Here is a 117,491-nt window from a genome sequence, read left to right on the forward strand (position 1 = left end):
TAGACAACTTCTGTGCTTAGGTTGATTTCTCCAAAACCAAGCATGCAGTTAATAGAACAGTCCATTCTACTAGCCCACTTTGACCATACTATTGCTATCTAATACAACTACTAGTGAATTTTCTGATGTTTCAGTTTAATTATCAAACTTTTTAGCATTCATGCACGTTTAATTTCATATATAATGCTACTTTATTATATATTTGAAGCCATGGTTGAGACAATCTAACAGTCCTTGATATATACAAAGACTTGTAAGTTGTTAGCATGCCTATTATCATATCCCTATTTTTAAAACCTTATCCGACCAAGAAACAACCATCATCAACTTGCACAAACGTCACCTTGTTGGTCAGCAATGTGAATGGTTGTGATTGATGTCAAATGGCATATTATGTTCTGGATGCTACCTCAAGGCTCTTATAGTCTATATATAAGATATCTAGAAATTGATAATAAATCATAATATGGTCCAACAATGATAAATATGAGTTTTTTTTTTTTTTTCAATTGGTGAGTATTAATATGTAACCATTTAATGCATTATGCATCATAATAAAAATATGGAGACAAAAAAAAAAGTAGCTTTGAAATACGGTGAACGACATTTCTAATGAGAATGAAAGATCTATAGAAAATCAAAATTTCCTTCAACGTAGTACGAAGAAATTGAAACATTCACAAAGGGACAAGGCGTGAAGGACATAGAAGTGGTGATAGAGACCAATTGTTATACTATGTATAAAGGTTTACCTTGCCTTGTGGCGAAGGAGTACGTCAACTCTCATCTGCGGCTTAGCGAGTAGTAATAGTCGATCAGTTTGTGATTGGCTTGGTACTTGGGGGCAATTTATATCGTGGACTAGGGTATATAGTGCATTGTGGACCCTAGTCCAATACACATAATTTGACTTCATAATATACAGAATTCATATTCATAATGCACATAATTCATGTTCATTATATCATGTTTATGTATATGTATAGTATGAACATAAATTGTGTGCATTATGAACATGAATTTTGTACATTATAAAATCAAATTATGTGTATTGGTCCACGATATAACGATTGGTACTTGGGCACCTTAGGCCAAATCTATCTTCTTTGTTTAATTTTTTTTTTTTAATGCTACTGACTCTATTACATTATAGTATTTGTTCAAACATACTTTCTCAACCTATTGAAGCACAAAAAGCCAACAATGCCTCCAGTGAGGGGCTTGATCTCATGACCTCTGTCATTACATGCCATCTGAGCACAAGGTATTTGGCTCTCCTTTGTTTATTTAGTACACTTGTAGCCGACTTACATTGTTTTAGGGGTCTTAGCCCTAAATACAATATCCTTTTGTACCTGTTACCTTATATTAAGAGTAAATACCTAAAATGATTCCTCAAGTATAGCTAAACTCACAAATTGATCATCGACTATCGATTTCAACCAATTAAGTCCTTAACTTTTCAATTTTGACTCAATTTCGTCCTCCGTTGAAATGGCCGTCTACTTACCGTTATATCCGAAGACAGGGAGGTAAATTCACAGATGTAATTGAGGCCAACCAGAAGCTCGGTAATGGCGACTTTGGTCTTCTCCTGGTTAGAAAAAAATAAGGTTTGAAGCAAGATAACGTTGGTCTTGGGCAACAGGTTTTGGTACTCGAAGCTCCTCGGAATTCGACCGGAAGAATTTATTCCGTGGTGGGTAGTCGAGTTCTTGGACAAGTGGCCCTGAGACGAAGGGTGGCGATGGGGGATTTTCCGACAGGTGGACCGTCGCGGAAGCGGAGAGGCTCCAAGGGAGCGTGGATTGGTAGGGGAGGGTGGAATTGTTGATTCTGAACATGATCTTGATCCTCAATAAGGTTGTGAAAATGGACCGGGCTAGTAATAATGTGATAGTGTCGAATGTTCTAAACCAAAGGGATTTCTCTTTGAGATATCTAATTTGTTATTTCCACCATTGAAGCTTTTGGTGGAGATCGATGGGCCTTTTTTCTCTGCCGGAGCTCTCGAGGTCCTTGGCTTGCAACGCCGCCGCCGCCTTCTTGAGGATATTCTCGGCGCCGGAAAGCTCATCCATTTGTTTGTGAAGCAGAGCAGTGGAGCTCACACACCGGTCCATTTTCTTGATTTTGGCCTCTATTTCATTCCACCCGAGAACCATGTTGTGGGGGTCCTTGCCAGAGTTAGCGAACTCGTTTAACAACCGGTCCAAGGACCGGAGCTTTGGGTCGTTGCATTTCCGGCGACGGGCAGTCAGGTTCTTGGACTAGCAGCCTTGAGACGAAGGGTGGTGGGGGGGATTTCCTGACGGGTGGACCGTCGCGGAAGCGGAGAGGCTCCGGGGGAGCGTGGATGGGTAGGGGAGGGAGGAATTGTTGATTCCGAACACGATCGTGTCGAGCTTTCCGACGTTGAGATATTTGATTTGTTGTTTCTGCGATTGAAGCTTTTGGTGGAGATCGATGAGTCTTTTTTCTCTGATGGATCTCTCGAGGTCCTCGGCCTGCGCCACCACTGCCGCCTTCTTGATGCTATTCTCGACGCCGGAAAGCTCGTTACAGTAAATATCTGTGAATTTACCTCTCTGTCCTCGGATATCTCGATAAGTAGACAACCATTTCAACGGAGAATGAAATTGGGTCAAAATTGGAAAGTTAAGAACTTAATTGGTTAAAATTAATAGTCGAGGACCAATTTGTAAATTTAGCTATAGTCAAAGGATTATTTTGGGTATTTACTCTTATATTAATCTAGTAGTTTTATGGTGGTTCGTTACATTAAAAACCATTAAAAAATATATATGATTTAGGGTAAATAATTAATGCTCGACACTATTAAAACCAATCAATCAAATACTGAAATCTATTTCCTTATGTGCATGGCCCTAATTAGGTATTGTGAACTTAAGATGTAGGGCACCATTTTTTTTTTTTTCCATCCAAATTAATTTGAGTTCACATCAAATTTTCTATTTTAAATTACCTTTTAAAGTGGTGGTATATTCAAGTCCGATTTTAGAATAACCTTTCAATTCAACATTTATGTACTTTTTTTTCTTCTTTTTTTTTTTTTTCACATGGTTTCCAATTGGTATGCTATTACATACATATAATTGTTGATAAACAATATTCACATAATCTCGATATGTAATAAACATTATTTGCTAATGTAGTCAATAATTAGCTTGGATTAATACATAGTAAAGGCAAAAATTTGTGTGAGACCATCTCACAAATTCTTATCCGTGAACCGGGTCGGGTCAAGATGAAATGTAATATAAAATCAAGAATAAAATGTTTATTACTTATATGAGAAAACATAATACTTTTACATTAAGTATTATATTTTTCTTTATACATGCGACATTACTTATAAGGGAAAATATAATACTTTTGATGAAAAAAATGATATTTTTACATTAAAAAAAAATAGTAATAACTCTAATTATATACAAAAAATCATTGTTTCTTTTTATTTATAGCAATACACAAATTGCCTTTTTGGGTGCATATAAATTTTCCAAATATTATAAAAGTTTGGATATATGGAACCTAATTAATAGAGTTAATTCTCTTTTTTGTCCTAATTTATAAGTTTCAGTTCACTTTTAGTTCTTTTTTATCAGAATATCATCATTTGGTCCTAGTATTATTGTGGCATGATCATTTTTGATCCTCCATCAACAAAAATCGTTGAATTGTCATTAAATATAAGGACATTTCAATCTTTTTTTTTTTTATACAAATAAGTTGACCCGCTATATATTTTTTATGTTTTTGAAATTGCATTGTATTTAACGAAATTTAAACTATTTTATTAATAGAAAACAAAAAATGATCATGTCACAATAATAATAGTAATTGACTGCTATCTATAAATCTAGGACTAAAAACGAAATTAACTGTAATTAATATTATATTTATAACACATTGGTATGGTTTAATGCATGTGGGGCCACACACAAAAAATTGCATCTAAATTTCCCATATCGGCCCCTATATTTTGGCGTTACGATGAGTGTTCTAAATGAGGAGAACCCCCGCCAACCTCGGACTTTGTCCAAACCCCAGGAGAGATCTTGATTCTTGTCAAACATAAACCACTCAAAAATCTGGGGCCTCTACGACCTGGAATTTTCCCAAGATTTTCAAGAACCCGGACCTCCCCCTAAACCCCATGTCTCCTTTCAAATCAAGGTAGGCAACTCTCTCGTTTTCCCGGTCAAAAATGTTCAAACATTGATCCTTAATTTTGTGAGTTTCTGGCTGGGTTGTTCTTTGTTTCATGCATGTTTGTTTGTATGATCTTATAATTGATGGAATTTGTGTGATCTTTTGGGTGGGTTTAATTTGCAGATCTGCAGGGAAGAAATGGCACCCATCAATCCTTTCTAGAACCAAGCTCTGCAGAGGGGATTCTTCCGCCATTGATTCAGACGCCCTCGTCTCTCTAGAACGGAAGCCTTCCAAGTCCCAGAATTCACCCCAGGTACCTATTTTCACAACATTCTCAGCTCATATATAGTTTGATGAAATTTTAGTTTAATGGTAAGGTAATATGGGCAAATTGAAGTATACCCTTCCGGTCGTTCTGTCTCAGCTAAAAGTTTAAGTTATTAGTTGGATTGCACATTCGAACCCATAATTTTTTTTTGAGCTCATATATAGTTTGATCAAATTTTAGTTTAATGGTAATGTAAGATGGGCAAATTGAAGTATGCCCTTCCCTTCGTTCTGTCTCAGCTAAAAGTTTAAGCTAGTAGTTGAATTGCACATTCGAACCCATAACTTTTTTTTGCATTGGGTATTTGGGTTGACTCTGATATCAAATTGGAATAAGAGTTTTGATGATAATTAAATTGAAATATGTGTTCTGTCGTTCGACTAAAAGGCTAAGCTGATAGTTATGTAAACATTTTCTTCGATTCTCATCATGGCTATGTTTGATTGAATGTAGAATCGGAGTGGTAGAGTGCTGGAAATGCCAGAAACGGAAATTGGGGAGCTGGAAGAGGAAATAAGGGTGTTAAGAGAGCAATTAGGGTGTGCAGAGGGGGAAAGAAAGCGAGCTGTTGATGAGCTTTGGGAGATGAGGCAATCAGTAGAAGAGGTTAATTACTTGAACGAAATGTTGTATAGTACCCGCCAAGAATTGAACGCCAAAGACAGGAACAGCGAGTGTTTAAAATCGGAGCTCGAGAAGGCGAAGCAGGTTGTGGAGATGTTGAGAGCGGCGATGGATAATGCAGAAGAAGCAGCCCGGGATTCGGTGAGTGATCACCGGATGAGAATCCAGGAGCTGGAAGATGAATTGGAGAAGCGGAAGCTGTCGGAGTCCAAGATTCGTGTCTCGCTTGAGCAGACCAATCGAGAAATGGCTGGGCTTTACGAGAAGATTAAGTCGATGGAGGAGGAGAATTCGAGGTCCTGCAATGGGGAAACTGAAGCCTGGGAAAAGATTAAGGAGTTGACAGACGAAGTATCCCGTCTCAAGAACGAACTAAAGATGGCAACCGAAGCAGAAGAGAAGAGCAGAAAGGCGATGGATACTTTAGCCTCGGCCCTAAAAGAAGTAGCCGAAGAAGCCACCGAGGCTAAGGAGAATGTGAAACTCAAACTCGGGGCAACTCAAATCGAACTGGATCAAGTCAAGAAGGAAAACGCGGAGCTAAAAGAGAGAGTAGCCGAGATAGAGGATAAGACCAAGAAGGATTTGGAAGAGGCAAAGAAGGAAGTAGAGATACACAAAAATGCAGCAGAGCGAGTGAGATTAGAAGCCGAGGAGACCCTTTTGGCATGGAACGGGAAAGAGATGGGGTTCGTGAGCTGCATAAAACAAGCCGAGGAAGAAAGGGTTAGACTGAGAGACATATTGAAGCAGGCGATTAGCGAAGCCAACGCTGCCAAAGCAGCAGCCAATATGGCCATAAACGAGAACTCTAAACTCAAAGACGCCATCGCGGATAAGGAGGACGCCCTCCATTTCCTTGCACAGGAGAATCAACGTCTCAAGACCAACAAAGTTTCGCCAGAACGCCAGAAAACTTCATAGTATGTTGCCCAGATTATTGAAACCCAGAATCATATCATCAACCATTCAACATTTTCTTTCTGCCACCATTCAATATCATCAGCAAATCAAATTTTTGGTGAGTGATTCAGATAGCTGGAGACCATACCTTGTTAGCATATATTGAGAAACAGCTTCAATAGGAAAACATTTGGTCATATGTGTGTGTGTGTGTGTATGTGTGTGTTATACAGCTTTAAAGTTAATATCAGTCTTCAAATTCCATAACAACATTATAATACAGATATTTGTTGCCTATAAAATATGCCCTTTTGTAGTCACTTTAAATAGTTGACTTGGGAGCAATCGACTTCACCAGAAATTATATAAGTTTAAGGTAGATTATTTTTGGGGTTAATTGCACTTTTAGTCTCTAAGTTATAGCGTACTCGTAATTTTTAATTTTTAATTATCATGAGTTGCAATTTCTGCCCTAATCAGTCACACAAAATGGCTATTTGTTTCCTGCACCTCATTATAATTAGAGACTAAATTTACACTTAGTTTATAACTTAAAACAAAAAATGTAAAATTATCTCTTTTTTTTTTTTTAAAGATCACTTAATGTTTTCTCATCAATTAAATTTCTCATAAAATATATCAATTAAATTCTAATTTATTTCAAACATTTGTTTTGCTTTAAAAAATTAAATTTCAATATACCCATTTACCCGACGTAGTTAGTTCGTCGCCTGACTTAAAGATCATGGCTTGAGACAACAGTACGAGGGTTTGTATTGAATCCCTTATGCACACATAAAGACTAAAAAACACTTAGACTTGTTATTAATTGTTATATATTTAATATGTTAATTGATTGTATATACTTTATGGATTCATAATATAAAGAAAAAGTTATCGTGGACTTTGATTATTAACAACAGTTTGTGTCCTCAAACTTGCCTCATAAGGTGAATCTCCAATTCCAATGAATCCCCACATCGCGCATTGACAAGTATTTGAGAGGATATAACTTGCCTTAAAAGGTTGAATCTCCAATTCCAATGGCTTCTCACACCATGTCTTGACAAGAGTATTTGAGAGGATATAAATCACGGTAATTCAGTGGTCACAATGAATCTATTCACTTTAGACATAATCTCCACATTACTGCAGTCAATTTTTAAACCTTAGTCTCTTGTCAGAAATATTTCCTACTAAACTAGTGAGTTAAACGCGTGATATAGTGTCAGCCAAACTTGCCTGGTAGGCTCGTAGCCTTTTAACATCTCTTTAAAATTTCGCTGGAAGGAAGTCAGTATTAAATCATTGAGAAAAGAAGCTTGTAAAATACGAAAGAATAATGAATACATGAGAAGAATGAGATTGCAACTATTGGATTACACGCTCTACAGTCTGCTCTAATTCTCACTCATTTAGTTAGCTTAATACTATCCCACTAAAGATTACACGCATATATATATATATATATATATATATATATATATATATATATATATATACACTTTTTTTTATGCCACTTAAGTTAAAAAGAAAAGAAAGATGGACGGACAAACCAAGTTTTAAATATTTAAGTAAAAATCCAAGTGCAGGCTTTACTATGAATAATATCCTTTTTTTTTCTAGCTAACAACTAGCATTGGGACACCCATTTGAATCATTTGATCTTTTTATCAAACAGTATTCCAGTTGTGTGCATTTGGTTGAATAGCCAAAAATTGGAATATTTTGACATGACACAGCCTGCGACGTACGTGAACAGATATATCTAATAAATAAACAAATTGTTGTTTATTATAAGTTGAGCAATTTGAAGATTTGAAACGCCACCGGATCGGATGGATACCAACTTGGATCGTCCCAACAATAATAAATAATTGTATAAGTATAGATACCGGATGCAAAAGTCGTCGCTATCACGCCGAATCCTTCAATGCAACTATGATCTGTTACGCACGTCCTTTGTAACTATCACCATTCACTCTATTTTATCCACGCCAACTTTGGTGTTCAAATTTTAGGACAACTAATACTAAGGTCGGTCCATTAATTTATTATCAAACGAAGCTTCCAATACAACTGCCGACAAAATAGCTAGCTAGGGTGTTTTAGAAATAAGCATGACACCTAGTGTCCTAGAAATAAAGGATAATCACTACACCACAAGATCAGACCAGCCATTTTGAAAAAGTTGTACCCCTTAACTAACCAAAAAAGTGTTTCTTATTACTATTCAACCCAACTGTAAAGTTAAAGAAAAGAGGAACAAAAAAGTGCATATTGCCTGCCTGCTTGCTTTCCAACTTTATTTGGTCAAGAAGATGAAGAATGCATTTATTGTACGAGTTAAAATAACAGGTGGTCTGGTCTACCTCCTGTTTTAACCTTTTCCAGTAAAAGATCATTTGTTGATGTCGGAAAAGGGGGAAACAACAAATACCAACTACTAATTTGAATAAAGCAATAGTCAATGATCTAAAACATTTAACCTGTTCAAAGTTCAAAATTTCAAACTAAGGCAAGATTATGCAATACAGCCAGGACAATGAAGCCCTTAAACATTGAGGTGGGGGGGTGGAGAAACTTCCAACTTTATGAGAAAAGTAAATAGTCAACTCTAATCACCTACCAAAGAAGTTTTAATACGCAATGTGGTCTTCTAACCAAACTAATGGGATACTAATTTCAATCTATGTCATGCAATTAATTCAAGAGGTAATTGGCGAAATTAAGGCAAGATATAATAACATCTTAATGCATCATTCCTTTGAGGAAAAGGAAAGCATCCAAATGACGAAACCAAAGTTTAAAAAAATACAAGGAACCAAGGCCCAGAAACATCAAATAACAAGAAACAGTGTTCCTTCAAATATTGCAAATCATTGGAAAACCTAGCACTAGAAAGCAGGATGTCAACCTGGCAGCAAAGCTATAACAAGGCACTTCGAATCCTCCCTAGGTTAGGAACTTCACTGACTTTACTCATTGTCTGGCTTTGATGCTTCCTTGATCTCATCAGCTCCATCATCCTGACCAAGAAGACAGCAGATATATAGAATTAACAAAATAGGCATAGATAAATTGTATTAGCAACAAGGAATGAATGCACTACCTGCATGTCTGATGTCCACAGAGTGAGGTTATCACGAAGAAGCTGCATAATCAGAGTGCTATCCTTGTAGGATTCCTCTCCCAGGGTGTCCAGCTCGGCAATTGCCTCATCAAAGGCCTGTACATAATATGAAAGTAACAAATGAAAAGAATTCGAAACACTGCCATAGGTGAACACAAAGAGACATATTACAATGCACCTCAAGCTTGAGACTACAGATATATTTGTTTTTCCTTTGGGATTTGCATATAAACAATCGATTAAAGGAAGAAAGTTTGATAAATTTTACCTGCTTGGCGAGATTGCAAGCACGGTCGGGGGAATTCAAGATCTCATAGTAAAATACAGAGAAGTTGAGAGCGAGGCCAAGACGAATCGGATGTGTAGGAGCAAGTTCCCCATTGGCAATTTCCTATTCAGACAGGATATTCAGTACACGATCCAGATTTCAAATCGAGACTATACAGCACACCATTTGCATAAATTTATAACGTTACAGAAATAAAATTTTACTAAAAGAAAATAGAGATAAAATTATAAACGCTTGCTCTACGAGAAACGAACCTGAGCAGACTTGTAAGCGGAGAGAGTGTTCTCGGCGGCCTCTTTTCTCTCGGCTCCGGTTTTGAACTCAGCCAAGTAGCGGTGGTAGTCACCTTTCATTTTCAAATAGAAGACCTTCGAATCTCCGGAGGTAGCGGCGCCGATGAGCTTGGAGTCGAGGAGCTTGAGGATGCCGTTGCAGATCGAGGTCAGCTCTGACTCGATCTTAGATCTGTATTCCTTGATGGAGGCCACGTGGTCCTCGTTGCCGCGGCTCTCCTCCTTCTGCTCAATGGACGAGATGATGCGCCACGAGGCACGGCGAGCGCCGATCACGTTCTTGTACGCAACCGACAGAAGGTTGCGCTCCTCCACAGTGAGCTCCTCGGCGCCCTCCGCGGCGGCCACCACCTTCTCCATAAACTCCACCATCTCCTCGTACCTTTCCGCCTGCTCCGCAAGCTTCGCCATGTAGACGTTCTCCTCACGTGCAGACGCCATTGATGCCTGTGTTTGTCTGTGAGATAGAGCTCTTACTCTTTCAGGGGGAAGAGAGAGAGAGAGACTCAACTTGCAGGATTTTGATTTTCCTGCCTTGACTCCTCGAGCTCCATTTTAGAGAGAGATGCGAGCGAAATGGAATTTGGGCTTTAGGCCCATTCCCAGAGGTGGGTGAGGCTAGGAACAGGTACTTGGGCCGGGCTTCCATTAATTTGTGACGACATTTAAATTTAAATCTATTCTTAATTGTAAATATATGCTAGTACTCATACCGCAAATTATGCCGTGGAAACGTGTTCACCATGCTTTGTGAACACGTTTTAAAACGGTGTTATTTTTAGGGAAAAAAATAAAATTTAGTTAATATGATGTTAACAGCGTTTTGCATTTTATGTTCAAATTATGAATTTACATTTATTAAATTATGAATTTTCTGTTATGAGATTATGAATTTACAAGTATGTAATTATTAATTTTCTGTAAATTCATAATCTCATAACATAAAATTCATAATCTTATAACAGAAAATTTATAATTTCATAACAGAAAATTCATAATCTCATAAAAGAAAAACATTTATTAAATTATAAATTTTCTGTTATGAGATTATGAATTTACAGTTATGTAATTATGAATTTCTGTAAATTAATAATCTCATAACAGAAAATTCATAATCTCATAAAAGAAAATTCATAATTTCATAACTGCACATTCATAAATACATGCTTGTACATTCATAATTTATGAGTGTTGAAGAAGCTTGCATGAAGAAGAAATGAAACCACAAAATGTGAAAATGAAGAAGAAAAGTCGCGCTGTTAATTAAAAAAAAAAAAAAAAAAAAAAAAAAAAAAAGTAAAGAAGAAGAAGAAGAAGGATGTGTATGGTGAACACGGTTCCATGACATAACGATTGTGGAAATGCTATGCCAAGTACTGTTGTGGTCCAAATTGTTTAGCATCTATTCTCAACTCTCCTCCCAAGCCCATTAATCCATTATCTTTACAATGGGGTCTGAGAATGAAATCCTCATTCTGCTTAATTTTTTGCACCAGTAATCAATCCATCATAGTTTGGTAAAAGCTAGGTTTAATTATAATTTGCCTTTAGATCTGATCAAAACAATATATCAGTATAACATGGAGGTTTGAACTAATGAACTAAGCTCGTGCTAACACACAAGTATGTTGCCTGAACCGAGGTTGCACTATACATATATAATCAATTGTCAAAAGAAGTTAAAAGGTCATTCAGAGAAAGATCAATAACACATATGCTCAATTACCCTTGTCCACCTAAAAAGAAAAAAGCTTTGTAAAAGCTCTTCAAACCAAATTAATGGAATAAAAACATTTGAAACTCTATACATTATCGAGTGATACAAACACTTGACTTTAGATTATGGAACCCATGTTATATATCTTGACATCATGGTTACCAAAATTGTGTCTAGACGGCGCCCGGCCGCGTCGAGAAATGCCGAAATCGGCCTCCTCTGCGGCTGGGCACCTAGGCGACCGAATCCCGATTTTTGTTTTTTTGACGAATAACCCCCTAAAAATAAAAATAAAAAAATCGGGCACCTAGGCGCCCTAGGTGTTAGGCCTGGGTGTCGAGCGTATTTTTCAACACTGCTTGACGTTAATTTGTAGTTTTGGTTTGCATATCAGGCTGGTCTGTCTTGGATGCTAACAGACCACATGAACCAATTACTTCATCCTGCCCTGGTCTCATCCAATCATGAATAAGCTTGAGGACCACATACATTGATGTTAACAAGCAATAATAATATTGTTGTTACTGTTGTTGTGTGGGAAGTGTTTAAATATGTATGTGTACAAGAGTTTGAAATTTTGCACGTGACTAAATTCAAAGTTATATTATTAAGTATAGGTAGATTTATTACAAAACACCCTCCACCTATTATGCATTGTTAGGCATGCATCCATTCAAAAATAATTCTTTTCATAAGTTTTGAAGAATGTTACACAACCTTTTGAGATTAGAACATTTTTCGAAAGGTTAAAAAATTTACATAATTTGAAGAATGAAAATTATCATTATATAAATACGAAGGTCATATGTATAACGATTGTTTTATTACTAATAACTTAGCATAGTACCAGTGGCGGAGCCACATGAAAGGTGCAGACTCTGTTCGTTTATAAATCAAGCTCTAAATTTTGTTTGTTAATATTTGTTTATCTTAATAAACGAACATAAACGAACGCTTATCGAATACGAACACGAACACGAGTAGTTTGCCGAAAGCTCTGTTCACTAATACCCCTAGATAGTATCTCAAACTATATTGTATATACTTTTTTGAACTTATCGCTCCGAACAATACAATAACTTTAGTATTTTCTTACCCTCATTTTGTTATATCAATACTCTCATTTATGGTGGCCCCAAGCATTAGTATTTAGACATTTCAGCAAAACAAGGCACTAGGCAGGCAGGCTGCCGTCCACTTATTGGTGGACAAAAATAGGAGTTTTCCAACACTGCTACGCACTCCATTATTATGCTTAAATTCTATCATTATTTTTGGTTTAGGTTACTGTAGGTATCTGTATCAACTATAAGGGCCGTTTGGTTCACGGAATGTCAGATTACCTTAGGGAATGTTAGATTGCTGGAAATGTTAGATTACTGGGAATGTTAGATTCCTGTGTTTGGTTAAAATTGAGGTATGTAATATAATCATGTTTGGTTTAGGGTTATCTTTTATACACATTATAATATCCTTAACATATTTTCATATATTTTAATAAATTTAAAAATTAAAATAAATAAATAAGATAACGGTATCATATATAATTACATGATTTTAAAATATTAACTCTAAAATTTTGAACTTGAGAAACAAAATTATTTTATATGCTAACATAACATAATAAAAATTAAAAAATATATAATTACAAAAATAATTATATATATATAATAAACTAACATAACCAAAGTTATCTTACATTACCTAAGATTTTGAAGGGAATCACATTCCCTTCAAAATCCTATGTGGAGGGAATGTGACATTCCTTGGGAATGTTACATTCCCTAAGATAATATGAACCAAACACTGTTATGTGAACTTTGAAATGTCACATTCCCTTGGTTATGTAATATAATCATGTTGTTAAAAGCATAACAACATCATTTGAGATTCTAAATATGTATGGTGTTTTTATTTTATTTTATTTTATTATTATTATTATTATAAGTTGAGACGACAAGACACACATGAATGTATTCAGGCACGTACATGCACATTCGCTAGCTAGCTAATTGGACCTACTAATCATTCATGTCCTCCGCGTTAGGCTTAGATTATCCCTATGAAGTATAGTGTTTTGTTCAATTTAATCATTTTACTTTAATTTTGTTCATATTAATTCCTATACTTTAAAAATTGAAATAATTAAAGACAATAGGTTATGTGAGTAAATATTTATGTATTTATTTTGGACATATTAATGCAATATATTGGTGGTAAAAATAATTAATTTTAAATATTTATAAAATAATATATGAGTTGGCATGTAAGTATGATGACGTGGCAGAGATAGTATCAGTGCCACATAAGCTATTGTCCTTAATTGTTTCACTTTTTAAAGTACAAGGACTAAATTGAACAAAATTAAGGTAGAAGGACTAAATTGAACAAAATACTATAGTACAGGGGCATCATAGGTACTTTAACCGCCAATTTTAAATTGGCAAGATAATGTGAATTAGCCACATCATTATTTTCTTCTTTTTTTTTTTTAATTGAAAGGGGTTTGCAAATTTACAAACCCCTGAAAAGCTGTCGCGGCATCTTTTGTACTTTTTTTTTAAATTTTGTTTTCTTTACTTTCTAATATTTTAATGTAATTAATAATGTTATTTTATTATGTTGAGCTCACTTTTAAAAGTTGATTAGATTTGTAAGGATGTAGTGTGAATGGTAGATGATTTGCAAATGAGATGATGTGGAAGTGGGACCCATTTTTTAGAGTGTGAGAGATTTGAAGGGATAATGTTAGCCTTACGTAACACAGTTATTAAGGTTTTTTTTTTTTTTTTTTTTTTTGACAACAACACAGTTAAAGGTCTTGTTTAATAACATAGTTAGCTTATCAATCAATTTTGATTTATTTGACCATTATTAGTTGTTTGACTTAGTTAAACAATTAATATGAATGTTTAATTAATTAACTTTTTGTAACAGTTTATTGCTCCAAAATGCTAAAATTTAAAAAGCAGTTCAAATTTTTTCCTCAGTTTTTTAAGAAAGTCATTTTGCATATAATCAGCTATCAGCTAACAGTTAATTTACAAAATATTTTTTATCATCATCTAATGTTATTAACTAGTCAAACCTAATAACCTAATCAGCTAATAATTATTTACCAAACACCCCAAATGTTAGTAATCCACTATTTCACATTACATTAACTCCCCATCAAGCTATAAAGAATATATAATTGGCCAATTGCTCAAGTTCATATCGTTAATTAATAAATAAAAATAAACACACTAATTAATATTATATATATGTAATTCGAAGCATGTATGCGCCTATGACTCTATGAGAGCTTTAATTAATTAGGTAAATGCCCATGTGTTTTGAGAGTGCATTTTATTATAGTGTATATGGGACTTAATTTTTTATTTTATTTTTTTTTAAATACTCATTCTTCTATACAAGGTAGTATACTTTCTCAAATATTTTTAGTCCAAAGAATCTAAACCCCACCACTGAGGTTCAAACCTATAGTCATCCATTCAGAATGATAACCAGAATGTCATCACACTACATGGTATATGGGACTTAATTAATTAACCTTGCAGTTGTTAAAACATATTGTTCAATAAAATCTTCAATACACAAGATTCTGTCGGATCGGAGGTCAAGAGGTCAGAATATTGAAGAGTGCTAATTAAGGATATCTTTGAGGTGAAGTTTGGCTTCTATAACACTAGCCAAGGAGCACATGCCAAAATTTTCACTGACGAGGAGCATGTGACACTCGCCTACATGTCTATTAGGTTGGTCACGCTATATGTTGGTGTTGAAGAGACTCATATGATTGTGATAGTTGAGAAGACGATTCACATTTTGCTTGTTCATCCTGGTAAGGTCCACTTCCTAATCTGACCAATCAAGGGCACGGTTGAGGTAAAAGAAAAAAAAAATCAATAATTATCATATACGTTCCATATATTTCCACACTTCTATTAAAATTTTTTTTACAATAATGTCAAAAAGTCATCATATTTATTATTATGAAATAAAAATTACAGGATTAAAAACTTTTTTCTAAATAAAATGATAACTATTTACAAAAATATTATTTTATTTTAATTTATTTTTAATAGTAAGAACAAATGTAAAATGTGTTTTTGGTTGTGATAAAATTTTCGCTATTAAATTATTGAACTTAATATTGCATGTCTTATAAAAAAAATAATAATTAAATTATTCATGTGAAAGTCAAATCAAAACAAGGTAGCAGTATTGTAGATTATATTCTGTCGTTACATTCCGTGATGTAACGGAAAATGATCACTTCCGATTAAGAGAAAGAAAACAAAAGAAAAAATTTCAAAAAAAAAAAAAAAAAACAAACAAAAAAACATAAGAAAAAAAAAAAAAAAGTTAGGGCTTATCGGTGTGACACCATCTTTCAAAAAAATATCTGTGTGACCCCACAATAACAAATTATTAGATTCCGCACATAGAAAATGTGATTCCCCGTATAGGTGTATCGTGAAATAGACAAAGTAAAGCTAGCAAGGTAACTTTTTTTTTTTCTTTTAAATAAAGAGAAAAAATTATAGTAAGTATTTGAAGATACACACTATATTAATTTTTATTATTTTGTGTAATACCGTATAAATTATACAAGAAAAATGAATCACACTAAGAATATCCGGTGTAATACCGATGGCAGAGCCAATAATGTTCATTATATTGGCCGTGAGGGGTGGGGGAGGTAATTTTTATAGATCAAAATTATGGCTATAGTTTAAGAAAAATATGAGCATTAAAAAGAAAAAAAGAATTGCTTTTTTTTTTTTGTGATATTTAATTTAAGTTATTAAATAAAAGGGAAAATAATTAAGTTCTTCTTCTCAAAAAAAAAAAAAAAAAAAAAAAAAGGGAAAATGGCATATTTGGTTCGGGAGTTACACTCATATCGACAACTCAGTCCCTCAGTTATAATTGTATTCATTTTTTATCTTTCAGTTATGAGTGAAGTGGCGTATTTGATCCCTGACATAAGATTTATGTCTACTCTTAACAGAAAATCCAAAAACCATCTATGGGCCTCTATTATTATAGGGGTAAAATAGAAAATTCACATCTTATTATCATTCTTATATTAAAATCACTTTCACAACATTATTTCTCACTTTAGAACCTCATATTTCAAGTTTTTTATTTTTTTTTTAAACTCCAAAAATATTTCAAGTGTTTGGTAAAGTTAATTGTTAAATAAGCTGATAAGTGTATGAAATATTATGAATTTAAATAATGAATGGTAGATTGTGTCATTTTATAAGTTAAATAAGATTTTTTTAAAGAATTAAAATATAATAACTTATTTTAAAACATTACTTAAAACAACATTTCAAACTAAATTATTATTTTAAACTCTTCATATTTTATCTAACAAAACTTATAAATTTATAATTTTATGATTTAAAATAAATTATAAACTGTAAAATACTCACTACCAAACAAACCCTACTGACTAACTAATCACTAAATATGTCTTAAAAATTCAAGTGTCTAAGTCCAACAATTTTGACAGATAAGTGTGTGATTGTGTTTTCACGGTTGAATGACTGAAATGACCACACACGCCTTCATCCGCCAAACCAATTCCACGATTCATATAATCCTATTAGAACGACGATGTATTATATTCATTCTCAAACTTTTGTTCTTATATTCATCCTTCCTAGTGTATCATAACGGTATATTGTAAAAAAAAAATGATATTTGTAATTTGTGAATTATGGAGTGTTTAGAAAATAACTTATGAATTAAATTTTAATTTATTTGTCAAATCTTAATTTGATGAAGTTAAAAACTTAAAATAAATGTTTTGTAAATATCTTTTTAGCTGAGCTTATTGATGTTATTAAATTAAATATATTAAAAAAAAACATATTGTTTCATTTGTTCAAAACACAAAGTTACCCCCTCCACATTGATATATATATATATATATATATATATATATATATATATATATATATATATATATATATATACAACGGTAAAATTTATAGCTGGTAGTGAATGTGTAACTTTACCTCTTTCTTTCGTCACATTTTTCGAAAGGCATGATGCTGGACTTGACACTTCAAACATCCACCAAACAATATTTTTAATCACCCCGTGTTAGATTTGGCCCTTGAGTGGCATTTGCCCAACAATATATATATATATATATATATATATATATATATATATATATACACACACACACACACACATACATACACACACATATGATGATGATGATGATGATAATAATAATAATACTATTATTATTATTATTATTATTATTATTATTATTATTATTATACATAACAAAAATATATATAAGGATAAAGTAGGTATTATTAAATATAAATAATAAAATGATTTGTTGAATGAAGGAATAAAATCATCTTTTAAAATTCTATTATATTCTCATTTTATTTCGTGAACCAAACATAATGTTAATATAATAATTAATGGAATAACCAAAGTTAACACAATTATGAACAAATACGGCAATCGTTATGCTGTGCATCCGTATGCACCATGCGACGTCGTTTTATTAAAAACGCGCGTCTCCCTTTTAAAAAAATTTAGGTTCGATTTCCAGCAACAACATTATATTGTTCATTTATTATGGAATTTTAGTTCATAGATTATGGAATTATAGTTCATTGATTATGAAATTATAGTTCATCGATTCTGAAATTTTAGTTTATAGATTATGGAATTTTAGTTCATTCATTCTGAAATTTTTAGTTCATAGATTAGATTATGGAATTATAGTTCATCGATTATGGAATTATAGTTCATCGATTATGGAATTTTAGTTCATATGTTGTTGCTGGGAATCGAACCTGATTTTTTTTTTTTAAGGAGAGACGCGCGTTTTATTAAAACGACGTCGTTTTTGCATCCGTATGCACCATGCATGGTGCATACGGATGCACAACATAATTTGCCCAAATACGGTATCATAACAGAGTCAGTAGTACTAAAAAAACATTAACACAATTATAAAACTTGAGACATGCCAAGCACCTTGTGCTCAGATGGTATGTAGTGACCTCTCCCATGTGGGAAGTCATGAGATCGAGCCTCAGTGGAGGCGTTGTTGACTCTTTGTGCTTCATTAGGTTGAGAAAGTATATTTGAACAGATATTACAATGTAATAGAGTCAGTAGCATTCAAAAAAAAAAATAAAACTTGAGACATATCTTCGTGTGAATTAGCATTCAAAAAAAAAAATAAAACTTGAGACATATCTTCGTGTGAATTTCTCATTTGAAAATGTAATATACATATCAGTATGTAATAACTTGATAAGGTAATTTCTCATTTGAAAATGTAATATACATATCAGTATGTAATAACTTGATAAGGTACGGAAGAGACAGAGAACATAATCCTTATCATTTTTTTTTTCAAATTTATATTAAACGGACACGACATATATGATTGAATTATTTATATCAGATGTAACATGATCTACTTGACATTATTTCACATCAATCAAAGGTTTTACACAGTAATTGACATAACTAACAGCATCCCTAATAGTTATAGTTTTTGAAAAATTTCTGTAGGGTAATTATAAAAAAGAAGATAGGAGGGAAGAGAAAAAAAGAAAAAAATAACAAAATAAATTTGAAAAAAAAAAATCATTTTAACACGTTTAGCGGGCGCGCTGCACGCAAGCAATATTTACACATGGTGAGACCCACTTTATGGACTAAAAATCAGCTCATTACTGAGAGAGCTAATTCTTCTTTCTTCTCCCCATTTCCATCTCAAAAATTTACCAAAAAACTACTATTAAAAAGAAGTTGGTCAATAATTATAACATTTTTTTTAAATATTACTGCTTTTATTATGATCTCTTGTTTAAGAGAACTACAAAAGTATCATTGAGTTAGGAGCTACTTAGTTAATAATTGAAACATAGTCTACTGCTAATAGTATTTGGGTCCCTAGTATTTGAGCATCGCGAATCCACCAAAGAGACAGTGGATAACGTGGCATGTGCGCAATGCATCAGCGTTATCACGCCTCTCCTCTGTGCAACCGTATCATCACACATAGTTCATGCGCTCCATTATAAATACCGCTGCCCCATCTTTCCCAGCGGATCAGGTAGCCATTGAAATCTGCGAGAAAAGGAAATATCTCAAAGGAGAGAAAAATGTCATCTTCAATAGTCCACTTAGCTTCGCCGGAAAGTAACGGCACTAACCATGAAGACGGGAACGATTCCGGCTTCCGTACAGTACTCGATCCGACGGCTCCTAGCTTTATTCTACCAGCTGAGACCTTTCTCCAGGCCGCCGTATCTCTCAAAGACCAGGTGAGTCACACTGCCTGAAATTCGAGTGGCGATATTTGGGATCGGAATCGTTCCGTGGCGGTTAACGACGAAATCGGATTTTGTTGGTGTTAGGTCGTAGACATGACGTGGAAAGCACGCGGTGGCAGTGCGGTTACTCATATGGACCCGACTGTTTACACGGGTCTGCTGGGGACGGCCTACACCTGCCTCCGCTCGTTTCAGGCCACCGGAAACCGCCAAGACCTGCGCTTGTGCGCCGATATTGTTGACACCTGCGCTTCCGCCGCACCGGCCACCATCAGGTCCCATAAACTACTTGCTTTAATTATTTTTTGGTTGCTTACCTTGCTTCTAGTTCACGGCTTTTTCTCAGTAATTATTTTCAGTTTTTTCGAGTTACAATGGTTTAAACATGGTATACTGATCAAATTTTAGATTTAAAAATGGTAATAAAAAAAAAGGGCCTTAGCTTCGGAATTTATGAATAGTGCTTGGAATGTGCGATGCTTTAAATCCTGATAATATATGATGAAGATGCGCGTGAAGCAATTAGTTTATGACTCTTACCTTTGACTTTGATTGATTATATATTACTTGGTAGTTATTAATTTTCTCCATAAAAGGCTAAATTTTCTCGTCACTTTGGTCCGACAGATAGTGGATGGGTAAATAACAGTGACTCTAGCTATTAATCTGTGTTTATAGGTTTTCATCATTTCTTGAAGAACAGTTTGGGGTTGCAACTAATTAACTAATGAATATATAGATGAGTGCTAATTTTTTTTTTTTTTTAGAGATGGACAGATAGTTGTGAGTGTTTAAGATGATGTTAGGTGAGCCTTTAGCTAAATAAATAATCAATTCTTGAAAGTGGAAACCCAATTGGGAAGACAAAATTTACTTCATCTGGGAAAGAAGACAAGTTGCTTTAATCAAATGGGTATCGTGACACACCAAAGATTCGTATTAAGAGCTGGAGCACATTGATTAGAAAGGATGGGAATAGTTTACCGAGTATGTTAGTAACTGAAGGAATTATTATCAGTTTAATAATTGAACTCGAGGAGATGGGAGATTAAGGAGAAGTGATTTTTAGGAATATCTTTGGTGGGGCCTGTATATCTCATATAAGCATAAGAAACGTGGTGTAAACTCATAGTTACTCCATATTTTTTTAATAATGCATTTGAAATTCTCGAGCACATAAAATATCCATGGAGTTTTATAGTACTTGTTTTCCTGCTGGGGACCAGGCACATAACTTTTCTGTGTGGTAGAGGAGGACTCTATGCACTCGGTGCAGTTGCTGCCAACTACTGTGGGGACCAGCAGAAGCGAGACTCTTATTTGGACTATTTTTTTGAGGTACTGACTATGCTAGTTCTATCCAAGTTCCCTGAACATCTCTCCATATCTTAATTGACCCAAATTTTTGATGTGTTGTGATATTGTTTTGAAGTAATTGATGTATTATACCAAGAACATGTTATGAAATGGGGACTTTTTGCAGTAGATCTAACCAACCTTTTACCTTAACTTCCAGTGGTTTCTTATTTCTCATTTTTGGATAAGTAGTTAATGCTAAGTGTTTATTTAATTTTGTATGGTGGCCCATAATACATCTTGCAATATCTACCAACTTTTTTTTTTTTGGTTATAGAGTTTGTTAAGACTTGAGATCCATGCATGTTTCATGTTCTTGCTGCACAAAGTTAGATCTTAGATCTGTGGATCACCTAAATCAATACAAGCAACTTAATACAAGTGGGATAACTTATGCAGGATGTTGTCTGTCTAGATATGAAATACTGTAATTTGGCAAATAAGTACTTGTATTTTTAGTGGACCTGGCTTTTCTTTCATCATCTAGCAGAATACCGAAGAAGGCAATTGCCAGAAAAGGAACAATTTGACACGTTGTAGGCCATAAGAAGATTTTTTTGGTGGTCAATAAGTGTAACAAACTAAAAGTGGTTTCTTCTCACTCTTCCACAGCCATTATTGGCCTGAGGGTGGAGCTAGGTAACATGCATATCATTGATGACCACAAGGAGCTAAACCAACCTAGGTTGTCATAGCTGACTAGCTCAAACTAAGAAGACCAATAGGTTGTTCCTGTTGGGAGCTGAACTTGTAACCTTGTGATTACCAAGTTAGCCTGACCAACTTGGTTGGGTTTGTCCCATGATGCAGTTGATGTCTGACAATTTTTTTGCTTGATCTAGTAGCCTGCATTATTTCAGGAAATCTATGATATCTACTTTTATTTGGAAAAAGTTATATTAAACCTCCTGAATTGGCTAGCATAGGTGAAACTACATTCAAGACTACTGTAACAATTAAGTAGCAAATGTTAATTGGAATTTGTGAGAAAGCATAAATTTGGGAAACAACTTTTATGGTTCAATGTATAGGTAAAAGTTGCTGTAATTTGCAGGTGGCACAGGAAAAGGCCCTGCCTGTTGGTCCTGAGGAGGGGGGATTTGGAATGTCATATGATCTCCTTTATGGAAGAGCAGGTTTTCTGTGGGCTGCTCTTTTCATAAAGCAGCACCTGGGATCCGAGGCAGTGCCAAACGAAACTCTGATGCCGGTTGTTGAAGCCATACTAGAAGGAGGCCGAGCTGGGTCGTCTGATAATTCAATGTGTCCACTGATGTACAGATGGCACGGCACAAGGTACTGGGGTGCAGCTCATGGGCTTGCTGGTATATTGAACGTTTTACTGCATTTCCCACTATCTGAAGATGGCGTGGAGGACGTGAAGGGGACGTTGAGGTACATGATGAACAACAGGTTCCCACACAGTGGTAATTACCCAGTGAGCGAGGGAAACCCGAGGGACAAGCTGGTGCAATGGTGTCACGGTGCAACTGGCATTGGCATCACTCTCTGCAAAGCATCCCAGGTTTGTAATAAGTTTTGATGATGAAATGTAGGTGTGTTTGGTGGCATATATGGTTTTGATTCTTCTCTGGTGCCATCCAGGTATTTCCAAACGATAGGGAATTTCGCGATGCTGCAATAGAAGCAGGGGAAGTAGTGTGGAAGAGCGGGCTGGTGAAGAAGGTGGGACTGGCAGATGGCACTGCTGGGAACGCTTACGCATCCCTTTCCCTGTATCGGCTTACTGGTGAGAGCATATACCAAGAAAGAGCAAGAGCGTTCGGGAGCTTCCTGTACCATAATGCTGGGGACATCATGGCTGGATCACAAGGCGACGGAGCAGCAGATCATGCCTACTCCCTCTTCCAAGGACTAGCCGGCGTGGCTTGCTTGTGGTTCGATTTGATCGCCCCACACAATTCCAGGTTTCCTGGCTACGAAATTTAAACTCTAAAGCCAAAACATAATCCTATAGTTATGGTTATGTCTGTCTCTCTGTCTGTCTGTAAAACTAAAATTTAAAACGCCATCACTTCTCTTGTATATATATTGTCTGCTTTTAATGATTATAACAATGATTACTCCAACTACTCCCAAAACTTGTTGTTATCCTCAACAGACTCTTAACTCTCTGTTCTATCCAAACGGGGCTTTATGCTACTGGCGTTGGATTACGACGCATCAGTTTCAGACATTGCCTGCAAAGCGTGGCACCTGTTTTGATAATTTCCTTTGCCGAATATTATGCCATAATTACAACACTCTGTTTTCAGATCACCAATTTTATTTTTCGTTTTAAAAATTTTAATTTTGCCGTAGTTTTTCAATCAAAATGGCATGCGTGTGACCCACGCCAAGATGCTTCAAAGCAACTGGGATTGATACGTGCATTCTGCAACTCAAATATTAACTCAACACTTTAATCCCTGAATAGTTAAAATTATGTAATTAATATGGTGATTATCTTAGTAAAAATTAAATTTATTTTAATAATTTTAAATAAAGTAAAAAAAAAAATCATTTCTACCAATCTTATATTACAAAATTTTAATATTTAAACAAAACATTCAAGATAGTTTAATAAACTTGTCGTAGAAGTGGTCTAAAAATCAATATTTGTCATGAGTCATAAATGACGGGACCGGTGATTTATTGCACGTATTGAAAATTTATTACATCAACTTGTTATCATTATTAATGCACAGTCCAAAGTTTAGAAAGAGAAGTTCCATACGTACATGCAACGAAGTGCGCAAGTGGAATCTCTGACGAACGTCGCATTAATGAATATAAGCTAAGCCTCTCACCAATTCCCTGTTTGGGACGACGTTTCTTTCAGATTTTGAGAATTTTGAGGTTGTGGTGGCATGGCTTTTGTCCTCACACACCATTATAGAATTTTGTTCCAATTTGCTTTTCCCCATCTTCATCTCCATCTTCCCTGTCCCACCCCATTTTAATCCTCCGATTCATTATGGGGTGTTTGGTAAATAGTTGTTAGCTGATTGTATAAGTGATTTGATTAGTTAATAATATTAGCTGATTGTAAAAAAATGTTCGTTATAACTGTATAGGTAATTACATGCAAAATGACTTTCTCAAAAAATTTATTAAAAAATTACTTTGAATAGCTTTTTAAAATTTAACATTTTGAAGCAATAAGATGTTACAAAAATTTAATTAATCAACACATATATTAACTGTTTAATCAAGTCAAACAGTTAATAATAGTCAAATAAACTAAAATTGACCAAATGGGCCTATAACTAATTTGAAATCAAATTATGGTGTTGTTTTTTAAAACTTTATTCGTGACTTTTTAAAAACGTTTTGTTTCCTTCATCAAGTAGGAATATAAAACTTTATCTTAACAGGAACTAAGGTTTTCTTTTACTTTGTTTATAGATTGGTGTTTGATGAAATACTATTTTAATTACCTGACCACGAACGAAATCTCCAAGAAAACAAGTTTGTCCCCAACAAACAATTAACAAAAGACGCAAATGGATACAACAGGGAGACCACTTTTTTTTTTTTTTTTTTTTAATAATTATAATTAGGTCTCCCAACTTATATTTCCATTAATACTAATATTAAGCTCTCAGACCCCGTCTAAGTGAAGAGGAGATAAATTACGAGTAGCCTTGACAGTCCTCATGCTTTAACCCTTTGCTTGCACACTTTACACAAAGAGTTTTCATCACTTTTGATCGGTTAAGACATATTGGCGTGGTCGACCAATGAGCTAGCCCTAGGTTTTTTTTTTTTTTTTTTCTTCTCCCAAAATGTTAAATCCCCAACCCGACAAAGTATTTGAGAGGATGTAAATCACGGTGACTCAATGGGTTCAGCGAACAAAGCTAAATGCCAGTGTGCACAAGGAATCTGCCCACTTTAAACATAATTTCCACACTGTCGCCGCCGAGGTTAGAACTTTGGTCTCTTCTCCCATAATTTTTTTATTTTCTTGTTTTGTGCAATTAAATGCACGTACTGTTGGTGCATCAACTTGCTTCGATATGCGGAAAATTCTAACCAGTATCTAAACGCCACGTGTCCACCTGCTTTCATTCTCATACTAGTTGGTCCAATTCTTTAAATTCTCCTAAAATCTCTACTCTGCATTTCTGTTGATGTGTGTGCATATCTTCCCTGCTTGCAAGAGTCAGCTCTTCCTTTCATGGCTGTTTGAGATTTCCCACAAAAAAAAAAAAAAAGATTAAGATAATATTCCACCTCGATATACGCTACAAATATGAGATGAATATATATAGGTGTTTGTGTGTGTAAATATATATATAAGTGGCATGCATGGTTGTGTGTAAGTATTGAAGAAGCTGATCGATCAGTAGAAGAAGCTAAGAATGGAAAGGTTTGAGATTCTTAAGGACATTGGTTCTGGGAATTTTGGTGTGGCTAAGCTGGTGAAGGATAAATGGAGTGGTGAGCTTTTTGCTGTCAAGTATATTGAGAGAGGCCAGAAGGTATATATATATTTTTCATTTCTTGCTTCAAATAATCCCTCTCTTTCTTGATCTTCTGTTGTGGTTATATAATATATATATGCAGATTGATGAACATGTTCAGAGGGAAATCATGAACCATAGATCCTTGAAGCATCCAAACATCATTAGATTCAAAGAGGTAATAATATCACAGATGAGCAGTAGTTTATAACAAAATTGGTGTTTTTTGCTTTTGCTGAGGTTTTCTGGCGAATTGATATGATGGAATAATTAAGGTAGCAGTTGAGGTTGGAAAGCAGACAATTAAGTTTCTTAGATTACAGTCCTGTATTGCTGGATGTGGTTATATATAGCTTGATCGATCGATCTTGGTTTTTGAAGATCATTTGTTATATATGTTTGCAGGTGTTTCTGACACCAACTCATCTGGCCATAGTTATGGAGTACGCCTCGGGCGGGGAGCTTTTCGAACGAATTTGCAATGCTGGTAGATTCAGTGAAGACGAGGTGCCCACCCGCAACTCTTTGGAAGTGAATAATCGAAAATTGAGAATTATCTTCTTTGTTTTAACTGATGTTCTCTGTAATGTTGTTGACTTGTGCAGGCAAGATTCTTCTTTCAACAACTGATATCAGGAGTCAGTTACTGCCATTCCATGGTACTAAATTAAAGCCTTTATTCATAGACTGTTGTATATATCTTGTGATAATGATTTGGGAAATTTCTTGAGTGCAGCAAATTTGCCACAGAGATCTCAAGCTGGAAAACACACTTTTGGATGGAAGCTCGACGCCCCGTCTCAAAATCTGCGATTTCGGCTATTCCAAGGCAATGAACTTACCAAGAGTTGTTAGCTAGGATCATAGGCTTACTATAGCTAGCTTGTAGCTCGTTTTTTACCACATTTTCGAAAGGCAGAGTGCTGGACTTAATTGACCCTTCACCGGCCTCTGCCGAAGTAAATTTGAGTTTTGTTTCCATTTTAGTTACTGACTTAGTGCAGTTTCCATTCTTCAGTCTGCAGTTTTGCATTCCCAGCCTAAATCCACAGTTGGAACGCCAGCATACATTGCGCCAGAAGTCTTCTCAAGAAAAGAGTATGATGGCAAGGTATGATATATGAATGATTGGTTAATTAGTTGATAATTTGATATGGTTAAACAAATACGGAGTAGTTAATTAATTATTGCCCAGAATTGAATTCATGGTCTGTATGTTTTTGTTTTTGTTTATTGAAAAGGTTGCAGATGTTTGGTCTTGTGGGGTTACACTATATGTGATGCTGGTTGGTGCTTATCCGTTTGAAGACCCTGACGATCCAAGAAATTTCAAGAAAACAATTACTGTATGTGTTAGCCGGTCCAAACTTATCTTCTTTGGTTGATTTAATTAATGTTGTTTTTTTAATGTTTTTGTTTTGTGTTATTTTGTTGCAGAGGATTCTGAGCGTGCAGTATTCTATCCCATACTACGTCCGAATCTCCAAGGACTGCAAGCATCTTTTATCCCAGATTTTCGTGGCAGATCCTGACAAGGTTAAATTTCAATCTAAAAATATAGTAAAAATCTCAACAAACTAATCTCTAACGGTAATTTCGGACAGAGAATAAGTATCGAGGAGATTAAGAAGCACCCATGGTTTCTGAAGAACTTGCCGGAGGAATTCAAGGAGGCGGAGGCGGAGGGGGACAGCGGCGGCGGCGAAGCAAACGACGGGAATGAAGCGTGGCAGAGCGTTGAAGAAGTGGTGGCCATAGTACAAGAGGCGCGCAAGGGTGGTGGTGCGGTGGCGGACGGCGGCGGCGGGGTATTGGGTGATGGCAGCATGGATGATCTTGATGATTTAGACACCGAAGGTGAAGAAGATTATGATATAGAGACAAGTGGGGACTTTGTATGTGCATTATGAACTGTTCTACTTTCTGCGTTGTCAGTGGAAGATTTGTTTGGTGACATTGTTGTATGTATGGTGTTGTTTGGTAATATAGTTAGCTTATTAGTTAATTTTGATTTGTTTGATCACTATTAATTGTTTCACTTGATTAAATAGTCTATACGAGTGTTTGATTAATTAGTTTTTTTTGTAACAATTTATTATTCCAAAACGCTAAAATTTAAAAAGATACCTAAAATAATTTTTGAAAAAGTCATTTTACATTTAATAAACTAGTCAGACCCACTAACTGTTTTCTTTATGGCGAGGACTCATATTGTGATTTTTATATAGATTATGGTTGATAGGATATATATCCCGACACTGACCACCTGTATATCCATGGACTCGTTTATAGTCAAGTTAAGATCAAGCGGTTCAGGACCCGATCTGCGGGTCAAAGTCGAAGGTGACGGGTCAAACCCGCCACCGTGCGTATAAAAGGGCTCATAGCCCTCCAAATGGGGGAGGGCTGCGCTCCTCCACTCTCTACACTTCCTACTCTCTCTCTCTCTAAGTTATGCTTTTCCCCCTTCCGTCTACAAGAACAAGAACATTCATGAATTAATAAAAGAGTCCTATTTACTCTTCTCTGTTTATTCATTCATATACACTCTACGAGTACAACAGACAACCGGGAATAAATACTATCAATGGTATATAACCAAGGTTTTCATTGTCGGACACAGTTCACTCATTGAATTGTAGGCATGACTATTCTATTTCTAAAGTAAAGGATCGAACCATTGACCTTTGATTAAGAATGGATGAGTCTGGGGGCCCTTAGAGTTGAGAATTCAGCTTTTTAGGATAAGAATGAATGTGTCCCTTCCACTAAATCACACCCTCCAAGTTAAGTTATTGGCAAAATTATCACATATGGAGAAAAAAAAAAAAAAAAAAAAACCAGAAATTGCAGCCAATTAGCAGTAGTAGAAGAACTTTGACTGTCTCTCTCCTCTCACCTTTTTCATTGGCATATGTAAAAACCTGACAAAAAATTCAAATTTTTTTTAATTGGATGCTCTAAAATAAAATGTTACCAATATATATAATATACGGAGTATGTGAAATGCATAAAGAACTATTCTTGGAAAACATCCAATTGTTGACACCTTTGTTGGCAAGATCTGATTTCTTAGGCTTCTGTGTTGATGCTGATACTCTATAATATAGCACAAGTCACATCTTTGCCATGGTAAGGATTTGTAGTTGGTGAAACAATATTATAATAGTTAGTTTATAATATTTTTTAAAATTTTATATAAATTTTGTTGGAATTAATAAAATATGAACTTACTTATCCTGCACTGTACGATTAATTAGTCAAGATCAGACAAGGGACCTGTTTGGTAAATGACGAATCCACCATTTTAAAATTTTGACCAATAAATTAATGTTAGGTAAAATGACGGTTTGGAGCAGCGATTTGCTCCAAGCCGCCAATTTTGCAAACGCTGCATTTTGCAACGTTTGCAATTGGTGTTTTGGGGAATGAAATTTTTTTCCTCAAAACGCCACCAACATTTATATTAAAAATAAATAAAATTGCAAGGAGCTTAAAAGGCTCCTTGGTTAAGCAACGGCTAACACAACTAGGATTGTGCTCATTGAATAGTCATGTTTATCTGTAGAAGCAGCACGTGTCAAGTAACATATGCCTCAATAATACACTCCAAATTGTGGTCTTGATCCTGATAAATATAATAAGCGATATACATGAGTAGTACCTCCATTGCTTGTTAGATGCTAAACTCTCGTTGATTTAGACCATGTGACAAATTAAGTATAAATAAGGGAATCAATACAATGAAAAAGAAATTTCTCATACTACTCAATATTTATTTATGATGTATTTTTCTATTTTTGTTTCAACAAAAACACATAAAAATTTTATAGTCATCAATTTGTTCATTAATATAAAGAAAGTGACTTTTTCCATCGTATTATTAAGATTTCAGAAACAAACAATATTGTTATAAATAATGTTTGTATGATTGCATTGTAGATTTTCTCCTATATATTTATTTAGCTCATTTAGTATGACGATAGTGAAGATTGATAAGGATTGCAAGAGAAATGGTCCGTTGACCTCAACCTCACCATGCCCAGTGATGTAGACTTGAACCATTATGATCCAGTAAACAAAATAAAGTAATCCATCACCATAAACTTATATATCCTCATTAATGAAGAAATAATATATATTCATTTTTTGTTTGTTTTGTTTTTTAAAATATATGTGCTGATGCATTCAGACACAGTGGTCATCGTCCTCATTGAATAGACAAAAATAATAAGATTTTTTTATTTTTACTAAGAAAAAGAAAATGAGTAAGAGACATGTCATATCTGATTAGGGATAATTTATTATGTTAAATGTTACGGTGGAAGCCCTAAATGTCTTGTTAGGATTAGTTTATTATGTTAAGTTTTAATGTGGAATTGTGAAAGTCATAAATTTCTGTACATGATTTCTCAAATTAATATTATAGTGTATGATGAACTTTGAAAGTTCTGAACTTCTGATTTATGAATTATGAAAATGAAAAAAAAAATGTTAATGGAATTATGGAACCTTAATTTGGTGATTTGGCATGTGTGGATGTCCAAAATGTTGATTTACTTAAAAACTTAATTGTGTCATATATGTATGTGCCTGTGTGTTATGAATCTAACCAAACTGACACTGACTTGATCTTAGTTTTCCTACTGAATTCTAATACCCGTGCCTAAAGATGGAAAGTATTAGCTTGTTTAATTTGGTCAACCTCCTATAGTATCTACTATCTAGTGAGGAACCTTCTGGGGTGGAAGTTGTAGCTGTGGAGAAAAATTAATCTCAGCAGCAGACTATGCCTCCTCCTAAATTTGTTCCTACAAAGAAAAGAAATGAGGTTGAATCTAAGTCCAAAGTATGAGATCATTTTGAGAAGATCAAAGACAATGATGGTATGGTTATTAAAGCAAAGTGTATTTATTGTGCAAAAATATTTGCTTGTGAGTCAAAAAAAGCATGACACATTTTCTTAAGGCATCAAATGCTTAACTGTCTAAAGAATCCTTACTCCAAAAATGTTAGACAATCACTTCTTTCGTTTCTGCCTGTGGCTACTCCTACTGCAACTGATAATGGACTTAATGAAGGGATTTTAAGTACTTGAGTGTTTAATCAAGAAGCAATTAGGAGGGCCCTAGCATAAATGATGATCATTAATGAGCTCTCTTTCAAATTTGTAGAGGGGCAGGGGTTTAGGAAATTTATTGTTATTACTTGTTTTAGATTTAAAATCCCATATAGATGGACTATAAGTATGGTTATTTATCAGATTTTTTTTATGATGCATGAGAGGTTAAATATGAAGAAACTGTTTAGAACATGTTGGCAAAGAGTTAGTATTACAACTGATACTTGGATTTCTTTCCAAAGGATAAATTATATATGCATAACTGCACATTTTATTGATGACCAGTGGAAGCTACACACAAAGATTATTTCTTTTGTCCCTATCACCTCACATAGGGGGAATATATTGTTAAAGCCTTGAAAGTTGTTTGCTTGAGTGGAGGATAAAAAATGTATTCATGGTCACCTGTTGACAATGCATCAAGTAATGACACTACTATGGGTTTCTTCAAAAAAAAAAAAAAAAGTTATGTTGGGGGGAGAGGGGGGGAGGGGGGGGATCTCTTCTATGAAATGCAATTATGTGCACATGAGATGCATTTCACATATCTTAAATTTAGTTGTGCAAGATGATATGTTGCACTAAGAATAACTCAACTATTCAAGTAGTAATTTGCCCTCATTACTTGTCTTGAGTCTTGACATGAAAGTTCTGCCTATCTAGAAATTTGAAATTTAAAAATGAAATCTAAAATTGTTGTGTATCACTGTATTGTGACTTGTGAGTTGGTTACTTGGTGTCATTGGACAATTTGGTGACTGAAGTCACTTATGTAATTAAGTAATTTATATTTTGTAGTCTGTAATTATCTAGATGTTTAGCATTGTATTTTGTAGTTTGTAACTTATAACTTTGCAAGATGATGTTACTTGGTATTTTGTGTTTAAATTCTATAAAATGTAATTTATTATATTCGATTATTTGTGTTTGAAATTTCGAAAATTGAATGAACCGACCGAATCCGAATTTGAAAAAATCGAATAAAATAATTAACTGAAAACAGAACGAATTAAGGAAATGTAAATTTGAACAGTTCAAACCCGTCGGACACGGCAAATTATGTTGCGGGCCCGGGTCTACCTTGCAAGGTGGATCTGATTTATATTCACAATTTTCGAACTCTATATTCACAATTTTAGATCTCAATATACAAAATTATAAAACTCAATATTCACAATCGCAGAATTCAATATTCGCAATCGCAGAACTCAATATTCACAATCGCAGAACTCTATATTCACAATTTTAGATCTCAATATACAAAATTGCAGAACTCAATGTTTACAATTTTTTAACTTTATACTCACAATTTTTGAACTCTATATTCACAATTTTGTAACTCTATATTCATAATTTCATAACTCTATATTCACAATTAAAGAACTCTATATTCACAATTACAAAATTGAATATTCACTCGTTGAGTTGTTTTCAATAATTTTTTTTTTAAAAAAATAATTATTGGATGCGAAAACGGTGTCAGTAACAGTATCGTTATTTTTACATGAGCAAATTGCATCGTTTTGGACCTGGGTCCATGGCATAACTATTGGTCGAACGCACACCCCTGCTCGGTTGCTCCAGCAAATTATGTTGTGGAACCGTGCCACCTTGCAAGGTGGGCATAGTTCCACAACGGCGTCGTTTTCGTTGAAAACGACGCCGTTCTAATTTTTTTTAAAAATATTGTTTTTCACTTGCCGTTAACGGCGTTTCTTTCTTCGTAATCACACAGTTTAGAAATTATGAATCTACTATATTTAAATTATGGATCTACAATATAGAAATTATGAATCTACAGTATTAGGTTTGTGAACATGTGATAGAGCTATATGTTCATAATTTCATAAATATATGTTCGTAATTATAGAGCTATATGTTCATAATTTTCGAAGTTCACATTCTCAATTGGTGAACTCTGTATTCACAAATCACAAAATTATATGCTCATAATTTGATAACTATACAGTTTAGAAATTATGAATCTACAGTACAGATATTATGAATCTACAGTATAGAAATTATGAATCTACTGTATAGAAATTATGAATCTACGGTATAGATTTTATAAATCTACAATATAGAAATTATGAATCTACATTATAAAAATTATGAATATATAGTATAGAAACTATGGAGGATAACAGTGCCACAAACAACACCGTTACTTAACCACATGAAAATAATGTCGGGCCCTTAGAATTAGGATTCAACCTTATTGGAAGAATGAAAATGACGTCGTTTGGAACCGTCCGCACCTTGCACAGCATAATGATCCGGCTGCTCCCATTAAGGTAAAATGGGCTTGGGCCTAAATGTTTAAAGCTTGGGAGCCCGCCGTCCGCCGTTAATGAATCCCCCGGATCTCACTCCCTCCTTTCTGTTTCTGAAGGGAAGGCAGTTAAGCAAGCAGCAACCTCAAGAGTGAAGAGGAAGAATGGGAGGTGGAGGTCGATCTCGCACGCAGAGAAAACACTTCCGGCAGCCTAGAGATGACGTCTGGAAACGGCGAAAATTCGATTCTCAGCAACCGCCGGCGGCGGACAACTCTACCTCTGCGGATGATGATGCTAACGACAACTCCAACAATAGCAATCCCACCCGGGAGCCTTTCGCCACCCGTAATCCTTCGTTTGAAGAATATTACAAGGTAAATTGATACTCTGTCTGTGTACTCTTCTTTCTATAAGTGTGTATTTACATGAACTCGAGTTGGAATGTGATGTGTAGGAGCAAGGAATAGTGCCGCCGGAAGAGTGGGACACTTTTATGGATTATCTCCGGACTCCGCTCCCTGCTGCTTTCAGAATCAATTCCAGGTCTCTCTCTCATAATCAATCAGTGCATTATGCATTGTAGGATAATACACTCCGCACTTACATCTGAATTTTTATAGTGCTGAAATGTCGCTATATTGGATATTTGCACATTTTTTTGAACTATTTGCTCATTTTCTCTTATTTCTGGCATAATATCCTGAGAGATTAAGTATTCTAATTATTGGCCTACTGCCCTACTGTCCGCCCATTCATGTTTTGTGTGTGTGTGCATATATTGGAACCTGCTGTGCTTTCCAAATTCTAACACACATTATAACATATTCACATGGGATAATAAACCGGTTGTCATAAGTTATCCTCCAGATGATAAAAGAAGAAATAAACAGAGATCAATTTTTTCTACCTGTGAAGCTTGCACAAGGACACAAGGTTTAGGCTTTTTGAGCTTGTGGTTTATAGATCTTCAACATTCTTGAATTTCTAAAAACTGATACAATTTTTTAATTTACAGTATGATGTTTTGAGAGTTGAGCTAATTTCTGAAAATTAAGTTGCTATTTTTAATTGTATATTTGCTTTTTCTGTTCCATGTGACTTTACAGTAGCCAGTGCTACATGGATATTCGTTCAAAGTTGGAGGGTGATTTTATGAATTCTCTTCAGGCAGAGGTTTGTTATCCTCCCCCGAAATCACACATATATGAATCACATGATGTTCTGCATCAAATTTGAGGCTAATAGATCATAGTCCATATGTATATATCTAGCTATAAACTAAACCCAATCATTTCCCAGGGTGCAGATGGGAGTGAAGTAGAGGCAATCAAACCACTGCCCTGGTACCCTGAGAACCTTGCTTGGCATTCCAATTTTTCTCGGAAACAGTTGAGAAAGAACCAGACGCTTGAGAGGTAAATGATGCTTTTATTTTTGTGTATAGTAAAGAAGAGTAAGATTTCCCCCCAAGCTACAGCCCCTGAATCCTATTTTTTTTTGCCCTGCTCTTCCAAAAAAGAACCATTTTCATGAGCTACTTCTGAGTTACCACAGAAAGCATAGTCTAGATTAAGCTATCTATCTGTGTAATCTTCTTTGGTAACTTGCTTATATTATATTATATAATTATAAATAACTTTCCAATCTAAACCTTTTCTAGTGCTAGTAATGGTATAATCCCTTGAAACAACCTTTCTGAAAAGTGGAGGTCAAGGCCATGCAAAAACCTTGTGTATTAGGTTTGACATGTGTATGTAAATATATAATTCAAGTGTAAATAGATTAACTAATCACTTATTCATGGTTTTGATTAACAAAAATTCCAGGTTCCATGAGTTCTTGAAACTACAAAATGAAATTGGCAACATTACAAGACAGGAAGCTGTTAGCATGGTTGGCCAACTTTACTTTCCTGTCTATTTTGGAGTGTGCTCTTTACATTTAGACATTTAGTTGGAATATAGTCATGCCTTTTCTTTGCCATTTGAACTGACTTCAAAATTGAGGTTTACTAACTACTTGACTATCCATTAATGTACCGGAGTTGACTTTTATTTTCTAATTTCTTTGCTTCAGGTGCCTCCACTGTTCCTTGATGTACGTCCAGATCATTTTGTTCTTGATAGTAAGCTTCTTTCTATAAGTTTACCTTTGAGAAAGAGAAGTCCTTACTATAAGTGTTAAGGATATATGCCTAACATACATGTTTACTCTTTAGTCTACCAGGTGGACAACAATTATGAAAATGTCTATTCTCCTATCGAGTTTGTTCCTGATAAAATAGAAGCATTTCACACTGAATGGATCCCTCTGATTGATTTTGACTATTTCTTTACTAATGCAGTGTGTGCAGCTCCAGGTTCTAAAACATTTCAGTTACTTGAGATGATATACCACTCAGCAGAACAGGGTTTATTACCTAGTGGACTGGTACTCTCCTGTTCTCTCACTCTCTTCCTCCAGTTTCTGGGTCACCAAAATATATTATCATTTTGGCTACTCTGCAACTTTCTTTGTATTAGTGATATCCTAATCTTCTTTTTCTTGGATTGTAAGAATATTCTATCATTTGCAAATCTCTGTTAGATATCTTAATACTCCTCTTTATAGGTGATAGCAAATGATGTTGATGTGCAAAGGTGCAACCTTCTTATCCATCATACAAAGAGAATGTGCACTGCCAACTTAATAGTCACAAATCATGAAGCACAGCACTTCCCCAGTTGTCATTTGAATAGACACGATCCAAAAAGTTCTGAGATGGGGAATTCAGAGGATCCCCAAATCACTCAGCTACTATTTGATCGTGTTTTATGTGACGTTCCATGCAGTGGGGATGGTACTTTACGCAAGGCACCTGATATTTGGAGGAAATGGTAGTTATCTATTTATTATTGTAGCCTTTCTTGATCTTGTACTATATATATCTCATTATTTGCATTTTCCTTTGTAGGAATGGGGGAATGGCCAATGGTCTGTATGGTCTACAAGTTCAGATTGCGATGCGAGGTTTTTTCTACTGCTATATTTTGGTTTTATAGTTGACATGTCTTGTACTGTTTTAACTCACATATACCAATCCTCTCAGAGCTATTTGTTGCGACTTCTAAGAATGAATCAATTAACTTCCTTAAAAGAATAAAGTATATTTGTTTGCTCAAATTTTAACAACTCTATTTTTCTTGTGCCCTTCCCATGATGTTATCCCTTAAAGCCTTTAAGGGAAAAGCTAGGTGAACAGATTGTTTCTGCTGGAATGCATTACCTATATGGAATGCAGTTTCACAGGCAAACCATAATGGCATGGTTTGACTGCTGCAAAACCTTATTGATTAATTCCTTCATTTATATAAGAAGAGAACCTAAGCTGTTTTAGATGATGGTGGTAGGGAGATCCTGAGGATCAATAGAAGGTGCAAGTGATTTGAAAATGGCGTAAAGCCTGTGGTTGATAACTGTGTAGATTAAAAATGCTTTTCTTGCTACTTTCCCTTCTTTCCTATGCCTTAATTAATTGTATGGATGTTCATCCATGTATTTCAGGTTTGTCTTTGCTTAAAGTTGGTGGGCGGATGATTTATTCAACCTGCTCAATGAATCCTGTTGAGAATGAGGCTGTGGTTGCTGAGGTAATGTGGTTTAATAGGAAATGTTTCCACTTTACATTACTAAAAACGTTATTCACAGGCAATCCTTGATACGTTAGTGGGATTTAGATGGAAGAGGAAAGGGAATGATCAGGAAGATATTTGTGTTGATTTGAACTCGTCCATCTCTTACTCTGTAATGCATAGTTGTCTTCCTGGTCTCTTTGATTTGTGAGCAATTGTTATATGCAACGGAATCTGTCAATGGTATCCGAGAAAACTTTCTATAATGATGAGATACTGACCTCTCTCTGTTTTTGGCTCCGCCTTCAATTTTCTTTTTAAACTTAGGTCATCGATTTTAATTGTAAGGATGGCATACTGACCCATCTGTTTTTAGTTCAACAAGATAACCATCACAACTCTTGATTAAATTTATGCCATCAATTTTTTTATTTTTTTATTTTTATAATCATATACGGAGTAATTTATATCATTAAATTTTGTCTAGCTTTCATCATATTTAAGTTGCTTTTATTTACCTATCCTTTAACAGGTATTTCACTATCATGACAATTATTACAATCCAACTCAGCTTCACAACCAATCACAATTGTCTTCTTTCTCCAGGTTCTGCGTAGGTGCGGGCAGTCTGTTGAACTTCTTGATGTCTCCAATGAGCTTCCTCATCTTATTCGCCGGCCAGGTCTTAAAAGATGGAAGGTGTATGGCAAGCTTTTCTAGTGCTTATTAACACATAATCTTTGACATATTTTTCTTTCTTTTGTTCTTCTTCTGGGATCATTTGACTCTGCCTTTAACAAATTTTGCTCTAAGTTCTCCTGTAACTGTAAGTATGATTAAGGCATTTGGTTTATGAGTTCTGTATCCCACATCGGATATCAGATCTGATTCTGATTATCTCATTTGTTTGTGTACTCTTGCTACTCCACCATTGGATTTAAATCCTTTACTCTTTAGTAATGATAAAAGCCATTGCCCTTCCCCTCTCCTACTTTTGGACTTTGGAATAAAAAATAGAGAAGAAAAAGTTTTAAAAAAAAAAAAAAACATCTTCCATGCCTTTGTTGTGGAATTTGAATATATTTGTGTGCATATTTATTTATTTGGAATCCTGTTCTTGTTTACTACCAAAAAAGATATTTTTACTAAAATCCATTCTAAATACTAAGTTCTTGATTCCGATATTTAAACCAAATACCCCCTTAAATGTGTTCATACATAGTTTTCCATTTGGGGTTGTGTAGGATGGCTGCTAGAACCTTTCTGTAGAAAATTTTCCCCATGACAGAAGATCATGGGCTCTGTTACTGTCAGGCCCTAGTGAATCTGAGAAACAGAAGGGTTAGGCGTCAAATGTGATTACAAAGAAGCAATGCATGAATTTTTTTTTTTTTTTTTAAAAAAAAAAAAAAAAAAAAAAAAAACTAATAGCTTGCAGATTCAAAGCCCAAGAGAAGAGAATAAGAGGCATGCCATAACTAATATACGTGTATATATTATATATAAAGAATGATGCACATGTTTTCTATGTATGGATTACACACACACACACACATGTAATATGTTGGATAAAGTTTATTGCAACCCCACCTAGAATTTCTTTTTAGTAATCCAGTAAGGTAAGAGTAAGGTACTCATCTAGCTTGACAATATGCCTAGATCTCAGAGGACTTTTTCTTCCAATTGATTTTCCTCAATGTCTTTTACAAGTACACATTGACTCTGTCTATTTAAGTGGGTTGCAAAAGAAGTAATTTGGAATACCATACTGCTAGATAACTGTTAGCACATGATTGTGCTTGTGCTAAGATTAGAGGATACAATAGGGAAACAGACATCTTGCTAAGTTGCTAATATGAACTCTTCTTTTGACTGAATCCAGGGCAGCATGACAAATTTCCATGATCTGCACAGAGAAGGGGAGGGGGATAATTTTAATGCGGGACACTTTGTTATCATGCATAATACTCTTTGATTCATGTTTAGGTCACATTGCATGTGATCTGATAATCATTTAACTGAAATTGCAGGTTAAGGATAAAGGAGTGTGGTTGACTTCTTACAAAGATGTTCCTAAACATCGCAGAGCTGCAATTGTTCCTGGAATGTTTCCTTCTGGCAAGACCGAAGTAGATTCATCTATGAATGAAGTGACCACTACTGAATCGTGTGATAATGGTTGTAACCAGAATTTAAAAAATGTGGTACTGATGGCAGAAGAACATGCAACTTCCACTAACATCATGGAGGAGGAAGTCTCAACATTACCTTTAGAACACTGTATGAGAATAGTGCCTCATGATCAGAACACTGGAGCTTTTTTTATTGCTGTCTTTCACAAGCTTTCCCAATTGCCAGGCAAGTAAAATTTGTTTTGATCAGTTTTGATTGTAGAATATTTAGAGCGGTTTTCTGGGTTTGATGTTACATGGTGCCTTGGTGTTTGTCAGCTGCTGCATATGTATGTCAAAGTGACTACAGAGACTACCCAAAAAAACCAGTGCTTGCATTTTGAGTATAAAATTTCATTTGGTATAAGTATAGTGATTCTTTACTGCTTGGAGAGTTCTTTCAAAATAAACAAATAAATAGTGTGTCAACTTACAACATGCCTTCTGGATCTAAGGTTAATTCAGTAAATAGTGTATCATTGCTTTTATTTTTCCTGATCCTCAGCAACTAAGGATTGAAGGCTTGCTTGTAGTTTAGTCATGGCTATTAAGTGCTCGAAACTGGGATGTTTTTCCTCCAATTTCAGTGCTAGTTTTTAATCTCATTTGCATCACCATTAAATTGTTTACTTTCTCTTCATCCAAGCAGATAATCATAAAGAACTTGCTAGTCAGCCGGAGAAATTGAAATCCAGTGAATATATTCAAATAGAGAAGTCAACAGCTGAGATCAAAGAGGCTTCAAAAGGGTTGGAAGCAAAGTCGGCAGATACTGAAAGTGTTCAAATTCCTGAAGGGACAAAAGACACAGATATACTTGATAATGAAATAGATGACCCTACTTTTAATAATAAGTCTGGTAAAACATCTCAAGGAAATGAAGCTGATGATGTCCAACCTTCTACTTGTACTAGTGCTAGTCCAGATGCAGAGATGGTAGGAAGAAAACGGAAATTACAAATTCAGGGCAAGTGGAGAGGGGTTGACCCTGTTATCTTTTACAAGGATGATGAAGTTATAAATAAGATCAAGAATTTCTATGGTATTAAAGAATCTTTACCCTTTGATGGGCATCTCATTACAAGAAATAGTGACATGAACCATGTGAAGCGAATCTACTATATATCTAAGTCCGTGAAGAAGGTTCTTGAACTCAATTTTATAACTGGACAGCAGCTTAAGATAGCTTCAGTTGGTCTGAAGATTTCTGTAAGTTTTCCTTATATTAAACTTGCAGCAGTGTTTCTTCCCAGCTAATACTAGATTTTTTTTATTTTTTTATTTTTTTATTTTTTATTTTTTATTTTTTTTATTTCCACTCAGTAGTCAGTACTCTGGCCATTTAATGTCTCATGTTTTCTGGGAGGAAGGGCATTATTTGAAAAATAAAAAATAAAAAAAAATTGTATACTGGGCAGGAGGCACGCCAGTTTTACACCACTTTTCCTCACCCCACAAGGGGGAGAAAAGAAAAGAAATATGAGACAAATTTGAACTTGTGTTGTGTGTGTGAGAGAGATGCAACTTGTTTTTATCCTCGTATCAATTTTACATTCAATGCATTTTGTGATAAGTTTAGTTTACTTTTGTTCAGGAACGTCACACATCTAAAGACAGTGTTTCTGCACCATGTGCATTTCGCATAACATCCGAAGGGTTGCCATTGCTACTGCCACATATAACAAAACAAATTCTGTATGCGTCTCCCATAGACTTCAAGCATCTGCTGCAGTACAAAAGCATTAAATTCGCAGATTTCGTTAATGCTGACTTTGGAGAAAAGGCTTCAAACCTATTGTTGGGTTGCTGTGTGGTGGTTTTAGATAAAGGTTACATGTCGCCATGTATTGTAATAATCATCTTAGAATAATATAGTTTTGTGTTGGTTCTAAAGGTTGTTTGTTTCCTGCAGATAAGCAGGTGGCAATTGGGTGCTGGATAGGGAGGGCTAATATCTCTGTGATGGTCTCTGCACTTGACTGCCAAGAACTATTAGAAAGGATGCCTATGTACATGGAAGAAGATACAGCGTTGTCTTTGCATGAAAACAAACCATCAATTGTCAAGGAAAAAGATCAAGTAGGAGACAATACTGAAACTAAAGCAAATTCTGAAGTTCCTTAGCAAACTGGAACATAGTTTGGGCCATGTATTGTACCATATATACATTAAAATTTTGTAAGGTCTTACTATTTGTCCACGGGTTCTATTAGTGACGTAGTTTCAAGTACAAAGAACTACCATAAATTGTTTTTTTTTTTCCCTCATTTTCTCTGTTTCCATTGGATCTTGTATAATAAATGACTTTTTTACATGCTTATAGAGAACATAATAGGACAGCAGATTAACTTGTTAAAACATCCCTCCATCATGTCAGGATATTCAAGGGTAGCCTGCACCGGCTTAGCTGGTTCAATAGACAATATTTGGAGAAAGAGACTAAGGTCAATGTGGGGATTATGCCTAAAGTGAGTACATTCCTTGTGCGTACTAGCATTCAGTCATGTTTCAGAGTCATTGAGTTATTATGATTTACATCCTTTCGGTAATGTTGAGATTATGCTTAAAGTAAGTAGATTCCTTGTGTGTACTAGAATTTAGTCATGTTTACAGAGTCCTTGAGTTATCATAATTTACGTTATTCCAAATACCTTATCAATGTATGTTTCTCAATTGATGCAGATCATTTCTTCATTAATGCTTTTTGTGTTACCCATCTTACAGATTTTTTTTTTTTTTTTTTTTAAAGAAAGGTTGCAAAGAAGTGATAAACAGGATGAAAGCCACCTCCATGACATTCTATAATAAATAAGGATCCAAAATGAAAGAGAGACTGTGAACTAGTGGTAGCAAAAGCAATCTCATCTTGAATATAAAGGCAACAGATCCACAATATGAAGACATACCACAATGTACTAACATAATACTTGCTAGAAAGACTGGTAGAAACCCAATATGGTCACCCCGTGTAACAACTAGTTTATCCACTCTTCAAGAACATGTAACCATTTCTCCCCCCTCCCAAAAAACAGTAAAATGTAAAAAATTATAAGATATACAATCAAAATAAACCAGATATTAGAAGAATGGGTATCATCAGAATCTCACAGAACCTGCCGAACAAAAGAAGACGAATCATACAATCCCCTCAGGAACTACAGCACATAGACTTCTTTTGTGGGATGACTTGCCCAGGACCAGGCACAAGAATCTTCTTCCCGGTTAAAGATGCAGCGGCATTCCCATTCCCTTGATTCTCAGCAGCCGCCAGATTCTTCCTGTTCACAATGTTGAAGATCTCTGTTAGCACCGTGGTAAACGCTTCCTCCACGTTTTTAGCTTCCATGGCAGACGTCTCCAAGAAGAACAACCCTTCCTTCTGAGCAAACTCTTTAGCATCCTCAGTTGGAACATCCCGCCGGTCTTCCAGATCAGTTTTGTTCCCAATTAGCATTATCACTATGTTCTTATCAGCATGAGCACGCAGCTCTTCCAACCAACGAGGTATGTGATCAAAGGTTTGGCGTTTCGTTATATCGTACACTAACATCGCACCCACAGCTCCCCTGTAGTAGGCACTCGTAACAGCTCTATATCTGGTTAAAAATTAGGGCACCAAAACAACACAAATCAGTATTCAGCAGACTTGCTTATTAACACCATAGTATCTGTTCTATGCTTTATCGTTTTTAGCTTAAAGAATCAATGATAACAGAAGTGTGTTGAACATATAACCATTAATGTGCAATCCAACTATCAGCATTGGGTTTCAATTTGGTATTTAGAGCCAGGTCATGGGTTCGAATCTCTACGTAACCCGATAAGCGACTATAGTCCACGTGTTAAGCGACTATAGTCCACGTGTTGTTTGGAACCCACTGAGGGGACATGTTGAGTATATATACATTAATGTGCAAACTATCAGCTTAGACTTTTAGTTGAGATGAAACACATGCTTCAATTGTGTCATCACATCACATAATAGTTAGAGATCCAAGCATTCTATGATACGGATTTGTCATATTGTATACTATTATTTAAGTATTTGTGGTGCAATTACATGATTAAGTTTATTTCTAAGCAAAACGAGGCTCCCACAACTCTAAAGACAATTCACTATTATCATCTAGTATTTCTTATGATTGTAGATTTATATATGATATAAAAAGAGAAGATGAGAGAAGAGAATATATGTATATATAATACCGTTCTTGGCCGGCGGTGTCCCAGATCTGAGCTTTGACGGATTTGTGTTGGATGAGCATAGTCCGGGTTTGGAACTCCACCCCAATGGTAGCCTTTGAATCGAGGCTGAACTCGTTCCGGGCAAACCGAGCCAGTATCTGAGACTTCCCCACCGCCGAGTCTCCGATCAGCACCACCTTGAACACATAATCTATCTTCTGCCCCGCCGCATCACCATATCCTCCGCCACTCGCCATTCTTCTTTCTCTCTCTCTCTATATCTCTCTTCTCTTCCTCTATATATCTCTCCCCTTTTGTAGAAGCGTAGATTAAGAGTAGCAGTAGCAGCGTAGGCGTAGCTGAGGAGAGAAGAGTTGAAGAAACAGAGAAAGCCGTAGACGGTAGATCTTGACGATGGAAATGTCGTTTACTAGGCTCCCTCCTTATATTTACATTTTTTTACTGTAAAAAAAGAAAAAAAAAGAAAACTAAAAGAGCAATAATAAATTATGATGTGTTGCCAAGCACCTTGTGCTCAGATGGCATGTAGTGACCTCTCCCATGTGGGAAGTCATGAGATCGAGCCTCAGTGGAGGCGTTGTGCTTCATTAGGTTGAGAAAGTATATTTGAACAGATACTACAATGTAATAGAGTCAGTAGCATTCACAAAAAAAAAAAAAATTATTAGTACAATAATATTTTATCAAATTATTATGAAATATGAATCACTTTTAATTTGTACGGGGTTACATGTTTTTTTATGCATTTTTTAATAATATAATTTTATTGTCTGTCGGCGCTGAATTATTATTACATTTAAACCCTGGTTTTGTGAGTTTTCTTTCAACCATTACGGAAAATTGGTATTGAGTTACTGCAAAATAAATGTTAAAATAAGTGATCTCTCACTTGAACAATCAATTTACTGGTTAGACTTTTAGTATTCTAATTTATAATTCAAATTCTGCACTGTCACTTTTAATCGTGACTTCATGTTAGATAATGAATCACTACACTAAGCCTGGGGCAATTACATTTTTTTTTATTCTGTATTATAATTTGTCGTGCTTATTGAATTAACATTAGAGATGGTTATATTCAATTATTTTAAAATATTAGAATTGAGAGCGGACTCTAAATTGAATTAGATTAATTTTTTGCTATACATTTGTTACATGATTTAGTTATTTGATTAGTTCTTTAACTAAATACAATGATATTATTCAAAATTTAAAATTTTAGTGCTATTTTTTTTTACTAATCAAGTGTCAAAATCCTAATTTCCGCACTAAAATCATTAAAGCTTTTTGTTATGCTTAATATTTCTAGCTAAACTTTGACTTCCTTTAGAAGGTCGTGAATATTTATCATCGCTCACCTCACGTGTGTGGGCTGATACTTTTGATGGGCTCACTTCCCTTACGCCCTCTCCCCTCACGTGTGCGGGTCGATAATTTTTATGGGCTCCAAACAACACGGTGTGCCTTTTGATGGGCTCACTTCCCTTACGCCCCCTCCCCTTCACGTGTGCGGGCCGATACTTTTGATGAGCTCCCAGCAACATGTGGACCGTAGTCTTTTTTTTTTTTTATCTGGTGACACTGAGATTCTATCCCATATCAAATTGAAACATATGTTTCATTTCAACTAAAAGTCTAAGTTGATAGTTGAATTACATATTTATATTATATTATATGCTCAACGGGACTCATTTGTAAATCGTGCAAACAAAATTTAAATTTGTGAATTGCATATATCATTGTAGGGTGATAAGGAGAGAGTATATTTTTAAATAGAGAATCATAAACAAAAGAATAAAAATAAGAATTGAAAATTATTATATTAAAAAAAAAAAAACCAATATTCGTGAATCGAGGATTGATCAAGAATGTCTACTGTGGAAAGGACAAGAGCTTTAAATAAATTAATTAATAAATTAATTAATTGTGATGGGATTGAAGATAGAGACGAGAGTGGGGTTGAAACAGTCACGTTGCAATGATGACAGCTTAATGCAGCATTTAATCATTCATCATAAATCAATAAATCAATTCAGTTAAAAACATTGGGAGTAATTAATTATTAATTATTATTATAGGAAATTTGAAAAGGAAACATTTGATTGGGTGAACCGTTGTATCGCATTGGTCGATTCCGAGTTCCGACGTGGACAGAAGCGAATTTTTCTACGCCCGTATTTCTCGGGCGGCCTGCCTGCCTGTCTCCCTTGATACTTTGACCCATAAGAGATTTCTGTCGTCCAGAGCCCACGGCCCAACAGTTTTCCTTCTTACGGCCCATGGGCTCATACCACAACAATAAGGTTATATATTACTGAAATGGGCAAATTATTATGTGCATCTCGATCCACCTTGCAACTCACTGAAATGGCTTTATATTGGATCCTCAAAACTTGATTTCTTATTGAGTAATAATGAGTATTTGATGAGTTGTTATACCATGGATCCGCAAATTATTGTGTGGACCATGATTCACATAGTGTTGTATGGATCATAAAAGAAAGTACATTATTTGTGTACTCAATATATATTTAGTATTCAAATAATGTATTTTTCTTGAAAATAAAGTACAGTTTTAATATACTAAAAGTACATTATTTGTGTACTAAATGTACATTATTTTATAGTATTCAAAATATGGTCCACACAGCTTGTGTGGACCATGATTGCCATGGACCGGGGTCCACCTTGCAAGGTGGACCTTCGTCCTAAACGATGTATAAATTGTGTATTTTTAGTATTGGAATTGTGAACTTCTAGAATATAAACTGTGTTTCTAAGTCAAAACGCATACCAGTTGTAGAAGAGAATTTGTAAATACAATATACAGAGTCATCAAATCCTAATATGTTAATATTGTTTGATTGCAATATTTGAAAGAAACTTGTGAATACAAAATAAGGTAATCAATTACATATATGTTAACATTGTGTGTTTGTAGTATACAATTTGTGAATTTGTAAAAGGTAAATTGTGAACATTTAGTATGTAAATTATGAATATTTGGACTCAGGTCCACCTTGATCTTGCAAGGTGGACCCGGGTCTAAAGAATAATTTGCGGTATTTGGCCTTTCAAAATTGTAATATAATGAGTTCAAATACATAAAATAATATTTGTTGTGGGTTTAAGTATATTGTAACATGTAGTGTGATGACACCTCTATTATTATTTTAAATGAGTATAGAATAGATGCCATCTTATAAGAAATTATGAGTTAAAAAAAAAAAAAAAAAAAAAAAAAAAAAAAAGAGAGAGATCAGTATATGATAATATGTATGCCAATTATTTTTTTCTAAATTTAAAAACATATTTAATCATTTTTTATTGATTATCAATCTCGATCCTGTCATTCAGCTCCCACACTGCCATTAGTAAGAATGGTATGCCCATAACCTACTTAACTTTGTGGTTGGTCGCCTTTTCCAGCAAAGGAGAATGCCGCAAACCAATTAGTCGCCTCCTTCAGCCCATCTCCAATCGCCAGAGAAAGCAACCGAACGGGTCCTCCGCTTTCTACTGTATCTGTCGAGATAAAATTAAAAATATAATGCTTTTAAACTAAATGAAAAAGCCAAACACCTTGTGCTCAGATGACACCCGAGTTGGATTTCCATATAGGAGGTTATGAGTTTGAGCCTCGATGAAAGTATTATTGACTCTTTATATTTTAAAAAGTTGAGAAAATAATTATGAACGTATACTACATTATAATAGAGTCAATAACATAATATAATTTAAAGGCTCTCTCTTGATGAATCTGTGTCGCCGTAATACATGTAACATGTATTTTGCAGACAATACTCATATGCATGAAGTATTTTCTATCTTATACACGTGTCAGTTGTGACGTCCATCTTGACAAGAAAATAAATGGAGAAAACTTAAATCATATTTAATATACTGATTTTGAATTTAGTAGTAGTGTCAAATATTATAGCATATAAACTGGCCCATATATGTTAATCGTGTCAGTGTAAACTCATGTAAACCTAGCTCATACCTAGCTCATATTATTATCTAAAGATAGAATCATTTAAATTAAAAATTCACACACACACTCACTCTTTTTCTCTCTCTCTCTCTCTCTATATATATATATATATATATATAAGCAATAAGCTCTGTTTGGTAATGTCCCAAAATAAGCTCCTTGCTTAAAATAATAGTTTATTTTGAAATGTTTCAAAATAAGCTCTTAGTTTTTTTTTTTTTTCATTTTTATCCTTATTATTTTAAAGAAATGACATAATTTATCGTTCCCAATTAAATCTATTTTTTTCTTTTTCTTTATCCTCAACTTTCACCGCAAATATTATTATTATTATTATTATCATTATTATTATTATTATTATTATTATTACTAGTAATTCACCCGCGCGATGCACGGGAAAAAAATTATGCTATTATAAATATAAATAAAAAATAGAAAAACTCAAATATTTTAAATTATTTAATATAATAATATTTTTGAACTTACATTGGTCAAGTATTTATTATTTTTATAGAATACAAAATTACAATTAAAATTAAAATTAAAATTAAAATTAAAGTATAATTTTGTATGGTTAATATAATCTCCAATTATGTGCATATTCAAATAAACTTATAGAGAGAATTTACATATTTACATTGATTTATTCTTAATTGTATTTCATCTATATTATAATTTTCACAATACGAATAATAACTAAGATAATTACATTTGGAAAGCAAATTTCAAATTCTGTAAGTGTAAATTTAAACTCTAATTGAACACATTTTTTATATGATTATATAATATATAGCTATTTTATTTTTCAAAAGTATATTTTTTATATGATTATATAATATATAGCTATTTTATTTTTTAAATGTTGTGTGTTTTTTTTTTTTTTTTATAATAAAGGATGTTGTGGCATTAATTGTAATATTAATTATTTCCCAAACCATATAGCTTTATTATATAAAGGATTATTATTATTATTATTATTATTAGATTTGCAACAATATTATCACTTGATTATGAGATGCTAGATCATGATTATGCTAATAGTTTTATTTCAAAATGTTAAATTTTAATATGTAAACAAACTAATTTAAATTTTATGAAGATGTCATTTTTAGTCTTTTTACATTTATCAACTTATCAAAAAGCTAATTTCACCAAACACTTTCAATCATAATAGCTAGCTTAACAGCTCTTCAGTTTTCAGCTCCGAGCTTATAGCTTTTCAGCTAGGTTTGCGAAACAGAGCCAATTTGTAAAATTTTAGTCTAAAAATTATTGAGAAATTGCAGGCTTAGTTAAAAAATTTTGGTTGTTAGCGAGGAGGATGAAACTGAAAGTGGAATTGGAATTGGAATTGGGTGACTTTTAATTTCAATCATCATCGTACCACTGGTTGTGTTTAATTAATTAATTAATTACTCAATCTGTCTCATTTTATCTGTCATACTTACTATTTATTGGTCAAACCAACTCTTTTTTATTTGTTTATTTTCTTTAGTATTTTTTACTCATTTTTAAATTTGATTTTTTTTTTTGTGTTTAATAGTACTTTTAGTGTACTTTCTAAATATATAAATTTTGTATACTAACACTAAACTTAATATAATATTATAAAAAATTAAATTAAAAATAATTTCAGTCAAGGCTCGTTAACCGAACCAGACACATAAAATTAGACAGTGGGAGTATTTATTTATGTCATTAGTACTGTATGAGATGGAAAATACAATATTACCCATATTAAAATAGGGAGTTAAATTTTCGGACAAAAATTGAACGAAAAATGCACCGAAAGGACCAAATTTGCTAAGAAAGTCATAGTCGTGGATCAATTCTAAAAGTATTAAAAGTCATGGATCAAAGTTGTTACTAATACTATAGTTGTGGGACCAAAAGTGCAAAAAACTCGTAACAATTTGCATTGAGGAGAAGACTGCGGGCAAAAAGCAGCAAGAGCAGATGAGATATGGATAACGAAATATTCGGCGAAGTACGTAGTGCAAAGCCTGAAGCCGCTGAGGTATATAGTACTCTCTCTCTCTCTCTCTCTCTCTCTCTCTCTCTATTTCAGGAGCTGAGGTTTCGTGTATATATAAATGTGTGGGTGTGAAGATATATATATAGAGAGATGTATACGTATCCCTGAATTTTCTGTGATGGAATCGGTAGGAAATAGCGGAGATGAGGAAACGGTTGCAGCAGAAAGCGGCGGACATTCGTGAAATGCAATGGAGGCTACATTATTTGGAGATGACGTCATGGGTGCTTCTCAAGGTTTAGTTTCCCTGCCTTTCCCCCTACCTCAATTTTCTTTTCATTTCCATTTTTTTTTTTGTTTTCTTCATGAATTTGATCTTCGCTTCTCGTTCTTGCTTTGAAATCTCAGAATAGAATCTATTATTTGAATTTGTTTATGTTCTTATATATGGCTTTTAGGGATAGATACTGCTTGAGATTTACTGGTTTGATAATTATACTCTCTGATCTACAATTTATGGTGAAATAAAATTTATTACCTTGTCGGGATCGGAGTATTTTAAAGATTTTCTGATCTTCCTAGATAACAGGTTTTTTTTTTATGATAATCGATCTATATATGAGATCATATTTGATGATTCAATATATTTTCTTTTTTGAATTTATGTCGTTTATATATATTTCATATGTAGCAACTAATTTAATTACTTTTGGCATCTAATATACTTGATAGATCCTGATAAAGCAGGTGATACCCAGATGGGGAATTCCAAAGGCGCGGAGGAAGTTGAACCGCTTTCTGTATTTGTTGGAAATGTAAGAATAATCCACCCCCATTCACAACCCATCCATCATCTATATATATATTTTGCATTTCTCTCTCTCTCTCTCTCTCTCTCTCTCTCTATATATATATATATATATATATATATATATATATATATATATATACACTGCATGCCAAGTACCATGGCATGTAGTGACATTTTTCATTTGCTTCATTAGGTTGAGAAAGTATGTTTGAACAGATACTACAATGTAATAGAGTCAGTAGCATTCAAAAAAAATGACAAATTTCCATTGCCACTAGTTGATAAATCACGAGGACGAGTGTTTGATGCTTGCAGGTGTAATTCCAACACTGCAATTGTTAGAGTTTGATCCTGGCCCACCACATGATACTAGATACAACCTATTACTTTAAAATATTAATAAATTAACACCACCCATATATGATGTTAGTTCATATGCATTGATCAATTTACACTATTAATGATGCAAACTGATGTTACTATATTAATTAATTTCTTTGTTTGGAACATATAATAATGGGTGTTTTGATGTATTTTCTATAATAATTCATTATTGCGTTTAATTTGTTGTAGGTGCATTAATGTTATATTATTATATTAGTGCAGGTTGACTATGCATGCACAGTTGATGAAGTGCACCAGCATTTCGAGGGATGTGGAACTGTGAACCGAGTGACCATTCTGAGTGACAAGTATGGGCAGCCCAAGGGTTTTGCGTATGTGGAGTTTGTGGATGAAGAAGCTGTTCAGGAGGCTCTGAGCCTAAATGAATCTCAACTGCATGGCCGCAAACTCAAGGTTAAAACCCTATCTTTAAAGATTCAATGGAGATTCATTAGGGAAACTTTCGATAAACTCTCATATGTCAGGAAATAACCCATTTTAAGTTACTTAAATTAAACTTGTAACCTTGTGACTACTAAATCGAACCGTCTTACGGAAATGCACATCTCTTAGAATTAGAATGCTGGTGTGTTTACTGTAGTATTAATATATTGCAGGTTATGCGGAAGAGGAAAAACGTGCCTGGAATGAAACAGCGTCGTCCAAGGAACTTTAACCCCTATGTGGCGTATGGGTATGAGCCTAGCGTCCCACCTTACTTCTACTCTCCCTATGGGGTATATGGGTGAGTTTCTCTACCTTTATCATCACTCAATACTCACCCAAATGGGTAACTCGAGTGGCAAATGAGCTTCTTTGTAAGGACGATCACTCTACACATATGACAATTCCCCTCAGGCCAGGTCACCGACTGTGTTTCTCTGAGCAAACAGGCATTAGTCGGGCGTCCCACCTAGATACTTTTAGTCTCACCTATAATATTTACTCACTTAACTTATATATATTGAGCAGGCATTTTCCAAGGTTTCGGAAGCCACAGTGATGGGCGGGGATAAAGAAGAATAGCGGCGGCGGGTGCAAGTATGTAGTGAAACCAAACCAGGCGAGCAGCGCATATGCATGCAGCTAGCAGCACCACCAATATTTGTAGTTGTTGATGTGTGCATTGAAATTAGCTTGGGAATAAATCATGTATGTGTTTTTAGCATGACATTAATTAATTGGTTTCAGAACTATATATATATATATGATTTGCTTTAACATTTCACTTTGCAGTAAACATGCATTTTCATTTCAAGAATATATATATACTGGTTGAAATCTGGACATAGCTTCAGTTTTTGTGCGGCCAGTGTGTATTGCACCATTAGAGATGCATAAATGCATCATATAGTGTTCAAAAATCTATTATAATAGAATGTACTAAATTCACCACCCACCAAAAATATACACTACACCTAAACTTGTTATTTTTGTGCACCAAAATCCATGAACCAATTATTGACTTGTAATAGCCGATCATTATGGTTGTAGCGATTTTACAACGACTAAAACTAGCTACCAACAAACAGTTGTTGGTCACCTTAATTTGTTATTGAAGAAGGCAACCAGCCGTGGTCACCTCCTTTAATTTGGAGAAATAAAGCCTCCTTTAATTTGGAGAAAAAAAAAGCGAGCGGTGATCATTCATCATTCACTGATTTTACTCGCCCAAAGCTTAATAGAATAACCCAAGCTTACTAGAATAACCCTACTGAGTAGCTTGATCTATTTAATTGCAACTTTTAAAAAAGTTTAGATGTCTAATTAACTTTTCATATAAAGTTTATGGGTCTATATGACTCTTTTCTTATTTTAAAAATTTTAGTTATAGGTTAATTCGATTCTAATTAAAGTGTTGGTTAACCTCCCCCCTTTCTCTCTCTCTCTCTCTCTCTATATATATATATATATATATATATATATATATATATATATATATAATCAGGTTTTAAAAAAAATACGGTGACATTTTTGTAATTATTATAAACTTTACTATGCAAACTTGAACACTTACATATTCAATCTTTAACAACTAAATATACAAACTTGGTAAATTTTATAAATTTAACGAAAAAGCTAAATTTTAAATATAAATCGTAAATGCTAGACACTAAGCAGTAAAAAGTGAGCCACTAAACCAAATAAAACAAAAAACTCAATCATAAACTCTAAAATCGAAACCCTAGCTAAGTGCAATGCACTTTCACATTTTTGCAAGTGCAATCTTTTAATACTAAATGTACAAGTGAGAGTTGCAGATTTTAGTATTCAAGTTTGCATAGTAAAGTTGGTAATAATTATGAAATTTATCGTATTTTTTTTAAAAAATTGATATGATCCGTCTAATTTTTCCAGATGTAAGGTAGAAATTGGTTCTTATTTCTCTCCTAAGAACTTGTCTAGTTGTTCTCATTTGATACGTTACATACACATGGAAGGGTTTAGGTGCGGGTATAGGCTTCCTGTGTGGTTGTGCGGTTGATACACCTTAAGTACACAAACCACGCACTTTAATCACACAAACAAAACACCTTAAGAACACAAACCACGCACAACACACAATAAAGTACATTAAGAACACAAACAACGCACCTAAGGTTTTAAAATGGCTCACCTATGATACACCTTAAGCATACAAATCACGCACCTTAAGTTTCAACAAATACTCACATTAAACACACAACCCACACACCTTAAGCACAAAATCTACGCACCATAAGCACAAAAACTACACACTTTAAGTTTAACCTAGATGCAAAAATTATCTAATTGTCACCACATTTTTTTTAAAAAAAATTTGTAATCTTAAACGTTGATTTAAGCAAGATCAATGACTCAAATTGGTTCTTATTTCTCTCCTAAAAATTATCTAATTGTCACCACATTGTGAAGAATATTTCCATGCACATATATTCAGTAAATATCTTTTATTTAGGTAATATTCCTTTTGTATTTAGTTGGTAATATTTTCTTGTTATATTCCTTTGAGTTTCCTTCCTTTTATGATGTAATTTGTATATAACCGTGTCTGGTTAAGCAATGAGAGGCAGACCTTCTTCCTTTCTTCCTTGTGTTCTACACTGTGTTTGATTTTTCATGGTATGAGAGCCAGACTTAAACACAGAGAATGGAGAGGGTGACATAAAGAAAATAGAACCATTGAAAAGGGTTGTCTCCCCTTACGAGTTGAACTCGAATGACAACCCAGGGAATGTTATCACGCAAGTTTGACTGCGAGGTGATGAAAATTATGATGAATGGGCACGGGCGATGAAAACTTCCCTACGAGCTCGCCGCAAATGGGGTTTCGTGGAGGGAACGATTTTAGAACCGAAACCAGGATCTGTCGAGTACGAGGATTGGTGGACTGTGTAGTCCATGCTTGTATCATAGATTCGGAACGTGCTAAGCAAACAAGGGACCAATTTCCTTTGAGTAATAATAAAGCAACCAATATGTTTGATCTTATACATTGTGATTTGTGGGGGCCTTACAAAATTAAATCTTCTTGTGGTGCTTCTTATTTTTTAACGGTGGTTGATGATTACTCTCGTGCTATGTGGGTATTCTTGCTCGTGGATAAAAAGGAAGTGTCTCGTGTGTTGCTCAATATTTTTTCTATGGTAGAAAGACAATTTAATAAACAGATTAAGATGGTACGGAGTGACAATGGAATTGAGGTTGTTTGTCTGAAGCAATATTTTTTGGAACATGGAATTATTTTTCAAAGCTCTCTTGCACAGGAACACCTCAGCAAAATGGGAGAGTCGAAAGGAAGCACCGGCACATCCTGAATGTTGCTCGTGCTTTGCGATTTCAAGGAAGTTTGCCCATTGATTTTTGGAGGGAATGTGTGTTAAGTGCTTGTTACTTGATAAATAGAACACCAACTCCACTTTTGAACGGAAAGACTCCATATGAAGCTTTGTACGGAGAACCTCCACGGTATGATCATTTGCGGGTGTTTGGTTCGCTGTGCTATGCCCATAACCAAAAGTCGAAGGGAGATAAGTTTGCTAGCCGAAGTAGAAAATGTATTTTTGTGGGGTATCCGTACGGAAAGAAAGGGTGGAAAGTGTACGATATAGAGACAAAGGAATATTTTATATCACGTGATGTAAATTTCTGTGAAGGAGAATTTCCTTTTAGTCCTATCACACTTGAAGGAACTAATGGAGAGAACACTGTCATGCATGAAGAGTTAAGTGTGGAAGAATCTGAAAATGACTGTGAGCCAGATGTTGACCAAGATTTACAGCAAGTAGAATTAGTGCATGAAGATGTTGAGAATGAGAGTTTAGAAGCAAGGGGGGTGCAAATAATGTTGCAGATGACACATAAATAATTAATAATTCGGTGGACATGTCTGAGTCTGGAGAACAATTAGGACGTGGACACCGAACTTGATATCGCTCAGTGAAATTGCATGATTTTGTTACCAACGTTGCTTATAAATTGAGCCCATCTCTCGATTCACCCATTGCAAAGCATCCCTCAGGTACGCCTTATCCAATAGCTCATAGTGTGAACTGTGATAAATTTTCTTTGCAACATCGGGAGTTTCTTACAGCTCTTGTTGCAGGCCAAGAACCAGAGTCTTTTAATGCTGCGATGAAAGACAAACGTTGGAGAGAAGCCATGCGAAAAGAAATTGATGCTTTATCTAACAATGGGACATGGGAATTATCTACTTTGCCTACGGGGAAGAAAGCTCTTGGGTGTAAGTGGGTTTACAAAATAAAATACAATTCAGATGGAACAGTGGAGCACTATAAAGCCCGGTTAGTGATCCTTGGGAATCATCAAGTAGAAGGTGTTGATTTTACAGAAACATTTGCACCCGTAGCTAAGATGGTCACAGTGAGAATGTTTTTAGCAGTAGCAGCTGCCAAGGGGTGGGAACTGCATCAAATGGATGTCCATAATGCATTCCTTCATGGAGATCTAGAGGAAGAGGTGTATATGAAAATGCCTCCAGGTTTTAGAACTGAGAAGTCAGGGGTTGTCTGTAGGCTGAGGAAGTCTCTTTATGGGCTTAAGCAAGCGCCTCGGTGTTGGTTTGCGAAACTATCAACAGCATTGCGAAGGTATGGGTTCATTCAATCATTATATGACTACTCGTTGTTTACCTTAAAACGAGGTACAACTCGACTCAATGTACTAGTATATGTTGATAATTTAATAATCTTTGGAAATAATTGCAATGCCATACGAGTGTTCAAAGCCTACTTGAGTGCATGTTTTCACATGAAGGATTTGGGATGTCTAAAATATTTCTTAGGCGTGGAAGTTGCAAGAAATTTGAAAGGGATTTATCTATGTCAACGGAAATATGCTTTGGATATTCTTAAAGAGGTGGGACTTTTAGGAGCGAAGCCTGTCAACTTCCCCATGGAACAAAATCAGAAACTCTCATTGGCTAATGGAAGGTTGTTGGAGGATCCAGAACCTTATCGTCGTTTGGTTGGTCGACTAATTTATCTATGTTTCACCCGTCCTGAGATTTCATATTCTGTTCATGTTTTGTCACAATTTATGCAACAACCACGAAATGAACATTGGGATGCAGCTTTGAGAGTTGTGCGCTACTTGAAAGGCAGTCCGGGACAAGGTGTTCTCTTGCGGGCGGATAATGACTTACAATTGTATGGCTGGTGTGATGCTGATTGGGCGAGCTGCCCTATCACACTTCGATCACTTACAGGATGGGTGATGTTATTGGGTACGTCTCCAATTTCATGGAAGACCAAAAAGCAACAAATAGTCTCTCGTTCTTCTGCTGAAGCGGAGTATAGATCCATGGCTATGACAGTTTGTGAGTTAAAATGGTTGCGAGGGATTTTGTCGAGTTTGGATGTTTCACACACTCAACCCATTAAGCTTTATTGTGACAATCAAGCAGCGTTACATATGGCAAATAATCCCGTGTTTCACGAGCGTACGAAACACATAGAGGTCGATTGTCACTTTGTAAGAGACGAGATTATGAAGAATATTATTTCTCTCTCCTATGTTTCAACAACTTTGCAACTCACCGACATATTCACCAAGGCATTGGGCAGAAGCAGTTTAAATTCTTGGTGGACAAGTTGGGCATACAAAATCTGCATGCACCAACTTGAGGGGAGGGTATTAAAGAATATTGTGAAGAATATTTCCATGCACATATATTCAGTAAATATCTTTTATTTAGGTAATATTCCTTTTGTATTTAGTTGGTAATATTTTCTTGTTATATATTACCTTTGAGTTTCCTTCCTTTTATGATGTAATTTGTATATAACCGTGTCTGGTTAAGCAATGAGAGGCCGACCTTCTTCCTTTCTTCCTTGTGTTCTACACTGTGTTTGATTTTTCACCATTTTTATCAAATTTTTTTAAACAAACGAATAGTTGAATTAATCAAAGAGGTGTGTAATGCATAAAGGTAGGGACGAATCCCAGCACAGCCAATTGAGAACGAGCTATCTGAGCAAGAGTAATTTTTATCATTTATGTATTGATGTAATTATTATTTTATATTGTGAAATTATAAATTAAAAACTTTTATTTATAATTTTCAATAATTTTTAAATTTTACTAAAATATTTTGGTTAAAAAAATTGGTTCAATTAATTAAAAAATAGAAATCAAGCACCCTACGCTTAGATGACATGTAGTGACTCTCTCATATGAAAAGTCATAAGATTGAGTTTCAGTAGTGAATGCGGTGTTGACTCTTTGTGCTTCAACATGTTGAAATAGTATAAATCAACCGATATTACAATGTAATAAAGTCAGCAGCTTAAAAAAAATATTAAGAAATAGAAAGTTCAATTTTTTTTAGTACTCTGTTATAATAGGAAAATACTATATGCACTTTCATTTTTTTACTTCCGACTCGTACTCTCTTTTACAAATTCTTGATGTAGACACATTTTTTGAGACTCACATGATGAAAATAACCAATCTTTATTTGTCATGCCATGAAATGAAAGTGAGAAAATAAAATTTGAGAATACATGTAGTAGAACTACTCATTTAATAATATAAATAAAGGTCATTGTTGGGAGAAGAATAAAGGTCATTGTTAACATTTGGGATCAATTCGACACTTGAAATAAAATTGGAGGATCATAATCAGGGCATTTTTTTCAATTCACTTTTGTAGAGAAACGGGAAGTATACCCGAATTGTAAACGGCGTTTTTGCTGTCGTAATCCGCTGGCTCAGTGCGGTACACGTAGTATTTCCTTTAGAAATCGAGTCGATAGGCGATAGCGAAGAAGAAGTGTCAGGTGAGTGTGGAGGGGGGGAGATATGGAGGAGGAGGAGCATGAGGTGTACGGAGGAGAAATCCCCATCGAAGGTGAATTGGACGGAGACATGGAGCCTCACGGCGCCGATGTTGACATGTCCACCGCCGACGACGACGCCGTTAAGGTCATCTCATATAGCTTTGATGATCTATTTCAGTTTCTTCGTTTTTTTTTTTTTTTTTTTCCTGTTTGAATTTGTGGATAGCATTCTTGATGGGATGGGAATCGCAGGAGTTGGATGAGATGAAGAAGCGACTGAAGGAAATGGAAGAAGAAGCGGCTGCGCTTAGAGAGATGCAAGCCAAAGTTGAGAAGGAGATGGGCGCTGTTCAAGGTGAAACAGGTCTTCCTTTATTTATTTATTTTTTGATTTTTTAAATATCTTTCTTAGGGTTCGGAGTTGCATTCCATATGCTATAGCTGTGAACAAAATTATTGGTCTCTTGTTGGTTAGTTAATTTTCTTGTCATGAAATTAATCGGGTTTAAATAGTACCTGGTGAAAAATGTGATTGGGGACATGAGCTGCCTGCAATTTTTTTTTTTTTTTTTTTTTTTTTTTTTTTTTTAAAGATGTTGTGAAACTTAGATTAAATTGAATAGTTTGAATTATCTAATAAATTATTGAAATGATAGTTAATGTTTGAAAGATTTGATTTTACTTACCTTGGATTTTACTAGTGATTTATGATCCTTGAGGATTCTTTTACCTCTTTGCTCTTCTCTGAACATATAAATTTTTTTGCTTTTTGGAAGAATTCTGTTTTTCCACTAGGGGATACTATGTTGTGACTTGTGAGTTGCTGCAGTTTTCTTTCTCAGTGCATAGGGAATGAAATAATATAGCACTTCTAGAACAAATTCATTGCAAAAATTCAGATAAATGATATACCTGATTATGGAAAAAGGAGAAATTGCTATCTTTTTTTACTATGCTAACTTTGGGTATAAATTTTACCTTGTTATACAAAATTACAATTCCCGTATGCATGAGTGCTTAATTGCTAGGATAATAACTGCTTTAGAACTAGATGCTTCCTACTTTCTGTTCAATACTATTCATTGAGCTTTTATTATTTATTGTGTATGATTAGAATATTAGATCACTATGGTGTACAATTTTTTTTCCCTTTATTTTGGGCAGATCCTGCCAGTGATGCTGCTTCTCAGGCAAGCAGGGAGGAAGTTGATTCACGATCAATCTTTGTCGGCAATGTGAGAACCAGGATGCTATTCTTTTGCTTTATAATTTCTTGTCTGACTAGTTGCTCTACTTAAAATATTTCACTTCATATTACTCCTTTTGGTTTATAATTTATTGTGTGGGTAGTAGCTATACACAAATTTCTACACTTGATAGTAGTTGTTACTTGTTTGTGTAATGCTCTATTGGAGTTTATTCTGAATTTCTGTTTTTTTTTTTTTTTTTTTTTTTTTTTTTTTTTTTTTTTTTATACTCACTGTCTGTTTAACATTGTATGTTTTTTCAAAACATTTAAAGTCGGTGTTAAATACGAAATAAAAAAATCTCACATCACATAGTTGAATTTCACTATAGGTTTCATATGACAATAAGGACTATGTAAAGCTGGTTAGTGGATTATATGAATACTAGAGACTGAATCTGTGTCCATGAATTATAGTTCCAGGAGAATGGATGTTATGTTATGTTTTTTGTTTTTGTTTTGTTTTGCTTTATTTAATCATGTTGCAACACAGTTTTTACCGGGATTTCTATCTTTGCAAGAGGCTAAGTGAATTGCATACACTTAAAACCCATTTACACTTACCCTTCAGGAAAGGTGAAACCAACCTTCTTGTTGCCCGTAACTTTCATAATCATATTTCTTTTTCTATTCTTTATTTTATTTGTTGGGTTATTTACAAAACTTTATTCTCCTTTCTAACACTGACTTCCTCTCGATTTTGACTTTTCTTCTTGAGAGTTACAATTTGACTTTTTCTCACTATGATCGCAGGGTTTGTTACTGAGTAGCATGGGCATTGTTACCCAATGTTTTGATGGTGGAAGATAGATTATGGTTTTAGATAGGCTTGCTTTCAGTATAATGTTTGTAACTGTATGTTTGTCCTGATAAAATATTTAATCCTGGGAAAAAAGGAATGAAAATGATGGGAAAAAATGAGATCACAAAAAATGAGAAAAATTATCATGAAGTCCCCATTGGTTAAAAAAGCCCATGAAAAAAAAAGAGTTGAAAGAAAATTTGAAATGAAAAGATGAGAAAAGAATTTTAAAAAAGGAAAAAAAAAGAACAAAGAAAAAGAAAAAGAAGAGAAGCAATAATTGGGGACATCCACTGAAAGAATCTGAAACCTCTCTCCTTAGGGAAGAGTATGTGAACTTCAATTGCCATTTGCCAATTATCACTTTGAGTTTTGAATGTAATGTTGGTCTGATTTTAGACATTCAAGTTTTCTGCTATATGCAAGAAGACAAATACTTATCATTAAATTGTAAACGCCTAGTCTATTACATGCCAATGCTAGTTGCGAGTCTGTTGCTGCTGGCAGCGGTCGACGTCAGTATTCAGATTGACTAGCTGTTAAACCTGATGGTGAGGTGTTGCTACTTGCCTTTTGGCCTTGTTGTATTTGTCCTGTGTTGCTGAAAGCCCTGATGGGAAACCATTCAAGATATGTTAAAAACGTTGCTTTATGTGGTCTAGTCCTATTGCATATGTGGTCTGCTTCACTGTAATTTATCCATTTATTTTTGACAATGGTTTTTTTAGGAGAGACAAATTGTACATGACTTTTATTTGGAACACTGGAAATTGTACATGACTATAATTGTATACAAAACTATATAATATTAGTTAATGAATTAATATAAGATGACTGAGAGCTTATAGAGTGTTTAGCTCTTCTTGCTTTGTTCTGGAAACTGCTGAACTTTTGATGTGTGAGTCTCTGGAGTCTGGAGGACTGCCTCTGGTATTACTACAGCATTAATTAACATACAGTGAAATTATATACATGTCATCTTTTTGTTTTCTACTTTAATGAAGACTTTGCCATCCTAAAATTTTATTCTCTTGGGAAATTCAGTTTTTGGTTCCATCATTGCATCACGATCATTTCTTATGTCTAGAGTGCTTCTTCATTTGCTTGTGTTTCACTCAATTTTATCTTTCAGGTTGACTATGCATGTACCCCTGAGGAAGTTCAGCAACATTTCCAAGCATGTGGTACAGTGAACCGAGTTACTATTCTGACCGACAAGTTTGGACAGCCAAAGGGCTTTGCATATGTGGAATTCCTTGAACAAGAAGCCATTCAGGAGGCACTCAAGCTGAGCGAATCTGAACTGCATGGGCGCCAGTTGAAGGTAAACACACCATCCCCTTTCCTTCTCCCTATTGAGATATAAATAAATCTTGAAAGGGGATTTAGGAGAAATTTTTACAGAGGAATACTTTAGTTCCCATTCTCTCCAAAATCCAAGTTACCGTGCCAAACATTGCTTGTGCACTGCAAATGTACCTCTAAATGCTTTAATTTTTTGATTTGCTGCCATTTGCTTGATAAACTTTTGCAGGTTATGCCCAAGAGGACAAATGTTCCTGGAATGAAGCAATTTCGTCCAAGGCGTTTCAACCCTTACTTATCATATGGTTTTAGGAGGCCTTATGTGCCCCCGTACTTCTATTCTCCCTATGGATACGGGTGAGTTCTCTCTTCATTTCTCTATTCCAATTACTCGTATGAATCCAGGATATGAAAGAAGCCTCTCTTATTTTTGTGCACAATGCAGGAAGGTCCCAAGGTTCAGGCGATCAACTCGATACATGCCTTATTATTAAAGTGCAACTCCTATTAAGTGTGATGAAGCAGAGTGTTAAAGGATAAATAACCGCGGATTTGTCGTTTCGATATTACCCCATATACCCCTTGGAAACACCTTTAGTTTTCTAGCCTTTTTTCTTAGCATTGCAGGTGGTAGTGCTGCAGAATCCTTATCCTCCTCTTATGTTGTTGATAGTGGATGTTTGAGACAGATGTCTATTCTAGTATTCGACTGACTGTTAATGTGAACATTATGCTTTCTGGTTTTATAACCTTATTTCATGGTTACTGGCACATACATTTGCACCTTAAATTACCAAATAAGAACTATATAAAATGCGATAATTTTTATTTTTTTAATACATTAGGTTTCTTAGCTCATGCCAGACTAATTTTAAGTCCTCAGAATCCCCGCCGTCAAAGGAGATAAATTGTGGGTTATCCTCGTTAGTGAGTTTCCCTGTCAATTTATCTTATTTTTATCCCTTGTTTGTACACTTTGTGCACAAGATCTTCCAAAATAATTGGGTTCAAACTTGATCATAGACCATTAAACATATCAATAGTTTTATGCAAAGGATTAGCAGGAAATTAAAAAACACAATTCCATGTGCATTTTAAGGTCTTTTGTGCAAGAAAAGCTAATTTGCGCGGATTGCTAATGTACTCCTACCTACCAAAGCGCAAATAGTTGAAGCCATCGTCTACTCCGTCTGCTTAGTTGCTCATCCACTCCAGTTCTTGATACCTCCGAAATCCCGAATCGGATCATGTTTCCGATAACCCGACCCATCAAACCTCGAATTCTATAGGCTATAGCGCCATTATCGTCCTCCCTTATTGTTCCTGCAACAACGATGTCAGTCGCGTCCCTTACAGCGCCCCACTCTCACTGTCGGATCGGAAGCTTCCGCTACTATGAGCAAGCTCGTTTGAAGAGACCCAGAGACGTCATCTCTCTTGCCCCGAAACCCTTTGCAGCAAACCCCCTGCAGCTTGGAATCCATTTTCTCAATTGGGATTTTCCGGGGACCCGCCGATGGTACGCCGTCAAGGCCTTCGAATCGGACGCGACGACTGCAAGGCCTTCGAACTACGAATTCAATTTCGACGCTTTCTTATCGGTTCTCGAGTTCATATGCTTGGCCTCTTCTGCTGCTGTGTCAATTGCGCTTGCGGTGAATTCGTGGCTTTTCGGGCGGTTCGGGAACCGGGTTCTGGTGGGACAGTGTGTGGTGTTGGTGGGCGGAATGGCGATCGGAGCTGTGATTAGAAGGCGGCAGTGGCGGAGGATTTGTAATGCTGAGTTTTCGAGGCCCGGCGGTGGTGGTCAGGGTTCCACGGCGGGGGTTAATTTGGTAGAGAGGATTGAGAAGCTGGAAGAAGATATGCGGAGCTCCACTACCATAATTCGGGTCCTATCAAGGCAGCTCGAGAAGCTGGGCACCCGTTTTCGCGTTACAAGGAGGAATTTAAAGGATCCTATAACAGAGGTAATTGTTCTTACTTCTTAGTTCTTCTATGTAGGAACCATGATGCATATTCATCAATGTAATGCTAATTTTCTCATCAATTTATTGTGTGTGGTGTGCAGACTGCAGCATTGGCCCAGAAGAACTCCGAGGCCACCCGAGCATTGGCAGTGCAAGGGGAGGTTCTGGAGAAGGAGCTTGGTGAAATACAAAAGGTCTTACTGGCAATGCAGGTAGATTCCCCCCGCCCATTTCCCGCGTTTCTTTTGCTTATTTGAGCTCTCCACAGATCACTACTACTTATATAGTTATATGTAAATGCCTTGGAATCGAATATTGTTAGGTCTCATGCCTTGTTCAACTCCCTCGTCCTTTGTCACACATCGAAAACCAAAACCAGGAAATATGTAGTGTTTTTGCATCTCATTTCCTCATTTCTCCCACTATGAGCTATTTTTTTGGAGTACTATTGACTTTGTTACAATGCAATATCTGTTCACAACTACTTTCTCAACCTACTGAAGCACAAAGAGTCGAACCCACAACCTCCAATATGGGAGAGCAACTTGGTGCCACTAGACCACAAGGTCCTTGGCTCCCACTATAAGCTTTAATAACAAAAGTGTTTGTGAATTAGATAACCTTTTCTTCACCACAGGTCTTAACGGCAGTTGTTTTTAATAGTTCAATTATGTAAATAATAGTTTTTCCATCGTCTAGTCCAGTGAAGTAGTGATAAGATTAGACATACCTCTGTTTCTTGATATTAAAAAGCATTATTGTTTTAATTTCCCTTTGTCAAGTTAACTATTGTTGGATTGGATCTTGTCAGCAAACATGAGTGTATCCATTTTGGTGTTATCGATCTTGTCTATATTATGGTTAGCTATTGTGTTTTATTTGCTGCCTTTGTGAGCTCAAAATGGATGTCTAAGCAGCTAATACTCTTCAGCATGATTAACTGACTTTCCATTGCGTCCTTGAATTTGTCCGTAGGATCAACAACAGAAACAACTTGAATTGATTCTTGCGATTGGGAAAACTAGCAAGTTATGGGATAACAAGCAAGGACCCAGTCAAGATCATAGTGAGAATCAAAATGCACCTAATACTACGAATTCAGCTGTTGATGGATCACCAAAGATGAGACTGAATCAAAAAATGCAAACTTTGACTGGACACAAAGAAGCAATGAATGAGCAGGTCTAGATTCTAGGAGGCGGAGACTACAACCAGAATGGTTTGGTTTGGTTAAAGATGAAAGCCGCATAATCCCTTGTATGTTCATTCGAACAGCTGCACTTTGATATATTGAGAGTGACCAATTTGTGAGGTTTTGCATCCCTTGTCAGATTAACATTCCCGCAAGATTTTCGGTCCATGGCGAAGAGGGAAAGATGAGAGCGTACAAAAGTTGAACATGCCCGCTTCTTGATGTCTCACGTGAAAAAGCGATGGATGTAGTTTTGGATATATGCACAAATATGGTTCTTGTTTATGTCTTGCAGAGAATTTATTTCCATTCCTTTTTTAGGCTGTATTTCTCTTGTGTTGTATTCTCTAGAGTTAAATGTTTCAGAAACCCACCATAAACTTAAATGTATAGGGAGGACAAAGGCATCTCATTGGTGAAGTGTCCTTATTTTGTTAGTCTGATGGTTTAGTTAATGGCAATTCTTGATTTATCAGCCAAGTTGTGGTTTTTGTACCTTTTTTTTTTCCTGTCTGGTTTCTAGTTTGCCTTAACTATTTCTTACCAACTTTATAATATAATTAACTTAAAGATTTGCAATAGAACCCCTTTGGGATGAATGGATGATCCGTTGGGAGCAAATTATATCAGTGGACTTTGGTTTAAAACGACGTTGGGTGAGTGCATTAATGTATAGGGTGAAAAAATATGCAAAAAGCAAAACAATTGCCAAAAACTTGAATCAAATATACCTATAACTAAACAAGATAGAATACACACACATAAATTAAGGGATAACACTAAAAAGGGGAAATATGGGGGATGCACTCATGCATGTAGGAATATTAATCTATAAGTTACTCTTATGATCAATAAACAATGACTAGAATAGGGAATTGTTTCACTGTCGTGATGCATAAATTCCAAGTTCTTCAAGCACATAAATAATCAAAATTCCTCAATTTTTCCTATTTTCATAAAGAGAAATTGAGTTTATGCAAGGAGTAACTTGAAATTAGGGATGTCAATTTCAATCCACCCTGCCAATATCTACCCGAATTCACCCCGGACGGATCGGATTTTTTTTGGGTGATAGTGGATGGTGGGTCGGGATGGACTTTAAAAAGTAAACTCGCGGTGGATCGGGTTGGATTCGCGTTTTGTACAGACTGTTATACTCCATAGCTGTAACTTCTGATGAAGTAATATATGTAGTTGTCTAGTTGAAAAATATTGTTTTATGCTATTCTATTCTTTTTATACTATGCCAGTAATATTGTTGATCATTCTGATTCTTTACAACCTGCTCTTGAAGTTAAAGAAGAAAATGACCCAAAATAAAAGATGAATGAATGCAAAACTGTGGTGGTCGGAAATACCGATGTTCCATTTCGTACATTTTCTTGTTTTTCATTTAAGCGCTACCTAATTGAAAAGTGAAAAACTTTTAAAGTGACAATTGACACCAATAGCAAATGATAAAGGATTCTTGAACCAAAAGATTACATTTTGCCTTTACTACCTCAAATGACTTGCAAAACATTGGTTACTTTTACTGCAGTGTGCTCAGTGTATAGCAGTACAGTTCACTTGTGAGTTCTTAACTGGCTTCTGCCTAGTCTTTAATTAATGTAGATGGCACCAAAAATGTATATACAATAAATTATATTAAACTGAAGTTTCCAATTCAAGTTGCATGACACAACTCATCTGATCTACTACTTATAAAGGCTACCATTGCTCTATTTGGTACTTCATTAAATTGCTTCAATTCTGAAGACTTCAGTTCAGGCCATAATTTAATACTCAAGATACCAATTCATAATCAAAGTCGGGATTATGCCCAAAGTAAACAGATCTCTTGTGTGCACCGGCATTCTGGTCCTGTCTGCTGAGCCACCCTGATTTACATCCTCTCAAATGCTGTGTCAGACCGAGGTGTGCCCTAACCTTTCTGGGGCAAGGTGAATATGTGGGTCTTTTATATTATTAGCTTTGTTGGAGTTTCTGTTCTTCCCCATCCATATGTTTTGTCTACTATAAGCCTTTTCAGCTTTGTGTTGCAGTGTTAGTTCAACTAATCCTGCAACCTTTCAATTTGAGCACAAAGTTTCAGCTTTGGAAGGTGTTCTATAGTACAGAATAAAGGCTTCTCCTGGTCTGAAAGTGATATTTCATGACTTTTTTTTTTTTTTTCTTCATATTTGGCAGTGGGAAAGATTGAATAGTGTCTTCCTAAATATTCTACACTGAAGGTGCACACACAGCGCACGTGATGAAAGACAGGTCTCATTTCATTACTAGTGAGTAAATATTCCCTTCAATATTTTGATGTGTGTGGAGTTTTACCCAAAAGGCATCTTCACTATATAAAACCAAAGTGCAAACAACCAAATCATTCAGTCAGGGGTGATGGACTTATGATAATGTCTTCTTCCACACATAGTCAATAAGATGGAATCTTTTCTCATCCACTTTTTCAAATGGCATTGCCAAATGCCCAGCATCTGCCTGCGGGGCTTAGCTCAATGATTCAATCGTCATTTTGAACTTCTTGTTTCAGCGCTTCTCGTTTGCAGAGTGTATAGACAGAGGTGGAAACTGAAGGGCTTAGCTCAATGGTTCAATGGTCATCTTGAAAGTCTTGTTTCAGCGCTTCTTGTTTGCAGAGTGTACAGACAGAGGTGGAAACTGAAGGGTTTAGCTCAATGGTTCAATGGTCATCTTGAAAGTCTTGTTTCAGCGCTTCTTGTTTGCAAAGTGTACAGACAGAAGTGGAAACTGAAGACTGATTGGGCAACTCGCGATTTACCTCATCCAGCGTCCTTGGTAGGAATTCTTGACTTTTCATAAAATCTACCCTACCCCCTAGGGTAACATTAGCTTCTGTATTATCTGAGTTGACCAAAGCATAAAAAGTTTTTACAGCAAAGCTCAATTTCAGACTCTATCCAACCATAGCTTACAGTTAGAAAGAAAGAAAGGGTTTGGGAGCTTTAAAAAGTGGCACAGGGAAATCTTGGAAAGTTTAGGACTTGGTGGGATTATTGGGTTGTTGAAGAAAAGCTTAACAAACACTTTTTTTTTTTTTTTGGTTTTTTTTGAAGAGTCAATGCACACTATAAATAAATATATAAATGATGAAATATGGGACCTTTTGGGGATTCCATCTTTCAGTTCACTCTTCTACTTTGTCTCCTATCCTTTTTCCTTGGGTTTCCTCATTCTTGAAGTAGTAGTGGGGAGAGCATTTCTGTCTTGAGATCTCACTGCATTAACCCAACATTAAAGTTCTCTGCCTTTACCTTTGTGTTGGAGTGAAGTGGGGCTTGTTTATTGTGGGCTGTGGACCATATTTTCCAATAATTATTTTTCCTTAATAGTTCCTCGCACGGACTTAGCTCAATGATTGAGTGGACAGTATTTGGAAGAACAAACCAAGATAAGAGACCAAGATTCTAAAATGGCCAGAAACCAAGATAAGAGACCAAGATTCTAAAATGGTGATTGAGTGGACAGTATTTGGGAGAACAAACCAAGATAAGAGACCAAGATTCTAAAATGGCCAGAAACCAAGATAAGAGACCAAGATTCTAAAATGGACAGATCCCTTGTGCACACCGACATTTGATCTTGTCTGTTGAGCTATTGAGTCACAGTGATTTATATCCTCTCAAATGCTTTGTCAGACCGGGATGTGGGGCTTGGGTTGGGGATTCATACTTTTGGGAGAAAATAAAAAGTTTCCCATTTCTAACCCAAGAAAGATCAAGAAAAGCAGATTAATAAAGGGGCAGCAATGACTCAATCAACAAACTGCATTATATTTATTTATTATTATATCATTTGCAAAGTACAACCATTCCAAGCACAAATGGTTGAAACACTTACTTAAACAGACACTATAATAAACACCTATATTATATATCAAATGCAGCAGACAAGTTTGATAGGGGATATACTATAATAGAAAGATAGGAGCTTTATGAATATGAAATAAGAAGCTTCTCCAGCAAGCTTTCAAGGAGATTGGGGCCAATCATATCCACTATTGATGGTATTCAGCCCATCATAAAACCACATTTGCACATCCTCAACACCTTCTTCATCCTCCCACACCCCATCCGATATATCATACTCGTCATCCAAATCCCCGGCAACGAAGTCCCACGGCAGGTACCCAGACGACCCGGAATTATCAGAGCAATTTTCCCATGCTTGCGGATCATAGCGGTCGAAAACGACCGGTCCAACGACCTTCAATCCCGAATTCTTCTTCACGCTCTCGTCGATGCTAACTCCCCAGCATCCCCGAATGTCCAGTACTTCGAGCTCGGTGCAACTCTTGACTATCTCGTTCACGCTTTCTGAAGTGACGAGCATGTACCCAATCTCGAGCTGCTTGAGCTTCGGCATCGTGGCGGCAATCGCGTACGCTTCGTCGTCCTGGTCGCCCTTGTCGATGACCTCTAGGGGGTGCATTGTTCGGCGGAGGAAAGTGAGATTCTTGCAATGCTTCCCGAACGCTTCGATCGCTCCCACCCCCATATCGATGCAGTAGCTTATATCCAAGAACGTAACGTTACTGAACTTCCCGGCTAACTGTTCCACGACGGGATCGCTGATTTCACACCTCGTCAGGTGCAATGCCTGCAGATATTTGGCACTAGCAACCAAATATAGGAATTAATCAATTATAATAGTCTTCGGTAATAATCAGTGTTGCAAAAACCGCACCTAGGCGTTCTAGGCACCTGCCTAGGCGGTCCCCAGGCGCCGGGAGGGCGCCTAGCGATTTTTTCAACATTGGTAATAATACTTTGTTAAAAAAAAACAAAAGAACATGAAGACATCATAAGTATACTACTCACTTGTCCGCGATTAATTCAAAGGTTTCTTTACTAGAGACACCAGAAACCGCGAGCTTACGGATTGAACCCTGAGACCTCGTAATCAGCAACTGAAGCAAGCGGTCCACAGTTCCAAAGCGGGAGCTCATGCTCCATTCCTCAATGTCTATCTCTTGCCAACAATAAGGCCCCAGCACGGCTCTTTGCCACGACTTGCAAACCCTCGGGATGACAGTAAGCACATCCTGAAGCGGCAGATTCTTGAAGATCAACCCAAGAGCATCCGGTATTAACTCATCCCAGCACCGATCATTGCCACCATCCTCCATTTTAGCTTCTAACTCTCTGCCTCAATAGCGAGAGAGAAACATTCAGAACAAGAACACAGGATTTCACTAAATGTGCTCGATTCAAACCATGAAATGAAGAACAAGAAAAAACTAAAGGTGAGTTAAGCAACAAAGAAATGTAGACCATACACGTTGGTATAAAGGGATTATAGGAGAGCTTCATATTTTTCCCCTTCTATCTGCCCAACAAAAGCTACTCTAAATTCAATTCAGAAACTATTCATCTTATCTTTAATCTTATCACCTCTTCACTATCTTTGATAAACATACAGAATCAATTCATGCCTAGATAGGCAAAAAAACACACAATTTTGTGGAAAAAGAACTCAGAACATCTATGGAACTTGGGCACAAAAACGATGAAATGTGAATGAATCAAGAAAATAGCCAGGAAAGACATGAAAAGTCTCCATCTTTACACAAGCAAATAAGAGAGAAAGTTAAATCAACCCACAAATTAAAATGGGAAGAACAAAAGCACAAACATTTATTTAAACAAACTGCGCCACCAAAGTATAGCGTTAACCATGGATCAGAAATACCCAGAAGAGAGCAAATCGAATCCAAGCCAAAAATCAAGCAAAGCAGAAACATTAAGCTCAACCGTGCAACAAAAATGGGGAAAAAAGGCAAAAGATATAGTATTCAGTAATCAGTAATACTGTACCAAGAAACCGCAAAATCTTTAAGGCAACTCAGTTCGATTAGTAAAAATACCCAGCAATTCCAGCCATTTTAGTTCATCCCAAGAAATGCAGAACAAGTGCTTTCAGAGTTTAACTGCACGGAATAGATTCATATAAACCACTGTCAGAGAAAACCAAAAACAAAAAACAAGAAAGAAGAAGAAACTACCCAGCCCGAATATCGCTCCCCATTTGGATCTGTGAAAACAAACCAATTGATCTGGCTAAAACGAAGGAGATAGTAACCCTTTTATAGGCGGGTGGGTTGAGTGCGTACCGTTGGGCGTTGGGGAGACGGGAGGCGTTGGGCGGTGGGAGAGGGACCCCCGGAGGCCGAAGGGTGGGGAGCGGAGAAAAGAAACCACTCAAAACCCGGAGAAACAGAAGCTATAAAAGCAAAAAAGATAGGATTTTGTTGCAGAAAAAACAAGAAAAAGAGGCGTGTATGGTTACAAAAGCTCACCAAAAATTATCTGCTTTCATAAACGAACCAAATTCATCTTCTCCATTAGAGAGATCTGTATCACTGTATATATATGCAATGCTCTGGAGACTGTTCTACCTCCATTGCTGGGCTGATGTGTTTCTTCATAGATTTCTTGAATCTTTATATATATAGAAATCTTGAAATTTCGGAAAAATCTCCTATTTGGCTATTTCACACTAGTATGGTTTATTCATTAATCCAGATTGAGATTACTTCTCTCAGATTCATATATATATATATATATATATATATATATATATATATATATATATATATATATATATATATACACGATTCGCGAAAACTTATGTCCAATATTAAAATATTTGTAAGTAACGAAATTTAAAAAATTAGTTAAAATTATGTTTTGGAATTTCAAGTGATGATACTTTTGAATTATCATATATTTAAATAATATAGTGATCAAAACAAAAAAAAAATAATTATATTTTTATATAATAATAATTTACAAATAATTCTAAGCTAACACCCACATATATGATATATTGATATGGATACACAAATAATATACATACATATTATATATATATATATATATATATATATATATATATATATATATATACACGATACACATATATAATTTAACATTCATATAAATATTTAATTAAAATATAATTTATAATTAAATTAATTGTTATATGATAATTTTAATAAAATGATAATTAAAAATAGGAAAAAGATATGATAGATGTAGGTGTATGGTAAGATTGGTAGATATATAAATTAACGGTGTTATAACGGTGTAAGGGTGATTTTGTCCAATGCAAATGAATGTACAACAATTAAAGCAAAATGTATATATTTATTAGCATATAAAAAATGGACAAAAATCAAGGACATAACTTGTATTGACACTTATTATGTTTTTAGATTTAGATATATTTTTCATTACCTCCGATTTTATATATATATATATATATATATATATATATATATATATATGTATATATATATATAATATTTAAATATCATACATATCCGTGCGTACTGCGTGCTGTGTATATATAATAATATAAGTTTTTTCAATTTTTTTTTTTTTTAATTTTTAACTTTTGTAAAACGTGTCAAAAGAACATCCTTAATTTTACAAGATCAATCTTACATCATATAATATGCTCTGATCTCAATATTGTCATATTTAGTTATTATTAATTAAAATTTAATTTTATCTTTTTAAATTTTACAATTTTATGGCGTTTAATTTTATTAACATTACTATATTTAATTATCTGTAATTATTATTTATGAGTGTTTTTCTACAAGAATGTAAATCTAAGATTATAACAATATTAGATTTTTGTTTAAAATGATACAATTATTTTTATGAAAGTTAATACTGATAATTTATCTTTAATAAATATAGGAATTTATGACATCTAAATTTACAATGTATCTGAATGCAAATTTGTACAATCCTTAAGAAAGTCAAATTTCATAAAAGTTAATACTAGTAATCTGTTAAAAAAGAAGTCAATTTTCATGAAATTTAATACTGATAATTTATCTTTAGCAAATATAGAGATTTATCACATTTAAATTTACAATGTATCTAACTGCAATTTCATATAATCCTTAATAAAGTCAAATTTCATGAAAGTTAATACTGATAATCCGTAATAATATGTAAGAAAGTCAAATTAAATTTGATGAAAATTATATTAATAGTGGTACTTTATTAGCAAGCGTGAATGTAGGAGTAATTTCAAGAATTAATGGAGTGTAAAGGACATAATAGTTAGTAGTTAGCAGGTGTACGTCCATGATTAAATGTTATAGTAATAAATTAGAAGACAATCGCATGCAGATTACGATTTTGTCTTTCATATATATGTTGAATGTAGTATGCAATAATTACAATAATAATAGTTTTAAATTTTTTTCTTTTTTTACAAAAACGTGTGGTTAATTTTGGTAATTATCTAATTATTTTTCCAACTTGGGCAAGAGATTAATATCATGATGATATAGATTTTGTTTGGAAACCACTGCTGTCAACTTTGATAGTAACATTAGTTGTACAGACAGCAACATTTTACCATAAGTTCCTACAAATATTAAATAACTAATTTTTTCACGCGTATTGCATGAATGGATAATGCCCAATCAGCTATTATGAGAAAGTTATTTTGCATGTAATCAGCTATCAGCTAACAACTAATTTACCAAATATCTTTTTACAATCAACTAATGCTATCAACTAGTCAAACTTACTAACACAATCAGCTCAGCTAACAGCTATTTACCAAACACCCTCAATGTGTATCGCAAATTAGCATGATGTTAAAAATTATGAAAATGGAATTTGATCATAATGTGTTATATATAGATAGTTGTTATGACTACAAATGTATAGCAAATTAGTATGATATTAAGTTTCAGAAATGACATTTTATCTTTAACATGTTATATATGGATAGCTGCTATAAATACACACATATAACATGTAATGTATTAGCAAGATGTTGAATTGTATGAACGATGGATATGGTCGTATGTGTCATGTATAGGTAACTACTAGCTACGAGTCAACAAACGTGTAACATGTATAAAATATTAGTAGAACTTCAAAATTCAAGAATGATGAATTTAATTTTGGTGTGTTACGCATAGGGCTACTAGTTACACACGTGTAGCGTGTTATGTGTAGCATATTAGCAGGTGTCATGGAATCCAAATGGCAAAAACAAATATAGGATATTGCAAACTAATTTTTTTTTTTTTTCTTAGAACAACAAAAACTCATATATATACAAAATCCATAGATGTTTTATTACAATGTGTTTAGTTAATACGGAGCAATTTAAACCTTTTCCATTTTGGGGAGAATTACAATAAGACCATTGTAGTAAAAATAAATATAGAAGTTGCATCCAAATTTATTTAAAATTTTAAGGTGATTAAAAATGTTCCTTTATATATATATATATATATATATATATATATATATATATATATATATAATAAAAGTGCATGGAAAGGTTTTCCCCCAAAAGTATTACGAAACTTTAAATCATAATTATTTTACTTAAAATCATTGCTAATTTATTTAGTATCCAATTTTTATTTTCAAAATTTATGACGGTTAATTGATTACGGAAATATTATTTTGGAATAAAATATGATACAATTAATTGATTACAAAAATATTATTTAGACAAAGAAAATATGATGGCAATCCTCTCCATAATTACTTACCTATTGATTACAGAAATATTATTTTAGAATAAAATATGCTGCCAATCATCTCTATATTTACTTACCTTAATAATAATAATAATAATAATAATAATAATAATAATAATTATTATTATTATTATTATTATTATTATTATTATTATTATTATTATTATTATTATTATTATTATTAATTCCTCTTCAATATGCTGGCAATCCTATTACGTTACTACTATAATAATAAGCTAACAGTCAAACGCCTTAATTGCTTACTTTAATAATAAAAATTATATATATATATATATATATATATATATATATATATATTTATTTATTTATTTATTTATTTATTTATATTTATATATAAAATAATAGAAGTGCTTGGAAAGGTTTTTCCCTCAAAACTTAGGAGCATATCTGTCAAACTTTGTGAGTCTCCAATTTTGATTTTCAAAAATTATTACGAAACTTTGACTCATAATTATTTTACTTAGAATCACTGCTAATTTATTTAGTATCCAATTTTTATTTCCAAAATTTATGATGGTTAATTGATTACGAAAATATTATTTTGGAATAAAATATGATACGGTTAATTGATTACAGAAATATTATTTTGACAAAGAAACTATGCTGGCAGTCTTCTCCATAATTACTTATTTATTGATTACGGAAATATTATTTTAGAATAAAATATGTTGCTAATCATCTCTATAATTACTTACCTTAATAATAATAATAATAATAATAATAATAATAATTATTATTATTATTAAATCATATACGTTATTACGTTACTATACTTTTTTTTTTTTTTGTGTGGGAATTATTACGTTACTATACTATAATAATAAGCTAATAGTCAATCGCCTTAATTGCTTACCTTAATAATAATAATAATAATAATAATAATAATAATAATAATAATAATAATAGTAATAATAATAATAATAATAATAATAATAATAATAATAATAATAATAATAATAATAATAATGATATTGCCTTATTTACTTTACTTTCGCTACTACTGTATAAGACAATCATTCCTAGAAATATTCATCGTGCCTCCACCACCACAATTATTCAACGTGCCTCCACCATTGTATCTGTTATTGTTTTAACCATAGTCAAATAATCTGCACGTAATGGCCCCAACTTTTGTTCAACTCAATGCCATAAACGCCTACAGTACTGCGTGGGCAATAAGGGTACGGTTGATTCGACTGTACGAGGTCAAGAACAATCGAGGAGCTTATACCACAACAACCTTAGAATGTGTTGTAAAAGATGTGGATGTATTATTTATTCTTATTTACTGTTAAATGTTTAATTTACTTTTTTTTTTTCCCGGATATTGTATTTTTAAAATTTTGAATGCTATTTTGCATCATTCATGAAATTATACAATCATTGATAATAATGATTACAATCAAATAATAAATTTGTAATGGTATTTTGCATCCCATACATGCATTCCAACATTATCATGTTCAATTTTTTAACCGGGATTAAAAAAATTTGTATTGGTATTATTTAGAATATTTAGTGTTCAATGTTTAATTTAACTTTTTTTCCATTTATTTTATTTTTAACATTTTTAATCGTATTTTATATTGAGTTCATGCATTCAAGAAATTATAAATCATTATTTGACTGTAATGATTACGGTCAAATAATAAATTTGTAATCAATCTTTTCATCCAGTATATGCATTCATTCAAACATTATCCAGGTATATGCATGTTGTACATAATTATGCTTATTTTTAAAATCTTTATAAATAGGTTTTTTGTTATAAATAATCATGTAATAAATAACTTCTGTGTTATTCCATTCCTAAATTACTATAATTAAGGGATGGAAGATTGGAGTTATATGTGTTTGATTTTTTTACTTTTTCTTATTACCGTAATCAATATTACTATAATTTATTTCATTTTAAAAATTTTTAATGGGCTCAGTGTAACAATATACTTATTTTTAAAATTTTTAATGATATTTTGCATCATTCACGAAATTATACAATCATTGATAATATAATAATGAGTACGGTTAACTAATAAATTTGTAATGGTATTTTGCATCCAGTACATACATTCTTACACTATCATGCTTAGTTTTTTACCCGTGATTTAAAAATTTTGTAATGGTATCATTTACAATATTTAGTGTTCAATGTTTAATTTAATTTTTTCCAGTTATTGTATTCTTAAAATCTTTGCATCCAGTAAATGCATTCAAACATTTACTTGATGATCCGTTTACTTACAAAATAGGGCGTTATTGGCACTAACCATTGCCGTGGTACATTCTATAAATGAATATATGAGTTCTCTAAACACGTCTAAAGGAAGTACATATTTGAGCTGCGATAGTACTTGCAAATCATATTCTAATGTTGATATGTTAGCTGACGTTCACACTCCAGAATATTTAAATAGGATCAAGTGTTCAAGTGTACCCAATCATGAATTGACATTGAAAGTTGACACTCCGATTATGCTCTTACGAAACATTGATCACTCAATTGGTTTATGCAATGGCATAAGGCTAATAATTACTAAACTTGGAAACCATATATGTTCTGGAAGCAAAGGTATTGTCTGGAAGTAGTGCTGGTGAGAAAGTACTGATACCAATAATGTCATTAACTCCATCAGACTTGAGATTGCCTTTTAAATTTCAAAGAAGATAATTCCCTTTAATTGTCTCATATGCAATGACGATTAATAAGAGCCAGGGTCAATCGTTTTTTCATGTAGGCCTATTCTTGAAAAAACCTGTCTTTAATCATGGACAATTATATGTTGCAGTTTCAAGAATCACTACTCCAAATGGATTGAAAATATTGATTTGTGATGGTGATAGCAACAAAACGACTTCAACAGCAAATATTGTATACAATGAAGTTTTTCAAAATTTGTAACAATTTCAAATTATTATAATAACATATTTTAATAGTATAATTGTTACGTTATTAAATTTATTATCTTCTCTACATATCTATTCATACTATTGCACTTATTTTATAAACCAACAAAATTGTACACTTCTAATTATTATAATTATTTAAAATTTGCACCTTTAACTTTATTATTTAACATGGTTTCCGTAGGCGCTAGGCGTTAGTCGGGCGCCCGGACAGCGCCTAGGCCGAATCTAGGCGGGCGCCAAAAAAACAGTGGTAGACTTGCAGTTTGACAATTTTAATGAGGTTGTTTTCAACATTTAATCAAATAACACATTCAAATAAATGAATTAATGATAATTCATAAGTCATAACATCAAAACAATGGTTTTCAAAAAAAAAAAAAAGAGTAAAAGACATTTTTGGTCCTAGACTTATAGTGGCACGGACAATTTTGGTCTTTAATAAAAAAATCAGACAATTTGTGGACACTCTTATTATGACGAGGACAATTTTGGTCCTCCGTCACTCGGGTAATCAGGCAGGAATCCAGTGAAGGCTTATTATGGAGAAGCTGATAAGCTTACAAGCTCACAATCACCTCTCTCGATTCTAACAGCCAAGAAGATGAAAGGTCCATAAAGGATGAAGCTTTAGCTAGAAGTTAAAACAGTCACATGCGAGTATGGAGATGAAGAAGCGGATGCCCGTGCCGCTGAGAAAGGAGATGTCACGCTGAGTCCGGTGACTTTTCAAGCCAAGGGGACGAAGATGAAGATGATGGTGCATGAAAAGACGCAAATACCCCCTCTCAAACGGCGCATTTAACGGGAAGAGTGACAGAGGACCAAAATTGTCCTCGTCATAATAAGAATGTCCACAAATTGTCTGATTTTTTTATTAAGGACCAAAATTGTCCGTGCTACAATAAGTCTAGGACCAAAAATGTCTTTTACTAAAAAAAAAACATTAAAACAATATTAAAAATTAAAAATACTCAAATATGAAATACTCAAATATTTCAATCATCCAAAGATTCAAAATATCAAATTAGTCTACGAGTGTATATATGTCATATTATATATATGTATGTGCGCGCGCGCACACACACACACATATATAATAAAAAAAATAGGCCGAGCCAATCGAGTTAACTCGACCAAAATTGACGAGTTAACTCGACTAACTTAGACGCTAGGTGACCAAATCGGCCGAGTTAGGCGCTAGGCGGACGCCTAGGCGGCCGGTAACCTAGGCGGGCGCCTAGGGGGAAATCGCCACGGTCTAGAGGCGCCTAGCGCCTAGGCGGGCGCCTAGATCAATTTTTACAACCCTGTTATTTAAATATATATTTAAAAAATAATATCCAACACGAGTAAATTACTAGTATATTAAAAACAAACATGTTTTCAGTGCAGTGATCCACCTTGCAATATAGAATATGGTCCACGGTATAACAATTGTTGATTAGTAACTGTAAGTTGAAACCAGAAGTAATTTAATTTAAGCATTTAGATTGCAATGTTAATTTTCAGTTCTAGAATTGAAGTAGGTTTTTTTTTTTTTTTTTTTTGGAATATAATATTATTGTATATGAGGACTAAGGCGAGGCCAAACCGGTGAAAAGAACAAAAACAGTCTTCCTCAAGCCCTTAAAAACCATAACGTGCTGAGCTAGCCTCAGTTCAGTTTTTATTTATTTATTTATTTATTTATTTATTTTTTAATTTTTTTAAGAATATTTTTATTCAAAATATAATATGTGAATAATTTTTTATTAAATTAATTTCTATGTACGAATTATTTTTCATATCTTAAAATTTAATTTGATGATAGTATTGCAATGCAATTTGCAAATATATATGGAGAAAATTTCAATTTTGGTCATACGACACTTGACTTTTAAAAGTGTCAGTTTAGTACCTTGACTATGCAATTTTTATCAATTTTGATCACTCCGGTCAAATTACCGGTCAAATTTCGCAAGAAAATTTTAACAGTTAAAATAATAAGGGTATTTTAGTCATTTCACATCTATTCCTTCTTCTCTGGCGGAGAACACCATCATCGCAATCAGGGTCGCCCTGACCCGCGTCAACACCCCGAGGCTCAACGCCGGCGATGTTCACGCCAAACAGCATCAGTTGCTTTGCAGCAGCCTTGCTTTGGACTACCGGTACTACTCGTACACCATTGCTCAGGTGCGTTCTCTGCGACGCCGTTTTCTCCGCTTCAAACCCTTCTAGAACCACTACAAACGCAGAGATACATACCTGTGGGGTCATGGTTGAGGGCGATACTGGTGTTATTGAGGGCATGCTGAATCGATGGTGAGATCTTGGTAGTATCCCCGTAGGCGGAGATGGAGATGTGCCAACAGTAGTTCAATTTGACCAACGCCAAGCTAATATTCTGCGCGATCGGATCGCGTGCGACTGGAGTGACCAAAATTCCCCGAAAAAAATGAATTCGCCGGAGAAGAAGGAAGAGATGTGAAATGACTAAAATATCCTTATTATTTTAACTGTTAAAATTTTCCGGCGAAATTTGGCCGACAATTTGACCGGAGTAACCAAAATTGATAAAAATTGCATAGTCAAGATACAAAATTAACACTTTTGAAAGTAAGGTGTTGAAATTAACAATGACCATATAGTCATATGACCAAAATTGAAATTCTCTCTCTCCCTCTCTCTCTCTCTCTCTCTCTCTCTCTCTCTCTCTATATATATATATATATATATATATATATATATATATATATATATATATATATATATATATATATATATATTGATTGTTTTATTGTGACTGTGTCCACCATAAATCGGATATAAAAATAGGCAAAAAACAGTGCCTACAAAGCCCAAATACAAAAAATAAGGGCCAAGGGATGGTCTATAACTAACTATGCTCTTAACAGGAATCAAACCAAGGTAGTCAAACCAAGATAGCTGGGTAAAGGGTATAAATTAGAGACCACTGGACCTAGGTGTCTGTCGTGTCTTTCTTGCTCCTAACTAAGAATCCAAACCCCCTATTTATAGCATGCTCCCCCTTATCCTCTGCCGTCCACGTGTAAGCCATCGGATCGACACCCTTCCGTCAACGCCACATGTCCCACGTTGCCCCGCTACATCCGACACTTCTCCCCTGCGCCTGTTACACAGACACACCACCTCCCGGAGTACTCGCACGGAGGCCACGCGCCAGAACCGGCCAACCTCACCCAAGCCCGCGCGTCGCACACGGCCCCCCGCACGTGGGGCGCTGTGGCGCACCCAGGCACGCACCAAACGCGTTGGGCGCGCCAGCGCCCCAGCCGACGGCCGGCCACCGGTCACCTCTGCTGGCAGCCCACCTCACTGGCTTCCCTTCGATCCATCTACGGCCCAACAACGTTAGTCCACTAAGTCCTCAGCCCATGTCCAATATCCCCATCATATATATATATATATATATATATATATATATATATATATATATATATATATATATATATATATATATATATATATATATATATATATATATATATTGGTTTCTGTGAAAACAGGTCTTCTCGTACGGTCAGTGCGGCATTCACCATTAGGTATGCATAAATGCACCATACAATGTTCGAGAATACACCATAATGAAATGCCAAAAAATGCACCATACAAAAAAAAAAATACACCACACATAATGGTGTATTTCCGAACACTGTGTGGTGCATTTATGCATACCTAATGGTGTACACCGCACTGACAGCACGGGAAGACCTGTTCTAACAGAAACCTGACCATATATATATATATATATATATATATATATATATATATATATATATATATATATATATATATATATATATATATATATATATATATATATATATATATATATATAGGGAAGGGTTCAGGTGCGGGTATAGCTTCCCGTGCGGTTGTGAGGTTAAATCTGAGCAGTTGATCAAATTTAGATCAACGGCTCAAATCAATGAAAATTAAAAAAAAAAAAAACGCGTGCCTGGAACAAAGAAGTATAAGCTAAGGTGCACCTTAAGTGTTAGATCTTAATCACAAACTCACGCACTTTAAGTACAAAACTAACACACATTAAGCACAACCTCACGCACATTAAGCACAAAACCCACGCACTTTAAATATTAACTCACAGACTTTAAGTTTCAAAAACTACTGACATTAAGTACAAAACCCACGCACATTAAGCACAAACATCACGCATATTAAGCACAAAACTCACGCACTTTAAGTATTCACTCACAGACTTTAAGTTTTAACAACTATTCACGTTAAGCACATCCCCACGCACATTAAGCACAAACCTCACGCACATTAAGCACAAAACACACGCACATTAAGCACAAAACTCACGCACATTAATCACAGATCCGCTCACCTTAATTTTGACCTAGATGCAAAAATTACAAAATTGCCACCGCGTTTTTTTAAAACTTTGATAATCCTGGACGTTGATTAAAGCGAGATGAATGGCTCAGATTAAACCGCACAACCGCACCTGAAGCCCTCACCCGCACGAGAACCTAAATCTCTATATATATATATATATATATATATATATATATATATATATATATATTATAGGTTTATTTTTACATATTATTTTTAATATATTCATTTATTTTGATTCATGTTCATTTTTAATGTAGTACCTAAAAATGAATATATAATATATCATGTCGATATAATTTATCACTAATCAACATTCTTATATATGATTGAGTTGCTATCTTTTTCTCTTTTTTCTTTTTTAAACTTAAATCTTAGATATGATAAACGGTTCCTTGTGACACACACACATATAGAGGGTTGAAATTAAGTGAGAATTTGTTTTGTTTAATGCTTTTTTTTTTGGAAAATGAGAATAAATCTTGTAAGTTTATTGTAAAACAGTTGACATATGATATCTATATTTTAAAAAATATAAAGGTAATCTTATAAATATGTAAACTTTCCGTTGCTTCATCTAAGAGAAAAACATCCTTGTTTTGGAGAAAAAGCAATATCGCTTTGGTGAAAAAAAATAAAATTTTGGTAAATTTTCAATAGTTTAAATAAAAAATAAAAAAAAGGACAGTTACATTTTTGTAAATATGTAAAAAATAAAAAATAAAAAATTCTTGCATCTGTTTGAAATAAACCCATACCATTTTGAACAAAATCGACATTGCTTCATTCCAAACCTACATAATTTTGGCCTAAATACATATAATTATTTAAAGAGACTAATTAAACACACATCTTTTTAATATAAAAAAGTCTAACAAATATTGTTTTGGATAGATATCTTAGATATAAATAATCTAACTATCCTGAATATAGTATACGAGAAACCTGACCTCGTGGAAGCGATTGTCGTGTTGATCTCCAGCCACAGTTGATGTTCTTGTTGTGTTGCCTCTTGAACGGTAGACCGTTAGCCATAGTTACCTCATACCTGACTCAGAACCCTAGATGGTGTATCGGTGTCTACTGAGCAGTATGAGTATCGTATCTTTATGTGCTATATAATAAATATCCTGAATCCCATCAATCCAGGTTTATATTAGGCACAGAGTTTGGTTGAATAACAACTTCTAGTTATTCAATCCAACCAGACCACTTAATAAGGCTAGTCAACTTGCACCACTTAATTTAAGGCTCTAATATATAATGGGAAAAGGGTCAAATAGGTCCTCGAACTTTAGCTTAAAAGTCAATTAGGCCATTAAACTTTTTAAAGGTGCAATTACACCCATCAACAATTCATTTAAGTGCAATAAAGCCCAAAAACAAATTAATGACCTGCTATCACAGGTCATTAGGGTTCAGGCGACCTTCCGGCGAATTTTCCGGCAAAAAAAAAAAAAAAGTGACCGGCGAAATTTTCGACAAAAGAAGTGACCGGCGAAATTTTCGCCAAATCTGGGTCGGTTGTTGGTCACATTTTTTTTTTTTTGTCAGAAAATTCGCCGGAAGGTGGCCTGAACCCTAATGACCTGTGATAGCAGGTCATTAACTTGGTTTTGGGCTTCATTGCACATAAATGAATTATTGATGGGTGTAATTGCACCTTTAAAAAGTTTAGGGGCCTAATTGACTTTTAAGCTAAAGTTTGATGGCCTATTTGACCCTTTTCCCATATATAATATACTAGTTTTTTACGTGCATTGCGCGATTGGGATAATGCCCAATGTTTTTCTTAAATAAGTATTTTAAAGTATATCAAGACAAAATTATATTGGAATTGTTCATGCATAGATAATTGAATGTTGAATTTGAGTATTTAAATTGGTAATTCTAAGTTTACAAATATAAGATAATATAGTCAAGATTGATTATAATTGTCAATAAAATAATTGTATGGGTATGGTTGAAACCAAATACGGGACATAAGGGAGAACAAATACAAATTAAAGCATAAAATATTAAATATTAATGTTGTAGTTATAATTCTATATTAGACTTTAATATTATAATTAGACTAACGGTGAATTAACGGTACTTAAGGGAAAAGTTAACGGATCGGATACTCATAATTAAGGATAAATTAGAAAATCTCAAGAAAAAATTAAAATCTGAACTATTCGTTTGATTTACTAATTTGACGGTCATTTTTTCTACCCAATGTTTATAATTAAATAAATATTTGAAAGTATATCAATGCAAGATTATATATGAGAAGTTCAACATAAGTAATGTAATGTCTAATTTGTTTATTTAAATATGTAATTCATAGTATATGAATAAAATGTAATATAGGAGATCCATTATAATTGCTACTAAACTTTTTTTTAAATACTAACCAAGTATTTTTGTTGAAAAGGGTTCTAATATATTTAATGAATGCACATATATACAAGATCCACTACTGGAAATTATGGAATTTCCGACCACCTGAAAGTGATCTTAAATCAAGTCGAAAGCCTTGTTCCGACCACTTTTGGTATCCGGAAAAACCTTTGTTGCTATTTCCGACCACTTTTTGGTATCAACTTAATTTAAGATCATTTTCAGTTGGTCGGAAATTCTATAATTTCCAGTAGTGATCAATGAATGAATCAACGGTACCATTCCTTTAAGTGTTTTACTTAGTGTTCATTTAGTTCAACCATTATTGTTGAATAAATTATTATGCATAAAGAAATTCCTAATTTAAGGAATTTAGATGTAGTAAAAATTTAAAAATTTTAATTATAATGTAACCCAAAAATATTCGACGATTGATATATATGATGTAACCCAAAGATCAAAATCCTAAAAAAAAGTGTTTTGGTTATTCAACAGTTTGAAGCAACAATTTGTTCCAAACCACTTAAAATACAAATATACAAATATTGCAATTTACAATATTTTCACTTAGCGTTTTTAAAAATGATTTTCCAAAAACACATCTATATTTTTTTTAAAAAAATTATTATTAAAACAATTATTATTATTATTATTATTATTATTATTATTATTATTATTATTATTATTATAGTCATTTTAATTAAATGTTAATTTAAACAGCTAATTTTTTCAAATATCTTTTTACCAACTGTTGATATAATTCGCTGGTCAAATCCGCTAATATAATCCGCTAACGCTAACCGCTAACTTCTGATTGTCAAACAAGGACATTGCGAGGTAGTTTCTCACTTTAATTTGTTGTGTGATTTGAACACTCTCTTTTGTCAGCAAATCTCTCAAGTAGTTAATATGATTGGCTTTATTAATTTATATTTTTAAAATTTGTTCATGGTATTAATAAAATACTTGGTAAATAAATATATAACATTATTTTGTATTATAACTTTGATATTTAATTAAAAAATAGTGCACAAAAAGGATAATAGACAATGTAGTGAATATAATTAATTGACGAATTTGAATGTAAAGAAATTTTACATTGGAGAAAAATAAAGACAATATAACTAATGAAATTATTTCTCTTAATTAATTTATTGATAATGAATAATTTTTTTTTTTAATAAAGACATTGTAGGAACAATGTATTGAATATAATCAATTGATGAGTTTGAATTTTGAATGTAAAGAATTTTTATATTGAAGAAAAATAAAGACAATATAACTAATGAAATTATTTCTCTAATTTAATTTATTGATACTGAATAATTTTTTTTTTAATAAAGACATTGTAGACACATAATTCTAAATTAAAGAAATGCATATGCATTTTTTTTTTTTTTGTTGTAGCTACTAAATTATTGTTTAATTTAATAAGAGTAAAATAGAGTACTAATTATGCGAACTTTGATTGGGATGAGGTTCGAACCTAAGACCTTTCTTATTGAAATTGAAATCAATGAGTAAGTTAACGACTTAACGGTGAACTAACAGAAATTAACGGAAAAGATAATATTTAACAGAAAAGTTAATGGATAATCCTATTCATTAAGGATAAATTAGGAAATCTCAAGGAAAAATTAAAATCTGATCAATCTGAGTCATTCATCTGATTAAAAAATTTGACCGCCATTTTTTCTACCTATTATAGGCCTAACTCTCTTGGGCTCTTATTAGTATAGTAGATATAGATATTATTAGGTAAAATCTTACATTCTCCCACTTGGTGCAAGTACTAGCACAACTCTCGCCAAAGAACAAAACACAAGAATCATAGTGACGTGTCCTCTATTTAATCGGAGTAGTATCCATTATGGTCACATGCATTTTAATTCTCCAACTTAGGTCCTTTGAACAAACCCAATGTTTATTCTCGATACCTTAATGGATGTTTCTCAAAATATATTATGTGCACAACTGAAAGAGAAACACATCCAAATTGTACAAAAGAGTACACTGTATGATCTCTAAAACCTCAGAAGCATGCCTTAAGTAGAGATCTCTTAATGTTAACATAATGCTAACTATATTCTATGACTTCTTTATAAGTTAACATAAACAATACCTCTTATGGCTAAAAGCTTGAAGTTGACACGTCTATCACTCCCACTCATCAAAATACCAAAAGACAGTCAAGTCACAGAAGCATTCCAATAACTTAGACAACAAATCAAAAGTCTAAGTCCATAAATTTGGAATCTTAATCATACACCATAATGAATCTTACTTATATGTCTCACAAAATCGTCTTGAGCTTTACAAACCAAAATGGCCCAGGATCAATTTCAAAGAAACTAAAGACCCTATTAATCACTAAAGAATTTATTAAATGACAGTGCACCACAAGTTAAATGCTTGCGTTCTAATAAATTCATGGCTAAAGTGTCATTCCGCACCATGAACCAACATTGATTTTTCATGCCGCACCCTAGTCTTTTATAAGTGTTAATTAGATGCACAAACCAAACAAAAAAATTCATCTAGAACTTTTTACAGGTTACTTATAGGTTGCAGGTTATAATTTGCTGACATGGATTTTTTCATCAACACATGTAATCAACACAGTCTTCTCGCCCTCCCCTCTCCTTTAATTTGATCTCAGCCGTCAACTTGTAGCTCTTCTCGGGTGCTCCCTTGCTCCCGTCAGTCGTTGTTAATCTTCACCACCCATTTGTACTTCCGGTCAAACCCATCCTCCTTCGAACTCTTGATCTCCGACGTCCAGGTGTACTTCTTGTCCCCAACTTTTGTCTTCTTCTTCTCCCGCTATAACCGGTCAAACTCTAGTTTCAGCGCCGAGACCCGATCACACAGGCTCTGTAAGCAGTGGAGGATTCACCACAGTTTATTTCGGGAAGTTCGCTGATTCGACATTGACGGCGATGATAATCGTGGACTTATTCATGTTTAGCATTTCTCTTTTAGCCATTGACGGCGATGATAATCGAGAAGTTCTCTTTTATCGACGCAGAAAGAAGAGTGTTAGCCAACACCCTACTTGATCTCTCCAACTCGATCTCGCCCTCCATCTTCTTCCTCGGCGACGGACAACGGTGATGGCAAGTTGGCAACTACACTTCGTCTCGCTTCTAGACGCCGCCAAACACCGTCGTGCACTGCTATAATAATATTAGTTCTTTGTTCTCATTGCCCACTGAGAAAAACTTCTAAATAAGGTAACTCCCAGATTGGTTCTTCAGCAAATTAAATCACACCACGTATTCTATAACCTCAGATAGCACAATCTCAGTTCCTTCATTGTCCAAGAAAACGAGATTATCCTGCAATATTCTGCTCCCATTTTGATCCTTTGCTAAAGAAACTATCTTTCCTCGAATATCCTCAAGATTCAAGGTTCCTTGATGAATTTCATTCTTCTTGGTCAAATTACAAGTCAGAGCATTCGAAAAAGAATGGGCAAGAAAGAAAGGAATCTCCGGCACCGTCAGAGGGTGGTAACGACGGAGCCCGTAATCCGATGACACGCGCAGATGGGAGAGAACTGATTCGAGGCCAAGAACATCGGGGGGTTTGGGTAAATCTCCGGCAAGCTGCTCCTCTGCGGTGGAGAATTCTGGTGCGGTTGAGGCGCCGTCGCCGGCTGAAGATACGATGGGGTTCTCACTCCCCAGTGCTGCCTCTCCATCACCGTTACGAAAAGGGAATAGGCAAGAAAAAGGAAGGAAAAAAATCTCAGATTCAGATAGATAGATATTGTTGCTGCCTGCTTGCTTCGCCGGAAGGGAACGCCGGAGCTCACTCCGTCTCTTGTTCCTTCTTCGTCCAGATAGCGAGAGAGAAAGAGAGCTCACGCTGGTGTCAAGTTTTTTTTTTTTTTTTTTTTTTTTTTTTTTTTTTTTTTTAATAATTAAAAATGCTTATGTGGACTCCATCTCTCAGGTTTAATAAGTCCACATCAATACTACCGGCGCCAAGTCATCAACTTTACCGGATAACTTGTTAAAAGTTCTAAATGAAAAAAAATAATTAATTTGTGCATCTCATCAGCACTTATGAAAGTTCGTGGTGCGGCATGAAGAATCGCTATTGGTTTATGGTGCGGAATGACACTTTAGCCTAAATTCATTAATATTGTTGCAACTTTGTCATAAATATGTTGCACAACCAAATGTTCAATAATTTGAACTCATGAATTTATAAAAACAAATACAAGATTAATACTTGTGGAATCTTTTAGACTTATTGTACGTTTGACATACAATCCAATTTAAGATGTACGAAGCCAATTAAATTCATAAACTTTAGTGGAGCATCTTAATGATCTTTTTCTAAATGATCACTCCCACTGATTAAGATATTATTCAACGAAATTAATAAAATGTACTTAATAATATACATACTCATAATTGATTTGACCAACTAAATTATGAAGATATAATTCCCCGCTATTAGTTGGGCATACTAAATAATCAATTTTTGATTCCAATTAAAGTTCAACTAAATAATGAATATATAATTCTCCACCATAGTTGGACATACTAGAAAAAACAAAATACACCTTCCAAAATCAAGTTAGAATTTGGCTCAAATGATACACTTTATTATTAATGGAATCCAAAAGAGGTATGTCAAATCACATAACTTACTACAGTTAGTCCGAAGAACCGAGCAAGATTCGTGGATCAATTAATACAAGTGGCTAAATTTTGGGAAGTGACTGAATACATGTTTTGCTAATGCAAAGCATGAAACTTAGAATTATAATTGAGCTAAATTTATAAATTCTAAGAATTGTGATAAAATTATTATCTTGTGGGTTGATGGATTTATTGACAACAAACTTGCATGTGGGCTAAAGTTTAAATACTATTAAATCCAATTAAGAAACCCTTATGATAGTATTTTATCTCAATTACTAAATAGCCAGAAGAATCTAGTGACATACAACTTGGGCAATTTATATCGTGCACCAGGGCACGCATTGCATTGTGCGCCCTGATGCAAAACGACGTCGCTTCACATAATTATATAAAAAATTACACATAATTGTATAAACAAATACACATAATTGTATAAACAAACACACATAACTGTATAAAAAAATACACATAATTGTATAAATAAATACACATAATCACGTCAACTTCCTACCGCGCCTCCCAAAACGATGTCGTTTTGGGAGGCGTGGGGCGCACAGTGCAATGTGCGCCGTGGTGCAGGGTATAACGATTGTACAACTTGCCTATGGGCTAAAGTTTTACTCAATTAGGTCCAACTTAAAAATTTATTTATGATGAAACAATTATCAAATGGGTTGAAGAATCAAGTGACATAAAACTTACCTGTAGGCTAAAGTTTTATTCGATAAGATTCATTACAATCATTATGATAAAACTTAAGAAATCATGTTCCTTTCCTTAATCCCTGTGGGTAAATTAAGAAATATGATCTAAAGTTTACATCATAAAATTAAACTTCATCATAGAATTGGAAATTATTTACAAATAATCATAAAGTAAATAAAATTGATTTATTTCTATCATCGATAAAACTACTAAACTACATTCCGATACATAATTGCGTGTGGGCTAAATTATATATGACCGTAGTCCAGTATTTCATCCTGATTAATCATACAAATATAACAAAATTGCATGTGGACTAAATTCCATCATATTACATACAATTAATCACAAATGATATGTCCAAAACTTTATGTGATCAAAATAAACCGCTTAATATATAATTTTAACTGATTAAGGATGCTGTGGCTACTCCCCAACTAAATTAAAATCATAAGATCACTAGACAGTTATCAATTCCATGCCTAACCTATATAATTTTAACTGATTAAGGATGTTGTGGCTACTCCCCAACCAAATCAAAATTATAAGATCATAACTTAATAATCTAGTTGAATATGTTGTAGCTATTCCTCAATTAACTAAGATTGAAAATTTTAGAGACTTTAGTAAATTAAAGATGCTATGACTAGTCTTTTAATGAACCGAAATCAAATCACATTGGCAAGGAATACTTAAAAAAAATAGCAAATTATACCAGATTGTGATAGGAAATTTCAAAAATTGTAGGGTATAATCCAAAAAACTGTATGGTTCACCTATGATTAAAGCTTAAATGGTGAACTAAATTAACGGATTAAACGTGCTTAAATTCTGGTACTACCGCAATTAGTTTATGTATAAATCCAACTTAATAGGAACTAATATAATTCCATCCCAAAGTATGCATTACTAAAGGCATAATAAAATTGCATAATCTAAAACAAAATATTATGCGGTGGACAAATATGCACAAAATTAAACATTAAACTCATATATTCCAAATAAATTGCATAACTTAAAGCAATTTACAACATGAGATTTCAAGGTATAAACTTAATATTCAAACACCAATGAGTCCAAACCAAAAGAGACCCAACATTTGAATAATAATGTACTGGATATATACTTTAAAAATTTTAAACTGTAAGCCCATGGCGAAATGTTTTATGAGAAATAACAGAATTTACAAATTCAAACAATATCAAACCAGAAAGATATGCTATCATTTGTAAATCAAAATCTCACAAATCCTAATTGCATAATTAAACTTAATATTATGCACTTAATGTGATCGAATGCATAAAACAATATGAAGAGTATATAATAAGCCTAGTCAACTTGCACCACATAATTAAGGCCTTAATATATAATATATAATATATATTATTAGGGAAAACTTACAATATGCATGATTTATTCATTCAAACTTGTATTTATTTATAAAAACGTTAATTTTTTTTTAAAAAAAAATCTAAATATTCATTCGTTCATTTTTTAGATGGACGAAGATATTTATTTTCATTTTGCACATGAACAACCATTCTCAAATAATCATTAGCATACATAATTATTTATGATAGAAACTTTGACGATCTATGTTGAATTGGATAATTTTAAGAGAAGCCTTAATGTACAACACAAGTTTTGGAAAATGTTGCGATGGTGTTTTATCTTATAGATTATATAAAACTTTTATAATATAGTGAGTTTATTTAATACGTTATAAACATATTTTTGTTGTCCAGCAACAACAAGGATTACCTGGAAGGAAGCCCGCGATGAATGCAGCACTAGAACGGACAACAGCAACGCAGCACTGGAACAGATTATTGTATGTCTTTGTCGTGTTCAAAGTAACACTATCTTAAAAAAATTTAACGACCAAGGTTGTCGTAATGCTTTCAACTGATACATAGAAATCACGATGCTCAGGTGGTAACTTTTTTGGCAAGAGAAGTTCTGTTTGTTGGAAGGTTGGAGGGAGCTCTATTTATACAATCTAGCTTCCTCTTACAACCTTAGCATAAAAGTAGCACTTCTGTGGTGATCCAACGCACACTCAATGCTAAGGTGAATGCTGCTTCGGACAAGGTAAGAGTAGACCCACAAAAATAGGGACAAAAACTAAGACCAAGCAACAAAACTTTTCCGAGGCGACGCGCGCGGGGTTTTCCCCTTATTCCCTCTCCATAACACTTCAAGCTTTCTACAAAGAGTTGAGGTATATAAGGGAAGGAAGGGAAAGCTAGCAAAGCAATGTGGGATACTCACTTAAGTAAATGAACATTAAATGAGTCCCACTTAAAGCCTTAGCTTTGAATGTTTCCCAACAATCCCCCACACATTCGAAGGTGTAAGGCTTGACGGAGAGCGACTGAGCGTAACATACTAGAGCTAAAGTTCATGTCAGTGTGTTAAACTTGACCTGGCAAGTAGTGGCACTAAGTAATTCGCTATCCGAGAGTGAACCGAGTCTTGAACTCTTCGGCTAGTTTAATTTTGAACTTATGTGCACCTCGTTAACTCCATATGTTGTACACTTTACATAGTTATTGGTTTAACCATGTATTAACCCTGTTTTGTCTGTTTCAACACAGACATTCCACTCCACCGAGTGTAACTCACCGTAGACTGCCACTCGAGGACTAAGGCGAGCGGACCGATTTACAGTTTGCTTGTAAATGCGAGTCTTTCCATGATTTCGTTTGACCACCGAGATGGTTTCCATCATGAATTTCTCACCTCATTGGCTTTTAAGCCCATCTCCCTTAACGTATCAAGGATGGCCTTTCGATTTAGCCCTTTCGTGAAAGGATCAACTATATTCCTTTCAGATCTCACAAATTCCATTGTGATTACCCCATTCAATATTAACTGCTGTACAGACTCATGTCTGACTCTTATGTGCCTTCTCTTCCCATTGTAGACACTGTTTTGTGCCACACAAATGGCAGTTTGTGAATCACAATGAATGGGCACGGCGGGAGCAGGACTCCCCCACAATGGCACATCAGCCAACAAATTCCTTAGCCACTCAGTTTCTTGGCTAGCCAGGTCTAAATCTATGAACTCTACTTCCATAGTTGATCTGACTATGCACGATTTTTTGGTTGATTTCCACGACACTGCAGCCCCACATAGTGTGAACACATATCCACTTGTTGAGCTTACATCCTCACTGTCGTTTACCCAGTTCGCTTCACAGAACCCTTCTAGCACAACTGGGTATCCTCTGTATTTGAGACCCTAGTCTAACGTGCATCTAAGATACCGGAGTATCCTTTTTAGTGCGCCCCAATGTGGGCTACTATGGTTATGAGTGAAACGACTAAGTTTATTTACTGCAAATGCAATGTCGGGTCGAGTATAGTTCATCAAGAACATTAGACTCCCAATTACTTTCGCATATTTCACTTGAGACTCACCCGACTCCATGTTTTTCGATAGTTTGACACTAGGATCGTAAGGGGTCTTAGCCGGGGTTACATCATAACTGTCAAACTTCTTTTGAAGTTTTTCTGTGTAGTGACCTTGGGATAGAAGGTAACTCGTCTCGGTTTTTGTAACCTTGATCCCGAGTATCACAACGGCTTCCCCTAGATCCTTCATTTCAAACTTTTGACATAGAGTTCGTTTGGTCTCATTTATAGCTTCAACACTTGAGTTAAAAATCAACATGTCACCTACATAGAGACATATTATCACGATGCTAGTTTGGACCTCTTAAGAGTATAAGCAGGCATCTGACCGATTAGTCGTGTAGCCTAGGTCCATTAAAATCTTGTGAAACTTTTCATTCCACTGCTTGGGGGCCTGTTTCAGGCCATAAAGAGATCTTTTTAGTTTACATACCTTTCCTTCTTGCCCTAGATCAACACAACCAGGTGGTTGTTCCATGTAGATCTCTTCTTATAATTCACCATTGAGAAATGCAGTTTTTACGTCCATTTAGTGAACTACCCACTTGTGAAAAGAAGCTAATGCAAATAGAACTCGAATGGTTCCAACTTTTGTCACTGGTGAGTATGTATAGAAGTAATCTTTACCGAATTTCTGTGTAAAGCCTTTGACTACTAGCCTAGCTTTGAACATTTCAATAGACCCATCTGGTCTAAGTTTTCTTTTGAAGATCCATTTGCAGCCAATTGGCTTGCACTCTTTGGGTGGTTTTACTAACTCCCAAGTGTGATTGGACTGAATAAAGTCCAACTCACTTTTGATTGCTTCTTTCCACAGAGTGGAGTCGACTGACTGCATTGCTTCTTTAAACGTTTTTGGTTCTTCTTCCAACACTAATTGGCACACAAACTGGTCACACAGTTCGTTTAAGTCTTTTAGTTTTGTGACATATGTTATGAAATCAGAACCAAAATTCTTCTCGATCCTAGGTCTTTTGCTTCTTCTGGGCTCATCCAAATCGTTAGTAATGCTAGGAAAGATGACATTATCATTTTGACACAGAGTATTAGCTGGTGAGACATAAGCAATTTTTAAAGGAAAGATATGTTCAAAGAATATGGCATTTCTTGATTGAACGGTTTTCTAAACACATAAACCTATATGCTGCACTATTCTCGGCATATCCAACAAAAATGGCATCAAAAGTTTTGGATCCCATGTTGGACCTTTTGAGGGTTGGTAGACCTACTTTTGCTAAGCATCCCCATACCTTAAAGTATTTCAGATTCGGGGCATGTCCTTTCCACATCTCATAAGGGGTTTTTTCGAACCCTTTATGTGGGACTCTATTTAAAATGTGGTTTGCCGTTAGAACAGCTTCCCCCCCACATAGAGTCTCGTGCCCCCGAACTGGTCAACATGGCTTTCATCATTTCTTTAAGGGTTCTGTTTTTCCTCTCAGCGATGCCATTTTGTTGGGGGGTGTAAGGTGCAGTTACTTCATGGATTATACCCGAAGATTCACATAATGTTTTTAGCGAAAAAGATTCATACTCTCCTCCTTTGTCAGAACGAAGCCTCTTAATTTTCATGTTTAGCTGATTTTCTACTTCATTTTTAAAAATCACAAACTTTTGTTCAGTTTCATCTTCTGTTCTTAAGAGGTAAATTTTTGTAAAGTGAGAATAGTCATTTATAAAGGTTATATAATACCTTTTTCCACTTTTACTTTCAGTGGTTTTAAAATCCGCTAGATCAGAGTGAATCAGTTCAAGCACAGAGGAAGATCGATGAGTTACAGTAGAAAAAGGCTTCCTAGCAAATTTTGCTTCAGCACAAGTTTCACATTGAGAGCATGCATCATTAGACAGGTTTGGCAACATATTTAGGCTTTTTAATCTATTTAAGCACTTTGAGCCAACGTGTCCTAGTCTACGACGCACTCCTCTTGGTCTCCGACCATATTGACTTCAGTAATCATAGCTGCTACGACCTCGTCATTTTTCGTAGTTTCTACCACGTGTGCTTGATTTTTAGACCCGTCATTGGTTGTTTTTTGCATATTTTGACTGGTAGACCCTTTACGATGATAGCATTGTGCAGCTCGGTATCCACGTTTTCCACAAACGTAGCACTCGCTTCCTTTGCCCTTTTTCTAAATTTTTCCATTCTTGACGCGATTGGTGTTATTCTTGGCGTTCCTTTTTTATTTTTGTTTTGGTCACTTGTCTTAGGCTTATCATAATTTCCTGTAGTCTCAACAACGTTAGCATTTAAATTATTAGAAAAGGATTTAGATTTTTGTACCATGCGTTTTTCCTCTTCAATATTAATGCTTCTGATCAGCTGTTGGAGGGTGTAGTTGCGCTGCTCGTGTTTCATCTTACTCTTGAAATCCACCCACGAGTCAGGCAACTTATCAACGAGTGCATCGCATAGGAACGCATTGTTGACTTCGGCTCCTTCAGTTCGCATATCTGAAACCATATTTTCGAAATCATGTACCTGTTCCACAACGATTTTGGATTAATGTAGCCATCGTCCCACGACGTACTTCCTCCTACCGGTGTCATTGGAACCATACTTTTCTTGCAATTGTTCCCAGATTGGTTTTGCAGATTTTTGTCTAGAAAACATATCAAAAATGGAATTTGTTACCCGCTGAAGAATTGAGGCCCGTGCAGTTTTGTTTTCTTTCACATATTTGGGATAGACCTGGGTGCCTCGTACAAGCGTCGAGGCAGAGGCTTTATCAGCTGCCTTGTCAGACTTGCAGTCGCCACAGCTGTAGCAGTAGTCGCGTTCGTGGCCGTGGTAGCTGCAGTGGCGTTCGTGGTCGTGGCAGCCGCAGGCAGAATGAAGGTGGCAGGGTCATCATAGATCACGTAGTCAACATCTTGTGCCTCCAAAAGCATGATGATCCTGGCAGCCCATCGCTTGTAGTTGAAGCCTCCGACAAGCGTTTCGATGGGCGTGACATCACCAGCTTTCTTCGTTGAAGTAGACATCGCGTGCTTCGTTAAATATTTTTAACTATTGTCCAGCAACAACAAGGATTACCTGGAAGGAAGCTCGCGACGAATGCAGCACTGGAACGCACAGCAGCAACGTAGCACTGGAACAGATTATTGTATGTCTGTGTCGTGTTCAAAGTAACACTATCTTAAAAATATTTAACGACCAGGGTTGTCGTAATGCTTTCGACTGATACACAGAAATCACGATGCTCAGGTGGTAACGTTTCTGGCAGGAGAAGTTCTGTGTGTTGGAAGGTTGGAGGGAGCTCTATTTATACAATCTAGCTTCCTCTTACAACCTTAACATAAAAGTAGCACTTCTGTGGTGATCCAGCGCACACTCAATGCTAAGGTGAAGGCTGCTTCGCACAAGGTAAGAGTAGACCCACAAAAATAGGGACAAAACCTAAGACCGAGCAACAAAACTTTTCCACACCACACCTCGCACGCGTACCTTACCGAACAAGCGGCAGCGCGCGAGGTTTTCCCCTTATTCCCTCTCCATAACACTTCAAGCTTTCTACAAGGAGTTGAGGTATATAAGGGAAGGAAGGGAAAGCTAGCAAAGCAATGTGGGATACTCACTTAAGTAAATGAACATTAAATGAGTCCCACTTAAAGCCTTAGCTTTGAATGTTTCCCAACAATTTTATGCTTTATAAATATGTACTTTCCTTTCTTAAAGATATCTTCTACCGTTAGAGTTTGCTCAGAATATTTTATGGTCAAACAAAAAAAAAAATATTTTCCTCTTATGAGTATATTGTATGCTTTGCATATATGTGCTTTCTGTTGGAAAAATAGCATTAAAATGACATTTTAAGTGGCTATTTTGTGGTACAATTATCAGTGAGGTCCACTTCCGATTTGGATCGGGTCAAAGTGGATTCGTGTTCTTCGTAGTGAGACGAAGAGATTGATATATTGTACGCTCAAAACGGATAATGGTTGAATGAGATATTGATTCTCAAAGTAGACCCATTGAGTTGGCAAAATGAAGGGAAAAGTGAGCTTTGTCCCACATTGGTTTGGAAAGAGGATTTGACCCCCCTTTTATACAAGAGCTCTTTTAGAGCTTGTAAAATTGTATAGTAGAGAGGCTCTCACGCGGGAGGGGGGGGGTGTGCAAATCAAATTCCAACTAGAGATGAGTTCGAAAAGGCCTAATTCAAGCCCGAGCTCGTGTGCGCCAGCACCTACGGGCAAAAATGGGCTATATTATGCCAACTTTCGGTGTCATTTTCCCAACCAACACACTAGCCACTTGGGTTCGGCCAAGACCGAAACGAGCTCGGTCCAGGCCGAACTGAACCATGGTTTTGGCCTTGGAAGGCCGAAACAGAACGCAGCAATGTTTCGGCCCCTTGCAAAGCTGAAAGTTAGGGCCGAAACTTGGTGAGGCTGAAGGCCAACAACAGTCCATTAACTCCAATTTTGAATTTTGAATTTTGAATTTAATTCTGTTAATGGGGTTGCTATTTCAGATGTTACACAACGTGTAATTAATGCCATGATGAATGCTATTAAGTACTCCTCCCCTATATAAGAAGGGGTAGAAGGCAGAAGCTTTTTACACCAAGAACACTAGTACAAGAGCTCACGCATGAAATTTTTGGTTTTCAAGCTTCAAAATACTTCTGCTTCTACTCCTTTCTTAAGCCTAACTGTGTTCAAGGCTTTGCTCTAGTTCGTTGGGTTCGTTCGTTTGGATGCTTAAACGCCGAACTGTAGCGCGTTTTATCCTGGGAAATCTAGGCCACGACGCTCCTAGCACTTTTGGGAGGTGGAAAATAAGGTTTTAAGGAAAGAGTGGTCTCTTGACTCACGCTAAAAACCCTTACCCATACACGAGCCATCTTTCCTTCTTTCGGTTTTGGATTATGCTTCTAAGCAAAAATCCTTCTCTCTATTTGATTTAGTTGTGGATTGGATTTATAATTTGAGGATTATTATTTCCAATTTCGGTTGATATATATATTGGTATATCTTTTTCGTAGATATATATATGTATATATAACCGTTAGTTCCGTTATATATATATTTGTGTGTGTATATATATTTCGGATATATATCCAATAATATTTTATATATATTTCGTGTGTATATATATAAATATTATTTTAGGGATATTAAATTGATTTTGGTTCATTATTTCTAACAATCTTAAAACCTTATTATTTTGATAATGAACAAATCGATGAATTCCAAGAGTATTGGATCCGTGAATGTTGCTCGTGGTGCACATTCAAATGGTCAAAACGGCAACGATGTTGCACACTCCGTGATGCCGGTTGACGGCAGCAACGTTGGAAATAATATTTCCATGGGAGTTGCAAAAACACACGATGGTGCTCCGGAGAACTTTGGTTTACGAACCGGTAGACCTGTGGCTAATGGCACACAATTGGTACCTATTGTGTTGCCTAACGGATCGGCTAAAAGCCACGAAGGATTCTATGATGGTGTAATGACTACATGGTCTGAGGACTATGGTAGTGTGACCAATAACTCCAACCGTAATCAAAGGAAAGGCAAGCGGAAGCTTAGCTTTCAAGAAGATTATGGAAAAAAGGAGAAATGCCACTACGAAGCGAACCGTCATCCTGGTGAAAAGGTTGAAGACAACTTCGCTATGTTTAAAACATGTGGATGGTTGGACGAGTGAGGTCACAACCGAGGTACCCCCGATGTGCGCTATGGACCACCCTTTGTGGAGTGGACGGTTGAGAATGGAACAAGGCACACGGGTTCGAAGGACTACTACATAGGAATAATGGAAATTGGTTTCCAATGTAATTTTTCCTATTTATTTATTTTGAATAAATGTTGTAGTATCCTTGTGATACATTTTTATTGTTGAATAAAAATGAATTGTTCCATTGAGTTGTTGAATCTTGGTACATACGAATTATTTGTTAGAATAATGTCAAATGTATGAAATGATTCAAAAGGGATGCCTAGTGCATCGAGTAGCATTATTTGGAAAATGCTAAAATGGCTTAACGGCTGGAACGAAATGTAACAAGTGCGTTACATGTTGAAATCCCGTAGAGAACTTCGGTTCTGGTTCATGTAGAACCATAAGGATTTCAAGGATCAATTTGTCAAAAATTGGGATAACTATATAATCGTGAGCGTCACAGCTCAAGTGTTGAATATTTTATATAATATTCTAAGAACGATTATATGAATTTGATTCAACTTGTCGGAAATTTGGTTGATTTGTTCTTGTTAATTGTGTTATAATTAACTTGATCAAAATTTCAAAGTATGAAATGTGATTTGAGACAAATTGTTGGGACGTTAAAATTAAGCTTGAGCTTAACGAAAAATGTTAATTAAACTTAGGATTGTTGAAGCGCTAATTGTGGTGCTTAATAGCACTGGACGTCCAAACATGTTGAATTAGCATTGTGCAAGGGGCTAATTAAATTTAGCGTTGAAAAGTGCTTCGTGACTAGCACGAAAGGAGGTTTGGTTAATTGTGTAATTAACTAATAATCCTAGTGCTAGGTAGCACTGAAGTTATAAATTAAGCAACCGAATGTTGCTATGAGTTTATAATTTAAAGCAATAGAATATTTCTTTGGAATCAGCGTGTTAGTTGAGCAACAATGATTCGTGCTTAGTATAACATGTTTCGTGCTTCGCTACTAAGCACTGATTCGTGCTTCAATTTCGGAAGCACTGATTTGGGTTTGTGGCCTTTCGGTAAAAAACCGAATGGATTTGTAAAGGCTAATCTGTTAGCTTCTACGAGATGTGCTAACGAGTAGCACATGTTTATTCTTTATAAGAATAAAAGAGAAAACCAATTTAATCGTGGATTAATGCGGTTACAAATGATCGATGTGGTGAACATGAAACACCTAGTGGTGATTTCTGCGAAAACATTGGTATCGTACTCGAGCGTAGGATATGGTATTCACCTCAATGGAGCGTTGTTGCCGAACATAAATATCAAGACGTTGATAAGTTCGAGTCTACCTCAAGGTATGTGGGGTGAGACAATACTTTGGACAAGTTAGTACCTTTTAAACAAGGTTACCCGCATGAAATTCTTACGAATTGTGGGTACGTAGGAAGTTTTCCTACTAATGCCTGAAATGTGGGGGTGTCTTGCCAAAGGTGTGTATTGGTTCTTAGCACACGAGTCCTATAGTTTGGATGTACATAAGAACACAATAAATTGAATCAAGAAATTCATCGCTCTTTGAAGATGTATTTTTGTGATGGTTCAATAAAAGACCTAGCACGTTGAAAGGAACTTTCGGCGTAGCTATGGTTGAAGGGTATGAAAGAGAACCCGAGCTCAAAGCTAAACGTAGCAAGAAAGCTAGGATTGAAAAATCCTTTGGTCCAGATTTTCTGACGTACATGCTAGAATGTGACGCGCATATTCTAACTTATTTACTAGAAAATAAATTGGATTTTCTGAAATGGTTGTTAGAAAATGAGCCTCGAACGTATGTAGAAGTGTTGACTTCTACAGGTGGACTAACCCGTGAGAGGCTACCGAGAGTGAAGTAGATTCTATCTTAGAGAATCATACTTGTAACTGGTTGTTCTTCCTCCAGGTTGTAAAACCTCGGGATCCTAAATGGATCACTAGTCGGAAGATAAAACCGGTTGGTTATATTGAAGTAAAATGGTCGGGCTTGTAATTGTATGCAACGCGAGTGCCACGGTTACTTCGATATACATTTTCGTGTGATGAGAATGGAATCCATTAGAATGATACTTGCCAAAACCATTTAGCGAGACTTGGAAGTTCATCAAAATGGATGTGTCGCTTTCTTAGTAGACATGGAACGACCTGAGGGTTTGTGGTTCCACGATGTGAAAAGAAAGTGTGTAATTGGTGAGATCATTGTATTGTTCGAAACAATTGTCTCTGAGATTTGGCATGTGAGGTTCTGATCATGCAGTGATGACCAACGAGTTTAGTATAAACGGAAGTGGAAGTGTGTCTACGTATTGCGTACGATAGACAGTGATATCACTATTTGTTTATACACGATAAGCTCAGCGTGGGTAGTAACGATCGAATGATCAACTCTACCAGGAACATGTTAAATTTGAGATTTGACTTGAGAGGTGTGGATTTGGCAGATTTAATATTCGAGATTAAAATCGTGAGAAGACCGTATGGTCTCGTGGTAAGCCAATCTCATTGAGTTGATTGAATCCTTGTAAAGGATGATAATCAAGTGGTTTGGACACCGTTAGATACTAACGTACAGCTAGCCAATAATCACGAAAATTGTACTTCTCACGGAGAATACATTCAGATTATTAGTGGTTTAATTGTATCTAATGAGTTGTACTAGGCCGAACATTGCCTTTGCGGTTAACGAACTCGGTAGACATACGAGTAACCCTAGTGTTACGCACTAGAAGGCAATAGTGAGAGTTATGAGATACTTAAGGTATGCTCGTGACTTTGGACTGCACTACGTAGGACATCTAGCTGTACTTGGAAAGTATAGCACGGATATCAAAGGACGTTAAGTCCATCAAAGGCAACGTCTTTACGTAGGCCAGTGCAGTTGGTTGTAAGGAAATTCTCGAAATGATTTGTGATAGCTAAGATCCATGACGCGATCAAAGTTAAGAGCCTTACACTCGTGTCGCGAGCGAGTAGGTCGAATGACTATGCCATTATTTCGAGAATGTTCCTAGTGGTAAACTCGTACCTCCAATTTGTGTGCATTGCGATAGTCAAGCCAAAATTGGTTAAGTACAACGTTAGATGTGAAATGGTAAGTCTAGACTTATAAGTCGTAGACAGAATACCATTAAACAAATTCTCACAACAGGGGTTATCTCTATTGACTACGTGATGTCAAAAGATAACGTAGCGGCCGCTAACTCGCTAACCCGAGGGTAAGCAAGTGGTTGTTGAGAAGTTGGAACGAGGAATGGGTATAAAGCCCTTGGACTAAAAGTTCTATAGTGGATACCCAACCTAGCTGGCACCTAGATTCAATGGGACAACTAAATTATGGAACGGAGCGTGTTACTGTGGGGGTCTCGGACTCCCTACCACTCCTCGTTAGAAACAGTGACTCCCGCACGAGGCTAGCACATTAATGCTTTAATGATTCGAATGTCGGTTGACATATGTGAGTATGCGAGATACTCGAGAAAGAATCACCTATGTAAGAGAGAAGTGAGGGTCGCTTCAAAGGAGAATTGTCAGACACAATTCTTTAGAAACTCTCGCAGAACCAGGAACGGTGACCCACGACCAAAATGGGCACACTCATGAGAACAGAGCATGGTTGGGAGGTTCCTATGTGAGATGTGTCATCGTCTACACAAACGGCAGTCGGTTCAAAGACACCTCGTTCTACCGTACAGCCAGTAGAGTAAACATATGTTCACAAGGGAAGGTTCAAAGGGTATAGTGACTCCCTACCTATCCTATGCAGGGATCGACCGTTTGAACACAGTTGTCTCCGATTTTAAAATACCTTGAAAATCAATTTTTCATTCATCTGGGGGATTGTTGGAAAAATAGCATTAAAATGACATTTTAAGTGGCTATTTTGTGGTACAATTATCAGTGGGGTCCACTTCCGATTTGGGTCGGGTCAAAGTGGATTCGAGTTCTTCGTAGTGAGACGAAGATATTGATATATTGTACGCTCAAAACGGATAATGGGTGAATGAGATATTGATTCTTAAAGTAGACCCATTGAGTTGGAAAAGTGAGCTTTGTCCCACATTGGTTTTGATAGAGGATTTGACCCCCTTTTATACAAGAGCTCTTTTGGGGCTTGTAGAATTGTATAGCATAGAGGCTCTCTCGCACGCAGGCGGGGAGGGGGAGGGGTGCAAATCAAATTCCAACTAGAGATGAGTTCGAAAAGGCCTGATTCAAGACCGAGCTCATGTGCGCCGGCCTCTACGGGCACGAATATCATCCGGAAATTGGCTGGCCTTGCACACTAGCCACTTGGGTTCGTCCAGTTTTGAATTTTGAATTTAATTCTGTTAATGGGGTTGCTGTTTCAGATGTTACACAACGTATAATTAATGCCATGATGAGTCCTATTAAGTACTCATCCTCTATATAAGAAGGGGTAGAAGGCAGAAGCTTTTTACACCAAGAACACTAGTACAAGAGCTCACACATGAAATTTTTGGTTTTCAAGCTTCAAAATACTTCTGCTTCTACTCCTTTCTTAAGCCTAACTGTGTTCAAGGCTTTGCTCTAGTTCGCCGGGTTCGTTCGTTTGGGTGCTTAAACGTCGAATCGTAGCGCGTTTTATCCTGGGAAACCTAGGCTACGACGCTCCTAGCACTTTTGGGATGTGGCAAATAAGGTTTTAAGGAAAGAGTGGTCTCTTGACTCACGCTAAAAACCCTTACCCATACACGAGCCATCTTTCCTTCTTTCGGTTTTGGATTATGCTTCTAAGCAAAAACCCTTCTCTCTATTTGATTTAGTTGTGGATTGGATTTATAATCTGAGGATTATTAGTTCCAATTTCGGTTGATATATATATTGGTATATCTTTTTCGTAGATATATATGTATATATAACCGTTAGTTCCGTTATATATATATTTGTGTGTATATATATATTTCGGATATATATCCAATAATATTTTATATATATTTCGTGTGTATATATATAAATATTATTTTAGGGATATTAAATGGATTTTGATTCATTATTTCCAACACTTTCCTCTTATGTACTTTATGCAAAGTCCAATGCACTAAAAAAAAAAAAGAAAAAAAAAAAGCAGCCGGGGGGGGGTGGCGTACCCCATTGGTGTGAGGAGTGAGGACTGTACTTGTGATAGTGTAGGGTAGAGGACCATAAATAATGGACGCCTCTTTTACTGTTTAGTACTATTATCCCTTTTTAAGGCAAACCGACGTTAACACTTACCCTCTCCCCTTTTTTGGTCGTTTCCTTCCTTCATTTTTTTTTTCCTACCATTTTTCTTTCTGTTTGCACAATATTTTACTTTTAGTAATTGTGATTAATTTCACTAAGCTCCCTGAAATTAGGGAGTTAGTATAGTATCTCCTTATATTGGGACAATCACAACTAATTTAGTAGGACAGTTAGTTTTACAACCACAATGTTCTAAGTAAGTTTAACTTTCTGAGAGAGTTGTCTTTTGGTGTGATCCAATCAAGTGAATCAACTATGAGCAACTTAAGTTGATTTACCTTCTTATAATTTTTTGATGGCTAGAGTCATAAGGCAGCCTTCACCTAAAACATACATTCATGTGACAACTGTAAATTTAACTTTTCAGCAAATCAAAGTATCCCATCGTACCTAACATTTTTTTTTGTTAGACCACGTGATAGGGGTGGCATGACCATATCAAACTAATTCCTGTTCGCACCGGTTCGATCCAATTAATGGACAAAATATTGATCATATTGATTTTTTCATATGAGAGTCGATTTTGAATTCTTGACCTCTTTCTTTTTTCTTTCTTTTTTTTTTTTGGAAAAAAAAAAATTCCCAAACCTCTCTTAAAACCTGACATTTACTCATTTATAAAATACATGCTCTCCATTTTTTATTCATTAAATGTAACACGCTCTAAATTAATAATAATAATAATAATAATAATAATAATAATAATAATAATAATAATAATAATAAAAGCTGATCATTGTTTTTATTTGTTTAATAAAATATGGATATAAGGTACTCTAACACACTTCATTCATCTAAAAATTTACCTCAACTAATGGCATCTTTATGCCATAAAATGAAGGGAGAACGAAGGGAAGAAAATGGGAAAAATATGAAGGGAGAAATAATCTCCAAAAGATGGTCATCTTCAAATAAAGATTGTCTCGTCGGCCGTATAAAGCGTGGGCAACACATGTCAATTACTTGACTCATGTTGTCTATACTCTGCAAAAGACGGGTAAAGGGTGGGAAACAACGCCAACACCCATTATTTTATAAGCATATAATTCAGGAGGAAAAGTGTCATTTTTCATATATATATATATATATATATATATATATATATATATATATATGTTTAAGTTCCAATGCGGGGGAAGGTTTTTCGTGCGGTTGTGCGAGTGATTAATGTGCGCGAGTTTTGTACTTAATGTGCGTGAGTATTATGCTTAAGGTGTGTGAGGTTTGTGCTTAATGTGCGTGAGTGTGTAATAATTTGGGTGAGTTTTGTACTTAAGGTGCGTGAGTCTTGTGCATAATGTGCGTGAATTTTGTGCTTAATGTGAGTTGTTGAAACTTTAAAGTGCATGAGTTTTGTGTTTAATGTGCGTGAGTCTTGTGCTTAAGGTGCGTGAGCTTTTGTACTTAATGTGCGTGAGTGTGTACTTAATGTGAGTTGTTGTTAAAACTTAAGGTGCGTGTGTTTTTGTGCTTAAGGTGCGTGAGTTTTATGTTTAAGGTGCGTAAGAGTTGTGCTTAAGATGCGTGACTTTTGTGCTTAAGGTGCGTGAGTTTGTGTTCTGAATGTATTTTGTTTGTGTGTTTAATGTGCATGCTTTGTGCATGTACTTAAAATGCGCTAGTATAATGCTTAATGTGCATCCACCCACACAACAGCACGGGAAGCACCACCCGCACCTGATCCCTTCCCTATATATATATATATATTTGAAACCTTGTAACATATATATTTAATTAATGAAGAATTGATGACTTAATAAAAAAAAAATAGATTAACAGCATAGGAATTTGATTAATTTGAAAATTGAAAGGGGTCTTGGAAATTAGAATTACATGTGTTGAATACAACACTAGACCGTCCTGCCTAGTAATAAACACCACACTGACACTTGATGAAAATCATGATCTATCGAGTGAGTACTTCAAAACCTCTGAATTTGAGTTACTTCGTAGGAACAAAACAATCAAACCTAGGTTCAAACTAGCACCCCCATCACTTTGCGTATTTGTATTTTCATTTTCAATTATGTCAATTCTTTTTTTTTTTTTTAATATCATTAATGGTTGGTGTATTCAGAAAAGTTATTTACAATAAAGAGAAAAAAAAATTATTATTAATTGTTGGTGTATTCAAAATAAATGTAGCAACAATTCTGAGATTATTAATGCTTGAATATTATGAAGAATGTTGTGTAGTAAAAGTAAATATGCATGATACTCTTCTCCCAAACATGCATGATACTCGAATTGATAAGTCGATGTTTATTTATACAAAGAAAAAAGCCCAATACATTCTTAAAATTATGGTGGGCCAAGAGATCAAATCGCAACCTACTATCAAGGTCTGAAAACAGGCTCTAGAACATGAATGGCCAGCGGTTCAAGGCAAATTTTTTTGAATGGGTCTATAGGTCATTTTCAATATCTCCATTAACATCTCCATAAACATTTAACATTAATATTGTTTTATCTGTTTTAATATCATCGCTCCCAAAAAACCTATATAATAAACAAGGTTTTTATGTGCTCATAGAAACACTGCTGGCAGAATTGCAGAATAAACGAGCGAGTGCAGATTAGATCATGTATGTATATGTGAAACAAAATAAATAAATAAATAACAATAATAATAATAAAGCTGCATATATAATATATAATTGGAGTAAATACCAGCGGAGGTCCTCTGACTTTGGTGGCACTGCCACTTTTAGTCCTCAACTTTTAAATCTACCACTTTTAGTCCTCTTACTTTTTGTTTCTAGCCATCTATGGTCCTTCCGTTAAACTTGACCATCTAATGCCGTTTTCTCAAGGATAATTCAGTCCTTTCATAATTAATTTATTAATTATTATGTTTGCCGAGTCATACCGAGATATCCCGACGTCGTTTTGGTACAACCTTCATACCAGCTTTTGTACGCCATTTTGATTCACAAGCTGGTTTTGTACACGTTCATAGCTGGGAAACCATTGTTTGACTATTCTGATGAGGAAATTAAGCATAATAATTAATAAATTAATTATGAAAGGACTGAATTATCTTTTAGAAAACGGCATTAGATGGTCAAGTTTAACGAAAGGACCATAGATGATTAAAAACAAAAGTAAGAGGACTAAAAGTGACAGTGCCACCAAAGTCGGAGGACCTCCGCCGGTATTTACTCTATATAATTGTGTATAGCTAACTACTTTCTTTTGTCTGATTTACCCTTCTCTTTTCAGTTTTCATCATCAATCAAAGTTTACAACTCAATCCCGTGATAGCCCCCCGGCCCGACCCACCCGTCCCCCACTTCCACGCATATGTAAGGCATACATACGTCTATTGTGTACAAAAAGTTAAACAATAAATAAAAAGTAATATTTTTACTTCTATGCCCGCAGTAATAAAATTTTGTCTGCATATTGAAATTAAAAGGCATGAATACGATTTCGAGTAAATAATTGAAACCGACCATGTTGACTTAGTTGTTCAATGTTCATAAATCGAGACAAAAGTGTTTCTAAGACTGTATGTGTTACAAAATTCATGAAAAATACTACTTTTACTCTTAAATTTTACTCAATTTTTCAAAATTTTGATGTTAACATTTTTCTTGGGACCACATAATGAATATAACTTACAGTGCTGAAAAAATGATAACATTTTTGGTCTACTATTTCGATAGTCCGGTAAAGTAGACGGTAAATTAATTTTTCTTTTTTCTAAATTATTAACCACAATATTGGATGGTCAGAATGTGGAAGGTATTTCTAACCATTCTCAAATGGTGGCCGAAAATACAGACCACTAGAAAGGTGGTCGGAAATGTTATGATCGTTGTTTTTTTAACTAGTCGACTTTGACGAGTCTCCGTCAGTATGTATGTATGTATGTATATATATATATATATATATATATATATATATATATATATAGGGTCAGGTTCTTGTGAGAACAGGTCTTCTCATGCGGTCAGTGCAGCATACACCATTAGGTATGTATAAATGCACCACAGTGTTCGAAAATACATCATTATGTGTGGTGTATTTTTTTTTTTTGGTGGTGCATTTTTTGCTTCATTCTGGTGTATTCACAAACACTGTATGGTGCTATCTAATGGTGTATGCCGCACTGACCGCATGGGAAGACCTGTTTGAACCAATATATATATATATATATATATATATATATATATATATATATATATATATATATATATATATATATATATATATATATATATATATATATATATATATATGTCGCGTCTTTTTCCTAACAAAAACGCACCTTTAGGTATGAATAAAAGCACCACATAGTGTTCAAAACTGCACAATTAGGAGTGACAAGTTATTGTGCATTTTTTTTGGGTGTGTTGTGCTTTTTGGTGTATTTGGATATGTGGATCAACTCTATCCAGATCTTATTCTCTCATTGCTCTGCATCTACATGTTTAAACTGTTAGATTCAATTTACATGTGTATATGTATATGTCATGTATCACCATTCTTTTGTATATGTCATGTATCACTATTCCTAATAATATAAGAGGATGGAGAATATAATGAATTCTAATATGCCTAAAATACTCTAGAGTATCACTTTGCCCCTTCTTTCCTATAGTCTTTTTTCTCGATAGTTACTCAAATCTAATAACATAATTCAATTAATTTATTTGATGACACTGATGTTAATATAAAGTACAATTCCTAATTTGATGACAGTGATGCGTATGTTAGTTGAGCAACTATATATATGTAAAACAAGGGTGCAGGATGGGAGAAGGCGAGTAGGAAGTAGAGTTTGCTAAAAAATGGCAGATGAAATGAATGCTGGGTGAGGATGACGCCGAAACTGCATTAAATTTTGGTTGCTACTTTTCTCCTACATTAGCACCCGGTTTTACTACGTACTACAAACTGTACAACAACGTGTATCGCTAATATAAGGAACGCATAGCAATAGCAATGAAGTTGCATTATTATTCTGGGACCATTAGGACCATCTGTCTATGCAAACTCCATCGCAACAATCTCTGAATCTCACGTTGTATAGTGTATATACACTATTATGATGAAAGTTGGGTTTCATGCAAAAACTAACCCAAGCTAAGAGTGCTTAATTATTCCAACGAAATCTAAGGTTAATTAATACACACAATGTATAGTAGTTGAGAGTTGTGAGGGAGATAGTGGAGATTGGGGTGACCGGGTGAGCGCAGTCCAAGAAGTTCAATAGACCAGTTTCACAGAGAGGTGAACTTGTAACTTTGTGGTTATCTGTTGGGTTGTTGTTCGAAGAATCGAGTTCAGCATTCTGCCATCAAACCGTGACACTAACGGTTGCATATACGTAAGTATAAGAAACTAAAATTACGCATTTGTTACTAGCTATAACTTTTGGCGTAGCGATAAACACTTATCCTACAATTGATATCAAAGCTAGCGTCGTCACATGTTCAATCTCTTACACTTCCAAGTCAACAACTTAATTAACTCGACTAGCTAGGGTTGCTCCCAACAAATATGACACTTTTATCCTCTTAAAATGTGGTTCTAATTTTTCATTTTGTTTAAATGTGGCTATGGTAGTTCACTTTTAGAACTCGAGAAGGATCTAATGGAGCGTTTGGTATGATGGAATGACAATTTCATTCTCACAAACCAAATTTCGTTATTTGGTTTGAAGGAATTGCAATTCTTAGAGTTCCTGGAATTGGAAGGGATAAAATGGTCCTAATGTTAAGTACAAGATCAACAACTTAAACAAATTAAAATTAAGTGATTGCATTCATTTCAAAATAGTGTTAATTAAAGAATGAATTCATATATATAGTGAAAATTGTGTACTTCACCATCAAACATACATAATAAATTTGAAAGATAGGATATATAGAGCAGACCATCAATTAAAGTAATTGATGGATATTCTTGTTGAGTAACGTAACACTGAAACGTACAAAAAAGCCTACCTGCCTCATCTATCATTTATTACACATGCATGTCCTTCACTTTCTTTCTCTCTCTTTTGAATGCCATTTCACACATACATACACTATAGTTAATTAATTATGCACTAAAACCTAATTACCTCCACTAATTTACATGCCCAAAATTTTCTAGCTAATTCGATCTCACTAACAAGTTAAGTATTGTAGAAGATCAAGGTCCAAAAAAAGTGCACCCTTTAGAAAGATAGAGACCTCACCATGAATCAATATAATTTCGGTGTCTTATGGGTTTATTTACCCTGTTTGGTAAAATAGTTAGTCTATTAGTCGATTTTGATTTATTTGATCATTATTAATTATTTAGCTAGATTAAAAAATCAATATAAGTGTTTGGTTAATTAGCTTTTTGTAACTTCAAAATGCTAAAATTCAAAAAGCTGGTCAAAACAACTTTTTCAATTAACTTTTTGATAAAAGAAATTATACCAAACAGCTATTAGTGCGCTAATAGTTAATTTACCAAACACCTTTCTACAATCAGCTAATGTTATCAACAAGTTATACCTTCTAATTAATCCAATCAACTAACAGCTAATGTTATCAATTAGTTATACCTTCTAATTAACCCAATTAGCTAATCGCTATAAACTATTAGCTAACATCCATTTATCAAACAAGGTCATAGTCAAAGAGATGCGGGATGGTTAAGATCGTTTGTTGATTGATATAGTGCACCACATGACAATATACACGCTGAGTACGACCACCACTAGTTGTGATGTCAATTGCTAAGGATATTTAATTCATAGTCCCCTCCCCCCTCATGTAGTTCAATTGGTTTTTAAGTGATAGATTATGAGCAAGAAGACATGATCATATAACTGTAGTGTAGGAGTTTAACTAAATATGGTGGCTCAGTAGTTGAGCTTTTTGTGGGCACCGCCTGGTCCCCACCTAATTAATGAACCGTTGAATTAATGTGATTTATATCTCCATTATCATGTTGGGTCGGGTGTGGAAAATTACGGGTAAGGATATTCTTAAATTAAGCAATCCAAGGGAGAATTAATGGTTGGATATATTCTTGGAATAGCTAGGCGGTGGATCTAATTAAGTTTGCTAAGATGGAATTAGTGGTTGATTTGATTAATTAATTGATTGATTCCAAAGGTGGTCACTTTCAGGCCACAGTGACACAAAGAAAACAATATAATGGCCGGTGGCCCAAAAACCCTCACTCTCTTCTGGATGCCAATAATCCCATTTTCTGTTCCCCCTCTCCCCGACTTGTTCTTTTCACTCTTCTTTTTCCGTGCAATCTTTAATTTATAAAAAAAAAAACACATAATAATAATGTTGAAAGAATATAATATATATAATTCCTTAGCTCATATATCCACCCTACCCACCCACCCCCTCTTCCCCCCTCCATGCCACTGCCCATATTTCTTCAAACTCTCTCAGCCCTTCCCAATTCCCATTCCATATTTCTTCTATTTTCCTTCTTTCTTCACTGCTACTATACCTACCTGGCCTGCTATATATATATATATATACTAGCTCCTATATACTTCACATGGAGAATTATATTATCTGTAAAATATAATGCAACCATGGCGCCTATACCTTCATCACTTTCCCCTTTACTCTTCTTTTTCATAGCCCTATTTATTCATCTTCTTCCTCCTTCCTACTGCCTAGACACCCACTATCCCCTACACTCCACTCAGGTAACATTTCATTTCACCCCACATTATATTAATAATTAATTATTATTATTATTCATCTTTATTATATATATATTGTTGTTGTTAGGATTTGGTGGTTGAAGAGAAAACAAGATTGGGTTCAACGCCACCGAGTTGCCACAACAAGTGTAACCAGTGCCACCCCTGCATGGCGGTGCAGGTCCCCACGCTGCCGAGCCACTCCGGCGGCGGCGCCGGAAGAGGCCGAGAAAAGCCCGTCGTTGACTACTTTGACCTGCCCGGCGCCAACAGGTACTCCAATTACAAGCCTCTTGGCTGGAAATGCAGATGTGGTGACCACTTCTACAATCCCTAGATATTTCTGATTATGTCTGCGTTTATAGCTCAGTTGGTTCTTGGGTGGTGATCTGGGCAAAATATTTTTAATTATTATTAATAAATTAATTAATGCATATTTTGTGGTCTATGCAATTTTGTTTGTACATTTTTATTTTTATAGAGAGAAGGACAATTTTTTATTAATGAGGTTGTTAGGTAAGTATTTATTGTAGTCTATATGTACAGAACCTTTTTTTTTTTTTTTTTTTTTGTCAGTGGTGATATAAATGTTGGCTCTTCATCATGAAAGAGAATATTTTATTATTATTATTATTATTATTATTTTTATTTAATTACTCTTTTTTTTTTTTTGTCCTGATTTTCTACTGGTACTGTATTTGTTCGATCTTTGAGTAAAAAAAATGGAAAGAAATTTACTGGGCAGCCATAGATTTGGATTATGGGTTTCTGTTTTAGTTCATTTTGATTCTCTTTGATGTCCTTCATTATCGTACTAGGATTTCCATGACATCCTCATCGCCATGTCTTATCTGATTGTCAAATCTTGATCAATCCGTACGATTCCATAGTGAAATTACATGAAAAGCCTGCGGTTCTGTAGGGGTATAGGGAGCTGAGTAGCATAAAAGCTGAAGGTTATAATTGAGATTTGATGCAGGGTGTATGAGAGTAAAGTGTGTATCTTTCTTTGTATTATTGCTTCCATGAAAACACAGGAAAGGTAACTGGTATGGTGGATTAGATGTGTGGGAGCTAGAGGACAGGCATAATGAAGGAAAAGTAGGTGTATAATGGGGGGTTCAATAAATAGGGGGGTTTGTACATTTTGATATATGTGTTCTTGTAGGCACAACAGTGGCTATATATGTCCCTATAAGGCTATAAGTTTTGGATTCATGTTTTGAGGTGGTTGGTGTTGCAAAAATGGTTCAAAAATAGGTGGTAAGATATATATACTTCATAAATAAAATAATAGGCTAGACTATACACTAGGAGTGGTATGTTGTGAATCTTGTGTTATTAATAATGATTAAGGTTTTAAGTATAAGTCCTAGCTATAATGAGTTTGGAAAGCTCAGGTAGGATTGAAGAGTGTTTAAAGTTTCAAAGGTTAGATTGTCAAAACATAGTCGGAAGACAATATTTATATATTTGGAGGTTGGACACCTACGTGAGATCATCTAATAAGACAAGTATGGCTAACATAGGGTTGGTGTGGCTTGCTTGAGGCATATTTTTTTCTTTTAAAAAGCCATGGATTGCTTGAGGCATATTAAAAAAGAAAAAGCCATGGATTGGTTCTCGCATCCCTGTGTCCAAAGGATGGGCGAGTCTGGTTTGAGTGTTCATCAATTGGGTGGATCTATATGTTTCGGGGTGGTGAAATGAGGTGTTGTGCACTTTGGTCAGGAATCTAATTTGCTTTTTTGGGAGTGGACAGTTCTTATTAGGGATGGCAATTTCAATCCGATCCGTGGATATCCACCCGAATCCACCCCGCATGGATCGGGTTTTTTTGGGTGATGGTGGGTGGTGGGTCGGGGGTGGGTCTTAAAAAAGCAAACCCGCGGTGGGTCGGGTTGGATTTGGGTTCTATGTACAAGACCCGCCTAGAACCCCACCCGACCCACCATGTGTGTGTGTATAAATTTTTAAATATTTTATTTGATCAAGTCTTTTATTATAAATTTTATTGTTCAATATTGTTATAAATTTCTAATGAAATAGTTTTTTTTTTTTTTTTTTTTGTTGATGTTTATTAATAATATATATAAGTAATTAGCATATAAGTCTCAGCATACTATGGATAAAAATAATAATGTTGAGAATGTTGATGTGGGTAAATAACTATATAATAAGAAGAATTTTATGATATATTATAAATGTTTTGCAAGAAAATTGTAAATGATAAGAATCAAAATTATTGAAAGTTTGTAATGATGTATTCAATTTAGAATTTCAATGACTTTTGTAGACTTTTTAAAATAAAAAGTAGATAAAAGTCTATGAATGTTTTTTATATAGACTTTTATAGAGTCTTATAATGTTTTAAAAAGTTTTGAACGACTCTATGAAAGTCAATCAAAGTTTATTAAAATCTATCATTTTAAAAGTCTTTAAAACTCCACAAAAGTCATGATTAAATACACCCCCTAAGTTTATTTTTAAAAATTAACAATTTTGTTATTATATTTAAATATTTCCATTATTTATGTTTTAGTATCACTAATGGATTTTATTTTTTTATTATGTGTAAATAATTTAAATATTATTTTTAAAAAAATATAATAAGATGATAAGTGGTGGGTACTCATAGTGGGCACCCGCATCCGGTGGGGGTGGGGGTGGGTTGTGAAAAAGTCCACCCGATGCAGGTTGGAGGTGGGGGTGAGTGGAGAAAATATAAGGTGGGTCGGGTGATAGATGTAGCCCTCCCCGATCCACACCCGACCCACACCCGACCCATTGCTATCCCTAGTTCTTATGTATGATTTTCTTTTGGATTAACTGAACACAAAGGTTTGCAAAAAAAAAAAAAACTGAACTCAAAAGATCACTCTATTTGGTTTGAAAGCCAAACCTCTAGAAATATAATCAAATTACATGTTCAAGGGTGTCACATGCTTATGTAAGATTTTTCTTGTTTTGAAATGTATCTTTATTTAGTAGAGATTTCACCAAAAATAAAAATTAAAATTTTAAAGTACATACTACAGAGTGTAAAAAAAATGTACATTCATTACACAAACAATATAATTTTAATATATTAATAAAAAATATACATTATATTCATAATTCACACAACTGTGTAGATCATGATCCTGAGAAAAAATTGCCAATCACTAACGGCATGTGGTCGGATTATCTAAAACCATGATGTTGACGGCAAATTATTGTATGGACAATGGTCCACACAATTTGTGTGTGTGGACCATGAATATCAGGTAAATTTTGAATATATTAAAAGTACATTATTTTCGTATTAAAGATACATTATTTTTGTATTAAAGGTACATTATATAAAATAATATACCCTTAGTATATTTAAAATGTGCTTTCAAAAAATGTACCTTACGTATATAAATAATGTACTCTTAATATATTAAAAATGTACTTTTTATTTATAGTCCACACAATTGTGTGGACCATGGTCCATGCAATAATGATTGGATGTTGCCAGGGCAGCCCATTTTCAGGCCTAGATCATCTATCCTAAAATCTGAGCCCCATAAACGATATATGGTGAATGGTGATTAATCCAAACCCTGTAGGCCTACGTAGCTCCAAATAAATAAAATTATTCTGGTAAACAAATTGTATACTATAATTATATCTAAATCTAATCTAAAATAAAAACATAATAAGTGTGAATGATAGTACATTAAAATATTTTGGACAAACATACCCTACCGTTATAACTCCGTTATCTTTTCCACTATTGTTACCATGCACATGCATCCACCATATATTTTCTTATCTTCGTCATTAATAATAATATATAAACATTATATATTTGAGTTATATGTTAATTATTACATAAAATATAAATATCAAATTTATAGAAAATGATTTACATTATTATTATTATTTAGAATAATTTAAATATTTAAAATCTAAATAAATTTAAAATTTTAATATAATGTATTAATATTGGGCACCTATTTTTTTGCGCATCGCGCATAAAAAAATACTAGTTATATTATAAGAAAGAACAACTTTTAAATTGGTTATCCAACTAAACACAAAAAAAAATTGTAATTTAATTACAGTATATTTGACAAATAAATAAATACTTGGAATATAGGGTTATTGATCTATAGGGAACTGAGATATATCAAGCACTAGCTACTAATCTATTCACGAGAAGTTAATTTTAACGAAAATGGTGATTGATTGATTGTAAAAGTAAATTAAAGTTAATTAAAAGAAAGCAAGGTAGCATGTTAATGAAAACAACAGAGAAAGAGTAGAATTTCTGGGATTCGAGTACTTAATCACATAGTGTCGATCTAAGGTGCAACATTTAATTCAAGTTCAAACAAGTGTAAGAATGCATACAAGGGAAGAAATTACTCCCGTAAATCCAACCTAAAATAATGCAGTGAATATTCACTCCCATGATATAATAACAATTCAAGAACAAGCATTCAAGATAAATCCTTAACTAAATTGCCATCTCCCAATGTGCAATAGTTAAATGCAATTGTGGGTGTTCTAAAATATACCCTAACTCCCATTAAGACATAAAAATAACATTGAAACGAGTAATTTGGGTCCTTAATTACTAGCATCAACAAAATAGAACACAATTGCAACACAAGTTATAAAATTCAAATATAAATATATTAATGAAGTTAAGAACTAGACACATAGGTTCATATACACTTTCACCCAAAAATCCATAAGATGTTTTAGCCACTCATGGCTAGAATAGCATTCATAGCAATAATATAAGAAAGTTTACAAAAAACAAACAAAGTAAAAGAAAAGGGAAAGAGATTCTCCCTAATCTTCCTAGCTTTTCCTCTTTCTTCTAAGGTAATCTTGTAGCTCTTGATGTCTCTCACTCTTTTGTCTCCAAAAACGCAGCTTAGAACCTAGGGTTTGAGGAATATGGACCTTTTATAGTGGGAGCCAAATAGGGGCAAAATAGAAATTTTCACACAGCTTAAATCTCGCCTAGGACGGACATTCGACGCGTCGAGTCTTGAGCGTCTTTCTTCGCATCGCGTACTGGGAAGTTTCGACGTGTCAAATTAGGGATTCGACCCGTCATGCCTTTGATGGCTTTGACCCCGAGGCTACTAGAATGTTTCGATGCGTCGAGCCTGACTCTCGACGCGTCGAATCTTCAGGATCAGATATCCTTAGTCAATGTTGACTCCAAACTTGTCTTAGAACTTCCCTTACTTTTGCATTTGATTTACAATGGTTTCAAAACACTAACAAACAGTGTAAAAACATTCAAATTAAGCATTAAACCATATCTACATGAAAAAGCAAGGAAATAGCTAGGCATTGAGGAGGAAATAGGGGTATGGTCAATGGTAAATAGGGGTGTGATCAATGGAAAATAGATGAGATTTTCCCGAAAATGACTTCCCCTTTTTGGGAGAGAAGTCATTTTCAGTTTACAGCAATGGAGCAGTCAATCACCCGTCGTCGTCGTCGCGACCACCACAACCACCTTCATTGTATATTTTAAATATTTAAAATTAAAAATAATTATGCTCATTTTCCAAAAAATGAACCAAATTCACCAAGACAGTTTTTTGAAATGCAACCAAACACGGGAAAAGAAAATATTTTTGAAAAACGACTCATTTCCAAAAAAATATTTTTCAGAAATCATTTTTCTACTTTTCAAACGGACCCATAATCAATTATTAAACATAGCATAGTTGAGTTTCACTAGTCTTAAACACAGTTTGGTGTTTGGATACTACGGTCCAGCAATTAAAATTACTTCCTGAATCAACTTATCCAAATTAAAAAATGATGAGCCTCCAACACCAATGGCCGCCTCAGCTCTCTCCTTCCAAAGCAATGGCTTCTTCTTCACCTCTCTACCCTTTTCTTCTTCCATTAGCTCTCTCACTACAATCTCAACGTTCTCCCTATTCATATCAAGCTCTATTATCTCTACACCAAGTCCCCATTGAGAGCAACAACACAACCGATTTAGCTATTGATCGGCAAGGCATGACCAACAAATCAATGTCACTCCCGCACTTATGCTTTCTAGTATCAAATTCCACCCACAATGGGTTAAGAAAATCCCAACTAACGAGTGTTTATGTAGAATAATTGATGTATAAAGTTGCAGAACATAGATGTGTTGAAACAGATGTTGTAACAACCCTGACAGTAGACGCCAGGTAGAAAAAAATTAACAAAAGAATAATATTGCAGATGGTATATAATAATATTATATTATAAACAGGCTTGACATGTAGGTTCGTAAGCCATGCTTTATTTATATAGGCCTAAACATATTTAATAAATAATCCTAAGCCTAACCTATTTACTAATAGGTCGATCATGTCTACCGGTCTAACCAGGTCAAGCTATAGGCAGGGGTCTGACCTAATTTTTATCCTTAACTTCTACTAACAAATCATAGTGAGCCAATTCACCATCATCACGATTTACCTTATTATAATCTTGTAAGCACATTAACATTTGCCATTGTCGTTCTGATCTCCTTGGTTTTCAATAAGTGTTGTAACGGATGTTACAACACGAGGTGGTTCTGCAACTATTTCTATTGGAGTTTCAATAGCAACATGTTCTTTATCAAAAACAAAAACAACTCATTTTTATAGATCTTGATCAACATCCGCTCTCCAACTCCATGCTTCATCTTCTGCAGAGGTGACATCACAACTGACAATCACCTCCTTTACCATGAGATTGTACATTTTATAGCCTCATTGCTGTAGCAACATGTTCTTTATCAAAAACAAAAACAACTCATTTTTGTAGATCTTGATCAACATCCGCTCTCCAACTCCATGCTTCATCTTCTGCAGAGGTGACATCACAACTGACAATCATCTCCTTTACCATGAGATTATACATTTTA

General features: G+C 34.8%; 11 protein-coding genes across 25 annotated transcripts in view; 8 read left to right on the plus strand and 3 right to left on the minus strand.

Annotated features, from left to right (window-relative positions):
- Positions 1-267, plus strand: part of LOC109167496 (pentatricopeptide repeat-containing protein At4g02750-like) — a 2,883-nt gene extending 2,616 nt beyond the window's left edge. The window contains exon 2 of the mRNA XM_019316518.1: positions 1-267. This exon is cut by the window's left edge and continues 1,502 nt beyond it. The gene's annotated coding sequence lies outside the window, so the exon portion shown is untranslated.
- A 3,725-nt stretch (positions 268-3,992) lies between these two features.
- LOC109167564 (WEB family protein At5g16730, chloroplastic-like) lies at positions 3,993-6,328 on the plus strand. Of its 2 annotated transcripts, none has more exons than XM_019316596.1 (3): positions 3,993-4,200; positions 4,360-4,492; positions 4,961-6,328. In XM_019316596.1, exons 1-3 carry the CDS (start codon positions 4,181-4,183, stop codon positions 6,053-6,055), a joined length of 1,248 nt encoding a protein of 415 aa, XP_019172141.1. In that variant the 5' UTR covers positions 3,993-4,180; the 3' UTR covers positions 6,056-6,328. The 2 variants fall into 2 exon arrangements, with proteins under 2 accessions (XP_019172141.1, XP_019172142.1); XM_019316597.1 differs by lacking the exon at positions 3,993-4,200 and adding an exon at positions 4,206-4,257.
- A 2,425-nt stretch (positions 6,329-8,753) lies between these two features.
- LOC109167731 (14-3-3-like protein 16R) lies at positions 8,754-10,285 on the minus strand. The gene is made up of 4 exons (XM_019316844.1): positions 9,711-10,285; positions 9,436-9,558; positions 9,147-9,263; positions 8,754-9,063 (listed from the first exon to the last, which is right to left on the minus strand). Exons 1-4 carry the CDS (start codon positions 10,188-10,190, stop codon positions 9,013-9,015), a joined length of 771 nt encoding a protein of 256 aa, XP_019172389.1. The 5' UTR covers positions 10,191-10,285; the 3' UTR covers positions 8,754-9,012.
- A 9,273-nt stretch (positions 10,286-19,558) lies between these two features.
- On the plus strand, positions 19,559-23,254 carry LOC109167635 (lanC-like protein GCL1). The gene is made up of 5 exons (XM_019316701.1): positions 19,559-19,796; positions 19,890-20,080; positions 21,032-21,143; positions 22,216-22,686; positions 22,767-23,254. Exons 1-5 carry the CDS (start codon positions 19,635-19,637, stop codon positions 23,109-23,111), a joined length of 1,281 nt encoding a protein of 426 aa, XP_019172246.1. The 5' UTR covers positions 19,559-19,634; the 3' UTR covers positions 23,112-23,254.
- A 1,982-nt stretch (positions 23,255-25,236) lies between these two features.
- On the plus strand, positions 25,237-27,653 carry LOC109167636 (serine/threonine-protein kinase SAPK1-like). The gene is made up of 9 exons (XM_019316702.1): positions 25,237-25,648; positions 25,734-25,808; positions 26,036-26,137; positions 26,236-26,289; positions 26,367-26,459; positions 26,649-26,741; positions 26,872-26,976; positions 27,068-27,166; positions 27,235-27,653. The coding sequence occupies exons 1-9, from the start codon at positions 25,529-25,531 to the stop codon at positions 27,538-27,540; spliced, it is 1,047 nt and encodes a 348-aa protein (XP_019172247.1). The 5' UTR covers positions 25,237-25,528; the 3' UTR covers positions 27,541-27,653.
- Positions 27,654-33,083: 5,430 nt separating this feature from the next.
- Positions 33,084-41,092, plus strand: LOC109167634 (tRNA (cytosine(34)-C(5))-methyltransferase-like). Of its 2 annotated transcripts, XM_019316699.1 has the most exons (15): positions 33,084-33,402; positions 33,483-33,571; positions 34,135-34,201; positions 34,328-34,443; positions 34,855-34,921; positions 35,105-35,153; positions 35,373-35,458; positions 35,639-35,904; positions 35,982-36,037; positions 36,572-36,657; positions 37,246-37,338; positions 38,670-38,997; positions 39,460-40,019; positions 40,405-40,639; positions 40,723-41,092. In XM_019316699.1, the coding sequence occupies exons 1-15, from the start codon at positions 33,190-33,192 to the stop codon at positions 40,932-40,934; spliced, it is 2,523 nt and encodes an 840-aa protein (XP_019172244.1). In that variant the 5' UTR covers positions 33,084-33,189; the 3' UTR covers positions 40,935-41,092. The 2 variants fall into 2 exon arrangements, with proteins under 2 accessions (XP_019172244.1, XP_019172245.1); XM_019316700.1 differs by lacking the exons at positions 33,084-33,402; positions 33,483-33,571 and adding an exon at positions 33,905-33,961.
- Positions 41,093-41,651: 559 nt separating this feature from the next.
- On the minus strand, positions 41,652-51,587 carry LOC109167646 (ras-related protein Rab11D). 3 transcript variants are annotated; one of them, XM_019316712.1, is made up of 3 exons: positions 51,574-51,587; positions 43,017-43,262; positions 41,652-42,406 (listed from the first exon to the last, which is right to left on the minus strand). In XM_019316712.1, exons 2-3 carry the CDS (start codon positions 43,250-43,252, stop codon positions 41,959-41,961), a joined length of 684 nt encoding a protein of 227 aa, XP_019172257.1. In that variant the 5' UTR covers positions 43,253-43,262; positions 51,574-51,587; the 3' UTR covers positions 41,652-41,958. The 3 variants fall into 3 exon arrangements, with proteins under 3 accessions (XP_019172257.1, XP_019172256.1, XP_019172255.1); XM_019316711.1 differs by lacking the exon at positions 51,574-51,587 and adding an exon at positions 49,039-49,052 and having other exon boundaries at positions 43,017-43,289; XM_019316710.1 differs by lacking the exon at positions 51,574-51,587 and having other exon boundaries at positions 43,017-43,425.
- Positions 49,158-51,340, plus strand: LOC109167649 (polyadenylate-binding protein 3-like). 2 transcript variants are annotated; one of them, XM_019316715.1, is made up of 5 exons: positions 49,158-49,281; positions 49,718-49,800; positions 50,403-50,594; positions 50,798-50,925; positions 51,153-51,340. In XM_019316715.1, the coding sequence occupies exons 1-5, from the start codon at positions 49,236-49,238 to the stop codon at positions 51,181-51,183; spliced, it is 480 nt and encodes a 159-aa protein (XP_019172260.1). In that variant the 5' UTR covers positions 49,158-49,235; the 3' UTR covers positions 51,184-51,340. The 2 variants fall into 2 exon arrangements, with proteins under 2 accessions (XP_019172260.1, XP_019172261.1); XM_019316716.1 differs by having other exon boundaries at positions 49,733-49,800.
- A 5,714-nt stretch (positions 51,588-57,301) lies between the features above and the next one.
- On the plus strand, positions 57,302-61,584 carry LOC109167647 (polyadenylate-binding protein 2-like). 2 transcript variants are annotated; one of them, XM_019316713.1, is made up of 6 exons: positions 57,302-57,605; positions 57,713-57,824; positions 58,625-58,695; positions 60,641-60,832; positions 61,043-61,170; positions 61,259-61,584. In XM_019316713.1, exons 1-6 carry the CDS (start codon positions 57,483-57,485, stop codon positions 61,305-61,307), a joined length of 675 nt encoding a protein of 224 aa, XP_019172258.1. In that variant the 5' UTR covers positions 57,302-57,482; the 3' UTR covers positions 61,308-61,584. The 2 variants fall into 2 exon arrangements, with proteins under 2 accessions (XP_019172258.1, XP_019172259.1); XM_019316714.1 differs by having other exon boundaries at positions 57,307-57,605; positions 57,713-57,815.
- Positions 61,585-61,947: 363 nt separating this feature from the next.
- LOC109167645 lies at positions 61,948-64,450 on the plus strand. The gene is made up of 3 exons (XM_019316709.1): positions 61,948-62,783; positions 62,885-62,995; positions 63,759-64,450. Exons 1-3 carry the CDS (start codon positions 62,148-62,150, stop codon positions 63,969-63,971), a joined length of 960 nt encoding a protein of 319 aa, XP_019172254.1. The 5' UTR covers positions 61,948-62,147; the 3' UTR covers positions 63,972-64,450.
- A 3,304-nt stretch (positions 64,451-67,754) lies between these two features.
- On the minus strand, positions 67,755-70,538 carry LOC109167736 (F-box protein FBW2-like). 9 transcript variants are annotated; one of them, XM_019316854.1, is made up of 5 exons: positions 70,304-70,538; positions 70,118-70,227; positions 69,872-69,934; positions 68,826-69,149; positions 67,755-68,620 (listed from the first exon to the last, which is right to left on the minus strand). In XM_019316854.1, exons 3-5 carry the CDS (start codon positions 69,886-69,888, stop codon positions 67,975-67,977), a joined length of 987 nt encoding a protein of 328 aa, XP_019172399.1. In that variant the 5' UTR covers positions 69,889-69,934; positions 70,118-70,227; positions 70,304-70,538; the 3' UTR covers positions 67,755-67,974. The 9 variants fall into 9 exon arrangements, with proteins under 9 accessions (XP_019172399.1, XP_019172402.1, XP_019172400.1 ...); XM_019316857.1 differs by having other exon boundaries at positions 69,822-69,934; XM_019316855.1 differs by having other exon boundaries at positions 69,872-69,928; positions 70,006-70,227.
- Between the last annotated feature and the right edge of the window lie 46,953 nt (positions 70,539-117,491).

Source organism: Ipomoea nil, unplaced genomic scaffold, assembly GCF_001879475.1.
Source record: "Ipomoea nil cultivar Tokyo-kokei standard unplaced genomic scaffold, Asagao_1.1 scaffold3169, whole genome shotgun sequence".
In the NCBI taxonomy this organism is placed as follows: Eukaryota; Viridiplantae; Streptophyta; class Magnoliopsida; order Solanales; family Convolvulaceae; genus Ipomoea; species Ipomoea nil.

What these genes read in the sequence shown, in the direction of transcription:
- LOC109167564 (XM_019316596.1), top strand. Translation starts at nt 4,181, where the DNA reads ATGTCTCCTTTCAAATCAAG. An exon ending in ATGTCTCCTTTCAAATCAAG is followed by an intron (nt 4,201 to 4,359) that starts GTAGGCAACTCT and finishes TTTAATTTGCAG; the next exon opens with ATCTGCAGGGAAGAAATGGC. An exon ending in AGTCCCAGAATTCACCCCAG is followed by an intron (nt 4,493 to 4,960) that starts GTACCTATTTTC and finishes GATTGAATGTAG; the next exon opens with AATCGGAGTGGTAGAGTGCT.
- LOC109167731 (XM_019316844.1), bottom strand. Translation starts at nt 10,190, where the DNA reads ATGGCGTCTGCACGTGAGGAGAACGTCTACATGGCGAAGCTTGCGGAG. An exon ending in CCGCTTACAAGTCTGCTCAG is followed by an intron (nt 9,559 to 9,710) that starts GTTCGTTTCTCG and finishes CTGTCTGAATAG; the next exon opens with GAAATTGCCAATGGGGAACT. An exon ending in CTTGCAATCTCGCCAAGCAG is followed by an intron (nt 9,264 to 9,435) that starts GTAAAATTTATC and finishes TATTATGTACAG; the next exon opens with GCCTTTGATGAGGCAATTGC.
- LOC109167635 (XM_019316701.1), top strand. Translation starts at nt 19,635, where the DNA reads ATGTCATCTTCAATAGTCCACTTAGCTTCGCCGGAAAGTAACGGCACT. An exon ending in GCCGCACCGGCCACCATCAG is followed by an intron (nt 20,081 to 21,031) that starts GTCCCATAAACT and finishes GCTGGGGACCAG; the next exon opens with GCACATAACTTTTCTGTGTG. An exon ending in ATTTGGACTATTTTTTTGAG is followed by an intron (nt 21,144 to 22,215) that starts GTACTGACTATG and finishes TGTAATTTGCAG; the next exon opens with GTGGCACAGGAAAAGGCCCT.
- LOC109167636 (XM_019316702.1), top strand. Translation starts at nt 25,529, where the DNA reads ATGGAAAGGTTTGAGATTCTTAAGGACATTGGTTCTGGGAATTTTGGT. An exon ending in GCGATTTCGGCTATTCCAAG is followed by an intron (nt 26,460 to 26,648) that starts GCAATGAACTTA and finishes TCCATTCTTCAG; the next exon opens with TCTGCAGTTTTGCATTCCCA. An exon ending in TCGTGGCAGATCCTGACAAG is followed by an intron (nt 27,167 to 27,234) that starts GTTAAATTTCAA and finishes AATTTCGGACAG; the next exon opens with AGAATAAGTATCGAGGAGAT.
- LOC109167634 (XM_019316699.1), top strand. Translation starts at nt 33,190, where the DNA reads ATGGGAGGTGGAGGTCGATCTCGCACGCAGAGAAAACACTTCCGGCAG. An exon ending in GACAGGAAGCTGTTAGCATG is followed by an intron (nt 34,922 to 35,104) that starts GTTGGCCAACTT and finishes TCTTTGCTTCAG; the next exon opens with GTGCCTCCACTGTTCCTTGA. An exon ending in CCTGATATTTGGAGGAAATG is followed by an intron (nt 35,905 to 35,981) that starts GTAGTTATCTAT and finishes TTTCCTTTGTAG; the next exon opens with GAATGGGGGAATGGCCAATG.
- LOC109167646 (XM_019316712.1), bottom strand. Translation starts at nt 43,252, where the DNA reads ATGGCGAGTGGCGGAGGATATGGTGATGCGGCGGGGCAGAAGATAGAT. An exon ending in GACACCGCCGGCCAAGAACG is followed by an intron (nt 42,407 to 43,016) that starts GTATTATATATA and finishes ATTTTTAACCAG; the next exon opens with ATATAGAGCTGTTACGAGTG.
- LOC109167649 (XM_019316715.1), top strand. Translation starts at nt 49,236, where the DNA reads ATGGAGGCTACATTATTTGGAGATGACGTCATGGGTGCTTCTCAAG. An exon ending in CGTCATGGGTGCTTCTCAAG is followed by an intron (nt 49,282 to 49,717) that starts GTTTAGTTTCCC and finishes TATACTTGATAG; the next exon opens with ATCCTGATAAAGCAGGTGAT. An exon ending in TGCATGGCCGCAAACTCAAG is followed by an intron (nt 50,595 to 50,797) that starts GTTAAAACCCTA and finishes AATATATTGCAG; the next exon opens with GTTATGCGGAAGAGGAAAAA.
- LOC109167647 (XM_019316713.1), top strand. Translation starts at nt 57,483, where the DNA reads ATGGAGGAGGAGGAGCATGAGGTGTACGGAGGAGAAATCCCCATCGAA. An exon ending in TGCATGGGCGCCAGTTGAAG is followed by an intron (nt 60,833 to 61,042) that starts GTAAACACACCA and finishes AAACTTTTGCAG; the next exon opens with GTTATGCCCAAGAGGACAAA. An exon ending in TATTCTCCCTATGGATACGG is followed by an intron (nt 61,171 to 61,258) that starts GTGAGTTCTCTC and finishes TGCACAATGCAG; the next exon opens with GAAGGTCCCAAGGTTCAGGC.
- LOC109167645 (XM_019316709.1), top strand. Translation starts at nt 62,148, where the DNA reads ATGTCAGTCGCGTCCCTTACAGCGCCCCACTCTCACTGTCGGATCGGA. An exon ending in TAAAGGATCCTATAACAGAG is followed by an intron (nt 62,784 to 62,884) that starts GTAATTGTTCTT and finishes TGTGGTGTGCAG; the next exon opens with ACTGCAGCATTGGCCCAGAA. An exon ending in AGGTCTTACTGGCAATGCAG is followed by an intron (nt 62,996 to 63,758) that starts GTAGATTCCCCC and finishes ATTTGTCCGTAG; the next exon opens with GATCAACAACAGAAACAACT.
- LOC109167736 (XM_019316853.1), bottom strand. Translation starts at nt 70,032, where the DNA reads ATGGGGAGCGATATTCGGGCTGG. An exon ending in GGGAGCGATATTCGGGCTGG is followed by an intron (nt 69,150 to 70,009) that starts GTAGTTTCTTCT and finishes CTATTGAGGCAG; the next exon opens with AGAGTTAGAAGCTAAAATGG. An exon ending in TTTGAATTAATCGCGGACAA is followed by an intron (nt 68,621 to 68,825) that starts GTGAGTAGTATA and finishes TTTGGTTGCTAG; the next exon opens with TGCCAAATATCTGCAGGCAT.